At 35.7% G+C, this 144,179-nt stretch overlaps 7 protein-coding genes and 1 non-coding gene across 13 annotated transcripts; 6 read left to right on the forward strand and 2 right to left on the reverse strand.

Moving 5' to 3' along the window:
• The first annotated feature begins 403 nt into the window (after nt 1-403).
• LOC133855033 (regulator of nonsense transcripts 1 homolog) lies at nt 404-15,968 on the forward strand. Of its 3 annotated transcripts, none has more exons than XM_062291327.1 (29): nt 404-1,217; nt 2,794-3,045; nt 3,132-3,302; nt 3,428-3,478; nt 3,697-3,789; nt 3,937-4,032; nt 4,152-4,202; nt 4,291-4,409; nt 5,022-5,130; nt 5,657-5,779; nt 5,854-5,925; nt 7,133-7,204; nt 7,290-7,356; nt 9,465-9,607; nt 9,687-9,758; nt 9,837-9,965; nt 10,641-10,796; nt 11,153-11,266; nt 11,353-11,451; nt 11,534-11,611; nt 12,358-12,492; nt 12,867-12,941; nt 13,123-13,240; nt 13,455-13,828; nt 13,926-13,988; nt 14,093-14,164; nt 14,594-14,725; nt 14,844-14,963; nt 15,179-15,968. In XM_062291327.1, the coding sequence occupies exons 1-29, from the start codon at nt 660-662 to the stop codon at nt 15,314-15,316; spliced, it is 3,852 nt and encodes a 1,283-aa protein (XP_062147311.1). In that variant the 5' UTR covers nt 404-659; the 3' UTR covers nt 15,317-15,968. The 3 variants fall into 3 exon arrangements, with proteins under 3 accessions (XP_062147311.1, XP_062147313.1, XP_062147312.1); XM_062291329.1 differs by having other exon boundaries at nt 13,123-13,234; XM_062291328.1 differs by having other exon boundaries at nt 3,937-4,029.
• A 971-nt stretch (nt 15,969-16,939) lies between these two features.
• On the reverse strand, nt 16,940-17,921 carry LOC133854729 (uncharacterized). Of its 2 annotated transcripts, none has more exons than XM_062290988.1 (2): nt 17,228-17,921; nt 16,940-17,092 (listed from the first exon to the last, which is right to left on the reverse strand). In XM_062290988.1, the coding sequence occupies exons 1-2, from the start codon at nt 17,899-17,901 to the stop codon at nt 17,020-17,022; spliced, it is 747 nt and encodes a 248-aa protein (XP_062146972.1). In that variant the 5' UTR covers nt 17,902-17,921; the 3' UTR covers nt 16,940-17,019. The 2 variants fall into 2 exon arrangements, with proteins under 2 accessions (XP_062146972.1, XP_062146971.1); XM_062290987.1 differs by having other exon boundaries at nt 17,005-17,104.
• Nucleotides 17,922-23,568: 5,647 nt separating this feature from the next.
• On the forward strand, nt 23,569-50,367 carry LOC133854147 (uncharacterized). Its single transcript, XM_062290206.1, has 23 exons — nt 23,569-23,792; nt 24,533-25,612; nt 26,362-26,477; nt 29,733-29,941; nt 33,229-33,348; nt 35,950-36,078; nt 36,197-36,322; nt 36,583-36,638; nt 36,745-36,844; nt 38,585-38,702; nt 38,867-39,073; nt 39,291-39,615; nt 40,999-41,092; nt 43,492-43,600; nt 43,693-43,958; nt 44,047-44,171; nt 44,541-44,775; nt 46,434-46,622; nt 46,748-47,034; nt 47,791-47,992; nt 48,083-48,322; nt 49,319-49,404; nt 49,971-50,367. Exons 2-23 carry the CDS (start codon nt 24,762-24,764, stop codon nt 50,128-50,130), a joined length of 4,350 nt encoding a protein of 1,449 aa, XP_062146190.1. The 5' UTR covers nt 23,569-23,792; nt 24,533-24,761; the 3' UTR covers nt 50,131-50,367.
• Nucleotides 50,368-51,926: 1,559 nt separating this feature from the next.
• Nucleotides 51,927-51,998, forward strand: TRNAM-CAU (transfer RNA methionine (anticodon CAU)). The gene has a single exon. It is a non-coding gene; the product is annotated as a tRNA-Met (tRNA).
• A 2,228-nt stretch (nt 51,999-54,226) lies between these two features.
• Nucleotides 54,227-57,276, forward strand: LOC133855077 (ATP synthase subunit delta', mitochondrial). The gene is made up of 2 exons (XM_062291378.1): nt 54,227-54,591; nt 56,538-57,276. The coding sequence occupies exons 1-2, from the start codon at nt 54,337-54,339 to the stop codon at nt 56,880-56,882; spliced, it is 600 nt and encodes a 199-aa protein (XP_062147362.1). The 5' UTR covers nt 54,227-54,336; the 3' UTR covers nt 56,883-57,276.
• A 927-nt stretch (nt 57,277-58,203) lies between these two features.
• On the reverse strand, nt 58,204-73,379 carry LOC133854055 (lon protease homolog 2, peroxisomal). Of its 3 annotated transcripts, none has more exons than XM_062290086.1 (18): nt 73,148-73,379; nt 72,427-72,542; nt 72,187-72,295; nt 71,884-72,053; nt 70,546-70,637; nt 69,932-70,111; nt 69,739-69,822; nt 68,701-68,828; nt 66,158-66,359; nt 65,862-66,068; nt 64,523-64,653; nt 63,743-63,956; nt 63,240-63,542; nt 60,794-60,988; nt 60,123-60,368; nt 59,133-59,234; nt 58,648-58,748; nt 58,204-58,508 (listed from the first exon to the last, which is right to left on the reverse strand). In XM_062290086.1, the coding sequence occupies exons 1-17, from the start codon at nt 73,252-73,254 to the stop codon at nt 58,665-58,667; spliced, it is 2,670 nt and encodes an 889-aa protein (XP_062146070.1). In that variant the 5' UTR covers nt 73,255-73,379; the 3' UTR covers nt 58,204-58,508; nt 58,648-58,664. The 3 variants fall into 3 exon arrangements, with proteins under 3 accessions (XP_062146070.1, XP_062146069.1, XP_062146068.1); XM_062290085.1 differs by having other exon boundaries at nt 58,204-58,562; XM_062290084.1 differs by having other exon boundaries at nt 58,204-58,748.
• Nucleotides 73,380-84,690: 11,311 nt separating this feature from the next.
• LOC133854432 (uncharacterized) lies at nt 84,691-105,627 on the forward strand. The gene is made up of 5 exons (XM_062290639.1): nt 84,691-84,962; nt 86,114-86,175; nt 103,937-104,027; nt 104,553-104,655; nt 104,745-105,627. The coding sequence occupies exons 1-5, from the start codon at nt 84,829-84,831 to the stop codon at nt 105,444-105,446; spliced, it is 1,092 nt and encodes a 363-aa protein (XP_062146623.1). The 5' UTR covers nt 84,691-84,828; the 3' UTR covers nt 105,447-105,627.
• Nucleotides 105,628-136,357: 30,730 nt separating this feature from the next.
• Nucleotides 136,358-138,687, forward strand: LOC133854452 (BOI-related E3 ubiquitin-protein ligase 1). The gene is made up of 4 exons (XM_062290668.1): nt 136,358-137,078; nt 137,183-137,271; nt 137,394-137,773; nt 137,872-138,687. The coding sequence occupies exons 1-4, from the start codon at nt 137,032-137,034 to the stop codon at nt 138,394-138,396; spliced, it is 1,041 nt and encodes a 346-aa protein (XP_062146652.1). The 5' UTR covers nt 136,358-137,031; the 3' UTR covers nt 138,397-138,687.
• The last annotated feature ends 5,492 nt before the right edge of the window (nt 138,688-144,179 follow it).

Raw genomic sequence — 144,179 nt, forward strand, 5'->3', positions numbered from 1 at the left:
CGAATTAATCAAATTTGATCCTTGTTCGGTGGGACAAATCTAAAAATTCCTTTAAACAATATCTTTTCTAAAAATATTATATATAAGAGAAAAAAAAAGAAAAACAAAAAAGTAAAAAGAAGCATTGACATCATGGCAAGCGACTTTTGACGAATCCCACCTCCACAACCGTCTTTCAATCGCAACCTTCAGCCACGCGCTTCACACGTGACACGCTCAATGACATTTACACGCACGAACGCCCTTTCCACGTGCCACTCAATACGGGCCCTACACGGTGGTTCCCGCCCACATCCACCTACGCCCAATCAAATCAGCGCGTGAAGAGAGTGAAAATGATGTAAGCATTTCCCATAATTCTGTATATATCCTTCACGCGCCCTTCCCCTGCCTGACGTCCACACACACACCCACACGCTCAAACCCATAACTCACTCTCCCTCTCACCTCTGTCTCTGCCTCTCTTTCCTCAAACCTCTCATTTCTCTCTCGCTTTTAATTCTTTCACCAAACCCTAACCCTAACCCTAATCCCCTCTTCACTCCCAAACCCAAACGTCCCATCCTTTTCCCCCAAAACCCCAACCTTAATTCCACCTTCGAATTCGAACTCGAATTCTTCAACTCGGCGCACCGTCTGGTTGTCTTCAATTTCTCACAATGGATTCTCAGCCGAACAACCTGTTCGAAACGGTGTCGCAGCCGGACACGGCTAACGATGCCTACACCTTCCTCGAGTTCAACACCCAGGGCGAGGACTTCGACTACCCGGAGTTCCGCGATCCGATTCGCTCATGGCCCACGCCATCCGACTCATTGTCCGACCCGACCGACCGCGGCCCCGGGTCGGACCACCCTTCTGACTCCTCGCCCGTATCCGCTGCACCGGGCGGCGCCACCAAGGCCCGGGCAGGAGCCTCGGGCAGCACCAGTAATCCTAATACTAACAGCATCAACAATAACAACAACAATAGTCATAGTAATAGCAATAACCAGGTGGTTGAAGCCCTAGCGGCCGGGATGGGAGGGCTGAACTTCGAGGAGACAGGAGACGATGACGGCTACGAGTACGGGAAAGGGGATTTCACGGAGCACGCGTGCCGGTACTGCGGAGTGTCCAATCCGTCCTGCGTAGTGCGCTGCAACGTCCCGTCGTGCCGCAAGTGGTTCTGCAATTCCAGGGGGAACACGTCCGGCTCGCATATCGTCAATCACCTGGTGAGTGATGTGATTAGAGAATTTGCAAATGTTATGTATTATGTCTGTGAATAGGATTTTGTTTTTGTTAGTTTGTAATGGTGATCTTTGTTTAGCGATGCAAATGTTAGGAAGTTCGTACATTTCAATGTTAAAATTGTAAACTATATGTTGAATTAGAAATTGAGGGTTTGTAAGAAATAATTTTGGGTCTGAATTCATTAATTTAGTGAGATAGGATATTATTTTGGTCGATTATGTTCTGTACTTTAGAAGAAATGGATGTACGCTGGTCATATGTGGTTTTTTCCACAAAAGGGCTTGTTACCTTAATGTGGGCTTGAGGTTTTCTGAATGGTTAACATGCATAAGTTATGCTCGAGCTTTGTGTGGGTTGCATATTTTGCTGACCAGCATAATGTATCTTTCTTAGAAACAGGACGGTCTGGAATATTTCTTTGATATTTTCCTGCCAATTTTTGTAGATTTATTTTAACTCTTAGTGTCAGTTCAAAATTTTCTTATTTGGTCATCATTTCCAATTTTCTATATATGACACCTCGATTAAGAAAGCAGAGATTCCTTGAGGATGCTTTAGGACGAACCTTGTGTTGGAGTTTTAGCCTTCTGTGGATACGGTTAGGGTTTGTGATATAGTTTTTAGCCATCTGTCCTTTCTTTGCATCAATGGCAGACTTCAGCCATGAAGAATCAGTTTGCTTATCAGTAATTGCGTATATATATGGCTTTGAAGTTAGATTGATAACGATCTCTCTTTTTGAAGGGCTAAAATGGGAGATCGAATTGCCATAGTTTTAGTTAATATTGGAAGATTGTAATTCGTTATAGTTATTGACGTTTAGATTCCTAAGAATTCAATGTGTACTCTTTAATGATGTCACTTTCTTGCCTAGAGAATGGTGATTTCACCGAAGTTTATGTTCCTCTGGTCCCAAAGGAAAGGAGCATGTTGAGACGTAGTTCTGTTATGGAGCTATGTGTATACCACCACATCACTTTTGAAGTTAGATGAGTGTATGGTTTTTATTTTAGTAGTTTGCTTTCCCAGTTGCATTATTTTTTTTTTTTCATATATAATTATAGTACCAAGTTTATTAAACTGACACATGTCTTTGAGCATGTGATTCCCACATGTTTTTTTAAAAATGCATGTGATTCGTACATATATTTTTAATAAACTTTGTACCCTATTAAAAATGAATGTGAGACTTACATGCTTCAAGGACAAATGTTAACTTAATAGACTGGGTTTGAAGAAATTCATCCAACCCAATTTGGAGAAATTTTTTGTCCTTTATTATGTGCTATATTCGCATATAATCTTTCAGTTTTGTCTACCTACTTAGATGAATAATTTATATTCATGTTTCTTTTAATTATAGGTATTGTTAGTAATTATTCAATTATATTTAGTGCTTTAAATAATTAAATACATTCATTGAAGTTAGGTGAAAAATAGTTGAATTTGCTTGACCGGCTATTTTTGCTCCATTTGATTCCGAAGTATATACCATTTTGCAATTGGACAGGCATCTCCGATATCTTTTCTTATTACATTGTAACGTTGGTTCTGTAGGTTCGAGCAAAGCACAAGGAAGTCTGTCTTCATAAAGACAGCCCTTTGGGAGAAACTATCCTTGAATGCTACAATTGTGGATGCCGCAATGTGTTCTTGCTTGGATTTATTTCGGCAAAGACAGAGAGTGTGGTTGTTCTTCTTTGTAGAGAACCTTGCCTAAGTGTTAATGCATTGAAGGACATGAATTGGGACCTGAGTCAGTGGTGTCCCCTGATTGATGATCGGTGCTTTTTGCAATGGCTTGTTAAGGTTACTGTTTTTATGTATTGTTTTCTGTTTTTTATATGAGGTGATTTATTTTTGTCAGACTTTGCTAAACTGTTGCGCTTTTGCAGATCCCATCTGAACAGGAGCAGTTGAGGGCACGGCAGATCAGTGCTCAACAGATAAACAAGGTAGAAGAACTTTGGAAGACAAATCCTGATGCTTCTCTTGAAGATCTTGAAAAGCCTGGTGTGGACGATGAACCTCAGCCTGTAGTTTTGAAGTATGAAGATGCATATCAGGTGTCTTAAGTTTCCAAGATTGCTAATAACATGCTTGCTTTGCAACATGAGAAGGCTGTGGTGGAAGTTACTCTTTATACATGGATATTTACAAATAAGTTAATGGTTTTACCTTCCTTTTGCAGTATCAAAATGTATTTGCACCACTAATTAAGCTTGAGGCTGACTATGATAAGGTATGATTCACATCTCTCTAGATCTTCTACTAGTTCTTTTTTTGCTTATAAGTTCCCATTATTCTATTATAAAAGTGCTAAAGAAGATAAAACCTAGCTTAATTTTGCTGCTGTTCTCCTTGAATGATTTATTCTGCTTTCCTGAACAAAACATTTGCTTGATGCACGATTTTATGTAGAATATTTTGTAACATCTTATAATCTCAATTTTGTTGTAGATGATGAAAGAATCTCAAAGCAAGGACAATGTCACAATCCGGTGGGATGTTGGTCTTAACAAGAAGCGTGTTGCATATTTTGTTTTTCCGAAGGTGTGCTACTCTCTTGGTTTTGCCACTTTAATTGTGAATATTTGCCATTAAATTATTGTATTTTTCCTGATTAGCCCACCTCTTTTATGAGCATGCATGGTGCTTTTTTCATTTTTGAAAATTAAACGACATATTTTGTTCTTGTAGGAAGACAATGAGTTGCGTCTTGTACCTGGAGATGAGTTACGGTTGCGTTATTCTGGGGATGCAGCACACCCAGCATGGCAGTCTGTGGGGCATGTGGTATTGCTCTTCTTTTGAGGGGCATCTTAGTTAAATGTTATTTCTTTGTCCCTTTCAAGCATGCAATGACACATAGCCACAATATATGAATGGTATGCATACTATTTTTGTTGTTTCAGATCAAGCTGACTGCGCAAGAGGAGGTTGCACTTGAACTACGTGCTAGTCAGGTAGTTAAAGCCTCCTGTATTTAGTTTGTTTCTTATTTATTGAGTCTATCATTATTGCTATGCTTACTATTGTCAATATTCTATGCAGGGAGTTCCAGTTGATATAAACCATGGTTTCAGTGTTGATTTTGTATGGAAAAGTACAAGCTTTGATCGCATGCAGGGAGCAATGAAAACATTTGCGGTGGATGAGACTAGTGTTAGCGGGTAGGCTGGCTTGTAGTAATTTTATTTTATTTTTTGTATGTAATAGGTTCTTGGAAGAAGTCTTGAATGTTGGCTGTGGTATCTTATTTTGTTAGCTTATTTTATCCAATAATTTTCTCAAAATATCACGGAAAGGTAATATGAATGAAGATGCTAATGCAGATAATCTTTTTTTTTTTTTTTAATTATATCTTGTTTAGATATGTTTGACTTGTCATTGCTTGCTATAGTATTGACTCATTTCAGGGTTTGTGTTGGAGATTATACTATCCTGGTTTAATTTGTTTGTGATTATCTTAGATTTGATTGGGCCAAGATGTGCCAAGCTCAGATCATAGGATTACTTTCTTATTGAACTATTGTGATCTTTTAAATGGCCTGATGTAATCATGAATATTGCTTAAATATATTTATTTAAACTGGCTTACAAAGGCCTAACACAACCTGCTGTGGGCCTTAAATTTTATCCTGGGTTTTGGCTCAGTCTGCCAGTATTCTGGATGCAGTGGACAAATATTAGATCATCCTATTCTAGGCAGTCAACTAAAGAGACCATATATGTCTTGCACTTGAATTGTTTTCTCTTTAACTTGATGGCGTCTTTCCATGCAGTTATATTTACCACCACTTGTTGGGCCATGAAGTTGAAGTTCAGATGGTTCGCAATACGTTGCCTAAACGTTTTGGTGCACCTGGTCTTCCGGAGCTCAATGCATCTCAAGTATGCTAGTCCTGATCATACGCTCTTTAAGTTTATCTTGAACTTGTTTTATTGATGTATGCTATCTATGTTATTGCTTGAATGTTTTAGTCATGGAAAAATTTCATAAAGTATTTTGAGGCTGCACACTTAGAATAGAGTGAGGTTATTTTTAGCTACAAGTGTGAATGGAACCCTATGACGATGCACATCTTGATTAAATGGAAAACAAAAACCAGGCATTACCCTATAACAATAGGCCTTCTTGACAGGCCTATTGATGTAAATGTTCTTGTCTAGCTTTCCGAACTTTCTTAATAATGAAGAAATATATGATCTTTCCCCTGCCGAGATCCTGTTGGACCGTTTTTGCCTCCACATATGTGCCATCATGAAAGCGAACATCACTTAATTCTGAGCACAAGTTTTTCTACATTTGACATGTGTATCATGTGACCCTAGTTTGTTTACCTTCATTTCCTAGTTTTTTTTATTAATTTTCTTCTCAAAGTTGCATTGCTCAGTGTGATTATTACTATTTTGACAGGTGTTTGCTGTAAAGAGCGTCCTTCAAAAACCTATAAGCTTGATTCAAGGCCCACCTGGCACTGGAAAAACTGTCACTTCCGCAGCGATTGTATATCACATGGCCAAACAAGGCCAGGGGCAAGTAGGTCTAATTTCATATTTCCCGTCTGCATTTCTTTTTGTTACTACACTTATGATTATAAATTCTTTTGTCAGGTTTTGGTTTGTGCCCCTAGTAATGTGGCTGTAGACCAACTAGCTGAAAAGATAAGTGCGACTGGGCTAAAGGTGATGAAGAAGAGCTTTTGCTTGCAGCTATGCTAACTCTATAATATTTATTTATTTGGTGTTGTATCTTTTTGTTGTATTGTTTATTGTCTTTTCTGGCCATACCTTTTCTTTTGTGCCTGTGAATAAACATATTGTTGAATGGATTTTTATTTGGAAAGAGAAGTAACATGTATACGATCTTCGTCTGCTGTGAGAAAAATATTGGAAGTATGATCAATAATCATGTGTAGAAATCTATTATGAACTTTTTTGAACGGACAAAGGAAGCTGAATTTACAAGTGGCTGAAAACAAAATCATTGGCTAACTCCCTTGTCCAACTTTTGTGTGCCATAGCTCGTGTCTATCCTTCTTTCAAGCAGACCATGACCTTAGCACTCTGAGTTTCCATGGCCTGCCATGATAAATCCCCTTAAGGAACTGGAAATGACCGAGGCGAGACTATATGAATAATGAAGTACTGTAAATGTGTATATTTTTTAGATGCTTTCTTTTCCATGATGGATAATAGACGTGTAGCTTATGCTGATGCGCTTGTGTGTTAATTACTGCAGTAGTTAGGATTCTGTGAAGTGCTTGTTATTTTTATTTATTTATTTTTTCAATTTTATGGTGCATAGAATAAGGGTCATTTTCAAAGCTGTGTACAATTTGATCTTTAACACCTTTGTTAAAGTTGTTACCATTATATTTTCTCAAGATGTTTTTGATAATTTTTGTTAATTTTTCAAGAGACTAAATACTGAAAGTTGTGGATTTTTAATTATCAAAATTTGTTTGGGGAAGTATCCTATATATCTCAGTGGATAAATCTTCAACTAATCTGACATATAATTCTGAGGAGGTATCTTTTAAAACATGTTTTTGGTTAATATGTTGTGGATGGAACTTTCTACTTCTTTCTAAGTTTATTTAGTATGCTTGTCTGAAAAATTGTTGAAATTTCATAAAGTTCTGCACAATGTTAGTCATCAATATATTTGTAAGTTATGGTCAGATTTATATGTTGCTGAGGACTTGATTTTAATTCCTTAAGGGTTTTCTGATACTTGAATATATAATTTTACCCACGATTATGCATCATTATCTTTGCTAAAATCAAGTGACTTGCAATGTTATTGTTTATTTCTTTTATGTTGTTATTTTTTACTTGGCATTTAATTTGGATTTTTTTTTTTTTTTTTGGCGGGGGGATGTGATTTCAGGTTGTTAGGCTTTGTGCAAAGTCGAGAGAAGCTGTGAGTTCTCCGGTTGAGCATTTAACCCTTCACTATCAGGTTTGTTAGTTGTGACATCTTTAAATACTGTCTCATATTGCTACTCTTATGTTCTACATTCTTAGCGTGATTTACATGCTTACAGGTTCGACATCTTGACACATCTGAAAAGAGTGAACTTCACAAGTTACAACTACTGAAAGATGAACAAGGTCAGGCTTATTCTCTTATTGCTTTATTATTTTCTTTTCAATTTTTTATTGTTAATGGATTGAATATTCAACTTGGGATGTAATACGAACGATTTCTTATAATTCCTAGGGTATTCTACCGAGTAGATTTCCTCATACCTCAACCATTATTTTATTTTTTTGATAAGTAAACGTAATTCATTAAAAAGCACGGAAAGCCTAACCCAAGTACACATCAAGTATAAAAGAGAAACACCTAATTCAACTTGGGATGTAATATGAACGATTTCTTATAATTCCTAGGGTATTCTACCGAGTAGATTTCCTCATATCTCAACCATTATTTTCTTTTTTTGATAAGTAAACGTAATTCATTAAAAAGCGCGGAAAGCCTAACCCAAGTACACAGGAAGTATAAAAGAGAGACACCTAATTGAAAGAAGAAAAAAGCTCAAGAAAAATATGAAAACTAGAAATATTTGAGTCAAATGCAATTGTGCAAAGGTAAAGAGTCCTAAAGAAAAAAATCCTTTAGATCCCCCATCGTCAGTTCACAATCTTGAAAAAATTGATTATTTCTTTCACTCCAAATACACTACAAAATTTTCAAATTAAATGATAGAGATTTTGCCATATTTGCATTTATCACTTCATTATTTACCATATTTATCACTTTCTATGATAAATAATGAGATGATGAATGTTAATGAATATAGTAAATAATACTTATAAAATAAATGTTAGTAGGGCAAAATCTCCACCATCTAATTTGGAAGCAATGGTTAGATTTGAAGAAATTTGAGGTGAGGATTGTATTCGGTGGATTCCTTCAAAGAGGAAGAAATTTGAGGTAAGGTCGTTTTTTCATGTGTTAACTACCTCACGGGGTTCTTCTTTTCCTTGGAGGAGTGTTTGGAAAGTTATAGCCCCTTTGAGAGTGAGTATTTTTGTGTGGACAGCGGCTCATGGGAAGATTTTGATATTGGATAATCTGAGAAAGATAAGAGTGTTGGTGGTGGAGTGGTGTTGTATGCGTAAGAGGGGAGAAGCATCTATTGATCATCTTTTACTCCATTGCGAAGTGGCTAGAGAATCGTTGAGTGCAATCTTCACCCTATTAGGAGCCCATTGGGTGATGCCTGCCAGGGTGGTACAGGTGTTAGATTGTTGGCAAGGTCAAATGGGTAGACATTCAGCTCTAGATGTGTGTAGGATAGTTCCGTTGTGCTTAATGTGGAGTATATGGAAAGAGCGGAATGCTAGATGTTTTGAAGATTGTGAGAAGACGAGGGAAGAGCTCAAGAACAACCTGGTCAAATCGCATTTTAGTTGGACGGGCACATAATATATCTCAATTTTCTAACTTATATGAATTTATGGATTTTTGTTTTTCTTTTAGCATGTAAGAGGGACTTTCTTTGTATCATCATGTGTACTAGGGTTGCACCCCTCAGCGCTTTTCAATGAAATGAATTATTTATCAAAAAAAAAAAAAGAGATTTGAAGTAATCTACTCTATAGAATACCGTAGGAATTCTAAGGAATCCTAATCTGTAGTGTAGAATGTCCAATTCTTCAAGATTTTAAATTAGAGCAGTTAGATTTGAAGGTTGACTAGCTTGGTTTAATTATTTAATATCTTGGGAGGTGATGCACCTATGTCTGGATCTAAATCTTTACGGTTATCTTCTTTTGTGGCTTTGATTCTGCTTTAAGTTTTGTAAGCGCAGAGTTGTTAATAGATACTTCGTGGACAAAGAAAGGATGATTGAGGAGCTCAGAACTTTCTTTTTTTATTCTTTGTTCTCTTGGACTGCTACGTTCCTAGCTCCCTTAGTGATTAGCTTTCATGACTTTCTTGTTCTTTTTTCTTCTCCGTCTTAGACGCTTTTCTTGTATACTCCATGTATACTCGATTGCGCTTTGCGTTTTTTAATGATATCTCTCTTATAAAAAAAAAAAAAAAAAAGGTTGTTAGATCATTCAGGCCATAAATTCAGGAAAAAAGCCATACAAGAGAGAATGATGTGCAAGCTGTAATATGATTCGTGTGAACATATGCACTTTGAATTGGAAGTACTTATTTCTTGATGGCAATTTGTTTCATATTTCTTTTTCCATGTGTACAGGAGAACTGTCTAGCAGTGATGAGAAAAAGTATAAAGCACTGAAGCGGGCAACTGAGAGGGAGATTTCTCAGAGTGCTGATGTCATCTGTTGCACATGTGTTGGTGCTGGAGATCCTCGATTGGCAAATTTTAGGTTCCGCCAGGTTGAAATGCATCCTGCATGTGGATGTTAGTCTAGGATTCACAACTTAAAAGCTTACACTTCCTGTCCTTTTTTTTCAGGTACTTATTGATGAGTCTACTCAGGCAACAGAACCTGAATGCCTTATTCCTTTGGTTCTTGGGGCAAAGCAGGTCTGCGTTGATCAAATCTCAGCTTGCCATTTTACTCCCATTTCATGATTGGTCTTCTGACAGGAAATTATATGTTAGGTTGTTCTTGTTGGTGACCATTGCCAGCTTGGTCCAGTCATTATGTGCAAGAAAGCAGCTCGTGCTGGCTTAGCCCAGTCTCTTTTTGAACGTCTTGTTCTACTTGGTGTGAAACCGATTAGATTGCAGGTAATGTATAGTGTACAGCTTTGTGCTCTGTAGTTGTTAAAGTTTACCCTTATTCCCTTCTTATCAAAAAAAGAAAGAAATTACCTTATTCGCTTCTCATATGATGAAGTCCGATCACTTTTTTTTTTTTTATTATTCTGTATGAATGGATTCCATTAGTTTTCTTCATAAACTTGCAGGGGCAGAGGCAACGTGTTTGTGCCATATAGTTGGAATAGATAGGTGTGGGAAGTATTTTGATGTTACAAATAGAAGTATTTTGATGTTAATCAACAGTTTTACATAAATAAATTTCACAACATCATGGTCAGTATAATGATTTGCATTAGCATTTGTAGCAGCTGGCCAGAAGCCCATATTATTGATTTTCAGATTGCATATCAACCCTTATGGTTTGCGCGTGGGTGCGGAAATGGGGGGTGGGTGGGTGGGTGGTCGGAAGTATTTGATATCAGATGCTGATTGCTCTCATGATTCTTACTCTTAATGATCATATAATTGAGAATATATATGTTTGACCTGTGCTGATGCTATAACCTTTTATTTTCCTCTGGAAAGTTGTGTATGTTCGATGTGTCAAAGTATACAGCAGACCTTGTTATGGAGTTATTCAATGTCATTACCCAATATTCAATGTTGCAAGACTGATTTATTACATTCTGTTTCAAATCCTAGGTTCAATACCGTATGCACCCATCTCTTTCAGAATTCCCATCTAACAGCTTCTATGAAGGCACACTACAGAATGGGGTTACTGTCAATGAAAGGCAATCATCGGGCATCGACTTTCCTTGGCCTGTGCCCAATCGTCCCATGTTCTTTTATGTTCAGGTATTACAACTGCCAACAAGTCTTTATTGTTAGATTTTGGTTGCTGTGAGCATAAATATAACCAAGTGATGGAACAGCTAGTGCGTTAGTTGATTTGATATCTAGCTTGGGTGTCAAATAATTGTTTTGATTCTCACTTGTCAAAAAAAAAAAAAAAATTGTTTTGATTCTCGGGAACATCATAAATTGATTAATTTTGATGCTACAACAGGTTGAGCTCTGTTTTTTTTTTTTTTGGTGCATGTACTTTCAATATCATGGACTTATTTTTCCAATTACTGTTTTGATAACAAATAGCTCCATTTTAAAATATATATATATATATATATATATATATTATAATTATTTTTTTGTAGATGGGACAAGAGGAGATAAGCGCCAGTGGAACATCTTATTTAAATAGGACTGAGGCTGCTAACGTTGAAAAGATTGTAACCACTTTCTTAAGGAGTGGTGTAGTCCCTAGTCAGGTAATTCTATGGATCTTTGCTTCTGAATTTCTATAGGTCCAGTTCTGTTGTTTGTTCAGTGATTGATTATGTCCCACATCTTACAGATTGGGGTGATAACACCATATGAAGGGCAACGAGCATATATTGTGAACTATATGTCAAGAAATGGTGCTCTCAGGCAGCAACTGTACAAGGAGATTGAGGTAATCTTTATATTCTACTCACCAGATATAAGGCCCTGTAGATTGTTTCTTGCAGTTACTGAAACAATTTTGTTTATTACAGGTTGCGAGTGTAGATTCATTTCAGGGAAGGGAAAAAGACTACATCATTCTATCATGTGTGAGGAGTAATGAACATCAGGTTAGTTAATTTAACATTTACACTTTATTTTCAGTGTGCAACGCCTGCATACATGAGCTTAAATTTCTGCCCTAAAGACTCAAGATTGGTTCTGTTTACCTTCTGTTTTATGAGGCAGCAGAGATACAGTTGTTCTAATCATTGTTGTTGTTACCCTTGTCATCATCATAGTTGTCATTGTTGTTAGTGGTTCTAAATTTTTTTTTATATTCTTTAGATTTTAATGCGATTGTTCATGGCTTTAGGATTTGATTTATTTTGATTCTTGTACTGCTATACTCTATGACCATATCCATATGAAATAACAATATCCACTGACAGAATAATGAGATGAAAGTTGGAGAAATTTTTTAGCTTATGTTTATCCTCCCTTTTTTTGCATTACTAGTTGATTTCTGTCATATATTTATTATTTTGTAGTTATAATTAAACTATTTATGAAGTGACTGTGAGCTTTGGTTCAAATAGCATCTCCCCTTGTAAGAATAAGGCAGAGGGTAAGGTCCTAGATTCAAAACCCATTGGGTGCATGTATAGCTTACCCCCCAAAAAAAAACCCTTAGGAAACACGTATATGAAATCCATTTGTTTACAATATAATGTTTACCTAAACACATCTGTGTTTTTAGGTGATTGATAGATTCTGAACATCTGCAAAACAAATATTTCCAGTTCTGCTTTTATTTGCACTTCGTCAAAAATAACTTTGAGTCTTGTTGCTTGATTGTTGGACCCTTCTTTTTCAGGGAATTGGATTCCTTAATGATCCTCGTAGACTCAATGTTGCTTTAACGCGTGCTCGATATGGTATTGTCATTCTGGGGAATCCTAAAGTCCTGAGCAAACAGCCACTGTGGAATAGCTTATTGACACACTACAAGGTATGTCTCTGTTTTTCTATGTCACTTGTTTTATGCGATTGTGGGTTTTTTAAGCCTCTATTTTATAGCACTTCCTATGTGCCGGAATTGTTTTTGGCATGTTTGAAGCTTGCCAGCTAATATTATCTCACAGTTGCCATCATTGTTTGTGCTAATGTTGCATGCATAATATGTTAATATTGCGTAATTAAGTCACATGGTATTCTTCTTGGCCAACTTTCGCTAAAATTTGATCTTGTGACAAATAAAGGGATTTAGTGGTTTTTGGTTGATAAACAGTTCATGGTATTGCAAATCACTTTTGACTTGCTATTACTAATCCCTTCTTTGTTACTGAACAACTAGTTTTCTTTTTTGTCATAATGTTTCAACAGGAGCATGAATGCTTGGTTGAAGGGCCTCTGAATAACTTGAAGCAGAGTATGGTTCAATTTCAGAAGCCCAAAAAGGTATGGCAATGACCAAAAAAAAAAAAAAAAAGGAAGCAAGTTGATCTCTTTGTTTATTTTTTCTTTTCATTTTTGGTTTTGAGGGGGGGGGGGGGGGGGGGGGGTCGTCGTTGGAGTTGGTTGTCAATTATGAAGCATTTATGTGGATAAAAGCTGATGTTATGGTTATTGTTTTTGACAGATCTACAATGATAGGAGACTTTTCTTTGGCGGTGCACCTGGAGTTGTGGCCAACGATGCTTTTGGTTCTGCTGCCTCATCTGGCCCAAATGCTGATAGAAGAAGCATTCGTGGTAGGGGTATGTTACTACTATATCATATATTAAATTTAAAATTATTTATCACGTAAGTTCTGCAGTTCTCCTAGGTGCTTAGGATATGTATGTGTTTAGGAGTCCTATAAAGACACTTTAAATCCAGAAGAGGATATGGCTTCAGTGTGCTAATTTTTCACTGTTAATATTATATCTGTAAGTAGTACATGATTGAGATACTATTTTGTTCCAACCGCAGGTACTTTTGTATCTCCTGGCCCTCCTAATGGTACCCATAAGCCTGGGGTGCATCCTGCTGGGTATCCAATGCCTCGGGTTCCCCTTCCACCATTTCATGGCAGTCCCCATTCTCAGCCATATGCTATTCCAACTCGTGGAGCTGTACATGGACCAGTTGGAGCTGTTCCTCACGTCCCTCCACCAGGAAGTCGCGGATTCGGGGCTGGGCGTGGCAGTGCTGGTGCTCCTATTGGCAGTCATCTTCCACACCACCAAGGCACCCAGCAAGCTATTGGAAATATTGGCTCTACTTTCAACTTTCCTGCTCTGGAGAATCCAAACAGCCAGCCATCTGTGGGTGGTCCATTGTCTCAACCTGGGTTTGTTAATAATGTCTGTAATCATTCTTTCTTTTTCCAGTTTCATGCCCAATTTCTATATTCTATCTCGTTATGATGTTGTGCCCTGAGAGTATCTTTTTCTGTGTCAGATGCCAGTTCAAGGACCAAGCCAAACATTTCGTGATGGATTTTCAATGGCAGGAATGTCTCAGGTACTTATTGTACTTAGAATAGATAACTATATGTTCATTTATTTGTTTGTTTATGTATTTATTTCTGATTTTCGTTTCTTTGAATGTCTTTCATTTATTGTCAGGACTTCTTGGGTGATGACTTCAAAAGCCAGGGATCACATGTTCCTTATAATGTTGCTGACTTCTCCACTCAGGTACACATCAAGGAAATCCCGGTCTAATAATGCACTCGAGCATATGTCCTGTACGTTGGCAAAATGTGTGTTTGGATATATTTGATGTTGGAAATGTATTGGAAACTCTTTACTTGTATCAACTCAAATCTAGCTTCTCATATCTTTTGGAATTTTTTTCCCCTTGCATTAAATGTGTCTTCTATAAGTGGTTCAGATGAAGCTTATAGGCAATGGATGTGTATAATGTAATGCAATAAATTTCTTTGGATGTGAGTTATTAGGTGTATTGAGGAGGATATTTTAGAGGTTATTTTTCACAATATTTTCAATTTATTGTTTTCTATTTTTCTTTCAAGACAATTGAGGTTTTATTTGTTGGGTGGATTTATAATAAATGGTGCCACTTTATTATTTATCATGTTGACATGTTGCTAGCATGTTATGCAGGCTTCTCAAAGTGGATATGGGGTTGATTATGTAACCCAAGGAGCACAAGGTGGGTTTCCAGGGAACTTTCTAAACCAGAATTCTCAAGCTGGATACTCTCGCTTTGGTTCGGGGAATGATTTCATGTCTCAGGTTTGCTCTAGTTGCCATACTCAGATTATTTGTATGCCTTCTACTTTCATATTTCCCGCCCTCTTTTTTTGGGGTGGGGTGGTGGGGGGCTTTTGCTTTAACATCTGCTCTTTCACAGGACTATATGCCTCATGGATCACAAGGTCTATTTACTCAGGTTGGCTTCAATGACCCTTCACAAGATGATGCATCGCAGAGCCACTTTGGTGTGGCAAATTCCAACCCTCTTCAGTCTCAGGTTTTTTTTCTGACACCAAACTGTTTATTAGGGGAGTAGAATTATCAAAATGCCAAGGTGTAGGAAACATTTTGCCACAAAAGAGTAGTTTGCCAAACCTTGCTGCCTGTTCTCCAAAGAGTTTGATGCGCTGTGCTTTTGGCTAAAAATGTTTTCTGCATCCTTCCTTGGCTCGGTGACGGGCTGTCGTCTCATGTGAAGTGACTTATTTGCAGGGCCTGATGAATTCTCTCTACTCTCAGCCCTTTGCCCACTACAACACACAGCCTCCACTGAACTTGCAGGCTCCACAGCAGCAGCCTCCACAGGTTCAGAGCTCCTCTCAAAACCAGAAAATCCATTATAATGGTTGAGAGACGCCGGGATTTATGGCTTTGATGGGTTATAGTCCTTGGCATTCTGCAACTTGGTTTGTGCTCTCATGTGTGCCCAAGCATATCTGCTCTCTGCCCTAGAGGATGCAGAGGGGTCTGCATTTTGGGGGGGTTACGTTTGATTATCTCCACAGCCCATGGTTGATTATTTTGGGGGCTCTGAATAAGATTTGAGTTGGGCAAGATGAACAAACACACTGGCGGCACATCCAGGGCTGGGAGAGAAAAGGATAACAACCCCAATTACCTGCTTGAAGTTTTGTATTGTTTTGAGAGAAGGTACAAAAAAAAGAGAGGAGCATTACATTACATGGCATGGTTTCGTGGAAAGGGTTTGGATCTTGAAGAAGCGTGAGAAGACAGCGGGTGGCCACATTACCCACTTACAGGGAAACCCATTATTTTTATACAGGAGAAAAAGTGACCACTGAAATTCATATACAATCAGCCGGGGAAAAAGTAAAAGCCCAACCCTTTCAGCTCTTCCTGACATGTAATTATATACTCCACACTATTGTTGAGTAGACGATGACGATATTTTTAGGAGTGTTTACGGGTGCAAAATACTGCTACCAGATTAAAAAGATTTGTGGTATATAAGAAAAGGTGTGATGATGGTTTCCATGTGTAATTTGCTTTGCCTTAATAATTGCCTTGCGTGGGTTTTGGGTTTCATTCATCCATTTTGTGCTTTTAGACATTTCCCACCCAACCCCAAACTCTGAAAATAATTAGTTCTCAACAACCTATTTAATCACATTTCTAAGTCTCTGTATGTTTTAGCGGTTTTAAAACGTGTGCTTTAAATAAAATAGTTTTTTTTTTTTTTTTTTTTTTTTTAATTTGTTTGTTTCAGCGGTTTTAAAACGTGTGGTTGATAAAAATGAATTTTATTAAAATTGCAGTCGGATTGCTTGTTAAAATATGTGAGAGTACTGTTGTTGTCAATTGAGTGTTTAGATGACATTGGTATAACAGTGCTACTAGACATCCAATCATTTTTAATTAGTTTAATATTATCATTTTTTTTTTTATTTTTTTTTTTATTTTTTTTTTTATTTTTTTATAAGTGTTTAATATTATCATTAAAACACTAATTAAGCACGCAACGCAACTACCAAAAAAGATGAACTCACATTGTAACACAATGAGCCACAAACAGACAATCCAATTACCAGATCCAAGTGCATATATATAATAGTATAATTAGTATAATTTTTTTTTTTTTTTTTTAGTTTAGTTGTAGTGTACTCCATATTCGATGTAGTTTGCTTCTTTCCTAGATGTACATCAATATAATTGTAATTTTGGTAAAAATTTCAACTAATATGATCAAATGAGTTTTTAACAAGAAATTTGATGACATAAATTTTCATGCCTAAATAAAAATTAATTAATATTTGGATTATTGACAGAAATTCATTGTCAACATTATTCTAAGCAAATACAAATAATTCAAAAGATTACACTAATTAAAATGTATGCTTAAATACTTTTTTTCTTTTGTTAAAAACTTTGTAATATTATTTTTTTTAATGCGTTAATTTGTGGCACAATATATATTTTTGTTTCTTTTTCATTTTACTTTTCAGTATACTACTGGCCTATTATAGGAGTACACAAAATATTGTCATACTGAGATGTCACACGTGCCTTTGCGCAGCTAATAGAATATTGCCTGTTCATTCTTCACAAAGCCCGAGAGTGGGAGGACAATCTGATTTTCTATGTTCCTGAAGCTTCCTCAGTTTTTTCCTAGAAAAATCTCTTCAACATTATCAAAAAAAAAAAAGAAAAAAAAAGAAAAAAAAAAAAAAAAAGACAAAAAAATAAGTATAAAGGGGAAAGAAGCAGAATTGTATTACTGAAAAAGACAAAAGGGAAAACTACAGGAATAAGGTGCGACCCATGGCTTCCACGTCGGTATCCTCATTCGGTAGAATCAGATGGAAAACGGCGGACAAATCCAAACCCTCTTCTCGACCGAGTGGACTCGGCCACTCAACGACTCCAATACCCTGACACGCCAACACGCTGAGGCACTCAGCGGTCCATGGACGAACCTCGCTCGCCGCCCAAACAACGGTCTCTTTCCCACACACTCGTTTCAGCGTCTTCGCCAGCCCTGCCATCTCCTCGGCGTCGTAGAACACGTCCGACATCAAAACCAAGTCGAACTCGCCCAAGTCTCCTGGTCGACTCGGGAACTCGTCCGACCCCCAGACGAGTTCCCTCACTTCGACTCGGTCCTGGAGTCCGTTAGCTTCCACGTTCTTCACCAGCGCAGGGACGAGCGGCGCAGTGTCGGTGAGCACGACTCGGCTCGCGCCGAGCAGAGCCGCCGTCAAGCCGGGGAGACCCACGCCGGCGCCGAGCTCGAGGACGGTCTTGTCCTGGAAGTGGAACAGGTCTCGGCCCTTCGTGGCCATCCACTCGGACAAGACCAGGGCCGAGCCCCAGACCCATGACCCGGTGAGTGCTCGACCCGTGACAGAGTCGTACACGTCTTCAAGTTCGTTGATTACAAGAAATTTGCCAGCTACTTGGCATTCTCTCACTCCCATTGTCTCCGGAATCTGTAAGAAGGGTCTCTTTCCACTTATAGACGACTTTTAAATAAAAACAAAATCTAAAAAAAAAAAAATAAAAGGTTAAATACTTTTTTACCCCTAAATTTTAACAATTTTTTTTTTAATACTTAAATAACACCTTCTGTCTATCTGTCATCAAGAAACTAACAAAATTTTACGTTAAACCAATCGAAACTTGACACATCAAACCAATCGAAACTAACAAAATTCTAGGCTTTACGGGGGTGGCGCGACTCCAAAGCTCTTTGAGTGGTTTTGGCCATCCTCATTTTGTCATTTAAGGTAGTCGAACGACCTCAAGACACTTAGGGCGGTTCGGCCACCCCAGATCGGCCCTGAAATGGTTCATCTAGAGGCCAAAATGGTGGCTTTTGCCATCCTTTAGGTTCTTTTAAAATATATATATATATATATATATATATATATATATATATATATATATATATATATATATATATATTTTATTTTTTTTTGCTTTTTTTGCTTTTTTATTCTTATTTTGATATTAATTTTTTTTTTAAATTTTCTTATTTTTTTTAATAAAGTATATGACACGTGTCAAGTTTCAATTAGTTTGATGTGAAATTTTGTTAATTTTCTTGACGGTATATGGACGAATGTACTATTTGAGTATATACTCATAATCAAAGTACCTCTTGTGATCGAAAGTGAAACTTAAAAAAAAAAGGGATAAATACCTCATTGGTACCTGAGTTTTACGTGTTTTTAAATTTAGTACCTCAGTTTTGTTTAGTATCATAGGTGGTACCTGAATTAAGGGTAAAAACCCATTTGGTACCTCTGTTAGATTTTCCGTCCAAATTTTAACGCCTCGCCACGTGTCAACTGCTGAGGTTGACACGTGGCACTACATAAAAAAAAATAAAAAATTAAAAATTAAAATCTTTAGAAAATAATTAAAAATAATAAAATTTTAAAAAAGAAAATTAAAAAAAGAAAAAAGAAGAGGGGTGGCTGAGCCACCCCCCTTGGCCACCATGGGGGTGGCCGGCCACCCCCATTTTGGCCAAGGAGGTGGCCCAGCCACCCCCTTGGCCGGTCTGACCGGTCTGGGGTGGCCGAACCACCCCATAGGGGGTGGTTCGGCCACCCCACAGTTGAAAAAAAAAAAAAAAAAAAATTTTTTTGAAGGGTTTTGGCCCTAGGGGGTGGCCGAACCACCCCCTAGGGCCACGGGGGTGGTTCGGCCACCCCCTAGGGCCAAAACCCTTCAAAAAAAAATTGAGGGTTTGCCCTTGGGGGTGGCCGAACCACCCCCAAGGGCCACGGGGGTGGTTCGGCCACCCCTAGACCGGCCGGACTGGGGGTGGTTCGGCCACCCCCTAGGGCCAAAACCCTTCAAAAAAAAATTGAGGGTTGGCCCTTGGGGGTGGCCGAACCACCCCCTAGGGCCACGGGGGTGGTTCGGCCACCCCCAGACCGGCCGGACTGGGGGTGGCCGAACCACCCCCGTGGCCCTAGTGGGTGGTTCGGCCACCCCCTAGGGCCAAAACCCTTCAAAAAAAAATTGAGGGTTGGCCCTTGGGGGTGGCCGAACCACCCCCTAGGGCCAAAACCCCTCAAAATTTTATTTTATTTTATTTTTTTTTTCAACTGTGGGGTGGTTCGGCCACCCCAGACCGGTCAGACCGGCCAAGGGGGTGGCTGGGCCACCTCCTTGGCCAAAATGGGGGTGGCCAGCCACCCCCATGGTGGCCAAGGGGGGTGGCTCAGCCACCCCTCTTCTTTTTTCTTTTTTTAATTTTTTTTTTAAAATTTTATTATTTTTAATCATTTTCTAAATATTTTAATTTTTAATTTTTAATTTTTTTTTATGTAGTGCCACGTGTCAACCTCAGCGGTTGACACGTGGCGATGCGTTAAAATTTGGACGGAAAATCTAACAGAGGTACCAAATGGGTTTTTACCCTTAATTCAGGTACCACCTATGATACTAAACAAAACTGAGGTACTAAATTTAAAAACACGTAAAACTCAGGTACCAATGAGGTATTTATCCCAAAAAAAAAAAAAAAAAAAAAAAAAAAAAATTGTTAAAGCCCAAAATGCAAAAAGGTATTTAACCTAAAAATAAGATAAAAACCCTGATTAAAAAAATTTTGAACGCTAAATTGTGATAAGATTCTCTGGAGCATAATGTTTGTGATCGAAGACCGTCTAGAAATGGCATATGCAATCTCCCACTACGTAAATGTTTGTGATCAGTCACATAAAGGGAAGAGAATATTTAAAGAAAAATGGGTTAGGGTAGTCATATTTAAAGAGAATACATATATTTTTTTATTTAAGAAAATAATAACTTTTGGTTAATTATTTTAGATAAAAAAAAATATAAAGAATTTTTTGTGAATGTTCTTATTCTATATGGGTGGCTCTTGCATATATATATATATATATATATATATATATATATATATATATATATATATATATATATATATATATGTGAACATGAAACTTATCAATTGAAAGAAAAAAAAATTATATAATATGTGTTAGAAATATAATAATACATTGCAAAATGAATTATCCGATACTTTTGATATACCGAAATAATGTGTTACAAATATAATATTTGTTCTCGAAATAAATTTGATCTTTATGTAGATAGAAATGAAGGAAGAAAGAAGAAGATTTATTTTCTTTTCTTTTTTCATGATATTTTGGTTTCTCTCATTTATTTTAAAAAGAATATTACCGTGACACGTGTATTTTACGTAAATTATTAAAATATAGATATTTATTTATTTAATTTTTCATATTATTTTTTTATTTGAACTTATTTGTTTTTTTCTCAAATTTCAACCTACCTTTAGTGGATCATTTAAGATAATTTTAGAAGCATTTGTTTCATTAAAATATTATCTACTAAAGGGGTGGGAGCGGGGGCTACATGTGGAAAGGATATATGTTATTCAGATTTCAGACAACTTTTCAAAGATGTACAAGGTCATGGGCGGTGGGCCCTTGTTTACTTGTCCGCCGCTACTGTCTGTTCCATGCTTCAACATTTGTGAATAAAATATTTATGCAAATCGGTTTATTCTAATAAACTTTTTTTTTTATTATTAAAAAATAAAAAATAAAAAAAAAAGCTTGGATGATTTGATAGCATGACAATGACAGAGTATTTGGAGGGAAAATAAAAAGTAAAAACAAAGCACAGAGTTTACCAAATAAAAGGTATTGAAAATTTGAAATATAGAATTATACAAAGAAAAAATTACTAATATGTCAAAATTATCTTGAAGATTTATGTGGTAAGTTATTTCAACTTATTTGTCCAAAATATCTAGTTATTTAACAAAAACTATTAAACACATGGGAAATGATACTTACACATCACCATCACAACAACTACACTTACACAAGATACAGGGATTTGATTCTTGTACAACACCAATACAACAACTGTACAACAATCCCTCACATGAGGGTGGGCCCCAGTATATGGGACCCACCCTCATGTGAGAGATTATTGTATAGTTGTTGTATTGATGTTGTAAATCTAACATTTTCCCAAGATACATTGCGTTGGAGTTCAGTATGTGGGTTCCACCCCAATGTGTCTTGTGTGAGTGTAGTTGTTGTACATAAGAAGTGTAAATATTATTTTCCTGAACACATAATATAGATCCACGTCATGATTAATCCCCGATTAACACATAATATATCGTATAAGTCATGTTGCTTGTTCCCACGGTAAGAGATACACATAATTTTATATCAATAAATGTTAAAAAAAGAAAAAAGAAAAAGAAAGTACTCTCATCCCATAAAGCTCTGGAAATTGTCGCCGGAGCTCATCGAAAACTATCGTTAGCCATTGTCAGGGATTCATTGGAATCATTCGTCGCTTCTGATCTCCACCATCAGAGTTCACTGGAATTTGTCATTGGTGATCGCCAGAAGTTGTCGACCGTTTTTAGCTGTCATCAGAGATTGTCTGCCATTTTTCGTTGTAGCTAATTTTTCATATGAGTCAAATGCTGAAAAATATATTTAACAAAATAATTTTTCTTGAAAAGTGAACTTAAAAGCGAAAAACGAAACAAATTGAACTTTAATTTAAAAAATAATCGTTATAATTTTGGAAATTTTACATAGTAAAATACCGTATAAATGGACACAATTTAATATCACTGCATTTAAATCTTTATCTCATCAAATATATTCTTTAAAATAGATGATAATCTATTTAATCAAAGCACTAAGTTTGTAAAGATTAAAAAATTTGTGGAAATGAAGAGATGCGTGACACGCGTCCAAGCAAGTAGAGCACTCCGGGAACGTGGGGCCCAACTCTGAAAGAAAAAGGAGAATAAAAACGGTTGAGATTGAGTTTGTTGTACGAAGGTCCAATTACCGTTTCAACCTCATTCCCTTTCTTTATTATTATTATTATTTTTTCTTTTTTTAATGCATATTTCAATAGATCTCTAATTATTTGTTTTTTGATTTTTGATTTAAGATAAATTTGTAATTTTAATTAGATTGTCACGTTATAATATATAATTAGTGTTGATATATCAATATATTTTACTTATAAAAAAAAATATATATATTTTTATATCTATTATATAAAATTCAAACTAAAAACCGATTCATGCGAACGTTTTTCCTTAAATTAAGAATTTGTTTGGTCGCGTCATTTCACAACTCAAAAGAGCATTTGTAAATAATTTTTTTTAAAATATCTTACTTAGAAGTGCATTTTTAGAAGAGAATAAAAATAATTTCTGTTTTTAAATAGGCCCCTAAAATAGCAAACAAATGAGCATATTTTTTAAAAATCACACTTTTACTAAAAATATTCAACTATATTTTAAAAAATCACGTTTTTTAATAGCAAATTTTGAGGTCACACATTTTAGAAAGGAGATCGCACATGTTAAGAGTGCGTTTGATATTGCAATTTCGTAAACAATAAATACGATTTTAAACCAAATTGTAGAACATAAATCGTTTGAGAACTGCGTTTTTAAAAATTGCGATTTGAAAACGCAGAAATCTGCCTTTTCAAATCGCAGATAAGATAATGTTTTTTTGAAAACGCAGAATTTCAAAGTTTAATTTGCGATTTTAAAGGCTAAACTGCGATTTTGCTAAATACTTAACTGCGTTTTTAAAAATCATTTTTTTCAAATTGCACATTTTAAAATCGTTATTTTAAATCGCACTTTTTGAAATCGTAAACTCGAACGTACCTGAACCGCAAAACAAAAGGACGCTTAGTGTGCGTTTGGAATTGCGATTTCGTAGAGAAAAAATGCGATTTTAAACCAAATCACAGAAAATAGACCGTTTGGAAACTGCGTTTTTAAAAAATTGCGATTTGAAAACGCAGAAAAGTGCTTATTCAAATCGCAGGTAATGTGGTGATTTTTTGAAAACGCAGTATTTTAAAAGGCTAATCTACGATTTTGTCAAACGCTTAACTGCGTTTTTAAAATTTATTTTTTTTAAATCTCACATTTTAAAATTGTTATTTTAAAATCGCAATTTTTGAAACCGCAAACCCAAATGACCTTTAGAATCCCAAATCATATTAAAGGAAACGCGCGTCGATCTCTATCAGAGTTCCAGCTAGGCAAAAAAAACGTATAGCTTGGACTCGTATAGAATCTCGCACTTCGCTGGCTTTTCTCCGCTCATTCCTCTACACTGATATAAAGAACGAAAAGCAACGAAAAGCAAAGAGACAAAGCACAGACCATTTCTGACCTCCACAGATGAGTCTTAAAGTTTCTTAGAGAGAGAGAGAGAGAGAGAGAAAAGCGAAGCTTCCTGTAGATTCAGTGGAATTTTCCGGTGATTACTCTCTGTTTCTCGGTGGCCGAACGGTAAAGTATCTTACTCTCAGTCTGAAGATTTTGGAATTTGATTTTTGCTATGGGTGTTTTGATTTTTCTTAAGTGCGCGAGATTTTGGTGTTTTCGTCGTAATTCCGTGTAATATTTCTTTATTTTCCGTGGTCGAAATGTAAAATTGGTAATTGAAATGGTTCAATGGAAAATCGATACGTTATTGTAACCACTTGCTCTAATTTTTTATTTTGAGAAACTGTGATTTTAGCTTTCAGTAAGAAAATTATAATTGAGCTTATTTTTATGTATGTGCGCGTGTGTGTATGTATGTATATTGTGCCTTTAGAAAGATCAACAATGGCTTTTGAATGTCGGTTATTGCATGAGTGATTGACTAATTATTTAATACATTTATGCGTGACTCTTTCTTTTTCCTTATGGTGATTTTTTTTTTTGTTTTCTTAATCACTAGTGTGTGAACCATGAAACTGAAACTTATTAAATAACAGTGTTATACATATTGAATTGTGGTTGATTCTTGTAAATGATGATTGAAAAGCAAAGAAAATGCAGAAAACATTTGGCCAAAAGAACTTGTTGATTATATATATATGTGTGTGTGTAACATTGGTCCTTAAAGTTTCAATTCACAATCTCATGCTTTGTACTGGTTGCAAGTTATATTCTCTAGACCAGATAGAGAGATTATATTGTTTAGTTACTGCTTGATTTTTCATATTCTAATTTGCAAAGTTATTTCTTGTTGATGGTCTTAGTGCCAGGATTGAAGACGTTGTGCTGTAGGAGTGGTAGTGTCAAGAAACAATCCCTGTTTCTGAACAACTGGGGGATTTAATGAATGCTGAAGATGGTTTGAAGTAACTTGATATTTTACAGATAAATGCATGATGTACTACCTGTTGAGACTGAGTTGGAAACCAAGATTAAAGTGAAATTTTATAAGAGTTTGACAGGAATTCTGATTTGTAATTGTCTTGAGTGGTGATGCATCCTTTGCTAATGCATGGTTACCTTTGTTGGTGCATTCTGTTGGGGCATCTTTATGTGTCCGCCCTTAGTCTTGGTTCAGGGCAGTATAGAGTAAGGGGATCTGGGACAGAAGACTGGTTGCGTGATTTTGGTTCAGCTTCAGCTTTAGGTGATGATTCTGAAAGCAGCATCTCTAAACATGTCAAAAGATCAGTCTTTTCATCCCCATACAATAAGTCGGTATCTTGTGAGGACTTGGAAGGGGTTGGCTCATTTGATACGACCTGCCTGCTAAACTCAAATTTGTATTTGAATACTGATCTTTACATTTATGGTACTGGAAACCTAGAGATTCTCCCACATGTTTCAATTGAGTGTCCTATGGAAGGCTGTACTATTGTTTTTAACATGTCTGGCAATGTTAAGGTGGGTCAACATGCAACTATTTTTGCTGGTTCTGTAGTATTTTCTGCCTCCAATCTGACCCTGGAACACAATTCTTCTATAAATACAACATCCTTGGGTGGTTCACCGCCTTCTCAAACTAGTGGTACACCAGTTGGCTATGATGGTGCTGGTGGAGGGCATGGTGGCCGAGGTGCTTCCTGCTTGAAAAATAATCTGACGAAATTCTGGGGTGGTGATGTTTATGCTTGGTCATCTTTGTCTGAGCCCTGGAGTTATGGGAGTAAGGGTGGCGGCACATCTGCTGAAAGACCATTTGGCGGGAATGGTGGAGGATGTGTTAAGATTCTTGTGAAGGAAATTCTATATTTAAATGGATCTATAACAGCAGAAGGTGGGGATGGAGGAGCAGAAGGGGGAGGAGGATCTGGTGGAAGTATCTTTGTACATGCTGTAAAGCTGTGAGTACAAAATTGGTGCTAATGCCTATTGAATTGAAAACCAAAACCTACATCATGAAACTGGATTGTTGGTTCTCACACAATTACCATGCATGCACACACTCCACAGATAATATACAACCTTCAAATATAGAAATCAAATATTTGAATAGAACTCTGAAAACGTAGCTTATATTGATATTAATAGCTACCAGTTATAAGTGTGAAGCTTCAAGTATCTGGCCTTCTCTTTGCCCTTGTAGGTGATGAATGCAATATAGGAGTCTCTAATTAGGACAGACTAGGGAGATTCAATCTGAGGTCTCCTATTTGCATTGAAAAACTCTGTGCCTATAGTAGCAGCAAGCAAAATGGGAGCAGACCCTTACAGAACAAACATTCAGACGTTTAATGTTTTTATAAATGCTGTCTGCTTATAGAATAATATGTTTTGATAGGTAACAAATTCTTTTAAAAAGCTAGTGGAACAAATACATCAGGAGGCTTACAAAGTATTTGAAAGCTTGTAAACTTCTACCAATACATACTTTCTTGGTGTAAATAGAGTAAGATAGATTTTACTCCAGATCTTTTGATTTTTGGATATCTTATATTTTTTTCAAGAATGTTGCCAAAGATGAATGATATAATATTTTTTGTTGCACTCATTTCATTACAATGGACCTATATTTTAGTTGTGGATAAGGAATTTGTTCTTTTCATAGTTATAAATTTTTTGTTGACTGTTTCTCTCATGTTCGATTGTGTAGGAAGGGATATGGTAGAATAAGTGCAGCAGGTGGGAGGGGCTGGGGTGGAGGTGGCGGCGGAAGAATATCTCTAGATTGTTACAGCATACAAGAAGATGTAAAAGTTACTGTGCATGGTTTGTACTGCTCACAAATCTGTATCTGGTAGTAGAAGCAACGATTAGTCAACTGCTAAATATTTCATTTTTACGTAAGAGTCTCAACTTGCTTTATAGATCTGAATTGTTAGACGACAAAAATTGTTAACGGGGATAATTTGTTCGTTGGAAAATTATTTTTGGCTGCATAATTATATTTAATAGTTACTAAGTTGGCGGGATTGATGCTACTTCGCCTCAATGTGGAAAGGTAACTCTTATAGGGCACCATAGAGTCTGTCCAACTTCTTCTAATTATTTTAAGCTGATGTGGTATCTTCTTGATGTTAATTTTAATGAGTAAGATGCATCACTCTGAGATGAGTTTTCATTGTTGGTGTTCTAGTTTTAATGGCAATAAAGAGCTCATATGAGCCTTCTCTGCATTTTGATTTAAATGATAGGTTATAATCGTTGATAAATATTGTACTATTCACCAATACATTATTTGGGGAAGGTGCTTGATCCTGTCCACGTTTCTGGAAAAAGTCTGCAACTTTAGAATTATGATTTGGCTGAATATTTCTTGGGTTAAATTAATAGGAAGGTAAATATGTTAACCCCAAGTGTTGTTGTTTTTCTTGCAACATTCCTTTGCCCCTATCATGTCATCAGCTTGGACTAATTTGTTTCTAGTTGTATTTTCTCTAGTTACGTTATGCACAGCCATTGATTCACATACATGTATAGACGTACTGACACGTGCTCGTCACATACACATATGCATGTCTATGAATCAAAGAAACACAAACTTCATTGAATGGAGTAGAACAACAAAAGGCAGGAGAAGACATGCTATGTCACCAATTAGCAGGCTTTGATGCCAATTATCTCCACAACCATCCAACCAGTCTCCCCAAAAGTGAACAATTAAGTGGACTATCGCAACCAGTTTTCTTTACATTGCTACAGAACATCTTAGGTTTCATATTTCCATCTATCACCTGTAGCTAGGGTGGGTTTCTCTAAACTTTCAAAATCCTCTGTTCCAAGCAGTCCTTATTGCCAGAGCAGGTGTCCTGTGCCACCTGCCTATGACTTTGATGCGGTGAAGTTCTTCCTTTGTTCCTGCTTCTTCTTGTGGTTTTGCATAAAATGTCCCACATCCTTCTGTCTTCTTCTGCCATCTTTCAGTAAGAAGAAATTGTTGGGACCTTCACACTGGTTCTCCCTCGCTTCTAGCTATAGCTTTGTCTTTTCTCTGCCTCATGTTAATTTGTTAATTTCTGTTCCAAATCAAAACGCTTCTCTTGCGGCAGCTCCTCTGCTGCTCTCAGAACCTGAATTGCCATGCCCTTTGGTTGAAGTAGATTATCTTGTTCTCTTTGCCACAACTTGTAACTACTACTTAGATTGCTCTGGAGTATGGCATGATCGGCAATATGTTTTAATCTCATGTAAGCCTCTACTCCTGCATTACTTTCATTTAGTTATGCTGCCTCCCATCGATTTCTTTGGTTTACTCTTTGAGGTTTTTCTTAATTAGGATCTACTCTTGCCAAACGCTTCTTTATTGGTGTCATTCCTTATTAAGCTTGTTGGTCCGAATAGTTGCATTCTTGTGCTTCTGGTTAAAGAAACTGGTCGTACATGTTTTCAAGTAGCAGCAGTGGACACAATGAATGGCACATATAGTTATAGCTCTCTGGGTTCCTTGGACTTTCTCCCTAGAGGTAAGGCAAATCTTGATGAAATGAACAATACCATGATATCAAAGCTTAAAAAAAAAAATAAAATAAAATAAAATTAATTCATACTTGAATTAGTGTTTTGGTTCTAAATGGCACAATTATCAATGAAAAGAAGAAAGGCCAAAGAACTTCCTAAGGTGCTATTCATTCTATTTTAAAGGTTGAGATGACTTTTAATAAGAATTTTGTTTTACTTTTTTGAAAAGGATGCATGTAGTTTGAGAAGATGGTCAAAGTAAATGTTTCTACTTTTGGAAAGTAGATATGTATCTTGTGATTTTCTAAAGAGGAAAGCAAGACATTTAAATTGGGATGGAGGGAGTATATTTTAAATATGCAGTCACACACAAATTAAAATATTCTAGCCTGGTGGCAAGGCCTCTTTGGTGTGATACGGGAGAAACCCATGTTTTATGCTATGCCATTGGCATCTCAACATTACCTTGCAAGAGAAAATTTTAATATTACAATGTTACACGTTTAATTACTTATCAGGAAAAAAAAATGGTTCACGTTTAATTTGTGTTAAAATCAGCTATACTTCGTTATTTGTCTTAGAAATGAAAGTTTTTTAATCATCACTTGCTATAAATATTAACTAATAATTTATATTCTTATTTTCTATTTATCTTTAGAATCTTTGAGTTGAGGAGGACTTGAGCGATGGACTTGCTTATGAAATATGAGGTATAACTTAATAGACGTAATTAAATGCTAGCTGTTACATCATAGGAGACTTATTAACTCAAAAGTATCATAATGTTAGCATCCAAGGGTCAGAGGGAGAGAGAAATTAGGGAAGAATTATGAGACCAATGGCTTGGATATTACCTGTGGTTTGAGTAGAAGCAGATTGAACCACAGAAATGATTGGCTGTAGCTTGATCTTGCAAGATTGAAGTATTGGTTGTGGGAGAAAGAATTGAGCATAAGGTTGCACAACAAGCTGGAACAAACCCTGCAGTTTATGAAAAAACTAATGAGTGGCTGAAGTCTTCAAGATGTGAGATAAGGATAGGTATAGAAATCAATTTTGTAAGGAAGATGTTGATACAATTTTCGGTGTCTCCAGTAAGATCTTGACACTGTTACAGCATTCAAAAGACAGCCAACAGCATGATATATCTTTTGATCAAGAAACTCTTGACAGGAGTGTTTCAGTTCCGAGATCAAAATCAGTAATGTTGATGGCTATGCTGATGCCCAAATATGTTCGTTGTTCACAAGTATTTGACTACATTGATGATCACTATAGTTGTATTTGAGGCCATGCGAAGGCCTGAGGGTGATACCATATCTAAGTTCTGTCTAGTGGGTACTAAACATGTAATATTTTGCTGGCTAATATATATCCATTTTCATTTCCTTCAGTATTTGTTTACAATTCATGAACAGCTTGCTTATGTTTAAAGTCACTATTGAACTATATGTAAAATGGAAAAAGCCTGCTTTGCTTAGAGCGTACTTGTAATTTGTAAGTATTACTTTTAGAAAGATGGGACTTTCTACAGTGTATATTTTCTTTTCTCTTTCTTGGTCTCAGGTGGTTTGAGTATTGGCTGTCCAAGGAATTCTGGAGCAGCTGGGACATACTTCAATGCAGATTTACTGAGTTTAAGGGTTGGGAATGACAATGTCACCACAGAAACTGAAACCCCTTTGCTTGATTTTCCTATCACCTCCCTATGGTCAAATGTTTTTGTGGAGAATAATGCAAAAGTTTTAGTTCCTTTGCTTTGGACCAGAATTCAGGTTTCCAGATCTGTCTCCCTCATAATTTACATATTTGTGACTCTTTAAATGTTCTTTTTCTAATATTTGTGAGAATTGATGTGGCTGGATGGTCATATTCCATTCATATGTTTATATCTTTCTTTTTCTTCTTCTTCTTATTATTATTATTTATCCGTGTAGTATCTGCTGAAAATGCGTGCTTCATATATGGTTGCAAAATGCACGATGTGGAGATTAGTGCTGTTAATATGTAGTTCTTTGTGGGATATCTCTCTGTGCTTGGACAACATTATCATTGAATCTTTTCCTATATATTCTTCTTGCAACAATAACCGGAGCACTAAAGCATCCGAACTGAATTGTTGCTTGATTTTTGGTTTACAGTCCTTGTGCTTAATCTCTCTTTTGAAATTGTCCTAGATTATCTTATATGTTTCACTAAAACTAAACTTATAATGTCTGGTTTTTTTGGTGTTCTAAGCTGTATATAAATATTATTGACATGCATTCTTCTTGTCTTTCAACATATAATAAGTTGATACCTCACCAAGTTTTTGTTGATAACCTGTTTGTAACTTGACATGTGGCCCAATAAAGAATGCCCATGCGGAGTTGTTCTTGGGACTTGGTATATTAGCATAAGATAAACATATCAGTAATTAGGTTGTCATATCTGTAGGCAGAATCTCTGTGATATGATTGGTGGAGGATAACCATGATTTTATAAGGGTTCTGCAATCATTCCTTTGTGCCATTATAGAACATTGGCCCTCAAGAAGTTTCAAAGCCTGATTGAGAATTTCTGTCGTAATTGACAGTTTGTTTTTGATGGGCTACTGTCATCAACTCCTAATAGGCTGGGTTTTCTTCTGGGAGCAATCCTGGATGAAGCAGAAGTGAGAATGTTGATTTTGGTTTCTTGTCTATCTCAAGTAGAGGCTGAGCCGAGTAAAGCCTAGTCTCCAAGTTCTTGATCTTAGCTCGTTAAAAGTAATGAAGCCCAAAGATTGAAGCTTGGGAGCTCGCTGAATGCTCACAAGTTCAACTTGTTTTATTTGAACCTAGCTTGTCCACTTCAGGTTCCCATCACTGACATGGCAACTCATTCACCTGCAAACCACCAACCCACTTGATGGGCTAAATTCCAGCTACAAGCACTAATGAAAAATTCCAGTAATTGGGGAGCTTTTAATAGAGTGCAGACTCCCCACCTTTTCATATTCTATTGATGCCAACCCTGAACATCATTGAAGTCCTTATAATGATATAAAGTGATGCCGATGAACTGCTTATACCCAATTTAATGCCCATAGTCCCACATAAAATATTGACTTAAGTTAAAAAAACAGTCACCTGCAGAATATGTAGACCTTGTATGTATGACTTATGAAGCAAGCTGGCTCACGAGATTGATGAGCTGAGCTCAAGTGAGTTTGGACTTCATTGTTGTGATGAGCAATGGCTTGTTTACTAACCAAGCAGGGCAGCTTTGATCTTGGCTCAGTTGCAACCTTAATTACAAGTCACTTATGAGAAAAGTTCAGTAAGAATAGCCATCATTTTCCTCTAATATCACTGTCTTGTGTGAGGCATGCCATAGAAAATAATGGTCCAATGTATTGGAAACAACGATTTTGAATAGGATATTACTAATCAGTTGTATGCATGCCCTCGATTTTCTTGAATTATATTGCCACTGTTAGTTATGTCTTTGTGTTGGCATGAAAACGAATAATGGTACTGTGTGCTTTTAATAGCCGATTTAGATTCTATGGAGAAGATGGAAAAGTGTAAGTACTATTGGGTATACTAGCTTCAAACTTGGTTATCTGGTCAGAATAGGATTGGTAGGCATGGTTAGGGAGGCATGTAGATATTTGGAACGATTTTGGATGTGGTTCGATCAGTGCTTTCTAATTTATCTGTCTATAAGGGATTTGAAAGCTTGGCTTCTTTTGGCTCAAATTAAATATTGGGGAGCATTGAGAATTACATCCCCTGATTGGTGAAGTAGAAGGCTATTTTGTTTGGGACTCATGTCAGCCAAGTACTTTGTGAGGTTTATATAAATCACACTGGAGAGATTTTCTTGGGAACATTGTTTTAAGGTTGAGCTCCTAACACTTCTATGGAGCCTCGAGAGCTTAATTGATGGAGGTTCGTTGAGACAATGTCTATGTACACTTCTAGGGTATAAGTTAATGAAAAATCATGGTAATGTTTAATATAATTCAATGTGATTTAGTTAATGCTGAGTATTTTGAAATACTCTCAAATTTCAAAGGAGATTTCATACATTGCTTGTTGTACGAAAGGGTTGTTTGTTGTTATATCCTTCTATGGTGTCCTGGTTCGTAACAAGGGCGGTCTTTTCCCGTAGAAGAGTATTTGGGGGACTAAGGTTTCTTTAAGGGTGGCTTTCTTTGTTTGGTCGGCGGCCCTCAGGATCCTTACCATTGACAATCTTAGGAAGTGGCAGGTCATTGTGATTGATAGGTATTATATGTGCAAGAGGAATGGAGAGTTTGTTGACCATCTTCTTCTCTATTGTGAGGTTGCTTATGCCATATGGAATATTTTTTTAGGTCACTTTGAGCTGTCTTGGGTTATGCCAAGACGAGTAGTTGACTTGTTCGCTTGTTGGTGGACTGTTGGTAGCACTCGGAGTGCGGCTGTGTGGAAGATTGTGCCCCCTTGCCTCTTGTGGTGTCTTTGGAGGGAATTGAATGACATGAATTTTGAGGACCGCAAGAGGACGATGAAAGAGCTTGAGTCTTTTTTCTTCTATACTCTTTATCTTTGAACTACTGCTTTTGGTTTCTCTTTGGAGCTTAGTTATCATGATTTCCTTGTTATTTTTTCCCCTTCTAGCTAGCTAGGTGTTTTCTCATGTATATTTCATATGTACCTAGGAGCGCCTTAGTTAGTAATATTGGGGAACTTGGAAGTGAATTTATTCCTGATAGGGGTCTTTTCCTTCCACTGCTAGAGCACAGTGATACTCATTCTGCCCTAGAATCAGCCAAGGCTGGAATTCTTGTTGAATTCTTATCATGTTAGATATTTTAACTAGTATATATCATAGTCGGATAGTCTCTTTACTTATCAAAAATATATTTATATAATTGTTTCTATAGTTTAAATTCTACGTGTGTTTCTTGTTACCGGAGTAGCGCTTTTTTTTTTTAATGATATTTTGATTACTTATAAAAATAAAAAATTGTGCCGGAGTTGATCTATCTGTTAAAAATTGCTTCTCGTGAAGCTTAATTTGTAATATCTTTTTTAATTCTTTGTTTGTGAAGGTGAGAGGCCAAATTAGTCTCTATCGTGGAGGGACCATTGTCTTTGGATTGTCTGAGTTTCCAGTCTCTGAATTTGAGCTTGTTGCCGAGGAACTTTTGATGAGCGATTCCATCATAAAGGTATGTTACGTTTGAGAATTTTCTTTTGTTAATTTTAATACTTGTATTGTGCACTAAGCATCTTACTCATTTAGAACCGAATAGAAAAATAGTATCCTTGTAAGATGACCCATTTAGTTAAGACGTGAGACTTCTTTATGTTGAGTTTTTTTAGCCAACCAAGCTTTTTATTTTTTCGGGTAGAATTGTCATGTGTTTTGTCCATCTCTTTTTCTTTGATTTGCCATTATAAGAAGAGTAAAATAAAACTCCATATGGTGCTCAATGTCTAAAGCTATTTTTTTGTGTACTTGGAGTCAAATTGTTTAAATTTGTTTGTAGACGGCATGATTGTTGGAACTGGGAACCTATAAGATGTACTAGACATATATAGAAAATGCCTCTGCGAGAGTATGTTTACTTCTATTAGATTTGTCTCTGCTTGGAAACTTGAGTTTCCAAAATCTTATGGTTTGGAAAGCCATGCATGGATATTTTGGCAACCTGTGACGCTTTAATAAAGGAATGCTGCATCCAGCTGACATGGTGACGAAGGTGATATTGTCACATAATGAGTTCACAACTAGGTCTATTAGGGCAGTAGCTTGGCGTTGGAATCTCAGGTTGTGTCAGAACTTAGTCAGAAAGTTTTGGGAATTGTTTGGTAAAAGGAACTTTGACAGGTTGTCCCTTACTGGATAAAAGCTTGGTGTGATTTCTGGGAATAGGAGTGGTCAGGAGGGAGCTAAGGCATTGAAGGCAGACTGAGTTAATTCAGCGAATCAAGTTGAATCATGTGCAGTTTGTGATGGACTAAAAATTTGCCATTGGCTCTACAAATTTGTCTTTGAAATAGTTGCCTGCAATATTATCAGAAGCTTGCATAGAAAAGATGATGGTTTTATCATCACGCGTTCTAAAGCAACACTTCGCTGATTGCTTCTCAAGCAGGGGCCCGAAAAGTTGTTTTTTTTTTTTTTTTTTAAATTATTATTATTATTATTATTTTTTATGTAAGATGTTCTGGTTATCCAGTGGCTCACATGTTTGCCAGTTATGCTTTTTCAGTGAAATTCTCAAGGTGTGGTATGGACCCCTCTATGCCTTGAGGACATCTTATGAGTGTGTGACAGGTCATATCTTTGTCAAATTTGAATAAATACATGTCTGTATTTGTGTGTGTGTTTCTCTCTTGTAAAGGCTAACCTCGTAGACTTATCTTTCTTCACTTGACATTTGGCTGCTCTTCCCACTCTTCTCCTACACATCCACAATCAGTTCTCTCTTTCTGAAATCCGCCAGTTTTTTTTTTTATTATAGAACTTTAACCCAGTTTTACCTGGTTTATAGTGCTTTTATAAGGTTTCTTACCAACTAGAACCATTTGTTCATGGATTTGGGTACAAAAAGAATAAAGTTGCTGGATTTTGTGAGGGTTTTGTCAGATAGTTTTCAGTCCTAGACCTTGGCTGTAATATTTGACAAAATATGCTTGCTAAATTCTGGCATTGTTTCTGCTATCAAAACTTTTTTGTTTTCTATTATTTTGCTGTTTATTTATGGGAATTCCATGGGCAATCTGTATCTCCAAAAAAAAAATTAAAAAAAAAAAATTACTTCTTCCGTCATTAGAAGACATTGGAAAGTGAACTGGGAAAATCAATAGGATGAAAAATAATATTGAAGTTTCAACTCAGTACATTGGAAGATTAGCTTTGGAGGGCCTGACATTATGTTCAGGTTGTGGTTTTGGAAGCTTTTGAAAATGACTGAGAGGGAAGAATTAAAAAAGAGGACTTGCTTTTAAAAAATTTACTTTTAGCTGTTCAAACGCCAGCACATTTAGTGAAAAAGGAGTTTTGGAATAGGATCCTCTCCATTTTACTTGAAATGGAGAGGAGTCATTTCATGGTCTAGATTTTATTTGTTTCATCTAATGGTGTATATGATACTACGTGGTGGATATGTTGCCATGTCATTTACAAATTTTAAATTATGTGGCATCACATATACCCTTAGATGAAACAAAATAAAATCTTGGCCGTGAAATGGCAATCCTTTTGTCCCCAAAAATGTGGAGCCATTGCTAACCTCCATAAAGCATGTTGGGCTCAGAATTCTCCTTGTATTCATAATCTAACCCTTGTTGGTCGTGGTACATTGGAAGGGATGAGTATTAAAAGCTTAATTTGTTGTGCAGATTAATATAACTTGTCATGGATATTCTTACATTTTTCTATTTCCTTCAATCACTTTAAACTGCTAGGAGATTATAGGGATGTCATTAGCTTGTTATGGTGAATGTCCAAGTTAATTTTTCTCATAATTTTTCATATGGCTATAAGAATGTCATTATGTTATGACAGATTATTGCAATGAACAGTTCTGAAATTGGGGGTACAGAGAATACATGATTTTCCCTTGCAAGTAATTTTTTTTCTTTTTTCTTTTTCCTTCTTCCTGCCCCATTTAAGAAACCCTAAATACTGCCTCTGTATTTCTTCTATTTTTATTTTTTTGGGGGGGGAAAACACCCTAGATTTTATTAGTGATTTTAGCTCTTAGAAGGTACATGTCATAGTTGGAATTGAGGTCTAAAGTACTTCTGTTTTATACCTGAAGGTTTTTGGTGCATTTAGAGTTGCCATCAAAATGTTGCTCATGTGGAACTCCAAAATTCAAATTGATGGTGGCGGAAATACTGTTGTCACTGCTTCTGTCCTTGAAGTCAGGAATCTGGTTGTTCTAAGGGTAAAATAGTTTGAACTTCAAGAATATAGCTGATTACTGTCCCTTGTCTGTTAACATATATCTTCTTTGTGGATCTATTCAAAATAGAGGACCAACTCTCCTTCATTGTTTTTTGCAGCATTACTCTATTATTAGTTCAAATGCAAACTTGGGTGTATACGGTCAGGGATTGCTGAAGTTGTCTGGTCATGGTGACACAATCAAAGGCCAGCGACTTTCCTTGTCTCTTTTTTATAACATAACTGTAAGCCATCAACAAAAAATGTCTCAGTATATTTAGTATTTTTTTGATAATAGCTATCTGGGGAAATGTTGATTTTTCTTTAGTTCAATCTGGCATTAATTCCCATTTGTAAATTTGTGATCTTTTGCAATGCTGTTACTAGAATTTTTTCTTTTACTTCATTTCCATTTTTTTTTTAATTTTGTAATTTATTTGTAATTTATTTGATTACATGGATTTTCATTGGGCGAAACTGTTTCAAAATTCCTTGCACATTACAGGTTGGCCCAGGTTCTTTGCTTCAAGCTCCATTGGACGATAATGCCAGTAGAAGCTTGTGAGTTTAAAACTGTGATTCATTATTTAGGAGTTCCAGGTTGTTTCTTTGATTCAGCATCTTTGAAAATAGTCTAAATATTTATATGTGAATACTTTTCTTGTAGGGTGACGAAGTCCCTTTGTGAGAGTCAGACATGCCCAGTGGATTTAATAACTCCGCCAGATGACTGCCATGTCAATTATACACTCTCCTTTTCACTTCAAGTAAGACTCAGATTTCAATTACGTTTAACTTTATTGTCAATCAAATATTGTTGTTAGGAAATTAATGCAATGGAAAATTCTTGGCCAAATGGCTTGGTTACAGAGTTCTGATATTGCTTGCTGACAATCATCGTCAAACACCTTACCCCCTAAGTCCTTAACTAGTCTGGGTCAGCTCCGGTTCTACCATTCAGTGCATTTTGCTGCAATGTGTGCTTTGATGTTTTCACTTCTCAACAGTTAGCACACAACGTGAATGTTGTGTACTATCTACTCTTTTTTCCCCCCTGTTCTGTCATTGGTTGTCCTGAAGCTTTGCCTTGGAATTTCCCGACATAGGGTTTTAACATAGTAATTGTTTGGTTATAAAATGAATACAGTCCAAATTAAATGCTGCTTGTTTGTGAGGTACTTATCATTGTGGTTCGGTATGACTTTCATTTTCCACCTAATACATAAGGAGTATATGAGAGAAGCACTGGATTACTTATCAAAAAAAAAAGAGAAGCACTGGAAACACAAAAGTAATTAAGGTTAAATTTAATTACATAGGGAGTAGACAGGAGAAGCGCTGGAAACACCAAAGCTTATTAAAATCTGAACTTAATTAGATCTAGAAGTTCCAGTCGAAAAAGGGCCTTTTCAATATCGTCTTCAATTTAATTACATTTGGAGTATACAGGAAAAGCACTGTAAATACAAAAGTAATTAAGATTTAAATTTAATTAGATCTAGAAGTTCCAGAAAATGACGATCATGAGTTACTAGTAGCTGTCAACCAGTCAAAAAACAGCATTTCCAATGAGATTTCAATGCCTTAAATTTCCTTGCTGGATTAGGATCGTCTACAATTATCTGCCCGAAGTGTAGACGATTCGGGCAAGTGATTGTGAGAAATCACTTATAGGACCCACCTAACCGAGTAAGTGGTTGGGCAGTCCAATTTTTATTTGATTAGGTGAGTCGCACAAGCGGTTTCTCACAATTACCTACCCGAATCCTCTACAATTAGGGCAAATAATTGTAGACGATCCTGATCCCATTTTGTTCTAGCCAAATGCACCTCGTAAGGCAATAGGGATTACATTGCAAAACATTTTGTTTTGGTGTTCATCAATACCACCTTTCCAGCAAGTCAACAAATCCACTATCATTGGATTTGCTGATAGTGGCTTTCTCAGTCAAATTTGCATGTTTTTTATATAATTGGATTTGCTTGAAATCCTTTATTCATTTGCATCATGCTGTCTGGTTTGGATTCTTTGATAGATGATCATCTTAAATTTAATCATGTATGATGTTGCTTTATCTTCTGCATCTTCTCTTGGGACCCATCTATTCTACTCCTTGCATAAGCATAACTTGAAGATTGGACTCATTGTGGTCTCTTCTGCACTATTTTCATGATAGTGTGAAGCATTTTGCCTTGGCAACACATTCTACTGTGTTTACCCAACTGGTGCCATTATGTTCGTGTATAATCAAGGGACTGGTGATACTTTGAACCAAGTGTGGATATCTAGAGTCAGTTATGATCCATGCTTTTGGGCCTATGACCCATCTATTGTTTGGGTGCTGGTCTTCATTATCTTCCCAATCAGATTTTGTTTTGTTGCTTCTTGTGTCTTTGACATCTTGCCTGGAAACTGTTTTTTATGACAAGTTACCACGAGAAGATCAATTTGTAGCCTTGCATGTAGCATTATTTAAAAAGAAATGGTTTCTTTTGACCCTTGTCAGATCTGTCGTGTTGAGGACCTTCTTGTGAATGGACTTATCAGAGGAAGTATTATTCACATCCACAGGGCGAGGACTGTCATTATTGATACGGGTGGCATGATTACTGCTTCAGAATTAGGTAAAAAAGTATATTCCAAGTATCACTGTCTTTAGATTGTTGTCTCCTTCCCCTTTTGTTTCCCTTCTTGCAATGTTGTCATGCTAACAATTTGTTGATTTCTTGGAAAAAGGAATCACCATATATATATTATGCTTTTAATAGACCCAAGTCCTTTTTTTCAGGATGCAGTGACGGTATTGGAAAGGGAAACTATTCAAATGGAGCCGGCAGTGGTGCTGGACATGGGGGCAGAGGGGGCTCTGGGAATTTCAACGGGAGGGTGAGCAATGGGGGTAACAAGTACGGTAATGCTGATCTCCCCTGTGAATTGGGAAGTGGAACCGAAGGCCCTGATCAGTCATATGGACATGTTGGAGGCGGGATGATAGGTAATGTTTCTACAAGTAACACAAGTTTAGTCACCGAAAAGTTCTCCTTGGGTTTTGATTATGTAATGTAAATGGGGTGCTCTGATGTTTAAAATTAATGAGCAGCCACCTTTTTATCCTTTTCTTTTCATGCATCATGACTTTACATCAATCAACATGTATTCTCTAACATTATACCTAGATCATGTTTACAAATTCAAGTTTCATGTTTTACTAGTAATGGGATCCATCCAGTGGCCACTTGTAAGGCTTGATGTTTATGGATCTTTGAGGGCCAATGGTCAAAGCTTTGGTAGAGGAGCAACAAATCGCAATGGTTCTTTGCTTGGCGGACTTGGTGGAGGTTCTGGTGGGACAGTCCTCCTTTTCCTTCAAGAGCTCCAGCTTTCAGAGAACTCATCTTTATCTGTTGTTGGGGGCAATGGTGGCACTCTAGGTGGGGGTGGAGGTGGGGGTGGGAGAGTTCATTTTCACTGGTCTAAGATAGATGTTGGAGACGAATATACCCCAGTTGCAAGTATAAATGGTTCCATAAGCAGTAGGTATGCATATTATTATTATAATGATTTTCATTTCAGGAAATAAATTTTAAATCATCCATGTACTTGTGCTAACAAATCTGTGAATATAGATATTTTTTTTAATTTCCTTATTAACTGAAATATGTAATGCACATTGGGTGATGAACCTGTTTCAACATACTATTCCATGTTATTCTATTACTGGACTGCACAATAGTATGCATCTTATATATTATCAAATTCCACGGTCCTTCACTTAGTGTGCATACTCGTAAAACAAGTAATAGAAAGATTACTTCTTTTTTGTTGTAGAGACTTAATTAGAATGCCCTTTTTCTCTTCTAAAAATATTGTCCGCCATTTATAGTGGAGCAATATGTGATATAAATTTTAATTGATTTTTATAATAATTTCAGAATATCTGTAGTTTTTACTTTATCTGTTATCAACATGGACATTGGGTGGTCACTAGTGCATTGAACTTCATGTACCCCTGGGTATACTGAAACTGCGCCTATTTAGGCCAAGCTGGCATCTTGTCCATTGTTGCCTTGACTGCACAGTGTTTATTGAACGCAATTTTATGCAAAGATCCCAGCTTCTGTGGGCCACATAAACAGGGAAGAACAATATGCACAGTTCTCAACTTGAATTTCTCCAAATATGGTAACATTCTTTTGAGCCAAATTGTGCTATTTAAAGGGAAGTAATCATGGTAATTAACTTATGCACAGAGGAATTTAAATCTGCGACCTCATGTACCACCCCATAATTGTGGGGTTCGAAGTGCCATTAGACACATAGGTCATTGGCTTTTTCTTTTTCTTTTTCTTTTTACTGAAGGTTGTTTCCCAGAAGGAAAAAAAAAAATTATCATATTTTTTGAATGAATATTTCATGAGTATTTTTTCTTGTACAAGTAATGTTAGTGTCAACTACATGCATAATTTTTCTGAGCTAATCAATCAGGATTAAGGTGTAATAGATTTGATAGAATTGCGCATGTGCATGCATGCACAATCATATGGTTTGTCAGCCAATATTGAGTTTTGCAGTGTGATAAATTCCAAAACTAGAAACATTAGAACCATCACAACAATTAGGGATTTATATACTATCAAAGAATAACGGCTCCACTTTTGAGCAAGTGAAGCATTAGTCAACAGGTAATACTGAAAGGCCAAAATAGATTCGGTTTTCTGCATCAGCTTAGAAGAAAATAGCTGCTTTTTGAGATGCTCAAGTCTTTTATTCATTTATGCATTTTTTCTACTAAGTTCTCTCCATTCAAACCCTTTCCTCTAATCCTGAACATGTCATCTTAGAGCTCTTTAATTTGCTATCTTGAAAATATGAATTTAGGACCCACTCAGGTAATAACAGCATGTTACTTGTGTCTAACAGCGGAGGTGCTGGGGACAATGGTGGTCTTTATGGGGAGGAGGGTACAGTTACTGGAAAAAAATGCCCAGAGGGCCTCTACGGCACTTTCTGCGAGGTATGTCCTTTGTCCCCCCCCCCCCCCCCCCCCCCCCCTTACATTCTATAACGTTAAGGAAGATTTTGCAAGATCTTTCCAGATTCCTAAAGAGTCATAATGTTAAAACCTGTTATTAACCTATCATAATAAAGAGCTTTTACGGTGGAAAGCTTCAGTTTATTGATTTTTAAATTTCAAATGGTAGTTTTGTGGAAATTTGTGTATACTTCTATTTGCATGAGTTTCCTCCATTTCCAATAAAATATATTGCTAATTATCAAAGAAAAGAAAATATTGGAAAGTTTGGTGTATCTTCACTAAAACATTTTTGTTGCTGAACAGAATTTTGTGCTGTAAAATTCATATCTACACTCAGGCTTATTGTCATAGAGTACCATCAAATGGATATGGGAATAGCCTGTAACTACTCATCCGTAGGTAAGTAGGTAACTATTACAGGTTTATAAGGTTTAAAAAAATGAACAGAAAAAGAAGGAAAAGGTCCCTAAACGATGCTATGTAGAGAATATCACAAATATTCAAGTGCCAGATGATCCCTTCTATGCATCACGGGCTCAAGAAAACACCTCAGATGTTTAATTCCAACTAAAAAAAATGGAAATTTATATTTCATTGCTCTCACAATGAATTGATGAAGAGGGCAGACTGCATCTTTTCACTTGGAGTTCGTGCTATGCTTTACCTTGACACATACATTTCTGCAATATTTGGATTCTCACTCCTCCATGTCACCTGATTACATGCAATGATACTACAATAATCTTGATTTAAAACTCTAATTCTTGTGGTTACTAATTCAATGTTAGAGTGTTTAACTTCTATATAATGATTTAGTAGTCTAAATGATATGCACCATTTTGAAGCATTCTTCATGTACATGAAAATCTGTTCTGAGTTGACACCACTATGAACCCAAACATAGTTGCAGCCGTATTAATGAAACCACTACACCAAGGGTTCATTTCATTTGTGGAAGTATAAGAAATGTCTTACCGATTTACACAACATGAGGTCTACTTGTTAGTTATGTTGTAGATTCTTAAAAGATTCACTAGAATGAGGCTACTATGTAAAATGACAAATGTCGGGACAAAATTGAGATCTTGTACTCAATGTAATAATCTATTTGGTTTCAACCATGAGACACTAATTAATCAAATGAAAGGATATGACTTAATTGTGACATCCCAGAAAGTAAGTTCCACATTGGGTAGATGGATTTTTAATATTGAGTGGGTTGATTATAAAGGTGCTCACTAGTGCTAAGTCCCACATTAGTTATTTACTAGGTAAAATTGAGCTTTATAATTGATTCTAGGGAGCTCCAATTGTAACTTGACAAGTTCTTTTAGAGTGATAGTGTAGATGCGACTAGTGTTTTTCCGGGGTCGTTACAAAAGCTTAGGGAAAAACCTAGTCATATTTGCACTATTATTCCAAAAGGACTAGTCAAATTACATTTGAAGTTCCCTAGAATCACTTATAAAACTTAGCCTCATCTAGTATAGAACTTAGCACCCATGAACACCTTTATAATCCACCCACTAAATATGGGCAATCCATCTCCCCAATGTGTGACTAACTTTCTAAGCATTACAATCTCCCCCACTCAAATCCTTGACGTCCTTGTTAGGGTCCATGTCATGCAGCACCACATTGTGTTACTAAGTTACTCTGATACCATTTAAATTCTCACTTATCCCAAAAGTTTAATTTGATAGGAAATAATTGATTTTATCATTTAGTGAGGCTCAACATCTAGAATATTTAATTGAAATGGGAGTTGAATGATAGAGATAAGGTTCGAAATCAGGACTTTTGCTCCGATACCAATTGTTGAGGGCTTAACCATTAATCTAAAAGCCCTAAGATTGTTGGATATTGATTTGGTTAAACCCTTAGGATCATAATGTTCAACCATGCTTTCAAATTCGACATCCACAACGGCTTACTCTATCGGCACTGACCCGATGGTAGCCCTTTCTCTTTTGACAACTCCACTACTCATTAACACCTTTATAACCACCCACTCAATGTGAGATTTTTATGGGGTGTCACAACTTAGCTTACTAGGCTAAGTGGAGTATATTTCATCTTAACTTGCCATGAAATGGGGATAACTTTTTTCATGTGTTTGGAAATATTTATATTTATGTGTAAACATGTCAGCATGTGTAGTAACCATTTCATATTTGTAAGTGTTATTGAGTAATTATAAATGTTTTCTTTTTACTTCTCACGCCATATACAAGTTTCGATATTGCCTTTGATTGATTGTACATGTCATTCTTATTGTACTTATATAAATAAAAAATGCCATTCTTATTGTTACATGTTTGGACTTGTGAACTAGTCTTGGTATGTTAAAAAAGTTTGGATAATGCAATATCATGTAGGAATGCCCTATTGGCACTTACAAAGATGTTGGGGGCTCTGATGAACGTCTTTGCACACCATGTTCTCTTGATCTTCTTCCCAATCGCGCTAATTTCATATATGTGCGAGGTAATATTGATAACTGCAATTTGACTATAAACTCTCTCTCTCTCTAAATTTTCTTTGGGCCAACATCTCACTTGAGGTTTCACTTTCCTCAGGAGGAGTTAGTCAGCCATCTTGTCCCTATAAATGCATATCTGACAAGTATAGGATGCCAAGTTGCTACACACCTCTTGAGGAGCTGATATATACTTTTGGGGGGCTCTGGCCTTTTGCACTTCTGTTGTCATGCATTTTGGTGTTTCTAGCTTTGTTCTTAAACACTTTGAGAATCAAAGTAGTTGGATCAAGTTCTTATCATAGGGAAAATTCAATTGAACACCATAGTCATCGCCATTTTCCTTACCTTCTTTCTTTATCAGAGGTACATTGGTGATTATAATGAGCATTCCTTTGCCCAAGTGCATATTTCTATGAATATGATTTGTTTATCATATATGTTTTAAACCTAGGTGCGGGGAACCAGAGGCGATGAAACTCAAAGCCATGTTCATAGAATGTACTTCATGGGTCCCAATACTTTTAGAGAACCGTGGCATCTTCCTTACTCTCCTCCCAATGCAATTATTGACATTGTGTAAGAAAAAATTTCAACTTAGAAGGGAATATGGTGGCATAATCTGGTTTTAATGTCGTATTATAATATTTCTGAATGGCTTGTCTTAGTAATCTCAGCCAACTGCTTGATACTATTTATTTGGGACTTGAACTTTTATTTTGGTGATATTGACTATCAAAAGAAACTATAATTTCTCTTTTAGCATCATGCTATTGGCATATTTGTTATTCTGAGATACACTTCTTATTGACACATTTTGATTAAACAGCGGTAGAACCGTAGAAACTAAGAAGCCCATAACATAGGATGGGTAATATTATATCAGCATCATTCTGTTTCATCTTGTCTCGCAAATTTATCTATTATGTGCACTGTCTTGGTCTGCAGGTATGAAGATGCATTTAATAGATTTATTGATGAGATTAACTCTGTTGCTGCATATGATTGGTGGGAAGGGTCAGTTCACATCATACTTTCAGTTCTTGCATATCCTTGTGCCTGGTCCTGGAAGCAGTGGCGACGAAGAAATAAAATTCAACGCCTTCAGGAATACGTGAAGTCTGAATATGACCACTCGTGTTTGCGCTCATGCAGATCTCGAGCTCTATACAAAGGGATGAAGGTTTGACTTATTATGTGTTTATTATTGTGGAGTCAATTTATTTTTGTTGTATCTATTTCAATCAAGTATTTTCAAACTCCTATTAGAAGCATCTCTGATGTTAACTAAGAACTCCCAATTAATAATACTGGGTTTATAAATCAAGGCTGGTGGATTGGGCATTCGTAATGTTATTAAGTTCAATCATGCCTTATTGGGGAAATGGGTTTGGAGGTTTTCTCAGGAACGCGATGCGTTGTGGAGATCGGTGATTGAGGTGAAGTATGGGAGTGTGAGGGGAGGTTGGTGTTCACTACCGGTGACGGGACCCTATGGTGTCAGTGTTTGGAAGTTTATTCGAAGGGGGTGGGATAATTTTGCGAAGTATTTGCGTTTTGAGGTGGGTGATGGGTCTCATATTCGTTTCTGGCATGATGTATGGTGTGGGGATAAGCCTCTCAAGCTCTATTATCCAGCTTTGTTTACTATCGCGCGTTCTCCTGATGCTTGGGTGGTGGATAACTTGTGGGTGGTAGGAGGTGTGACTCATTAGAATGTTCTCTTTACGCGCTATGCTCAGGATTGGGAGGTGGAGATGGTGATGTCCTTCTATGAACATTTATACTCTATTCGGGTTTGGCATGGGGAGGTTGATAGGGTGGTGTGGACTCTTTCTAAGAGGAGGAATTTTGAAGTGAAGACTTTCTATAGAGCTTTAGTTTGTCACGAGGCGGCTTCTTTTCCGTGGAAGGGTATATGGCGTGTTAAAGTTCCAAAGCGGGTGGCGTTCTTTGTTTGGACTGCGGCTTTAGGAAAGATTTTAACTCATGACAATTTACGTAGGCGTGGTATTGTGGTGGTAGAGTGGTGTGTTATGTGTAAGAAGCATGGGGAATCCGTTGATCACCTTCTTCTTCATTGTGAAGTGGCTCGGGTTGTTTGGAGTTCTTTTTATAGCTTGTTTGGGGTGGAGTGGGTTATGCCTAGTAGTGTCTTGGAGTTATTGAGTGGGTGGGGTACTTTGTTGGGTCGTGGTACTGTTAACCGGATTTGGAAGCAGGTTCCTTTATGTGTTTTGTGGGGCCTGTGGCGTGAGAGAAATTTTAGGCTTTTTGAGGATGTGGAGGTTCCGGTGGGGGTTCTTTGTAGAAATGTGCTTCATATGTTATATCTTTGGGTGTCGGTGCATAGCCCGGGTAGTATGTCGTTTGCTGATTTTTTACTTTCTTGTTCGTTCATTTCCTATAATTATGGGCTCTTTTTGTATACTTCCTGTGTACTAGGGTTGCGCCCCTTTGCGCTTTTTAATGAATTTTTACTTATAAAAAAAAAAAAATAATACTGGGTTTATAGTGTTCACAACAATAAGTGCTCACAACCTCAATGTTATCTGCAAGCTCTTAGAAGTACAACGGCACCATTAGTTTATTGATTTTTAGCAATTATCCGGTGGAGTATTCTTCCTCAGGTGATTTTGGCACCCCAAATGATTTTTAGCAAGTCATCTCCTCCCTCAGTCCTGGACAGTAAGCAGACGATTGCATGTGTTCCTAATCCTCACTAGTTTATAAAAAAATAATGTTTATAAATCCCTTCAAGTATGGATTTCCTTTCAGTTGTGAATGTCATACAACTTCGTTTTCTTTATCATGTCTTTATATGAGTGGACATCGATACAGGTTGGAGCAACACCAGATTTGATGGTGGCATACATTGATTTTTTCCTTGGTGGTGATGAGAAGCGTTTGGACATGGTATCAATTATACAGAAGAGATTCCCTATGTGTATTATTTTTGGTGGAGATGGTAGCTTTATGTCACCTTATAATCTTCACAGTGATACATTGTTGACAAATCTTCTTGGCCAGGTCTCTTGGTTCTTTATGATCTTTTAAGTAGCTTCAAAACTTTTTTTCTTTTTATTTTTTTCGGTAGCTCTGAATATCATTTTTAATGTTATATCTGACAAAGAAAAATGTATTTTGTTACCCAGCATGTCCCAGCAACTGTTTGGACTCGTTTGGTGGCTGGTTTGAATGCTCAGTTAAGGACAGTGAGGCATGGATCCATCCGTTCTGCACTTATTCCTGTGATTAACTGGATAAATAGTCATGCAAACCCTCAACTTGAGTTCCATGGGGTCAAAATTGAGCTGGGATGGTTCCAAGCAACAGCTTCTGGTTACTATCAGCTGGGTATTTTGGTAGCTGTTGGTGACTATTCGTTTCACCATGTTCACCCACCCGATTTGTTGGACAGAAGTAGTGATGAATCTCCAAGGTAAATTTGAGAGTTGTGCTGACGAGATTGCTTGAACAGGAGTATTTACCGAGACTTCATATACATCTTGCAGCTCTGATTTTGTGCATGTCAAGACTAATATGGCATAAATTGTCCATCTTCTATTTAAATTTTGTAGTGCACATCCTCTGTGTCAGATGCATGCAACTAGCAACTAAGTATGTGTTACTTACCTATTTTCTTGCTCTGATGAAGAAGGATAGCTTTGCTTTCTGTATGCCATGTACCCTACGTCTGAAACAATTTTGTATGCTGTGTTGCTGAGAATTAGTAATGAGGATGTAAAATGTTGATAAATCTGATTAGTCTCCCTTATTTGGAAAAATGAGGATAAAAGAGAATAAGAAAAAGAAATGTTGTGCACCCTCCAAAACGAATTAAATATCAATTATGTTAGTAATGCCATAAAATTAGTCTAATTACTGTATGCATGCCGATACTATATTCCACACTACTTACCTGCATGGCTCAACATTTAGCAGAATGGTTGCCAACCGTTGCATGTTGGGATAAGGCACTTTCCATCAATGTATAATGACTCCTGTAGATGTAGACTTCTAACTTCATTATTGTCATCTGTTGTTACGATATGTAGCAATTTTTCTCTCCTTCTAGTCCCTAGTGACTGCAACAATAATTAGTATACGTTTAATTATTGATTCTTTAGTCCTGTATATATGTTTGTTAGTCCTCCATCATTAACTTGTTTGATCATTTTATTGATTAATATTTCAGGCAAAAGGTTGCGTGTCCGAGAAAAAGTCTTAAGCAGCAAACTTTGGTGTATACCGGCCATGCATTATCTCTTAAAAGGATAACTGGGGGAATTAATGGAGGACTTATAAATGAGGCTACGTTGAAATCTTTGGATTTTAAAAGGGAATTTATCTTTCCCCTTTCTCTCTTACTGCACAATTCAAGACCTGTTGGTCGTCAGGTACTCTGATATGATACATATTTCACTTCTACAGCTTTCTGAGTAATTTGCTACTGTTCATCATCTAATACTTGATATTTCTGTTTACAGGACGGCCTGCAGCTGCTGATAACTCTCATGCTTTTGGCAGATCTTTCTGTTACCCTCCTTATGTTGCTTCAGTTCTATTGGATATCTCTTGGGGCTTTCCTTGCTGTGTTGCTCATTCTTCCCCTATCCCTACTTTCTCCCATTCCAGCTGGCTTGAATGCCTTATTCAGCAAAGAAGCTAGAAGAGTTTCGCTTGCTCGTATCTATGTGTTGTGGAATGCTACATCTGTATCTAATATTGTAAGTTATGCCAAGTGCGCAGTAGAATTCAAGAAACTTACCAGTTGCCTTTTCTGTCTTTTCTTCTTTATTTTTCTTATGTCAGTGCTAGTGAGAAGCAACTTAAGAAATTACTTTTGGACTTATCTTATATTCAGTATGGAAAAAATATTAACCACAAGCCGCATTGGACCCCATCATGATTATGTTCATAGGATAATTATCCTCATTCTCAAGGAAACTACCTCTGTGAAACTCATGTCACGACGTCCTATAATATTATTTTATGGAAGTTACCAATATATAAGTTTGGCTAAATTTTTGACATTTTTCATCGAAATGAATTTCATGCTTTGTATAGTTTGTGGTATAAGCTACTCATGCTTCTTATTATTATAGCATAATGTTAGATGACAAGTAATGTAATTTTGTATAGTTGAGAAGTTCACACACCAATACTCTCAGATTAAACAGTGTATTGCATAGGGAGGGAGTTCTGGATGCTTGGATCAAGCCATGAGAGCCTTAAAATTTGTTACTGTTATTTTCTATTGTTTGAGACATTTTTTTCACGTGTACTAGCCTTTGGACACTACCCCTTTGTCAGAAATGTGAGTCAGTCCAAAAAATACAGTTGTATGATTACAAACTTTCAATTTGAGAGGTTATAGTTCCGTGAAAATTTATTGTACTAAATCTACAAGCTGATTTGTACAACAAAACTATGCTGTTTAGACAACTCGATTTTTTTTGCAATATCTACTTGGTACTCTTGATTCTTTGATAGTTTCCTATTTTTGTCACTCCAAAAGGACTGCAATTCTGCAAAAGGAGAAATTGTGCCCAAAGCATCTCTGATGGATGTAAAATAATTTGGCACTTTCACTGCTATGATAGATTATTTGTTTAGTTCTAAACATGGTTTGAAAAAGGCTTAAATCTTTAAATAATATTGAAATTCATCTGGTCATATCAAATATCTTTGCCAGCGTCATGAGATTAATTCGTTTTCTGCAGGCTGTGGCTTTCATTTGTGGCGTTTTCCATTATGGATTTTCTTCTTTCCAGCCTCCTGAAGAGCGAAGTTCGTGGAACACTAGAAGGTGAGCCTTTCAACATCACATTGACAAATAATCTTTAGCAAACAACTGAAATTGCTTGTTAAATCACAATCAAGATCTAGGAAAGCATCCCAGGGCAGAAATAGCTTTCCTTGTTCTAGTATCTTTCAAAAAATTACCTGTTTTAGCAACACGTACAGTCTGCAACCTGATTCCTTTCTGTTAGTATGATGAATAAGAACTTGTATAAGTACTTTACATAAGGCTGCACTGTTACCCTAAAATATGGGCTTTTTTTTCTAACGACCCTTGATAATCACGTGAATCACACACAAGGATGAAACGCCACGGAACCAGGATTTCTCATCGGGGGTGGGGCCAAAGCATGATTTTTAAGGCCCGTATATATAAATATTTTAAGAGAAAATTTCAAAACTGGGGATCCTAGCTCCCCTGTTTCCATTCCTGCATGGGCGAATTAGTAGCCGGAAGGATCAAAGTGTACTTTTTTCTTAAAAGATGATCCAGCTATGTTTAGGTGTTTTGGCTTTCTTCTTTCTTGGATTTGAATTCTTTTAGAACTTCATTTATCTTTGGTCAAATGACAGGGAAGATGATAAATGGTGGCTTCTGCCAACCATCCTTCTGCTATTCAAGTCAATACAAGCTCGTGCTGTTAATTGGCACATTGCAAATCTAGAAGTGGAAGATTTTTCCCTGTTCTGTTCAGATCCAGATACTTTTTGGGCTCACGAGCCAAGTTCATGAGGTAAGAAGAAAGAGGTATTGCAATGTGACTATAAATCTCAGCTTCTTTTTTATGCCGCGGGTCAGGAAATAGGCTTCATCTTCTGCTTCGGCAAAGTTATAGCTTTTCTGCATTGTAAATATTTTCCAAGTTATGTAAAGGAGATAGAGGATAGGTTCCATAGTTCATTTCTCACAGAAATTGCTCCAATTTGATAATATTCTATTAATATAAAAATTTTGGCCTCTCTCTTTCTCAACTTCATGAAATTGTTCTTCATGGTTTACAGGACATTATGTTATGATTTGGAGTGTTGCTAATGGTACTGCAATTTTTACTATAAGTCTCTAACAGTGACACTTATTATGTCAATTACTAAAATATCGACTTCCACAAGTTTGTAATAGAATTGTAGTAAAAATTGTAGTACTCCAAGCATTTTCCTATGTTTTGATGGTAACTTTATCCAAATTCACCTTTGAAAATAGCCGCCATGACTGTTGGTTTAATTTATAGATGAAATGAAGTGTTCATTTAATTACACCTTTTGTGCTCATGAATGTTATGGAATAGGATACTCTCATTGCAAATGGCGTGCCAACACTAAATTCGTATATACTATTAAATGTAACGAGTTTAAATCTTGACCATGAAAGAGATACCATTTCATTTATAATTGAGATCATATTTCCTCTTATCTACTATGCTGACGTGGTATTGTTAATCTATCTTTAAATCAATCTAAAAAAAAAATCAATGATTAATTGATAATATCACGTTAGCACGGTGAGATGGGAATAAAATATTTAGATTTTCTCTTTTAACATTTGCATACAAAAACTCTCCTAGAAGTTTAACGAAAGAAACTACAAAGCTGTTGGATGCCTTGATAATTAGACCAGTTAATTGCAAAATTGAGATTATTTTGAAATTGAAACAAGAGCCATTAATTTTGAGGAAAAAAAAAATCAACAAAGATTTGATAAATAAACAAAGCCCTCAACATGACGAAAAAAATGGGACAAGATGTGGATTAAATTGAGAAAGTGGCTCCCCTCCAATTAGGGCAGCTAGAGCTTCCCTTTTCCTCTCACTTTTAAAGGTGCGTAGCATAAAACTACATATGCATGGGGGGTTTTGCTCAAATGTTTGCCACACAGCCAGTTGCATGGCAGGCTCCACCTCTAGGAACTGCGAAAGTGAACTGGGATGCCGCTATGGATGTAAAGCGCGGATGGGTAGGTGTGAAGATTATTGCTCGGGATTGTGTTGGACATGTACTGGCTACCCGTAGCACAACCCATCTTTTTCAAGTTGATTGTACCATGGCTGAAGCGTGGGCAGCACCCCATGTGGTGATTTTCAGTCAGGAAGTGGGTTAGTTTGATATTCTCTAAAAGGTGATACTTTGCAAATTGTTAAGGGAAGTAAAATAAATCCGCAACGTTCGAGTAGGTATGGACATTTTGTGGAGGGTATTAGAACAGAGTTGAGCTCGTTTCGGTCTGCTAATATTGTCCATGTCAAGCGAGAGGCTAATGCGGCTGCTCATGGGTTACCACGAAAGGTAGTCACTCATGTCATAGATTCTATCTGGTTAAAAGAAATTCCAAACAACATTTATGATATCATAACTAGGAAAATTGATGCCCCTATTTCCCAATTTCAGCAACCAAAATGTTTTTGCCATTTGGATTTCTTTTTCTTTTTCTTTTTTTATTTTGATTCAAACCATTTGGATTTTTATAAGAACGGAAACTGTTGTAAGTTTGTGTATTTAGCTTTATATATTTATACGTTCATCAAGTATCAACTCATCAGAGTGGCGCAGCGGAAGCGTGGTGGGCCCATAACCCACAGGTCCCAGGATCGAAACCTGGCTCTGATATATTAGAGAAAAGCTTCCAAGTTCCAACACTTTTTTTTCTATTTTTCCTCTCTTTCGCTGTTTTTACTTCTGTGGATGATATGAATGGGAACTTTACTCAGATCTAATAAAAAAAACCATCGTAATCACACGGTTATATGTCTCATCAAAAGCGTTCAAATCATTCAAAATCACTTTCTTCTCATTCAAATATATACCAGATTTATGTACAAACCAACATTCATATTGCAGACTATATTCCTTTGGTTCCTTCTTTTTATTTATTTATTTATTTTTTTAAACTGATTCCCAAACTTTTCATGAAATGCCTAGAGGCATGGATAACTGTGAAATTTCAACCATGACTCAGGGCCAAAAGAGGTTGATCTAACCCTAATGACTTATTCGCTTAAGAGGGCTGTCAATGTTACGATGTAAGTATTCTATATGGTTTAAGTTTAATATTAATTATATATATAAGTTTTTGAACGCCTTTTCCTTTTAAGCCGGCTTTACAATAATAAATTTCAACTGAAATTTGTATCATGAAACCAAACTGTTAGACCCACGAATTGGATAAACATTCTAATACAACTACATGACAAAACCAAGAAGAAAAATGTGTCTTTGGCTCTTATAAAAAGAAGCGGAGTTTTATTTCAAGTGTAAGAGAGAGACATGGAACAAAGAGAAAACTGAGATTCTTATAGTAGTATGAATCCCAAAAGAAGAATGACTCTTATCTCTATAAGAGAAGCAACACGGCAACAAACAAGGGGGCTGGAAATTGCAGAAAAAAAGAAGAAGACGTTCAGCTCAAGATCAAAGAAGACAGCGATGACAGTTCAAGATTTATTTTTATTTTCTTCTCAGTTATTTTATTTTGCTAGCACGATGTTTATGATTTTAACGATGAAATTTATTTACATAATCATGTCTAGCTAAATTTCTAGCTGAGGCTAAGGGTGAAACTTTTAATAAGATTGTAGTATTTATTTTTTGATTCTTTTATGATTTTTAATGTAAGATCTTTTTAATTGCACCAGTAGTGTAAGAGTTAATTGCGAATGAAAAAAAAAAAATCACAGAGAGCAAATAAAGTGGGTCCCCAACTTACTTTATGACCTATGTAAGTTATCATTCCCCAATAATAATGCTCTAAAAAAATCTAATTTGTTGACCTTTTATTCTTAATAAGAAATAATATTTTATTATCTGATATTTATTTTGAACATAATGATGAATGTAGTATATGGTTGTTTTAAATGTGATAAGTGCATACAAATGAAATAGGTGGACAAAAGACTTAAATCACAGGCTATTTATAAACTATAAAATAATTTTTCATAGTCAGTGATAAAATTATGCATTTTATTTGATAAGACTACAATATGTTGATCCTAACGATTTTTCTTAATTATAAAAGTTGAGACTTTTGATCTATATATTAGTGTATCTTTTAATATACCGAACATAACTTGAGAAAATATTTAAAATTAATGTCATTAAATATTTTCTTACTCCATTAATACCAGTGTTGTTAATCCCGAGAGATTAGTGAACTCAAAGGGAAATGATACATGCACTACAAGTGCACAACTTCAAGGCACATTAGAGTAGAGCTCACACATGTGAGTCACCCCAATGTGCTTTGGAATTGTGCACTTGTTGTAATTCTAGCATTTCTCAAACTCAAAAGTGATGTATAAGTTATTTTGATTTGCTAATGAGTAAAATAAATTTTTTAATTGAATCTCTAACATGTTGGGTAATCACATTGAACCCTTTTTTTGGAACACTTATTCTCAAGACGTAATTCATAATTTTGTTCTATTGAGTCAAATTTAAGAGAAATGATCTCTACACTCATTTCTCACAACAGCCTCACAACAAGCTGACGTGACTGGTAATATTTTATTATTTTTTTTGTTTTCTTTTCTTTTCTTTTTGTAAAAAAATAATAAAATATTACCAACCACGTCAGCTTATTGTGGGGCTGTTGTGAGAAATGAGTGTAGGGATCATTTCTCCAAATTTAATGGACCTGATTATTCAAATTTCAGGCATGGTATTTTAGTAAGCTGTTATTTAACCGTTTTCATGAGAAGCATAGAACTGATTTTATTTTATTTTGTAAGGAAAAAATAAATAAATTTTTTTTTAAAAAAAAAAAAAAAAAAGAAAAAAAAAAAAAAAAGAAAAAAGAAAAAAGAGGAAAAAGACCAGAAACGGCCTAGAGGAGTGGGAGAGACTAGAGAGACCGGTAATCAGAATTCAGTAGTAAACACCACCACAACACATTTCCAACCTTAAAGAAACCAAACCCGAAAAGCTCAGAAGCCACCACCAACCATCGACCATGTTCCGGCAAGCTTCACGCGACTTGGCTCGAACCCTGAGGGCTAGAGCGAGACCCTACTCTACGGACCTCCCGGCCGGGCCCACCACAGAAACGGCCTTCGTGGAGTCGTGGAAGAAGGTCATACCCAACATTGAACCTCCCAAGACTCCCTCCCACTTCATGCAGCCCCGCCCGCCCACCCTCTCCTCTATCCCTTCCAAGATCACCGTCAACTTCGTCCTCCCCTACGCCTCCGAGCTCTCCACCAAGGAGGTACCTCGCTCATCTTCTCTGATCGGTCTGGTTCTCTTTTGATTCTTTGGCTTTTTTTGGGTTTTCTCATCTGGGTTTTGCTTGGATTTGTTGGTTTTGGTGTTGATTTAGGTTGTTATGGGCATCCGATTGGCCATTTTAGCTTGGATTTATTGTTTATTGTGGCTATTTTTTTTTTTTTTTAAAGTAATGTCAATTCATTAATAAAGGGTGTTGCGTACATTTGCATACAATGTGATGAAGTCAGGAGTTTTGGATATCTCGTTGACCTTTTTTAGCTCAGATTCTTTGGTTTCTGTTTTTTTTTTTTTCCGTTTTTGCATCGTCGTCTTGTTTTATTGATGGGTTATGGTGAGTGATTTGGGATAGATTGCAAATGTAGTTGCTTATTATGTTAGCTTGGATTGTTGGTTGTTGAGGGTTTCCTTTTCATTTTTCATCTGGGTTTTGTTTAATTCTGTAAATAATGGTGATTGATTTGGCAATGTCGGTGTATCTGATTGGCCATTTTTAGCTTTTGGATCTTTTTGTCTGTATGCTTTTCTTCATGTGTTTTGTTTGGATATGTAGGGGCGATAGATTGCAGGCAGTTTGTTTCTGTTTGGATTATTAGATATAAGTATGTGATGGGATTTTGTTTTCTGGACACCAAATTTATCTGATGAAATGAGAAGATCAATTACCTAATTATATAATATTGTTTTTCTGCTCGATTCCTATCAACACTGTGCTCGCCATCTCAGAGTGAAGTATAGGATCAGCTGAAAATGCACTACCCTTTCATGTCTCTGTGACATTAAGGTGTAGCTAAAGTGTGCACCTGAATGTTGGTTATTTTGGAAATAATACTGCGTTACTGTCTGTCTTTGTAAATGGTAAATATCTTTGGGAGATTAATTTCCCAGTTCACTGAAACAGGAGCAGAGAGAGAACAAATCATCCACTACTAGCCAAACCCTTTTAATTTACTCAGTTTGTATTGAGGCATATAAGAGGATATATCGGTGCTCATTACACTAGAAGAGATGTCTTGAGGAGAGGAAAGAGTTTTCCCATCCTAAGCTTTCTGTGTTGCTTTTGAACAGTCCCACGTTGCAGTGAATGTTGTAACTACTGTTAAGCGTTTATCTGCAAATCAGTTTGATTTGCTTTGTGAAAAGGTAAGACTTAAGTTAAAACTCACCATGCTACCAAGCTTTATTAGATATTGTGAGTGGTTAACAATTGTTAGAATGTTGTGATAAAAACGAAATTCATTGCAAGAAGTGGTTTCATCATAAACTTCTTTTTGTGCAATGAGATATAGGGAAAGATAATGTTCCATTAACTGTGATGCGAAGGGAGCATCATGTAGGCGTGGGAAAGGCAAGGCTCACACTTGATAGCGTTTGAGGGTTTTGGGCTTTGTTGTCTCGTAGGTTTTGAGGTTATGGGATTGTGGGTTTGTGGGCTTGATGGGTTGTTTGCGTTGTGAGTGTTTTTACTGTTGCTTGGGTTTTGGGCTTGTGGGAGCTCCCTGTGTATACGATCCGTATATTTAGGGTCGCCTTACGCTTTAATGATAAAATTTTACATTACTTATAAAAAAAATAAAAAATAAAAAATAATAATAATAATAATAATAGGGAAAGATGGGTCTCAATGCTCTATACTAAAGTATTCATCAAAAAAAAAAATTGTTCTATACTACAGTTAATTCGGAAGTTTTTTGCGTTTGAATTCTCTCCCGTATATGTTTTATGTCTTTCCACACTAGTATGTATTTAGAATTTACTCCAACTTTTTTCATTGAAATGATGTCATCCTTAACTATTTTTGGGCGACAGTGCAGGAAATGCTGACACTGGTCCTGTGTGGCCCTTACATTTGCTGTTACATTGTCATCTTAAAAATCCTATTGGAGCTTTTTTCAATCTTATTTATCATGCACTCATGTTTGCTTTCAGGTTGACATGGTTATAGTTCCAGCAACAACCGGCCAAATGGGCATTTTGCCTGGACATGTGCCTACAATCGCGGAGCTGAAGCCTGGAATCCTGTCGGTGCATGAAGGAAATGACACGACTAAGTATTTCCTTAGCAGTGGGTTTGCTTTTATCCATGCTAACTCTGTTGCTGACATAATTGCTATAGAGGCCGTTCCAATTGACCATATTGACCCGAGCTTTGTCCAGAAGGGCCTTGCAGAGTTCACCCAGAAGGTCAGTTCGGCCACAACTGAGTTGGAGAAAGCTGAAGCCCAGATTGGTGTCGAAGTTCACAGTGCTCTCAACTTTGCCCTCTCAGGCTAATGGGTTATTGACATTTCATACCTCCCAAAGCTTTTGTAGTTCTGCATCAGTTGCTGTTTGATCTTCCCTTTATTCATTGTTTAGATCTGTCAAGATATCATCACCATGATTACCAGGAGTGAAATAAATATTTTCTAGAGAGAACCCCATAACTTGTGCTGATATGATGGTCAAGATGCCTCTTCAGTCTCCACTAGGGATATTACTCTTTACTTTCCCTTCGGAATGTTCATTTCATTATAAGCTCTTTGGTTTTGATACCATACAGAAAGGGAAGTACTCTATCTTGTTTTCCAGATTTCAGATTCTTGAAATGACGACATTTGAAAATTCACTTGTTGAAGTATCATTGTACTATGTTTACAGTTAAGGTCGTTAAAATTTTCAGGTGCCATTTTTGCTGCTGTTTACAATTTTAAGAGCTGTGTTAACCGATTTAAAAGACGGTGATGTACTTGGCCCGGGAGGTGCCATATTTTCTTTTCCCTTTCCACTAGCAAGCCATATATTCCAATGGCAAGGATGACAATGACTTAAATAGTGCAAAGTAAATATGCAATGGTTTCCTGTGTTACGTAGTTATATAATTCTTGTTCACGTGTCAAGTTCGAATGTATCGAGGTATAGATATAAGACTATATACGTTAATTATAGTCCAACTCATTTAATTAAACAAGTTAGACTTTCCAATCCTAAACCGCTAATTTTATGTTAGATTCGTGTCGGTTTGTGTCAGGTTCGAACTGTATCAAAGTGTGGATAAGACTATATAGATTAATTTTAATCCGACCAATTTAATTAAATAGGTCGTGCCCTAATTATAATCTGTTAATTTTATGTTGAGTTCGTGTCAAAAAATTGTCCGCCCCTCATGCAGTATAGATTTGTTTGCTTCTTTTATTCTTTTATTCTTTTCTTTTCTTTTCTTCTCAAAAATTGTGCCGTGCTAGATTTAGATCGTGTTAAAATATGAATATAAAACTATATAAATCAATCTTAATCCAACTCGTTTAATTAAATCAACCCTTGCCCATTAATTTTGTGTTGAGCTCGTGAATCATATAAAAAATTGATAGCCCTAAATGTCAATTCTAATTTGACCCATTTAATTAAACATATCAAATCTTTCAACCCTAACCCGCTAATTCGCGTTGTTTTCGCAAATCATGCAAAGTTCGTGCTGCCTCCATCAACAGCTTTAACTTCGACATCCCTCACGGTGTGGCTTTAAATTTCAGCGCATGACAAATAGAAAAAATGATGTTCCTTGGTTTTAAATCATCATAGCAACCACTGCCTACAGTAAGACATGCTTCGAGAATGAAGAGAAACAAATACCAGATCTTTTAACAGGAACAAATGCATCGGATGGCACGCATTCTCTCGCTCAAATAATGGTATTTATACATCATAAGAAATCAATTAATTTATGATTACAGATAGAAAGCGATTGGGAAAACAGGCGGAAAACAACAGGAAAGCAGCTGCTCACCTCAATACTTACAGATTAATTATACAGAGAGAGGAGAGAGAGAGAGATGATACACTATTAGAATTTCCATCCAATGCCCCAACACGAACTCGGATCGGTGAGTCCCTCCGAATCAAAGTTAGAACTCCCTTTCGCTGGAGCATGCGGTCGCTCAAGTTAGTTTTTCAGTCTCTGATTACCGTGGGCGGCTGCCAAACGCAAGAGAATCTCGTACACCAAATTAATTTGGCAACAAGCAGAGTAATTTAATTAGCAGAGATTTTGTTTTCTTACATGCCTCGACGGTCCTGTCATAACTTTGAGTGTTGTCTCCAAGGGCATCCACCTTCAAAAGCGTGCTCCAATACGTCCTCCATTCGCTTAGCAAGTAAAATCTGTCAAAATGTGTAAGTGGAAAAGGATGAACATTGTTAATACAAATTCAAACAGCGAAAACAAACACCCAACAAAACATTACAGGTAATGAACAATCCATGCATGCATGTTTTGAAGCAGTGTAAGGAAAAACTGGTCCAACGTTTGATCATCAAACCGAAGGAGCTGAGAGGATGGCAAATCATAATCAGTCCAACACTAGGATCAGTCCATTGGCAGACAATCCCTCATATAAATGGGCATATTCTTCCTATTTGCATTCAAGTCCAACTTTGTATTACATATTTTGTATCTCAAGTCACAGGCCAAGGAATTAACACTGGAAAGAACATTCCCACAATGAAATAATTGACAAAACCTTGGTGAAAATGAAAACAAAATACCTCCAGATTGGCAAGGACAGCTGCTGGTACTTCAACTAAGTCTTTCAAATTTCTCTCCGGCAGGATAACTCTGGTGATACCACAACGGTGTGCTGCCAAAATCTGCAGTATACATTGAAATAAATAAATAAAGAAAATACAATTCTATTGTAGAATGATATGCATGAACTCATTGACTACATATCTCATGCATATGTATGTATGTATGCTTGCTTGCATGCATGCATGTATAATATTTGCAGCAATTTTCATGGTCAAGACAAGGTGGTCCCTTCCAAAAGTAAAAGCTTAAATACCGTTTATGAGAAATGACGGAAAGATCTCATTGATACATGTAATAAATTTCTAAAATCCTTTTTAAATCATGGTGTACAACAGTAATGATTATATGATCACCTGTGTGGTTCCACAAACCACACTCGCACAATGACAGCAGATCAGACATGCACATGGAGCACAATGATCATATATACATGAAGACAACACAAACTATTTAGATTGATTAAACTTTGTATTTCTCATTTCAAGGCATTCTGAAAGTAGAAACAATATGCATTTCACACAAAACCTCCATTTTTAATTTTGAAAATAAAATCAAATTACTAGATAAGTTATAACTATGGTATAACCTAATCAATTTGCATTCCTCCAACAGCTTGGATGGATGATAGTTGGAAAACTTGAAGAAGCAATTTGACCGAAAGACAATATTATGTATCATTGCTTATGAGTAAATCCTGTGGTTTATATAAAAGATAGGTAGGACAACAAATGACAAAGATCATGATATAACTTTGACCCTGATAACATATCAAAAAGGCATTCAAGTCAAGGTGTTTGACAGGACAATTAGAAAGGGAAAAGGTTAATAATGAAACTTCATCCCATAATCTTTATGATGATGCAAAGAGACTAATGTAGTAAATCTGAGTATGTTTCTGCCTTTTGCAAATGAGAATAGGAAGACATGGAGTACCGCATACGGCATACCTTATCCTTGACACCACCAACAGGTAGCACAAGACCCCTCAAAGTCATCTCTCCAGTCATTGCTGTATCTGCTCGCGCTCTTTTCTGGCTGAACAGTGAAACCAGTGCTGTCACCAGAGTCACACCAGCGGAGGGTCCATCCTTAGGTACAGCCCCAGCAGGAAAATGTATATGAATATCCCGGCCCTCCAGGAGATTGATTTTGTCAGAAGCTGCTAACTTAAGATCTGCTGCCCTGGCTCTTACCTAAAAGAAACAAGGAAAAGTTTGAATGTCAATAATTTCAAACCAACAATTGCAAAAGTGTTTTGTGAGTACAATCTGCAATCACATAAGGGTATGCTGCACATTGGCACGTACTACAGTACAAGCATGTCTGGTCCAACTAGAGAAAGGGATTGAGCTGGTTTTTTTTTTTGGAAAACTTCGTGGAATTGTTCAGAAAAGTTCGAAAGTTAAACTAGATGCAATTAAAATTATTCAACAAATTATTAAGAAAAAACACCTCTTATATGGATACATTCGAACTATCAGTTTGAAAATTGCATCATGCATTAATATTTAATCAAAACAATTCAAGAGCACACTCAATGAGGCAACAGCAAGACTTGCTAATTCATGATTAATTGGAAACTAAATAATTTACAATATAACTCAGAATAATAGATTACCCATGTTAGTGCTATTTGTGCTGATTCTTTGATAACATCACCAAGTTGCCCTGTGAGATGTAATTCACCAGTTCCTACCATGGATGTAGCCTCTACAAACTGGACCTCTCCACCAAATGTGGTCCAAACAAGCCCAACAGATACCCCAGGAGTTGCAACCCGTTCTGCAGCTTCTTTATCATCAAACCTTGGAGGCTGAATTACAGTAAAAAAAAAAAAAAAAAACCCAAAAGCTACTTAAATAACTGAGAAAAACCAAGTATTTTCCGTTATATAAAAAGCTTGCTCTAGTTTCTGGGCCACATCATACATGATGAGCTAATGCTTATGTCAATGCAAGTTGTAGGGCAAGATATAACCCAAAACTGCAGGGAATAATAACACTAAAACGCACACTTTTAGCCATAAGGATCCTTAAATCCAAGCCAGCTTGATGGCTTGGCCATTAAGGCGGTTGGCTAAGGTCCCCTAAGAAATAAAGACCCCTTAAAAAATAGCATAATTTAACAAGTGATATATTGGTACATGGCAAAAGATAATTAATTACCAAACACAGGAGAGAGAGGAGGCTCCATTTTGAGCATAGGCATTTACTTTCTTTAGAAGGATAATTCATTTTTTAATTATTGTTCCTCCTCTTTTCTCACTTTTCTCATTTTTCTAATTTTTCTGAATTTGTGGATTTTTGTTCCTTTTCTAGCATTTAAGGGGGACTCTCCCTATATACCTCATGTGTACTAGGATTACAGCCCTATGCGCTTATCAATCAAATTATTTATCAAAAAAATTCCTCATTTTTTCTCTGACAACTCTAATCTTTTACTCTATGAATCTCTCATCTCACTCTTAGACCCTCTCCCACTTCATCTCCAAGCACAAAAAAACTTCTCTCATAAATTATCCTGATATACCTACAATTATTTACTTTCTTTTATCTTTTTTATTTTTTTTATTTTTGGTGAGTTTCTTTATCAATTAGTTGGTTAAATTAATATTTTTTGGAAGTTCCACAAACACCGTTAATTTTAGTTGAAAATCTATCAAAAGGTCTTATTTCTTATTTTAAAAATTATAGAGATAGTAGATTTACATTTGTTTTGATTTCTGAACAAATTGCAATTGAAATGGAAATAGAATCTATATTTCGTAGAAAATATATAATTCATAGAAATAAACAATTGGATAAAAAATATTAATGATAAAACAACAAAATCAACTAAAGAGTCTTTTATGATAGATAATTTCATGAACATAGTAGATCAAACTCTTTCTTAATTCAAAGTAAATTTGAACAATTTACCATATATGAAAATGTCTTTGTTTTTTTATTTAATTTTAAAAAATTAATATCTTCAAATGATAGTTTGGACGAATAATCTTAATCTTGAAACTTTTCTAAAACATGACAGATACATAGGAAATATACAAGAGAAACTCCAGGTACGCAGATATTCTAATATTAATGGTCTAAATTTGTTGTCAGAATTAAATGTATTAAAAGAAATTTCGCAAACATACGTATAAAAAGATTTAGATTCTTCTCCAAATATAGGCATTGCTTATAGAAGGTTATTAACAACATAAAAAAAAAAAATATATATATATATATATATATATATATATATATATATATATTATTGACAATACCCATAACAATTGCTTCTGTAGAAAGAAACTTTTTCAAAACTAAAATTATTAAAATCTCATTTACAATTGACTATATGTCTAAATCACAAGAAAGATTAAATGAATTAGCTATATTATCTATTGAAAATTATATATTAACAAAACTTGAATAAAAACATTTTGATTACTTATTTTGCAGATCAAAAAGGGAGAAAAACTATATTTAAATAAAATTTTTAGAATGCATTACTATATAAAATATTAGTACATTTTAAATTAAAAATATCTCATATAGACTTTGCCCCTTAGGTTTTAATTTACATTGAGCCACGCCTACTTCCACTCCCATGTTAAAATTAATTTAATAACGCACCAATTTTGTAATAGTTTCTTTTACACCAAAAACATTATAAGAGGTAATTTAGATGAATCACCTTAAAAGAAATACACTTCCAATCCCCTTCAATAAATGTTTTTTTTTCTTCAAGAAAAACCTTTTAAAACTTTTTAAAGTACAAATACAGAATAAAGTTCTCTCACAAATCCATTTAAGTATATATATATATATATATATTCAAATAGAGCCCTGCTGCTGAGATGCTTCAACAGAAGCACTACTTCATAGAGAAGTTGCAGCAATATGGACACAACAGACCCATTTATGCAGCTGACCAGTCCAACAGCAAATGATCCAGTTTGCATCAAATGCAAATTGACCAACCGGTTCTAATTTCTAAAAATCTGAATTAAACCCAAAATGAAGTATCCTGATAATATAAAAATGCACCTAAAAGAAAAACAATGATAAGAAGATCATTACCCCCAATACTTTCTCCAGCATAGCCTCATCCATAACCAAGGGTGAAGCAATCCTAAATGTATTTGATAGCTCATGATTATTTACAGCCATCGGAATGACCTCCATTTCCACTTCACCTCCGTCAGCAAGTCTGTTTTCCAGCAGTGGTGAAGCAAGCTGGTGCACATCTTTGCTTAGCGGGACAGCTTGTTCCTGCTCCGCAACTCTTACTGCTGCTGCACGAGCCAAGGCAGCCAAGTTCCTCTCCAAACTCCGAACACCGGCCTCTCTAGTGTACCTCTGAATGACAAGTTTCACCATAGCCTATTACAGTAGAAAGGAATTAATGACAGACATCCTGTATGATGGTAAATTGTGATAGAACCAAACAGAGACATTAACAGATGATAATGGTATATAATATTTTGATACAAGACCTGAAACCATGGTGCCATTTTCAGATTGAAATTAATTTTTAACCACATTGGTACTTGATAAAAACACTATATAAATGAGTTCAATACCTCTGGAATTTGAAGGAACTCAGAGCTCAACCCGTGCTGATCCAGAACTCTGGGAATTAAATGTCGCATGGCTATTTTAAGCTTTTCTTCAGGTGTATATCCAGGCAACTCAATGACTTCCATCCTGTCTAACAGGGCTGGAGGAATAGGCTGCACCCTATTTGCAGTTGCCACAAAAACCACCTTTGAAAGGTCAAATGGAACATTCAAATAGCTAAAGGCCTTCGTTAAGGAATCATTGTGAATACTACACATTGACAAGAATTTTATTTATCACTTTTATAGTGTGACGATGCTTCCAGTACATGTATATACTCTATGCAATGCATCACAGTACAATTTAAATGTTTAATATAGTCAGACATTATATCTAACCTCATATGAATCATCTCAAGAGTTCAATACTTGCTTGCAGTTCTATTCCATTATCTATCACGCATTGAGATTAGTAACCGGGCAATACTGAGCAAAACAAAAATGTCACACCATAATGGCAGTTGAAAACCATTGATGTAAATAAGAAAAAGACCAATATAAATATGCCACAATCAGGTGACAATTTCAGACAAAAGTGCCTTTTTTAGATTTATGTCAAAGAGATCTGTAAATTATTAGATGCCAGAGATGCAACTGGAGACCAAAGAACATGATCCTTGTAATTCATACTCAAGGTCTAGAAAGTAAGATAACATTTTTCAATACTTGCTAATAGATTGGATTGAGATAAAATATAGCCAGCTACCCAACTGTCACTAAACACGTCCTGAAGAAATAGGATACTGATCATTGAATGTTTTGTTTTGTTCTGGGTCAAGAACCTCTAATAGAGCTGAAGCTGGATCCCCTCGCACATCAGAACCTGTTTTGTCAATCTCATCCAGCAGCATGACCGGATTACAAACAGCTACTCTCTAAAATATAAAATGAATAAGTATTTCAGTCTACCTCACCTTCATCAGGTTCATATTACAAATACAAGATGAAAAAAAAAAAGAGCAACTAATAAATAATCATCCTGCACAGTACAAAACCATCACATATAGAAGCCTGTAAGCTGGCTGGCTAGACCTATAGATGGTCCAAAGATGTGTCTCCTTATATTAGAAGTATCAGGATCCAGATGATTTGTCTCACATAGAAGGGCATCAAAGCCAAACTCATTCAAGATTATTTTCATCAGCACATGGCTCTAATTCTCTAAGCTGTATAATTTCAACTATTGACGACCTAAACAAGCAATCTGCAGATGGTACAATATTGGACAGTCAATTGAACATGGTCAAAAATCACTTTTTAGCAGTTTCTGCAGAAAATAATCATTGCAATGAGGTGTAAGCCATTCCATGGGGGCCAGTTCATGGCAAGTAAATGAGGATGCAACAACTTGGCTTGATGATAGTGTGTCAAGAAATAGACTGGTAAAGATGCTTACATGACTACACACCTAACATTGCCAGTATGACCAGACAGATGATGGTGCCAGTATACATTAACAACCTCTAAAATGAAAGAGGACGAAACTTCAGGTTTTAAAAGTCAATATAACTCACAACTAACAACGCTTGCAATGATCTAAACATGCTGAGCATGAGAATAAATAATTGTGGACATTGGTGCTTTACCTGTTTAACAGTTCTAGAATTAACCCAAGGGAAATATACTACACAGTACTTGCATAATCCTTCATTGACTACAAAGCATGAGGATTTCTCAAATAAGAAAATTGGGCTCTCTTTGATCTAGACCATCTGCATTATATATTTGTGAAGGTGGGGAGGATGAACCTAATTCACAAATATTGATTCAACACTCTCTTCTTCTTCTTTTCTTCGTCTTCTTTTTTTTTTTTTTTTTTTCTTTTTGGTAGGTAGGTTTTCTTTAAAAAAAAAAAAATGCAATGTTGCTAGTCCCCAATTAAAACTAATAAAGCAGAGAGAAGTTTAGCATATTCTACAATTTCTCAATTGGGTTATATGACGTTAGCTCTCGGTATTGGGTCCTATCTAGCTGCCATTCAATTTCCTCAAACCATCAAAGGCAGCAACACCTCATTGCAAGCATATATCAAAATAACTACCAAGAATTCTAGGATAATGTTCTAGTAAAAAAGAAAATCTACCTTTAACCCGTCAATAAGACGCCCTGGCATGCTCCCAATGTATGTTCTCCGATGCCCTCTAATATCAGCCTCATCCTTAACACCACCGAGGGATATGCGCATAAATTTTCGGCCCAAAGCAGCAGCAATAGATGATGCCAAAGATGTTTTCCCAACACCTGGTGGGCCCACAAAGCACAACACTGGACCTCTTGCATCTGGTTTAAGCTGCAATGCAGAAATAATTCACTCCAAATAAACATCAAATTCAAGCTCAATTTAAAACATTAAAACACTAATGGGCAAAATTAATTAACCTTGCGAACAGCTAGATATTCGATAATCCGTTGCTTGACCTTGTGTAAACCATAGTGGTCACTATCAAGATGTTCTTTTGCAGCTTTCAAATCCAACTCATGTTCTTCGGTGGCATTCTGCCAGGGCAGATCAGCAAGAAGCTCCAAGTAAACCCGTGAACTATTATATCCAGGTTGCTGAGGTTGCATCTTTTTAAGCCTCCTGAGATTTTTAAAAATGTACCCAAAAAAAAATTAAAAAATTAAAAGCAAGTTCCCACTTAGTTTCGATAATTTGATATACGAGAACTCTGCCACTTGATCAAAGGACAGCTGGGAAATAAAACTAGTGACAAAAAGAATTCAGCAAAAGTTCCTCATACTAGGTCCTTTTGATACTGTATCTGTTAAAATATTGATTAAATGAATAAATTTACCTCTTCCTATTAGCTTAAGCTTTTAGGATAAGTGGTAATTTAACATGGTATCAAAGCAGAGGTCTTGAATTCGAACCAAGACTCCTTCATTTTAACTTCCATTTAAATTAAATATTCCACGTGTTGGGCCTCACCTATTAAAAGAAAATTTGAACCCACACATGAGGGGGGTGTTAAAGTATTGATTAAATAATTAAATTTACCACTTTCTATTACCTTAAGCTTTCAGGCTAAGTGATAATTTAACAATATCCTCTGACATTTCACAGTTCAAAAACAAAGATTCATGTTTTTGAAAACTCAATTACAAAAATCACCCTTCCCAAAACATCTAAAGAATAGTAGGCAATTCTTTCTTAATTGAAAAAATGTTGAACAATGGAGAATGTATGAATGACCATCAACTACCATTTTTCTAAGAACATCTCCAGGTAGTTAACAATTACTATCGGTTCTCAACCAACATATACACGTAAAAAGTGTTCAGTATGATGCTTCCACAGTACATGGTACTTCACAATGAAGTGCTGCTGGAAATTTCTCTCTTCCACTTTTCTTCTTCATATGATCTGAAACTTCATAACAAGAAAGCAAACAAAATGAGGAAGAGACATCCTCAATAATAAGGAAAAGATAAGGAAAGTTGAAAGAAAGCAGGGAGAGGAAAGCTATTAATGATAGCTTGGCTCTGGAATACCACTACGATACTACCACAAGGGTTATGATTTTTTTACACACCCCCCCCCCCCCCCCCCCCATACACCTAACCCTTTGATTCTTTTTCTTTTTTTCTTTTTCCTTTTCAGAAAAAAAAAAAAAAAAAAAAAAAAAAAAAAAAAGGGAAAATGAAAAAGAATAATAAGAACAAAAGAAACCTTGCCTCTACGGGGTCGCTATCAAGGTAGGGACATCACTAGTGTACCAATCTTGGGAGTCAAGCATGATGCATTCTTCCTCAACATCAAGTTCACCAATTACAATGATAATGGTTCCTTTCATGGGAAACTTGATATTGATATGATATAACGATGCCACAACCAAGTTGCTTTAAGTGCACGAGGGTAGCGAGTTACAAATGGTAGCAAATGCAACAATATTCACCAGTTGAAAGATTCTCTTCAATCATAGGCAGCGTGAGTGAACTGCTTTTTACCATGTACATTCCGCCTAGATGCACTAATTACCAAATTGCCGCTAACACCAGCATCACAATTCACTTTTGCTCAAAGACAGTTATGTCACTATAACGACTCAAGGAAAGCGCCGGTCACATCTACGCTATTACTCTAAAATGACTATTCAAGTTGCAATTAGAGCTCCCTAGAATCACGTTTAAAGCCAATCTCAACTAGCAAAAAATCAATGTGGGACTTAGCACTCACGAACACCTTTATAATCCATCCATCAATGTGGGCAATCCACCCACCAATGCGGGACTAACTCTATTCGGTATAATAATCTCCCCCACTCAAATCGTCCTCATCAGGGTCCAAGTATGTGGCGTTACCAGGTTGCTCTGATACCATTTGTAACGACCCAAGGAAAGGGTTAGCTACATTTGTGCTATCACTCCAAAAAGACTTCAAGTTGCAATTAGAGCTTCCTATAATCATTTATAAAGTTCAGTCTCACTTAGTAAGTAACCAATTTGGGACTTATTACTCATGAGCACCTTTATATTTCACCCACTCAATGTGGGCAGACCTCCCACCCAATGTGAGACTAACTCTCTTAGGTGTCATAGTCACCCACTTGTAACCTGTTTCAGGCAATGAAAACATTTTTGTATAAGACTCGTATTGAACCTTTTCTCTATTAAACAACAGCCGCCCCCCCCCCCCCCCCCCCCCAACCCAACCCAAATAGGTTGTATAAAACTCAGGAAAGATTTATACAACCAAGTCTTTGTGAATTTGTATGGTATCTCATGGCTTTTCTTTTTTTTCGTTTCTTTTTTTAACTGATTCAGAATTACATAGCGAATAACATTTCAAAATTTAGATGAATATTAAGTCAAAGCTCTACTAATATCCATAGTGTGAAAAGAATCAACTACTTTTACTGCCACACTATTAACATTATTTGTCCACCTGTCACCCTTTATCTACATTTCTGAACAGATCATACCTTAACTCCCTCTGTGCGTGCTTCCAGATATTTGAAGGCATTCCTGCACTTTGCATCTTTCTCTCCAAGGCAGCCACATCATCTTCATCATCATCATTGTCACCAAGCTCCTCTTTTATAGCTCTCATCTGGAATATGTTTGAGATAGAGTAGCCGAGGAAGAGAAATAATTAGGGCAGCTAAAGGTAAGACAAGAACAATATAAATCCTATGTCACTGCACAACACAATACAAACAAATACAAAGATAAAAGCAATAATTATAGTTACGATAAAACAATGTTTTATTAAATTAAACTAAACTAAAAACAGCAAAGTAACAACATATTGAAAGGGAGAGGTTTTAAGTCAGTAATTTCTGGTGGATATGTAGCATTCAGATGAAAAGAATGACAATGATCAGAAAAGAGAAGCCGTGACTTCTTTTTTTTTTTTTTGATAAATAAGCCGTGACTTTATAATTAAATAACTACCTACTCTTCAAGCAATTAGGCTTAATCCCTCGGTCACTTACATAGGAAGCCATAGTGCGGGATACATACGCTAAAAGAATTAGTTTGCATGCACCTTACCTCTTAAAAAGGGAACAAAAAATGACTTGAAAGGTTCATTTTGCTAAATCCGTTTCTTCTTTCTTAATTTATAAGGCAAATGCTTCACAGTAAGTGTTGACCACGTGCATTTAATAATTGGAGTTTTGCACCTCAAGAGATGTGGAAACTCTAAGACCACCTTTTTTTTTTGCTAAAATGTTCATGACAGAACAAGCCTTTGTATGTTATAAGACATTAGTAGCAACAATTAAACAATCAATGTGAAATGAAAAATTTATCCCTCCACCTTTATGGGAATGGGCATTGAGGGCAAAAACCCATAAATTTTTATTTTATTTTTTTGAGTAACCCCCATTAAGAAATGTGGGCCCTAAATAAGTAATTGGGAGGGGTATGGGGAACAATCATGGAAATTTTAATAAATAATTTATTTCACTCCTATATGTTTATTTTAAAAACTATAATTTTTTTGTAAGAAACCTAACCTGCTGACGCAAAAGGAATTCTTTCTGTGATTTCGATAATTGTCCCTCAACCTTCTGGGTAATCTTCTCTGCTACACGTATTGACTGTCACAAGTAACCATTAACATGATTAAAATAAAAACCGAAGAGGCAGCATCAAAACGACCAGGACGCAAATGCACTAGATGCCAACCTCAAATGAAGTAAGAGTTACCTGTAAATGCCTGTCAACTAATTCAGTAGCTTTTGAAAGCCTTACTTTCAGATCAACTGAATCTAACATAGATAGTTGCTCTTCAAAACTTATCTCAAAGCTAGCAACAAAGATATCTGCCAATTTGTGAACAGGAACTGTCTCTAAAAGAACTTTTGTCCTTCCTCCTGTTTTTTGTTTCTATGGGCAGACATGAAAATGTGAGTTTTTGACAAATACAATAACAACATAAATATGCATCCAAGAAACAAGAAGAAAAGTCTCTTCAAATAAGTGAAATTCATATAAGAGGGAGCCTCACAAACATTTGATATCAAATAAAAGATTGGAATCAACATATTTATACAAGAGAGGTTTGTCATCAGAACTAAGAACTTACTAATGATAGCATATCTATCTTAAATCTCTTCAAATAAGTAGCAGAAATGTTATTGTGAAAAAGTGTCAGATATGTAGAAAACTGCTTCTAGAAATCTAAGACAGATGCCCCTGGACATGCTTTTCCTATTATTTGCTTACATAACATAATGAAAAAGAGAAAGTCCAAGCATTTCCAAAGCTCAATCCAAAAGGGTTTCCAGAAAAGTGAAACAGATTCTAGCCAAAAGTTTTACCTGCTCAAGAATAGAAATCAACTCTGTGGCAGTTGATTTGAATTGACGAGACAATGTTATGAAATCTGGATCTTGCTCCACTTGCTCCATCTCTAGTTAAGATTTCAGAATTCAGAAGTGATTCAGCATTTCAGGAGACAAGGCAGTGGCAATATCATGACAAGCAAGTTTGTGACTGGGGAACAACAGCATACACCACATGATAGAATCTATAACAAGACAGGTGAAGCAGCAAGGATTTAGTGTGCAAATCACCATCCTAAGCAATAATTTCTATCTAGCGCCTAAGCCACATGCTTCATGTAAAAGCATGAGAATATAATCATATCTTTCTATGTTTATCAGTCCTGTTATTACGGACTTGAAATTTTATGTATATTAAGCATTTGAAAACCCCTTTCTAAAATATTTCATGTTAGGACCTCTGACAATAGAGTTAGAAACCGGTTCAGGTTTGAGGAGGCATTATTAGGTCAAAGTCACGAAGGAATATTGTATTGAGAAAGAGAAAGGGAGCTTGGACTGAGAACAAATAATACAGTGATTTACAATCAATTCTGATGTACGGCTATATATTCAAAGAACTGCCGATTGAACAAGAAATTAACACCTCCAGTTTTAATCTGTCAATGATGTATCTGTTAGTATGTCACTATGTGGTTGATATATATTGTTAGCCAACTTTCTAGTAGTTCAAATTTTTAGGACTGATGGTTTCCAACATGGTATAAGAACCCGGTTTATCTAATAGGTCTTGTATTCAAATAGCAGGAAGCCTCCATGTCAGTTTCTGTTTTAGGTATTAGTTCCTGTTCCTGTTCCTGTTCAGGGCCCACATACAATTTTGGGCCTGCAAGTGAAGGAGGGGCATTAACAAACATAGTTGGCCTACATACTGATACTTTAAACTTACTGATACCTAAGTCGCCTTTAAGTCGTGACCTTTATGTTTGAACTTAAAACAAATTCTTCCTATAAACCAAAATTAAAGAATCATAGAGTTTGCAACAGGTCAGCTTTGGGGCAGTCATTATTGAGCGATATTCATGTGTGTGTGTGTGTGTTTGAGAGAGAGAGATTATTAGTTAGACTAGGACTAATATACATAACTGCACACTACTTATGTCTTAAAGGTGGATTTGACCATCGATTCAACATCTGAACATTATACTCACTACTAAATAAGGAAAAAAAAAAAAAAACAACAACAACAACAACCAACAGCTAGATGTTAAAACCGTTCATCTCTTGTGGGTCAACCAATAAACCATAAAATACCCCCATGTATATATTTTCATCAACATACTTGCACAAGGGAGAACATAACCAACAACTTACCAGGCTTTGTCATTTCAAGAGGAGATATTCGTGCAGTATAATATGTTCCTCTGGTGCTAAGTTCCTGGACACTGAATCTGCACAAACCTTCAAGGACCACTATGTATGTGACCCTCCCACTTGGTTTTTCCACTCCTCTTGACAAATGTAAAGCACGAGCTGCAACTCCCCTGAGAAATAAGATAACAAATCATCATGATTTCACAGTTCACATTCTATCTTATGAAAGCACCCAACATTAACAATGTTAGCCAAACAATATCCAGTACAGAACACGATAGATGCTGCAGTAATGAAACATACCTTGCATGCCAATGAATAATTTCCTGTTGATTTTTGGCATCAAGCCTTTGAGAATCAGATGTACCCACTTGAATTCTCGAGCTCCTCTCTCCGGAATCACTTCCCACACCTAAAAATTCCATAAAAAAAAATAAATAAATAATCAATCTCCTATGCCATCAAACACAGGCAAGGGACACACACATAGATAAAGAAAACAAACTCATGGATACCCAAAGAGTCAATAGGTCAAAAGATCACCTTGAGATAACACAGGGCCTACAGCTGTTGACGTCTCGGCAGCATCACGAACAGGAAGAATGCCAATTAATCCCTTCTCCTCCCGCTGCCACAGCTCTTGCTCCACCAATTTCACACTACATTAACGCCAAAGCACACCATATGTTACATTAAGCAATAAAAACCCATATGCCCACTTGATTGCAGATCAAATGCGAGAAAAACAACAAAACTTGTCAAATTATATATTCACTCATTGAAATTAAAAATTTCTTGTAAAAAATTCACGTTTCTTTTCTTTACCTACCACTTCCAAGCAACTCAACGCAGAATTACTCAACGACAAAGTTTCGGATAAAAAAGGAAAACTACAAACGTCCGTTTGGTTTCCGAGAAAACCGAAGAAAAAGAAAACGAACTAAAAAACTTAAAAATCTCATCATAAGAAGTTGACTTCCAAGCCGATTAGTTGTATTAAGCTCAGCTTAGTGCAGCTGGAGTCTCTATTTCCTCAAGTTCCCAACCAACAAAGAGAAAAGCTCGAAATGTTAATAATCCAATCTTTTCCGAATTTTCTCAGCAACCAGACGAAAACCACAATCCTAGCCTTCAAACTTTCCAAGCAAAACAAGAAATTCAACAGAAAAATCTGAATTCTCAAAGAAATCAAGTACATATTTGAATTTTGAATAACAAGAGAGAGAGAGAGAGAGAGAGAGAGAGAGAGAGAGAGAGAGAGAACCTGCTGGGCGAAGTGCATCGAATTCGAATGATGGCGCCAGGTAAGAGGACCTTGTTACGGAAGGGAAGGATGCCGAGGCGACCCGGGAGCTCCACCGATTCGGCCATGTTTGCAACTCAGGACAGACTCTGACAAAAAAATTCTGTTTTTCTCCGAGGAGATCCAGCAGAAGAAAGGAGAAGGTAAGGTGGGTACGTGTGAGTTGGTTTGGTTCAGTCAGCAGTAGAGCCAAAAACAACGCGTTTATATTTTTCCCTGTATTTAAATCAAACTTATTTTTTGATTAAGCCCCTTGTGTTTAAAGGTATTTCGAATTTCCCCTCTACTAATTCGCCTCATGCAAAACCCCCCATGATAATTCTCAATTTCTAATTTTCTCCTAAAAATTTCTCAAATGCCCATAGTTTTTACTATCATAAACAAATGATGTCAATTCGTATTCGTGTCTCGAGTTTGAATTATATTGGAGCATATAATGTAAGATTATAAGTAAATCATATTCTAATCTATTTAATTAAACGGGTCAGACTTTTCAATCTTAACCCATTAATTTTGTGTTGAGTTTATATGAAATTTATAAATTAATTAAAAAAACAATGTCAAGGACCAAAGCATAATTTCTTTTTTTTGACATGTTCACACAAAATGGGAGGAGGGATTCGAACTAGTGACCTCCGCTTCATGAGTCGGTCCTACTTTGTAAGTCTAAAGTCACTAAAACTCTTTATATATTTCAAGCTTAGGCTCCTTAATATAACCGTAACAATACAAATAAAAAAGAATATTGACTTTTCCAATAAAACAAATAAAATATGAAGAAAGTTATCAAAACGAGACGGTGGCTTTTGTTTATTAGAGTTTTTTCTTTTTTTACTTATTTTTTAAAATAAAAATACTAAAAAATACCTTAAAATACAAAATTACTAACAAATTATTCGAAACTATTTTTACTTTTATATCATATTAAAATAGTTTTTTCAAACAAAAAACAGAAGTTATCGTCTAAAAAATTGACATTGCCACTAAAATTGTTTTCTCAAAAATAGATAATATCCAAAGACATTCCAATTTGACTAAGAATTCATTTGACTCGGCAATTTTACAGGTAAAAAATATATTTTTAAACAAAATTATAAAAAGTCTCTCATCTAATGATATATTTTAAAAAAGTGACTATTTAAAAATATATATTACATCAATTTTATTAAATAAATGTTAAATAAAATTATAATATTTAGCATTTTCTTTTATGGTTTGTCGCGTGGCGAGCTGACAAAACGGGTACTCGACACGACCCGTTAAGACTCGTGACCCGTTTACGCTATACCCAAACACGACCCGTTTATGTTAACGGGTCGGTGCTCCAGACACGACACGAACACGATAATTTCACGGGTCACCCAACACGACCCGTGAAACCCGTTTAACATAATGGGTCGAATCAGGTCGACACGACCCATTTAACCCAAACAAACAAACAAACAAAAAACACTAAAAAAATTTATGAACAATACACCAAGATATGGCAAGGTGGAGGTCGGTGATCAATACAAGCATGCCGCATACGAAACAATGACTCTTCAATCAACTCTGATTATTGTTGAACATTGTACTTCTCAATGATTAAGTACAACCAATCAAACCAAACCAATTAAGAAGAAAAATAAATTATTTTCCCAGAAAATCGGGATTCATGCATACATAATCTCTAATACGAAAACTTTATTACGATTAGATTTTAATACCCACAAATTCCACAATAATGATGCTATAAAAAATAAAAAATGGAAATCAATTATTAACATACCCGGCGGTACCGGATGCGACATTAGCGGAGCCGCGGAAGAGAGAGAGAGAGAGAGAGAGAGAGAGAGAGAGAGAGAGGGGCAAAGAGACGGGGAGAGCAAAGATGTCGGCAGTGAGCGTCGAGAGGAGAGTAGAGACTAGAGAGAGAAAGAGAGAGTCGAGCGGGTCCAATTCTGATTGGGCCTCTCGGGAGGAAGAAGAAGGGGTGGCGACGTGGAGCTCAAGAGCTGAAGAAGAAGAAAAGGGGGCGGCGCGGCGAGGTTGAAGGGAAAACCAAAAAAGAAATAAGTTTAGGGTTTTCACTTTTTCAGTTTTGTCACTTTTGTGTTTTGATTTCTGCCAAAACAGATCATTCCCGAAGGCCAAATCCCAATTTCCCATTCCCCTTTTTTTATTTATTTTTTTTTTAAAAGAAAAAGAAGTTAATCGTGTCTATCGGGTCATCCACGGGTGACCCGTGACCCGACCCGCCAGAACAAGATAAACAAAGTCATAAACAAATCGACCCGTTTAATGTAGACCCAATCCCGCTAATTTCGTGTCATGTTCGTGTCGGATTGTTGGGTCGTGTCAAAATTGCTAGCCCTACATGGCATGACGGGGGTGAAGGGTTTGTTTGGCAAGTCATTGTCAATTACCCATAATTGTCTTTTTGCCCATCAAATCAAAAACATTTTAATTTTTTTACACATTTTATATCATATCAATCATTTTTTATTATTATTTAAATAAAAAAATTTACTACAAATTTTTTTTTCTATTTTATAAAATATTTTCAAATTTTATATTATATCAACAGCTCCTTACTACTATTCAAATAAATATTTCACGACATAACTAATTACCAAACACACTGAAAATATGGCGCGGTCAGAACATTACTAGCAGCTTCCCTACAAGGGATCTGTTCCCTAAATTTTAGGAAAAATTTTAAGAAAGTCAAAAAAACCATCCCACAGCAACTTCCCTACAATTATCTGTTCCCTAGGAAGTGATTGAGAAGCACTGTTCACCTCTCATTCAATTGTTATTCTAAAAATATAATCTCTCTCTTACTTTATCTCTTTCTTTTTTTACTTTTAATTAAAGTAAAAGTAACAAAATAATATTTTAATGATATAGAGAAAAATGAAGGGAAGCTGCTGTGGGGTGTTTTTTGATAGGGAAGTAAAAAATAGTTTTATTCCCTACATTTAAGAAAAATGAAAAGAAATGAAAGGGAAACTGCTAGGAATGCTCTCATTTAGCTCTATGCAGAAATTAGAAGATAATACAAAGAATAATGATTGTTGTACACCAAGTGTACAACAATCATACAACACCTCTTCACAAGGGGTGGGCTCCACAATGTATGGGGCCCACCCCTTATGAAGGGGTGTTGTATGATTGTTGTACACTTGTACACTTGGTGTACAACAATCACTCCCTTAATACAAAATAAAACAAACGAAAAAAGGAAAAGCAGTACATCTCTGATTAGACTGCCCACGTCGTTTTCTTGCCAGTTCTGCGCCGTTGGATCCTACGGATAAGTTGTGTAATACGCGTCATTGCGTAGCGCATTAGGATGGTTGCGTCGACAACGCAAACGTCAGGTTTTGGATCGGCACGTCGGCCAGCTAGAGTTCATTGCACGTGGCAGATGAGGATAGGGAATGAGAGGACACGACGGATTCGATTGGTGTACTTTTGTAATAAATTTCCGGGACCAAACTGAGTGGCGTCCATACAAAACCTGAAAACCGGATGATATTTTATTTTATTTTACCCACGTTTCTTGTCTGATCTTTTTTTTTTTCACGCAAGTTGGTACGGTCTAATGAAAAGACCGCTTTCCTTTTTCCGACCCTCACTACAGTCCAAAACGAAAACACGTGAAACTCGATATATTTTCCTGGTTTGAATCAAGGGCTTGTTTGCCGAGGGTAAAAAGAAATTGCCTTTTCTCCTTTACTTATCTAAAAAATAATTAATTTTAAAATATTATAATTTTATATCACATCAATAATTTTTTTAAAAATCAAGAAAAGATACTTGACTCTTGAGTCCTTCAACCATTCTCATATTTTCATTTACGTATCTATTTTTTTTTTTTTTTTTTAATGATATTGGAGCCTTGTAAGCCCTCTTATAGTCTTCCTCCTATCATATGTCAAATTAAATACTTATGCATTTTTCTCTTTAAAATATTATTTGTTGAGAATAACCATACTCCAAATCGAATTAGGATAGTAGTCTACTAGTCTCAATCCGGGTCTAATAAGGACTCTTTGAAGAATCTGATTAACAATCCAACTTTCAGATGAATAGAAATAAGACTCTCATGACAAATCAAACTTCAGACACTCATAGTTTAAGTAGGAATAGTAAACCTAATTCAGGTTTAACTCAATCTTTTTGCCTATAAATAGGCTTATATCCTAAATATAAATGATAGAATGATTATTATTCAGATTTGACTTCACCTATTTGCCTATAAATATATGCATTGAGCATACTTTTCTCTCGTAAACTAACTCTGGCATCTGAGTGAGTCAGTGATATAGTTGTACGGGGATCTCACATTTATTCCTTGTTTGGTTTGCGGAATGACTATTCCATTAAGAAAATAAATAACTATTCCTGAAAATAGAATGTGATATAATGGAATGGTTATTCATAATCCTTAGCTTGGTAACAACTCATATACTTTAATTATAATTCAATCACAATTAATATATATATATATATATATATATATATATATATTATTTTTATTATTATTATTATTTTATATATTTTTTGAAAACTAGTGGCTGACCACAAATTGGGGTGGTCGGCCACCCACGAAATAGCCGGAGGTGACCGCAACCACTCTCGAAGTGGTCTCCGAGGGTGGCCAAGCCACCCCCGAGGGACTCTAGGGGTGGTCGCACCACCCCAGAGCCATAAGTGGCTTGCTGACCACCCATTTTGGTGGTTGGCAAACCACTGTTAGGGGGGGGGGGGGGATTGGGGTTTCCTTTTTCTTTTTTTGTTTGAACAAAAAAATGAAAGAAAATAAAAAACAAATGTGATTTTTTTTGGAAAAATCTAGTCTATTCCCACTGTAATAGCTATTCCTCTTCGTAATGGCCTAAGGAACAAACCTCTATCAAATATATGAATGACTATTTCATTCCGTTTCAATGGCCTATTCCACGAACCAAACGAGGCCTTAAAATGTCAATATCCTAGATTGTAACTCATCCCAATATATCACGTCCATTTTATGTATTTTACTCTCTTTTTTGGGACTTTTCATCAGTCTCGTTAGGTTTTCATGCAATTTCAATTTACTCGTTAGATTTATAAAATCGCATTTTAACTCAATAGTTTTTTCGTGTCTTTCACTTCATTATTTCCATTAAAAACTTATTATGTAGCTAAACTTTATTAACCAATATAATAGCTTATGTGCGGCTCTCAACGAGCAGGTGCTACTATGATTACGTTTAGGTAAAATGAATACAGCTTGTCTCCCTCAAGCTGCCTTTTTGAATAAAAGAAAAATAAAACTTTCTTAACCAAGTAAGCAGTTTTGCAACGACACATGACACGTGTTAAAAAATTAATTTGTTATTAAAAAAGAAAAAGAAAAAACATAAACAAGAAAAAAAGATGAAGGTAGACAAATGACCGAGCGAGGCAACCTCCTCGATAAGGGTGGAGCCACCCCTCGGTGGGGCGCAATTACGCAAGGTTGCAAGCCACTCCTTTGTTGGAGGGTAGTTACATGGGGATACCTCTAGCTATGAGTGGAGCCACCTTTGCTTTCGGGGGAGGGAGCGCATGAGCCACCCCTCGATTGGGGGTGGCAGCGTGAGGTACCATTTTCATGCGAACTACTCCCTTGGTTTGGGTGATAGCACCACTCGTAAGCCACAATTTTTGTTTTAGGGTGGTCATGTGAGGCACCTCTTCTATTTGAGGTGAGCACACGAGCCACTATTTTATTAGGAGTGATCATGCAAACTCCCTAGGTTTGGAGTTGCCGTGCGAGCCATCCCCACTATTGCAAGTGGAGAGGGGGCTCCACCGTCATTTTCCATATTTTTTCCTTGTTAATTTTTTAAATTATTTTTTAGTTATTTCTTAATAAAATGAAAACATATTTTTGTTAATATGTGGCATGTGACGTGGCAAAATTCCTTATATGGCGTTAACTTAACGCCATATAATAAGCTTTTGATGGAATGGGTGAAGGGAAATACATATAAAAATTCAAAGAACAAATTGAAATAGGACAAAAGCTCAAGAAATTGTGATGGAATTTCTCTTTATTTTATTATCACCCTTTGTTTCATATAAGATTAGTTAGATTAACATCAGTCTGATTCCAATTCATAAACACATCAAGAATATAAAATTTATTAGTAGTGTCTTTAGGCTTCATCTATAATTTATATTGCAAATAAGAAAAGATTATTTCAGAAGATTTCAATTAACACTTTGTATAATAATAACAATAATAAGTAAACATTCTTCTCTACTTTTGCACAATTCTCATGTACACTCATTGCTATAACTTGTCCATGACTCGTCAAGTTATTGTTAATCTATGCCTGTCAATTTTCCTAATTTGCAAACTTAAGGGATAAAAAAAAAAAAAATCAACGATGCATCTAAAAATTTGTTAAATTACTTAATGATTTATTTATTTATTTTTTTGAATCCTTTGGTAATCCTGTCCCCTCATATTTGAGGGGAATTTTTTTATTTTATTGGATTTATAGTAAATAGTGATTAATATTATATGAAATAGAAATCATTTATATGGAAAAGTGAAAAAAATTTGTATTGTAGTGGGTTTTTTTTTTTTTTTTTTTTAAAAATAGTAATAAAAAATTATTGATGTGATATAATAAGAGAAAAAAGTTAAGAATGTTTTGAAGTTGATGTTTTTTTTTATAGAAGTAAAAATAAGGGAAGAAATATATAAGGGGTTGTCAAAAGTCCCTTCCTCACTCTCCCTGTAAAGCAAGTACACTAACTTGAGCATCGAAGCCCATGCTTCATGTTGTAGGACAGTAGGCGGAAGAGCCGTCCAATAGAAACTGCCCAATCAATAAGTAACAAATATATATACATACATATATGTGTATGTGTATGTATGTATATATATGAGTAATGTTACATTGTGATGTCCCACATCACATGGGAATAGAAATGTGCTTCAATGTATATTCGCATCATTCTTGATGGTCATGAACCTATCAAAACTCTGCAGTTAAGCGTGTTTCTGCGAGAGTAGTACCAAGATAGATGACCTATTGGGAAGTCTAGTTCGGCGGGAGCCAAAAGCGGACAATATTGTGTTATTGAGGGTGGGTCGTTACAAATTGTATTAAAGCTATTGTCCAGCCTGAGATGATGGAGCGTACACAAGCTCATGAGGGTCGCTAGCGAGCACTCGTTGGAACACTAATAATGGAGAAAATCCATAAAGGTCGCCAGCGGAAATGCTGGGTCCCAAGATGGGGTGATTGTGACGTCCCATATCGCATGGGAATAGGGATGTGCTTATATGTATATTCTCACTCTTCTTGACACAACGCGTTTCAAAGCCATAATGACAATTAACCTACCAAAACTCCGCAGTTATAAATGCTTTTGTGAAAGTAGTATCAGAATGGGTGACCTCCTGAAAAGTCTGGTTTGGGTGAGTAAAAAAATGACAATATTGTGTCATTAGAGGTGGGCCGTTACATACACACACTCTCACTTCTCCACATTTATTTATTTGCACCCTTAGGTGGCTTTTAAAGTCACCATCTCTACATCCATTTATCTATGGTACTCTTACGTGGCTTTTAAAACCACCATTGACTTTGATATGGATCTTTATTGAATTTTACTCCGATTGTGGTTTTAAAAGCCGCCTAAAAATATGAATAAATAGGTGTGGAGAAGTGGATACATATATACAAAGATTCTACGGGATTCTCTCTTTTATATTGCCTAGATTAATATTATTATTATTATTATTTTTGATTTCTACAATGTATCATCATCTTCCTTCATAATAACATATTGCATGAATATATGATTATCGCCATGAACCCATCATTTAAAATATGAACATCTGGATCGCGCAGTGGATTTTTTATCCAAAAAAAAAAAAAAAAAAAAAAAGAAGAAGAAGAAGAAGAAGAAGAAGAAGAAGAAGAAGAAAGAAGATTATTACAATAGGCTCGTGGGCCCTTATTATTTTTTATTTTCTATGACAAAGTCAGCAAAACGACAATAGGTTGGATAGACATTAATGTAATGATTGCCTTGTCTTTTATATTAAAAAAATTAAGTTGACTTCTTCTTAGTCTTTCTATGCATATGTGTCGGAAAAATAATTAGATCCGAAGTAACGTGGCCTTCTATTCAACTCGAGTTTCAAAACGTGAGTCCGAGCCGGACCAACCCAATCCGACCTGACGGGTTTGGCTCGATCCAAACCATACCAGGTCACCTTGGTCATATCACCTTGGTCATAACACCTGATTGGGTACCTCGGATGTTTGTCAATTCTTATTATAGATAAATCAGTTAGGTGCTTGAAACGCTTCGGATTATGGCATGGCCTAATGAACTGGATACCTTGGACCTCAAGACCACGTAGAGTGCGGAATACGCTGAGATCTCCTAGTTTGTATGGAGTCAACATGTCTCGAATGTTCCTGCCTCGGAGTTGTGGTCAATGCGAGCGTCGTAAGATTATCTCCTCACCTTTAGCGAGTAAACATTTGTTAATTGTTAAGATTTTGTTTCCAAGATTTGTGGAAGTTTTGTTAAGTTTTCAATCCCAGGATTTAAGGAACAAATCCATATGCCAAGATTAAAGGGATACAGATTCCTACCAATGTGGGATTCATTTGAAGAATGAAGAGTTCTATTCAACCTATACTCGATTCAAATTATATGAAGATAAGATCTTCATGATATGTTACTAAGACTCAAATTCCAAGTATACTTCAAGGATTCCAGCAAGTCTATAAATAACGATGTCATACCAGGTATAAGGACAAGTCTTTCTATAAGCTCTGAGATTTTGGAATTCTCCCTGAAAGTCATTAAGTTTATACTGACTTAGTCATCGAAGTGGGCATAGTTAGTGCTCCCGACTAGTCGTTTGTTATTTTTGTAGATCTCAAGGAAGGCAAAGAAGACGAAGAGCTCACTAAGCAAATTACAATGCGACACGTCACCATATCAGAAATTGTACCAACAATCTGGATCCTCATCTCCAGCCGAAGAGGAGCCAATTAATTTAAATGGAAAGGTAAAAGTGTTTAAAAAAAATGTGAAAGAATAATTTTTTCCTTATTTTTATACTAACAAGCTCCTATTTGACTTGGAGAGGATCATTGTCCAAAATTAACATCATATTCTTTGTCGTTTAACTTTTTAAGTTATATTTGGGAGTGTTTGACAAAAATTTAAAAATAATTCTCAATTTTTAAACACTAAAAAATACTTTGTACATGATAATTATCGAAATGAATTAATTATTTTTTTCTTCAAAGTGATCACCAACTCACACCAAACTTGATTTCCAATTTTTCTTTTTTGTTCAAGAAAGTTGAGCTACACAACATCCACATCAAACATGCATGATTTAACATCAGAACTCTAGCGAGATGCCTAAAAATCCTTCTAGGTAGCAATAAGCGAGCACCTTCACTTCCCAATCTTGAACCTTCCAACACCCCGCCATTTTCTTTAGCAGAAGCCTATCTTTATGGTTATGGACGAAACTGTTAAGAATAGCTCATTTTTATACTAATCAAGCCACGGGAACACCCGTCATTCAAGTTAGTCTTATTAAAACTTACAATTTTTTACACGATCGTGAATTCGACATGAAATTAATGGGTAAAGTTATATATAGTCAGATTTGAATCAATTCGGGTTCACCTGAATTAACTTATTCGATAAACAAGTCAACCCGTTTAACTCATGAATCGAATGTTAATGGTTTGGCTGCTGCATCCTTTGAATTGAGTTCACCTGACTTGGAAATCTCATTTTGCATTTTTATTTAAATTTTAAACTTTTAATTAAGGGTAAATTTGAAATGTTATAAAAATGTTAGGGGTAAAAAAGTCATTTTTATCACGTTTTGCCGTTTGATTTAACACCAAACTCAAACAAGAGGGGTAATATTGCAAAAATTTAGAAGTTCGATAGTCTAAATTGCGAGGTTTTGAACTTTTGAGAGGGTAATTTCAAAACTTGGGGAGGTTTTGTGAATTTTTTGTTTTTTAAAAAAATTGGAGTGACCTATACAACACTATATTTACTAACTATGCTTAAATATATATATATATATATATTATCAAAGTGACCTTTAGATTATAGTTACTTAACTATGCTTATATAGTTAGTTAATGAGATTTGATTCTTACACTACACAAGTACAACAAGTGCACAATACCCCTTCACATGGAGGTGGGCCTCATACACTGGGCCTCACCTCCATGTGAAGGGGTGTTGTGCACTTGTTGTGGTGGTGTTGTAAATCTATCATTTTTCTTAGTTAATTGCTTAAGTTAGTATATATTAACCAATTAGTTAATAACTTAATATGTTAGTTAATACTAAGTTAGTATGTGTTTATACACACATATAAACACATGTGTGTATATGAGCTAAGCTCGCAAGCCTTAATTGAGTCGGGTAGAGCTTTATACAAGTTAAGCTCGCAAGTCGAGTATGTGTCACTTAATAATTAAGTGAGTTTATACACTTACAAATCGAGTTCGAATCAAATTTAAATGAGCGGGTATCCAACAAACTAGTTTATTTACAGTCTTATGGACTTGTATGCAACTAGTTTGTGACATGAAACATCTTTTGTTTTCTTTGATCGAAACTTTTTTTCTTTTTTTTATTTATTTATTTTTAAAATTTTGAAAATCTTATAGTTAAATGAATGAAAGTATTTTTTTAAGGAAAAAATGAAAAAGTAGTTAATATAGTTGGCCTAAATTACAAATTGCTCTTTATCGTTTCAAAGTAAATTTAGAGGTCCATGGGGTATGCCAAAAAAACAAGTTGGTTATTGGAGTCAAATTTCGTTAAAACATTTGACGAATTCATTTGGATACCATGCCAGCACCGATAAAATAAAAACACATGTCATTTTAAATAAAAAATATAAAAAAATTAAAAATATAGATATATAAAACTAATATATATTAAAAGAAAAAAAGAAAAAAAAGAAAAGAAATGGGTAACTATCCAACCGGCAACCACCCCTTTGGGGATGGCTTGTGAGCCACTCTCAGAGGTGGCGGGGGATAACTCGCTGGCCACCCCCATGGGTTGGGCTGGGGGTGGCTACCCAACTAGCAACCACTCCTTTATTTATTTTTTTAAATAATTTATTAGATATATATATTTATTAAGAATGACACTTATCGTCATTTTATTGGTATTGATGCGATACTTAATAGAATTCGTCAAATATTTTAACAGAATTTGATTCTCAGGACTAATTTTTTATTTTTTGACATATTTAGAGACTTTTAAATTCACTTTGAAATGATAGTGATAAATTTGTAATTTAGGCTAATTATAAAGGCTGATTTTACAATTTTTTTTTTTTTAATTTTCTTAAAATCCAGCCCACCCCACTGTTGACCAAACATACACGGACCCGGCCCATAAAGAGCCCTAGCCCGCATATAAGAAGCTCACCGCAACGTTGCTTTGTTGTGCTGCCGATCCCTTATTTTCCCATCGGTGCCTGAACTTATGCGCTCCTCAAGCGCCAAAAGCAACAAATTGAGTCATATTTTAAATTTCTCTCTAGCTGGCTTCGAAGGAGGAGCACGCAAAAAGCTCTAACACACACATAGATGGCGGCCTCATCGCCGGCCCTAACCAACAACGCTAGCACCAGCTCGGCGCTCCGCACGGACACGCCGCCGAAGACCCTTCGCGGGCTTAACAAGCCCAAGTGTCAGATATGCGGCAATGTTGCTCGCTCCAGGTATTTTCGTGTTTATCCTTCGAACTTCTAGTCTCAAAACCCTAGAATTTTGTCATAAACTTCTGTGTGCGTGTATTCTTACTTGTTGGGTGTGGGTAGGTTTAGTTAATTTCTGGAACGTTTATTTTTCCTTGCTTCTAGCTATTCCTTTTTCTTTTGGAAAGTAAGAGAATTAATTCAAAAATCGCGAAGACAAGTAGCGCTTTTCGATATTGGCTACTGGTGTACATTGAGTGTATATTATAATTTTTTGGGTATTGGGTGGATTTAATTAATTTCTGAAAACACTTGTTTCCTTGCTTCAAGCTACTTTTTTCTTAATTTATTTATTTGGAAAGTAAGAGATTAATTCAAGAAGCGCGAAGACAAGTTGCGCTTTTTCGACACTGACTAGTGATGTAAAGTGTGTGTGTATATATATTATAATTTCTGGGAAAATAAATTTTTTCAATGCTTCAAGCTACTCTCTCTCTCTCTCTCTCTTGAGAGCAAGAAAATTAAGTCAAAAAGCGCCAAGACGCATTACGGTTTTTGGATATCGACTATAATGGAAGATGTAGATTGAGAGGAAGGTCTTTCTTTGGGCCCTGAATTTGAGCTTAAGCTCTACAACATTTTAATCAGACAGAAAAGTGTGTTGCTTTGACTTGGACCTGAGCTCTTAAGAAACAAAGGGCATGGAGTTGGATTATGAGAGTATCAACCGGAAAACAAGCCCTTTAAATCCCCTTTCTCTGATGAACATTTGGAAGATTTTACAGCTTATTTGAGCCATCAAATGGCAGCTCCTAAGTGAGCATGTTCCTTGTGCATCTAAGAGAACCCCTTTAGAATGAAATTTGCAAATTGGGTTTTCTAGCCGGCTCCGTTTGTTAATGTGTTTTGGAGGGTGTTCTTCATTGTTGGTTTGAAAAAGTTTATGATGTGACATAAATGTGAAAACAGTTTTGAGTGTTTTTGGGTTGTTTGTTAAGGTTTTTGTTTTGAAAATAGAAAACAAAAGTGAGAATGAGAATGGTTTAACAAACAAAGCTGATATTTTATGGGTTTCTTTGGTAGAATAAGTTCTTCAAAAGGGTCTTTAAAGAATTTCTCCTTTATATTTTATTCATTGAAATGATATATTTTCCTAAAGAAAACTAACTATGCAGGTGTCCATTCAAGTCATGCAAGAGTTGCTGTTCAAGAGATCAAAATCCTTGTCCTATTCACGGTAAGCTAACTTGAAGTATATATTTAGTGTTGAAAAATGGTACATTTTGTCCGACAGTCATTGTCTAACAACTGAGTTTCATTTCCAACATGCTCAATATATATATATATATATATATATATATTTATAAATACATGTTCTGAATCTGAGAATGCTCCTTTGCTGTCTATCACTTAAATGTAAAAACAGAAGCGTAATCCTATGCCGCTTTCTTTTTGGCTAGTGAGGGACACATAAGTTTTCCTCCAAGAAAAAACTTTGACCATGTGCTTTTTAATATTTGATACTAGTGGAATAAGCTTTGTGCTCAAAATACTGTAATACATAAATTGGTCAGGTTGGTGATTCCTACATTTTTGTTTGACTTAGAATTTGAGGTTTTGTATCTCTTAAGTTGTCGACTTATCCGATTATTGAAGGCTTTAATGTAGAGGTGACTTGAATACTAGTGGAATAACAAATAAGGTGAAGAAGGTAATTTGAAGGTTGATTGTAATGGTGATAACCAGTGCATGTTTGTAGCAGCTCATTTTGGTGTCAAAGGTTCCACCAATCTCAGGTTGTAAACCCAGGCAAAGGTAGAGCTCAAACTTGGGTTCCAATCCAGCCTCCATACTAATGGCACTAGGCATTGCCTTGTCCTAATGGAATTTTGCAATGCTTAGGGTTACATTAATCAATCATCTTGTTGATGCACCAAGTCGGTATAGAAAGGAAACTTTGTAATCTTAGTGTATGCATATAGTCTTTATTTGTTTGTTGGGAATTATCTGCCTAGATCATTTACGATGCTTGTTATTGGATCCTCAATTTAGAGGATCTCTCGTATACTTCTTGTGTATTAGGATTGCACCCTTATGTCCTTCTTCAATAAATGTCATTATTTATGTAAAAAAAAAAAATATGTAGCTCGTGTGGTATGATAGACTCACACATGAAAGGGGGATTTTTTTTTGATGACGAGGAACCCCTCCAAGGGAGGGTCACTTTGTGTACCCACCCATGTTAGGTAAACTTCGGACCCATGTAAAGCACCCCCTCCACACGGATCGGGTAATACTTCGGCTTTGCCAGCGGGCTGGCCCCAAAGAATTGTTTGCACCCAAAAGGATTCGAACCTTAGATCTCATGGGACTACCACAAAGACCAATGCCCTTACCACTTGAACCAACCCCCTTGGGGTTACATGAAGGGAAAAATTTATTAGAATATTCACGTGTGAGTTCCACATTTGGGTAGTAGTGATAAGATTGAGTTGTTAGAAATTTGTTGGGTCTAAATTTATTGGCTTATGTTTTTGGGCCAAGGTGTCTCCCAACATGTTGTATCAGGTTTTCGTTAGAAAGGCTCCTCAATTTAGGCTGGAGGGATGGTGAGGTCTGTGAGTTGATGGTCTGTTGAGTCTAAGGATTTTGACTTGTCGGTGGTGGGAGGTTTTACTGGGATTCGGATTCGAGAGAAGTGTAAAGGAGTGATGAGTTCTATCCTTTTACTTAGAGATGAGGCAGTCTGGCTGATCAAGTCGTTTGATGAATTAGTTTCGATACAAGATTCTAGAGTTTTTTGGAATCAATCCGTTGCTGGCTTCCCCCGTATTCTTGGACAACAATGTTCTAATAGGCATGGCTTTTTCCTGCTTGTAGAAGAATATGAGGGCAGGAAGAAAAGTGGCTCCATTTTAGTGCCGAAAGGGAGATACGGTGAGGGTTGGGAGCGGTTTGAGTTGGAGCTCCGCTTAGCCATCAGTCATCTTCAAGCGGATCAGTCCAGGGTCACGAAGCAGACTAGTGCACCGAATGTCCCACTAGTTGGGACCAAATCGGAGAAAAGGAGGAGTTTTGCAGAGGTATTAACTTCGTCTCTGCCAGTGAGTGAAGAGCCTTTTGGTCCTTCCAGTCAGCCCTTAGCAAGAACTCCAAGGTGGTTGGAAGCTTCTAAAGAAACAGGGAAGAAGAAGCTCCAGTTCCAGGTGCAGGCTCCGTTTAAGGATTTTCGTGCTCATGCAAAGGCTCCTGCGATTCCGGCTCATGCTTCGTCGGTACTTCCTTCGAAGGCAACGCACGATAGCCTGACCAGAGAAATATTTCCGGTGAAGGCCTTGAAGAAGAACTTAGCTTCGGTGTCTCGCGCATTGGAAGGTCGCATGTCTCATTCCCAAGGAGAGAAGCAGCTGGGTCTGCCAACACGTTTGCCTCTGTATCACGCAATGTCTTTTCTGGTGATAGGCTAGGTGTCCGTAGGTTAAGGGTAGGGGTGTGCAGCGGTTCGAAAGTCGGTTAAATCGGCTAAGTCGGTTCGGTTAACCGACTTGGTCGGTTAAGTTGGTTAATTCACCGACATTTAACCGACAAGAAAAATTTTCGAAGGTTTCGGTTTAGGCGGTTAGGGCGGTCGGTAATCGGTCGGTTAAGGCATCGGTTAATGGTCGGGTAAGGCGGTCGGTTAATCGGTTTTGGGCCTCATTTTTTAATGAGTAAAAAAGATTCAAAAAGTCAAAATAATTTTAAGGCCTTTTTGCCACTAGTCCACCACAAGGTCTACAACTCCACAACTACAAGCCAATGCCAATGGCTACTGGCCCATTCAAAATTTCAAATGAAAATCAAAATTATTTTCTTATACCTTGAGTCCTTTTTACATGCATACAATTTTTTTTTTTAAAAAAAAACAATAATACATAAAAACAAAAAAAAATGGAAAAGTGGTCTAGTGGCAGTGGAAATTGGAAAACATAACATAATTACATAAAAATGAAAAATCCAATTCAGTGAATTCTCAAATCTCAATTCACGGATTGGTTAATCGGTCGGTTAATCGATCAGTCAACCAGTCGGTTAATTTTCGGTTCGGTAATTCGGTTAACCGCTTAACCGACCGCCTACCGAACCGACCAATTTTCGGTTAAAAGATTCTCTTCCGACTACCAAACCGAATTTTGTCGGTTAAGTCGGTAGGCGGTTAATTTTGGTTCGGTTGTGGTTCGGTAGGCGGTAATCGGTTAATCTGCACACCCCTAGTTAAGGGAGTTGTTGGCAGCTCTGCATGAGGAGATAGGTCATTGTCTAACGGATTTACTCTTGCTGGAGGAAGGACCCCTGGATATCAGACAGAAGCATTTTGCTTCTCACGCTTTTCCTAAGATCCAGCAGGCCTCTATGGGTTCCAAGGTTACCCGGCCCATCTCCAAAAAATCAGTGAGTACCTCTTCGGTCTTAAAGTCTTCTGAGGCGGCCCATGTTTCTAAAAGTAAAGCCCCACTGGGTTTTCCCATCAAAAAGCCCAAGATTACTGTTAAAGCTAAAGCTGGATCATGTCTAAGGCCCATTCCGACTCCCTTGTTTTCTCTGCATGCTGGAGCTTCTACGTCCGCAGCACATCAGGTGCGTAAAGACATGGATTCCGGCGTTTCTGCTTTTGGGCTTGGTTTTGATCATTCCAGCCGTGTTTATCAACGTCGGAAGTCTCGAATTTCTAAGGCTGTTTGGACAAGAAAACAGGGGCAGTTCCCTGTTGTGGGTCAGAGCTTGAGGTCTGAGAAATCAGAAAATTCTCTTCGACTGAATCTTCCTGAGGTGGTGACGTGTGGCGGAGAAGGAGAAGGTGCGGCAGCAGCTCTTCAGGTGGACGGTGGCTCTTTTATTGTTAACAAAACTACCGAAGTGGGGGAGCAGGTTTTGGGAGTCTTGCCTGATCTTCTGGTTACCTGCTGCCCATGTAATGAGATGGATGTTCCTGCTGTGGGTACAAGCTCAGTGACTAAGGTGCTGGAAAATAATAATATGTAGATGGTGATATGTGAACCTGTTTTAGTGGGATATCAAGTAGAGAGCTGCCTTCGAGAAGATTCAGGTGTAACTGATGAGGGAGAAGCTCTCTTTGACAGTGGTGCACAGGATTTTAGAAGCGGCCTCCTGTTAGAACTAGAAGTAAAAAATTCTAACGAGGAGGGGGAGAGTGGTGCACCGCTGGAAATCACACCTTTGGCAGCAAAAGGGGGAGAAAAGCACAGGGTATCACCTAGATGGGTGGTGGAAAAAGTAATGAGTTGTTATCAATCTATCGGGTTATCTTGCGAAGGGTTTGAGGACAGAATGTTAGCTATGTTTGAGGAGATAGAAGCTGCTGGAGAAAGATCCTTGGCCAGTCCTAAGACTTTGTATCCGTCGATTCAAGGGGCAAAAGGGCAGAGGGAACTAAATAGGTTGGCTTGGTCCATTAATTATGAGAAGAAAGGGGTTCTATCGGCTAGAGGTCGCACTAAAGGTAGGGGTTTATCTTGTAGTTATGATGCCTAAATTACTTTTTTGGAATGTTAGAGGGCTTAATGAGATGGAAAAAAGACTAGAAATTAGAGGGCTTCTAAGAGATTGGAGGGCGAATATTGTTTGTTTGGTGGAGACTAAGATGGCAATAATCTCAAGGGAGGTGGTGATGAGCTTATGGGGTTGTAATCAGGTTGATTGGTGTTATTTGGGAGCCAATGGAGCGTCGGGTGAGATTTTACTTATGTGGGATAGAAGGGTGGTGGAGAAATTGGAGGAATGTATAGGTAGATATACGGTTGCTTGTTCTTTCCGCGACATTGGTGATAATGATTCTTGGGCATTTGGGGGGGTTTATGGCCCTAATGATGACAAGGATAGGAGGGATTTATGGGATGAATTAGCTGGTTTGATGAGTTGTTGGGATTTGGCGTGGTGTATTGGGGGAGATTTTAATGTAGTTCGCTTTCCTAGCGAGAGGTTGGGCAATGCCAGTTTCTCAGTTGCCATGGAAGAATTTTCAGACTTCATCTTCATGCATAACTTGGTGGATCTACCTCTTCAAGATGGCCAGTTTACATGGTCTAATAATCATACATGGTCTAGAATTGATAGATTCTTAGTTTCTGTGGAGTGGGAGGAACACTTTCCTGAAGTAACATAAAGGAGGCTTCCAAGACTTCTTTCCGATCACTTTCCTTTGTTTTTGGATTGTGGGGCACCAAGAGGAGGAAAAATGTATTTTAAATTTGAGAACATGTGGCTGAACTATGAGGGTTTTTTTGAGCAGATCAAAAAGTGGTGGTCGTCTTATGAGTGTTCGGGTTTACCAAGTCACATTTTGGCGTTTAAACTGAAGGCCTTGAAGACAGATTTGAAGAAATGGAATGCTGAAGTGTTTGGTGATGTAGGGAAGAAGAAGAAAGAATTATTGGAGGGCATTCGTGAGCTGGATTCAGTTGATGAAGGCCGAGGCCTAGAGGAGGAAGAGAAGGTTCGCAAGATAGATATGTCAAGAGAGCTAGAGAAAACTCTTCTTTCTGAGGAAATAATATGGAGACAGAAATCTAGAGCTTTGTGGTTGAAGGAGGGGGACAAGAACACAAAATTTTTCCACAGGTTGGCCAACTCGCGTCGCAAGTTTAATCAAGTGGTCTCTCTAAGCATAAATGGTGAAATCTCCAGAAATCCAAGGGAGATTCAGGAGCATATAGTTCATTTTTATAAAAAATTGTATGTTGAGAATTGTTCTTGGCGGCCAAGGGTCGAGGGCCTTTCTTTTCTTTCAATTGATGAAGATGAGAGTAGTTGGCTAGAAAGAGAATTTGAGGAGAAGGAGGTATGGGATGTCATCAGAGATTTTAACGGAGATAAGGCACCGGGCCCCGATGGCTTCACTATGGCTTTTTTTCAGAAGTGTTGGGATGTTCTAAAACATGACATTATGGCTGTTTTTGCAGATTTTCACTCTCGAGGCAAGTTTGAAAAGAGCTTCAATGCTACTTTTGTCTCTCTGATTCCAAAGAAGAATGATGTCTTGGATGTGAGAGACTTTCGGCCTATCAGTCTTATTGGGGGAATTTACAAGATTATTTTCAAAGTCCTTGCGAACAGGTTTAAATCAGTTTTGGGTAAGATTATTTCAAACACCCAAAACGCGTTCATAGGTGGTCGACAAATCTTGGATTCAGTGCTTATTGCTAATGAATGTGTGGATAGTCAAATTCGTTCGGGGGATTCTGGGTTGCTGTGTAAGTTGGATTTGGAAACGGCTTATGATCATGTGAATTGAGACTTCTTGCTTTACTTACTACATCGTTGTGGCTTTGGGGAGAAATGGAGGGCTTGGATTCGTTTTTGTATCTCTACGGTGAGATTCTCCATCCTTGTCAATGGAACTCCGTCGGGTTTCTTTACCAGCTCTCGCGGGTTGCGACAAGGTGATCCTCTGTCACCTTTATTATTTGTGGTGGTTATGGAGGCTTTGAGCCGGATGCTGGTTGCTGCGTTGGAGTAGGGTTCGATGATAGGTTTTGCAGTGGGACATAGAGAGTCAGAGGCAATAGTAGTGAATCATTTATTGTTTGCGGATGATATGTTGATCTTTTGTGGGGCGCAAGAAGAACAAATTCGACATCTGATGTGCATCTTTCTTTGCTTTGAGGCAGCATCGGGATTAAGGATCAATCTAGGAAAATCAGAAATTGTTCCTATTGGTGAGGTGGAGGATGTTGAAGGGTTGGCTCAGCTTTTGGATTGTCGGGTTGGTTCTTTGCCTATGACTTACTTGGGTATGCCTTTGGGTGCCTCTTACAAGTCCGTTTCTACTTGGAAAGGGGTGGTTGAGAATATGGAAAGGAAGTTGGCTGGATGGAAGCGTATGTATTTGTCAAAGGGCGGGCGGTTGACTCTTATTAAGAGCACGCTGTCCAATCTCCCCACGTATCTCTTGTTGTTGTTCCCTATTCCTTTGAGGGTGGCTAATCCTCTTGAAAAAATCTAGAGGGATTTCTTATGGGGTGGTATAGGGGATGAGGCCAAATTTCATTTAGTGAAATGGAACAGGATTTGTACTCCGTTGCATTCAGGTGGGTTGGGAGTTCACAACCTCACCCAGTTTAATCAAGCTCTTCTGGGTAAATGGTTGTGGAGATATGGTAGGGAGAGAGAGGCTTTATGGCGTTTGGTGATTGATGCCAAATTTGGGAGCCTAAAGGGGGGGTGCTGTTCTATTGAGGTGTCGGGTTCCTATGGAGTGGGGGTTTGAAAATATATCAGGAAAGGATGGGAGAAGTTTTGCAATTATGTTCGGTTTGTGGTAGGGGATGGGTCACATATCAGTTTCTGGCATGATTGGTGGTGTGGGGAGAGATCTTTGAAGCATTGTTATCCAGTTCTGTATAGTATTGTGAGGAACAAAGCTGCAATGGTGGTGGATAATTTGGCTGTTCATAATGGAAATATTGATTGGAATGTTCTCTTTACGCGGCAATTTCAGGACTGGGAGATGGAGATGGTGCTTTCTTGCTTCGAGCGGTTGTACTCCACTTCGATTCGACAAGGAGAGGGTGACAAGTTAGTTTGGAACCTTTCTACAAGGGGTTTTTTTGAAGTAAGGTCATATTATGAAGTGCTTGGTAGGAAAGAAGGCCCATCATTCTCGTGGAAGAATATATGGTGTGCTAAGGCTCCGACAAGGGTGGCGTTCTTTGTATGGTCTGCAGCTTTAGGAAAAATATTGACCCATGACAATCTGCGAAAGAGGAATATTGTGGTTATTGAGTGGTGTTGTATGTGTAAAAAGAAGGGGGAGTCTATTGATCATCTGTTACTTCATTGCAACGCCGCCCGTGAGCTTTGGAGTTTTATGTTTTCTTTTTTTGGAGTTGAGTGGGTCATGCCACAAACAGTGCTGGATTTGTTGACTACATGGGGTGCGTTTTTTGGGCATGGCCTAGCTAAAAAAGTTTGGCGGTTAGTTCCTCATTGTGTTTTGTGGAGCATTTGGCGGGAGCGGAATGCGAGGCTTTTTGAAGATGTCGAGACTGTAATGCTAGTGTTAAGGAAGCGTGTGCTTAACACGCTATATCTTTGGTTAGCGTCCTGTCTTTGCCACCTAGGTGTTTCTACTTTTGTAGACTTTCTAAATTTATTAGCTGTTCCTCCCGTTTAGGGGCATTCTTGTATACTTCCCGTATATTAGGGTTGCACCCCTCTGCGTTTTTTTTTTTATTGAATTTGAAATTACTTATCAAAAAAAAAAAAAAAAAGGCTCCTCAATTTGATAACTTTCAACTCTCACCAACCTAAGGTACCAGCATAGACTCGTAGGTTTTTTTGTGCCAAAGCATTTTTTTGGGACAAGGAGATTACATAAGGTGGTATTTTAGAATTTGGGCATTGCCATCCTTTCAAAGATTGATTAAATAACTCAATTTACCTATTCCTATTAGCTTAAGTTTTTGGGATAAGTGGTGATTTAATATGGTATCAAAGCAGAGGTCTTGAGTTTGAACCCTCTTTTTGTCATTTACTTCCCATTTCAATTAAATATTCTACGTGTTGAGCTCTACCTATTAAAAGGGAGTCTGAGCCCACTCGTTAGGGGAAATGTTAAAAGTATTGAGCTTTTGAGATGAATGGTAATTTAACATGGTATAAGAGCAGAGATTCTGAGTTCGAATTTTGTCTCTGTCATTTACCTCAAATTTCAATTAAATATACATGTTAGGCCTCACCTATTAAAAGGGAGTCTGAGTTCATACGTGAGAGGAAATGTAGTAATGAGAGTATTTGATTAAGTGATTAAATTTATCTCTTTCTATCAGCTTAAGCTTTTGGGATGAGTGTTAATTTAACACTTGTGAGGGGGGAATGTTAAAGTGAGGGGGGAATGTTAAAGTATTGAGAGTATTTGATTAAGTGATTAAATTTACCGCTTTTTATCAGCTTAAGCTTTTGGGATGAGTGTTGATTTAACGACCCAAAACAATAAATAATAATAGTTGTTTATTATTAACACATCCCACTCGTTGGGAGTGGTCCAACATTTTTTTTTTTGATAAGTAATTTAAAATTCAATAAAAAGCGCAGAGAGGCGCAACCCTAATACACGAAAAGTATACAAGAGAGCCCATAAACGGGAAGAACAACTAATAAATTAAGAAAGTCTACGTAAGTAGAAACACCTAGATGGCAAAGATGGGGCGCTATCCATAGATATAGCGTGTTAAGAAGACGCTTCCTTAATACTACCATTACAGTTTCGACATCTTCAAAAAGCCTCGCATTCCGCTCCCGCCAAATGCTCCACAAAACACAGTGAGGAACTAAACGCCAAACATTTTTAGCTAGGCCATGCCCTCGAAAAGCACCCCAAGTAGTCAACAAATCCAGCACCGATTGTGGCATGACCCATTCAATTCCAAATAAAGAAAACATAAAACTCCAAAGCTCACGGGCGGTGTCGCAATGAAGTAACAGATGATCAATAGACTCCCCCTTCTTTTTACACATACAACACCACTCAATAACCACTATATTCCTCTTTCGCAGATTGTCATGAGTCAAAATTTTACCTAAAGCTGCAGACCAAACAAAGAACGCCACCCTTGTCGGAGCCTTAGCACACCATATATTCTTCCACGGGAATGATGGACCATCTTTCCTACTAAGTGCTTCATAATATGACCTTACTTCAAAATAGCTCCTTGTAGAGAGGTTCCAAACTAACTTGTCACCCTCTCCTTGTCGAATCGGAGTGGAGTACAACCGCTCGAAGAAAGAGAGCACCATCTCCATCTCCCAGTCCTGAAGTTGCCGCGTAAAGAGAACATTCCAATGAATATTTCCATTATGAACAGCCAAATTATCTACCACCATTGCCGCTTTGTTCCTCACAAGACTATACAGAACTGGAAAACAATGCTTCAAAGATCTCTCCCCACACCACCGATCATGCCAGAAACTGATATGTGACCCATCCCCTACCACAAACCGAACATAATTGCAAAACTTCTCCCACCCTTTCCTGATATATTTCCAAACCCCTACTCCATAGGAACCCGACACCTCAATAGAGCACCACCCACCCTTTAGGCTCCCAAATTTGGCGTCAATCACCAAACGCCATAAAGCCTCTCTCTCCCTACCATATCTCCACAACCATTTACCCAAAAGAGCTTGGTTAAACTGGGTGAGGTTGTGAACTCCCAACCCACCTGAATGCAACGGAGTACAAATCCTGTTCCATTTCACTAAATGAAATTTGGCCTCATCCCCTATGCCACCTCATAGGAAATCCCTCTGGATTTTTTCAAGACGATTAGCCACCCTCAAAGGAATAGGGAACAACGACAAGAGATACGTGGGGAGATTGGACAGCGTGCTCTTAATAAGAGTCAACCGTCCTCCCTTTGACAAATACATACGCTTCCAACCAGCCAGCTTCCTTTCCATTTTCTCAACCACCCCTTTCCAAGTAGGAACGAACTTGTAAGAGGCACCCAAAGGCATACCCAAATACGTCATAGGCAAAGATCCAACCCTACAACCCAAAAGCTGGGCCAACCCTTCAACATCCTCCACCTCACCAATAGGAACAATTTCTGATTTTCCTAAATTGATCCTTAGTCCCGAAACTGCCTCAAAACAAAGAAAAATGCACCTCAGATGTCGAATTTGTTCTTCTTGCGCCCCACAAAAAATCAACGTATCATCAGCAAACAATAAATGATTCACTACTATTGCCTCTGACTCTCTATGTCCCACAGTAAAACCTGTCATCGAACCCTGCTCCACCGCAGTAGCCAGCATCCGGCTCAAAGCCTCCATAACCACCACAAATAATAAAGGCGACAGAGGATCACCTTGTCGCAACCCGCGAGAGCTAGTAAAGAAACCCGACGGAGTTCCATTGACAAGGACGGAGAATCTCACCGTAGAGATACAAAAACGAATCCAAGCTCTCCATTTCTCCCCAAAGCCACAACGTTGTAATAAGTAAAGCAAGAAGTCCCAATTCACATGATCATAGGCCTTTTCCAAATCCAACTTACACAACAACCCATAATCCCCTGAACAGATTTGACTATCCACACATTCATTAGCAATAAGCACTGAATCCAAGATTTGTCGACCACCAATGAACGCATTTTGGGTGTTTGAAATAATCTTACCCAAAACTGATTTAAACCTGTTCGCAAGGACTTTGGAAATAATCTTGTAAATTCCCCCAATAAGACTGATAGGCCGAAAATCACTTACATCCACAGCATCATTCTTCTTTGGAATCAGAGAGACAAAAGTAGCATTGAAACTCTTTTCAAACTTGCCTCGAGAGTGAAAATTTGCAAAAACAGCCATAATGTCATGCTTTAATATATCCCAACACTTCTGAAAAAAAGCCATATTGAAGCCGTCGGGGCCCGGTGCCTTATCTCCATTGAAATCTCTGATGACATCCCACACCTCCTTCTCCTCAAACCCTCTCTCTAGCCAGCTACTCTCATCTTCATCAATTGAAAGAAAAGAAAGGCCCTCGACCCTTGGCCGCCAAGAACAATTCTCAACATACAAGTTTTTGTAAAATTGAACTATATGCTCCTGAATCTCCCTTGGATTTTTGGAGATTTCACCATCTATGCTTATAGAGTCCACTTGATTAAATTTGCGACACGAGTTGGCCATCCTGTGAAAAAATTTTGTGTTCTTGTCCCCTTCCTTCAACCACAAAGCTCTAGATTTCTGTCTCCATATTATTTCCTCAAACAGAAGAGTTTTCTCCAGCTTTCTAGACATATCTATCTTGCGAACCTTCTCTTCCTCCTCTAGACCTCGGCCTTCATCAACTGAATCCAGCTCACAAATGCCCTCCAATAATTCTTTCTTCTTTTTCCCTACATCACCAAACACTTCAGCATTCCATTTCTTCAAATCTGTCTTCAATGCCTTCAGTTTAAACGCCAAAATGTGACTTGGAGAACCCGAACACTCATAAGACGACCACCACTTTTTGATTTGCTCAACGAAACCCTCATATTTCAGCCACGTGTTCTCAAATTTAAAATACCTTTTTCCTCCTCTTGGTGCCCCACAATCCAAAAACAAAGGGAAGTGATCTGACAGAAGTCTTGGAAGCCTCCTTTGAGCTACTTCAGGATAGTGTTCCTCCCACTCCACAGAAATTAAGAATCTATCAATTCTAGACCATGTGTGGTTATTTGACCATGTAAATTGGCCATCTTGAAGAGGTAGATCCACCAAGTTCTGCATGAATATGAAATCTGAAAATTCTTCCATAGCAACTGAGAAACTAGCATTGCCCGACCTCTCACTCGGAAAGCGAACAACATTGAAATCTCCCCCAATACACCACGGCAACTCCCAACAATTCATCAATCCAGCTAACTCAACCCATAAATCCCTCTTATCCCTGTCATCATTTGGGCCATAAACCCCCCCAAAAGCCCAAGAAACATTATCACCAATGTTGCGGAAAGAACAAGCAACCGTATATCTACCTATACATTCCTCCAATTTCTCCACCACTCTCCTATCCCACATAAGTAAGATCCCACCCGACGCTCCATTGGCTCCCAAATAACACCAATCAACCTGATTACACCCCCATAAACTCCGCACCACCTCCCTTGAGATTATTGCCATCTTAGTCTCCACCAAACAAACAATATCCGCCCTCCATTCTCTTAGAAGCCCTCTAATTTCTACTCTTTTTTTCATCTCATTAAGCCCTCTAACATTCCACGAAAGTAATTTAGGCATCATAACTGCAGAAAGAACCCCCACCTTTAGTGCGACCTCTAGCCGATAGAACCCCTTTCTTCTCATAATTCAAGGACCAAGCCAACCTGTTTAGTTCTCTCTTCCCTTTTGCCCCTTTGTTCAACGGACACAAGGTCTTAGGACTGGCCAAGGATCTTCCTCCAGCAGCTTCTATCTCCTCAAACATAGCTAACATTCTGTCCTCAAATCCTTCGCAAGATAATCCGATAGCTTGATAACATCTCATAACTTTTTCCACCACCCATCTAGGTGATATCCTGTGCTTTTCTCCCCCTTTTGCTGCCAGCGGTGTGATTTCCAGCGGTGCACCACTCTCCCCCTCCTCGTTAGAATTTTTTTCTTCTAGTTCTAACAGGAGATCGCTTCTAACATCCTGTGCACCACTGTCCAGTAGAGCTTCTCCCTCATCAGTTACACCTGAATCTTCCCAAAGGCAGTTCTCCCCTTGATTTCCCACTAAAACAGGTTCACATGTCACCATCTGCAACTTGTTAATGTCCATCATCTTTGTCACTGAGCTTGTACCCTATTGGATTAGATAACGTAGAAGACTTATCGACTAGTGATAACACCAAAGTATCCGAGTTAGAGTAGGGCTCTTTCTCTATTGATAAAGGTCACTAGAGTTATACTAGACTAGTTGAGTTGTGATAAACTAGGTCTCTAGAGTTATAAGATAACTAAGAGAGTTTGTGTTTTAGTCAACTACATGTAAATCACATCTAGAGTTTATCTAGATGATTCGGTTCTCTATATAAACAAACACACTGCAGTACATTCAAGTATGCAGATTATTCCAAATATCATGTAATTCTATATGGTATCAGAGCCATTGAAAGACAAACGTCTATGGCTATCCCAACCTCTGAAACCGAATCCACCCAAACCTCAAACCCACCTCCTATCTCCTTCACTGTTACCCCTCCTGCATCATTACCACATATCCACAATGTTCATCATCATATCTCAGAAAAACTCACCCAAGAAAACTATATCCTATGGAAATTTCTTATGGTTCCTTTTCTAGAGGGCCAAAAATATAGAATTACATGATATTTGGAATAATCTGCATACTTGAATGTACTGCAGTGTGTTTGTTTATATAGAGAACCGAATCATCTAGATAAACTCTAGATGTGATTTACATGTAGTTGACTAAAACACAAACTCTCTTAGTTATCTTATAACTCTAGAGACCTAGTTTATCACAACTCAACTAGTCTAGTATAACTCTAGAGACCTTTATCAATAGAGAAAGAGCCCTACTCTAACTCGGATACTTTGGTGTTATCACTAGCCGATAAGTCTTCTACGTTATCTAATCCAATACGCCCCCTCAAACTCGACGTGGGAAGTTGCACGTTGAGGTTGGATCGAAGCATGCTGAATCTGGCAGCAGCAAGTGACTTCGTAAGGATGTCGGCTAGCTGATCTTTCCCAGAGATGAAGCAAACTTGTAGAGTCTTCTTGGCAACCATATCCCGGACGAAATGATAGTCAATTTCTATATGCTTTGTGCGAGCATGATAGATAGGATTTGAGACGAGGTAGGTGGCACCAATGTTATCACAATACAATACTGGTTGCGTAGGAGATGTAACACCAAGTTCATGAAGTAGAGTTTGAATCCATGTTAATTCAGCAGCTGCATTGGCAATAGCTTTGTACTCAGATTCAGTACTGGATCGTGAAACTGTTGGTTGCTTCTTGAAGCTCCATGAAAGAATATTTTTACCAAGAAGAACACAATAGCCGAAGGTAGAACGCCTGTCATCTGGACAGCTGGCCCAATCTGAATCTGAGTAGGCAGTGAGTTGCTTGGAGGAGGTCTTGTGGATGCAGAATGTATGAGAAATTGTGGACTTCAAGTAGCGCAAGATGCGCTTTACTGCAGACCAGTGAGAGTCCCTAGGATCCTGCATGAATTGTGAGACTTTGTTGACGGCGAAGGCAATGTCCGGTCGAGTGAGAGATAGATATTGAAGAGACCCTACTGTGCTCCGATATGTGGTTGGGTCTGTGACGGTTGAGCCTTCAAACCGGCTGAGAGTGGTAGAGGCCGATAAGGGAGTAGATATCGGTTTGGCAAGGAGCATATTTGTCTTTTCGCGCCTAAGTGCTCGGTTGATTGATCTGAAATTTAAAAGCTCCAAGTCAGATTCATCGTTGTTTATCTACAAAGCTAAAGGGATCACCATCTTTGTGCTCATATACGTTGACGACATCATCATTACCGGCTCACATCCAGAAACCATATCTCAGCTCATCAACGATCTTCACGACTCCTTTGCACTCAAGGATCTCGGTCGTCTCAATTTCTTTCTTGGTATTGAAGCTACATGGCACCCGGATGGTCTTCATCTTTCACAACAAAGATACATCCATGATCTTCTCACAAAGACAAATATGCTCCTTGCCAAACCGATACAAATATGCTTTAGCTTTAACAATAAACTTGGGCTTTTTGATGGGAAAACCCAGTGAGGCTTTACCTTTAGAAGCATGGGCCACTTTAGAGGAATATAATACCGTAGAGGTACTCACTGATTTTTTGGAGATGGGCCGGGTATCCTTAGAACCCATAAAGGCCTGCTTGGTCTTAGGAGCATCGTGAGAAGCAAACTGCTTCTGACTGACATCCAGGTGTCCTTCCTCCAGCAAGAGAAGATCCGTTAGACAGAGACCTATCTCCTCGTGCAGAGCTGCCAACGACTCCCTTAGCCTACGGACACCTAGACTATCACCAGAGAAGACATTGCGTGATGCAGTGGCAGACGTGTTGGCAGACCAAACAGCTTCTCTCCTTGGGAATGAGACCTGCGACTTTCCCGATGCGCGAGCCACCGGAGCTGGTTTCTTCTTCAAGTCCTTCGCAGGAAATAATTCTCTGGTCAGGCTATCGTGAGCCGCCTTCGAAGGAAACATCGACGAAGAAGGGGCCGGAAACACCGGAGCCTTTGCATGAGCACGAAAATCCTTAATCGGAGCCTGCACCTGATAAAGTTCCTTCTTCCCTGTTTCTTTAGAAACTTCCAACCACCTTGGAATTCTTGCTACAGGCTGACTGGAAGGACCAAACGGCTCTTCATTCACTGGCAGAGCCGAAGTTAACACCTCTGCAAAACTCCTCCTTGTCTCCGCTTTAGTCCCAGCTAGTGGAACTTTCGGTGCACTAATCTGCTTCGTGACCCTGGACTGATCCGCTTGAAGATGACTGATGGCTAAGCGGAGCTCCACCTCAAACCGCTCCCAACCCTCACCGTATCTCCCTTTCGGCACTAAAATGGAACCATTTTTCTTCCTGCCCTCATATTCTTCAACAAGCAGGAAAAAACCATGCCTATTAGAGCATTGTTGTCCAAGAATACGGGGGAAGCCAGCAACGGATTGATTCCAAAAAACTCTAGAATCTTGAACCGAAACTAACTCATCAAACGACTTGATCAGCCAGACTGCCTCATCTCTACGTAGAAGGATAGACCTCATCACTCTGCACTTCTCTCATATCCGAATCCCAGTAGAACCTCCCACCACCGACAAGTCGAAGTCCTTAGACTCAACAGACCATCGACTCACAGACCTCATCTTATTGTTCCAACAACTATCTTCTTCTTCAGGTGCGGTTGCATTAGGTGAAAGGCTGCGTTTCTCTCTCCTTATGGTGTCGAAGTTAGGAACGCCTATTTATCTGTCGGAATCCAAGTCGGTGCTTAGATACTCCCGGAAGCTTAAGGTTGGCAGGATGGATGAGCTCTTGCTTGCTGAGGCCTTGGTAGAAATCAATGCTCCCTTGCCTCCTTCTATGTCGTCGTTTGGGGATGTAGCCAACCCCTTTGCAGCACCCGTGAGGGATGGGGTCGTGTCTCCGCTTGCGCCTTTTCGAGACGAAGTCTGTTAACCTCTTTTTTGGCGTGGCTTCCTTCTCCCAAGTGGCGCATCTCTTTCTCCGTCAGAAGTGGGTGGGTCTCCTCTCTCTCTTCGGTCCATTATGTGTTTGGGTACCCTCCTCTGTTGTCTTCTTTAGAGGTTGGTGAAGCTTCGAAGGGAGGTGGTTTTGAAGGGTTTGATGGTTCTCTCGGGGCAGCCTTTGACCATTTCACACTCTAGGGGTCTCCCACGAGGGAATGTGGAAGGCTTTTTAGACTTAATGGCTCAAGTTGATGCGGAGCAGCGCCTAGAGGCTTCAGTCTTCACTTCTAAGTCTAAAGAGAGTCGTGAGGTGAAGAACTTAGAGTGCATGATCAATTATGATGTCAGGGGTTCTGGTTCCAGTCGGGGCAAGGGAAGAGGGCACTTGCTGTGATGTAATAGTCTCTGGGTTCTGTGGGTTGGTTTTGTTGGGTTGTTTGGGTTTCTTCCTGTTTTTGGGTTTTGCGAGTGTTTTTCCTCTCTTCCCTCTATTTTCCTGTCTTGGTGCCATTTTGTATACTTCCTATATGCTTAAGAACGCATTTACGCTTTTTATAAACTTTTTGCTTACCTATCAAATTTGTTTTCTTTTTGTTTTTGATACAAGGAGATTACAGCAGGTAGTATTTCAGAATTTGGGCCTTGTCATCCAAAGCAATAAATAATAATAGTTGAAAATTTTCTTAAGTGACTTTAGATGGTCAGTTTGTGATTTTGGTATATGCATGAAGTTTTCTCTATTTCGTTTTTGGAACTTGTCTTTTCCAACCTTGATGTTGTAGTCGTAATGACAGTGCTTCTTGAAACAAGAAATGAACTTTTTTCTGTAGTCATGGACCATTGATCAATGTATAATGAATAAAAACAATTTTTCTTTAGGGGAAGAATGCCTTATAATTTAAATTTATTATATGCCTCTTAACAGGTATGAAAAATTAGCAATTATAAATTTGCTGCTGTGACAATATTAGTCTTTTCTAATTATTGCTATTAGCTTAAGAGGTTATTGAGTAGTATCATAGACACTATGAAGTTACTACACTAGATATGGTTGGCTTTCCTGATCTAAAAATTACTTGGTATATATATCAGAAGTTGCATGGAGGGTTTAAGTCTCAATTTTGTTTAGTCGAGTGAAGTATATGTACTGTAAAGGAATGCGCCTAATAAAGCTAACCTCTACTACTTCTGTGAGGTTGATTAGAGATTTATGTCTTTTTGCTTGTTTCAGCACGTTTTATTATGAGCTTGACCTCATTTCCTCTTATATTATTTATTGAATGCAGTTTTGAAAGCCAATGCAACTGTTCCAGACAAGACGCCCAGTTCAAGCACTCCTATGTTTGACCAGCAGGCAACTGAGGCATCTCCCTCAGGGTAAGTGACGAGCATCAACCACTCAGATCTGCATCTAATTCCATCTCACATAAATTTTATTTACATTTCTAGTGTTTAGGACAACAGCAGCGTAGGAAATAATTTCTCTTAAAGAATTTCATTGAACTCTTCCATGTTTGACTCTATGTTAGTTTCCAAATGCACGTGTTTGCATTTTTGCCAAGTTTGTAGTGTCTACTCCTGAACCAGAATTGATTAGAGGTTTTCAAAACTCACTCTATTTGATGATTAAAGCCTTCCTATGCCATGTGCTTACATTAAGAATTTAGTTGGTTCACTTCTCTGTTTTATGTGGTCGGTTAAATTCACATTTCCATTTGTGAAGTGTTTGTTTTTTCTGTTATCTTAATGCTTTCTTTCCCGAGATTCCCATATATGTTTCTAATACCCCTTTTTCAGCAACTTCTTTGACATGCTTCTCGTTACAAATCTCTCCAGTTTGTATCACTAGTCTTTCAAGTTTTTGCTGTAAGCTTTTTGTTTTGTTTTTGGGATTTATTTCAGATCTACACTAAGAGTTGCATCACTTCGGCAACTTTCCAACAATTTTGCCCAGTTCAATAATGTGCAAATTCCACTCCGTTCGAGAAAGCCGTTGACTAGAAAGGTGCATGGAATGAATCAATATATTTTTGTTCATGTTTATGATGTTGTGGGTGTAAGAATTACTTGTCCTGATATAGGAAGTTATCTCAGGATGCTGCTGCAATAAATGATTGGAGATTTTCCAAGTTCAAGGAATACAAGGACAGAAACATTGAAGTGGAGAATGAGGCTTTTGACCGATACATGCAGAATATCGGTTTACTAGAAGAAGTATTTTCTGTGAAATCTATTCTTGAAGATTCCATTGAGAATGAGTCCTCTGTATCAAACCCTAACCCTACTTCTATGGAGAACAACCCGGAGATGATGGTCTCAGGACTGAAGTTGCAGCTACGATCAAACTCGATAAGAACAGATAACTTCAGACGGAGGATACAACAAATTGTTGATCAGGGATTAAAGAAGCTTCAGGAGCCTGAGTTGGATGATGGAGTTAATGATCTAAGTGACCAAGATGAACCTAAAGAAGGACCAAAAAAGGCTAAAAGTTGGAAGACTCAGAGGGCTTTGGCTATAAGTGATCTCATTGATAAGCTGAACAAAGCCCGGAATGAGGAGGACCTGAGATCTTGCTTGGACATGAAATTCCAGCTCTTTAATCGGGACACATCTAATCAAACAGAAATTGAAGATGCTGATCCAAAGGATCAGATTCCTCAAATTCATTCTGAACCCAGCAAAGAATTGCAATATTCTTCGAAAAAATTGATTAGCAATACAGAAATTGATCAAGAGACTCTCAACAGGATTGATGACCATTTCTCTTCTCTTGAACAGATAGAAGATTTATGATCTGTGGGGGTGAATTTTCAACTGGGGACAGACTTAGGTTAGCTTATCTAGAGGATTAAATGTCTCAAGGTGATTATGAAATAATGTAGTATGATGTGTAATATAGTGACTTGTAATTTTCTAATTTTCTTCCTCCATTCCCTCTAATGCAAATCTCTTTATGGGTTTTCTTTGGTGCAAATTGCATTTTCGGTAGGTTTATCTTTCTTTTTGAGTCCGTTTAAGTCTCATGATTTTGCAAGCCAAAAACTCAGTTTTTAAACAAAATCGTAAGTCTCGACTGAGAGTGCGATTAAAAAAAATGGTGGTTTAAAAACGTGAAAAAATTCACTTATTTCTCAATCAAAGTGTGTTTTAAAAACGTACAATTTGAAGGGCGAATTGCATCGTCGCCCGGCATTCTTTTACATCTTTTATAAATTTTATCAGATGCTTGTGTTTTTTAAAATTTTATTCTCTTTAACTGCATTTTGAAACCACTTTTTTTAAAACTGCTAAACTAAACGGAAACTGTTAATGAAAATTGACCTCAAATAGGAAAAAATAAAATAAAATTTGAATTGGTCCTTTTTCTACAGTTTGATTGGTTAATTATGTGGAACCTAAAAGACATCATTTGCTAATAGGTCATATTATGTGACATACACGTTTAGCCTAAAATTATGTCACTTCGAAGAATTAACGATTGTATATTGCAAGCTGTCAATGGATCAAAATGAGAGATCCGAATCTGGTCAAGTTTGATTTGAATGAGATCTTGATACAAATAAAATAAATTAATTATAAGGAAATTTATATATTTATGCATAATTTTATATAAAAAAGTTGAAATCATTTGAGATTTTGTATTAAAAAAATGATATTTTGGTCCCAGCTTCTGATATTTTTCTTTGATTTCTCTTTTACGATGGGATTTCAGAAAACTTGATCATGGAGTTTTCTTTGTTTCTAGACCTAAAACAAGTTCTCAAATATAAGCCCATAACACCTACCATATGAGAGAAGTGGGAATATTAAAAAGAAAATATTTGGGTACTAAGAGCTTTTACTACAAACTTATTATAAACTAACGGGGTAGTCCACATGACACTGTCTCGTCAACAATAATCAAATTTAATTGTTTAGTGGTTGATGTGACAATTGTCACATGGACTTACAAACTGACGTGAAAGTCTACGTGACACTGTCACGACAACCACAATTAAAAATTTAATTGTTTTATTGACTGATGTGGTAAGTATCACGTGAACTGCTACGTCAGTTTGTAGGAGATTTATAATAAAAGTTGTAGTAGCTCTAAGTACACCCAAATTAAAAAGTGATAAACCACCATTTTCATATTCGAATTCTATAATAAATATAAAATGCAATTGATTTTCAACTTTATAACATTGCCTTTCTATTATTGATTTAAAGAAAAGAAAAGGAAAAAAAAAAAAAAAAAGATAAAAAGAAAGGAGAGTCATTTTGGTAATTTCCGCGAGTGGAGCCCAAAAGAGGATTCCTTTGATAACAAGCTCAAACACTTCTGGCCCAACAAATCTTCCTGGGCTAAATAAGCCCAGTCGTCAAGTAATGGGCCAACTTTGCTCAGCCCAGACGAATTTCTTTTCCTTCTAATTGTACTCATAATCACTTTCTTTTCCCTGCAGAAATTGTGAACATCTTGTGCCACTTCAAAGTATTTGATACAGTGATCCCGCACGTGGAACATCAAAGAGTGATAAGCCGGAAGTGACGGCGAAGCCGCCTCCGGTGCTTAACTTAATGAGAGTATACATACGAGCAAAATGAAAGTAAAAAAATGTAAACAAGCTTGTGTACGTATACTGCTCGGTGAGCCTAAGCCTAGCTGCCCAAAGGCAGACGAGCGCTGCCTTACATGACTTTTTACATTCGGGGTACTCCACAATTAATATATATAGATCGAGTAGATCTATTAACATATAAGGAAGATTCAATAGTTTAATATATAGTGATAATGCATTTGATCGCACGGCCAACCTAACCCTAGTCGAGCGTATACAATTTACTATATATATATATATATATGAATAATTAGCATTTCTAATAAATAGATCTTCACATACATTTATATATCTACATCTATATAGTCAGATTTGAAATGAATGTATATAGCTTTTGTAAATTCTTTGGATTTGGATTTGGATTTGGATTTGGAATGGAATCCTACCTGTTTCACACAAGTCTAAACCGTGGATTATCCTCCTAACAATACCCAACAAATTGTGCAATTTTATAAACAATAATGCAGCCAGCAGCATATATGATGGAAAATAAAACCTAAAAAGGACCACCTAGTTTTGACTTTTCTAAATTTGACTTTCAAGGTAATATTCCACCAACATCTTTGAGAAGAAAAAGAAAAAAGAAAAAAAATCAGGAAAAAAGAAAAATCTGCTGGTGGCAGCCTATTTGGGCTAAGAAAGTGTGGGTCAGTAGCAGATAGAGACTTTGAAAGCAGGCCACATATGTAGTCTATTATTTTTATTGATTTTTCTCATATTTCTCAACCCTTGCAAGAAATCTCTCAATTTGGAATATGTGGTTTTCAAGTGATATCATGTTCTCAAACCTTCTTTCCATTAAATATTGCTTTTTCCCGGCCTGGTCATAATTTACGGTTTGTTTGGATGCTAAAGAATTATAAATCCACACTTAATTAAAAAAGAAAAAAAGAAAAAAAAAGATAAGAAAAATGTTCTTGTGGGTGCTTGTTAATTTCAATTGGAAAAGAAAAAACAATCTTTGAATCAAAGTCATGTCTATTAATTAGTTCAGATGGGTTATTGGTATATAGTTCATAGAGGTTAAAAAAAAAAAAAAAAAAAAAAAAAAAAAAAAAAAAAAAAGAGGATCGGAAGAAAAAGAATCCTAGATGGGTTCTAACCTAAAAGCACATACGGCAATTATGACAAAGAAATTCCATCTTTCTGAGTTTCTTCGCCAGGCTTTTTTGAACCATAGATTAAGTTTTGTGGGTTACTTAATGGGATGTGCTTTTCTTGCTTTATTCTCCTACGTTCCTCTCAACCCACAACCAACTTTCTTGGTGGATATCAATCTTTCTAGCTCGGCCATTTTCCCCTTGAAACAAGGCTATCAATACTTTCAACTTCAGTGGCTCTACTCATCTCAACATCAACTTTTCGACACCCTTTTTCAAATTAATCAATCCCATTATCATGGCAAGTGCTCTCAACCTGTTGATCTTAATCATGATACTTCTTTCTAATTAATCTTATTTCATTTAATTATAGACTAAATTATTAGCCTACCAAAAGACACAGAACACATTTAAATATATTATCCAAAAGAGTACTGAAGATACTACCAAGGAGGATCCCAATAATGCAAGACATATACAAATTAATCATTTCGACCTTTAAAAGGATCCGTGGAAGAAAATATAGTTATTAATAAGCAGTGGCTATAGCTAACACAAATCACCTAATTTAAGACCGGATTTAATTGGCTTGCCTCCAATAATATTGAAAAAATATCACCGGAGATCGATCTCGATCCCTTGCAAAAAGAAAAAAAATTAACGGTGAAGATCGTAAGCCAAAACAATTTCATCCTCACAATTAAGGCGCGCGCATGTATATATATATATTGGGAATTAATTAACCTTCCTTGATTTATTTGTTTAATTTAGGTAAGGCAACATTGAACTATAATAATTAATGTTGGTGATATATAACTAAGCATTAAAAAATAAAAGAAGCTAAGAATATCACATTAAGTTAAAGCAAAGATACAATATGCCCCCAATGGCAATCAAGAAAGCTCAGATTGACAAGGGGAGCATCATTTTTGGTTTACATATATTCTTCTTTTTAAAAAAGTCTCCCCCATGTGTGTATGTGCGGCCAAGAATCATGGCTTCTCTATAATTGTGTATTGCGACTGTTAGAGCTGTAATTTCTGCCATTCCAATGCCACTACTTGTTTATGGCTTAAACTGTGCTGGAAAAAGAGATTTCATGTTTCCCTGTCAACTCCCAGAGGGCCATGTGGTTTCTGCACACTATTCTAGATTTTGTTCACAAATCTCTTGCTGTTGACATGCATGCTTAACTAGGCTGAAAAAGTTTGTCAGTACATAATGGTTTTCTTCTTCTTCTCTATTTTTTTTTTTTTTAATAAATTTTATTTAATGTTATGTATAGTCAGCCTAGCTAGCTACTTCCAGGTCAGGTGCCAATTATGTGGGTTAGAAGTTGAGAATTCAAAACATTGAATAAGGAAATTGCTGGCAAGCATTTCAAAATGGTCTCCTCTATTATGGGATGGGATATATAGCTAGGGGTGGTGCCTAGGATTAGGAGTAGGTTAATCAGGGCATTTACTATTAATTTGGCAGGACAAAATTGGGAAAATTATGCATGAATTAATGTTTGAATGGCGAGCAGCTAACTTAGGTGGTGTTGTAGTAAATAATTCCTTATTTTAAAAGTTTAAGTTGGTAGAAAATAGTTAATCATTTAATTAATACTTTAATATTCGATCTCCTCACGTGTGGAACCAAACAACACATAAAATATTTTAATTGATAAAATATATGAGGGATAAACTCTAGAGTCAAAGTTTCGAACTAAGTACCAGACATCGACTCTGATACCATGTTAAATCATCACTTATTTTAAAAGATAAGGCTAACAATTTAAGACACGACTTGCGAACCCAATACGAAATTAGTGGGTTAAGGTTGAAAGGTCTGACTCGTTTAGGGTTGACATATATATTTAATCTTATATCCATATCTCGACAAGATTCGAACCCGATCGACATGCAAATACGAATTGCCATCCCTAGTTACTAAAAAGTACTTAAACTAATAAGAAAAGATAAATTTAATAATTTAATTAATACTTTAACATGTTATATATATATATATATATATATATGACAATCTAGCTAATGCGACACTTCTTTTGGAATATATGCCACCAAGAGAACCTCCTAATGATCTAGCTAGTTGATCATCATCATCATCTTCTTATGTAGGTGACAAACAATGACTCATTAGGGGTCATGAGTCAGTCAGGCAGACCCAACGAAACAAGAAAAATCAATATTGGTATGCCTTAATGCATGCATGGTCCCTACATGTACAATTAGTGGCTTTAATCACTCGATCAACATCTCCAAATTTGTCCCTAGCCTCCCTAAACCCATTAACCCAAAAGATCGATGTTCCAATTAGATCGGGTTAATTCAAGAGATGTTTGTTTGAATATTATTAATGCTTCAATGACACGGCACAAATATTTGATGAATCGGGTCAAACGCAAGCAGCTGGTGGAAACAAACTCCATTCCACGTAATTATGCTTTACGTCGTCGTCTTCCATAAACGATTCCAAGAGATCGACGACGGATCGATCCAACTAAGAAATGCCAATCCCAGCCTAGCTAATTAATCTATGTAGGTTGCATATAATTAAATAAGTTAAAATATTAATTAAACACTTATATGGGTTCGAATCTTAACTCGATCGGTGAGTACTCCACGATTTACAACCTTTCATTTCAGTTAAAATATTGAAATGTGTTTATTTCATATAATTGATGATTTAACATAGTACAATAATAATAATAATGGCGATAATAATTACAATAATGATAACGGGGTTGATTAGTTCCGAGATGTGTTTGCTTAATTATCCTCCTATATATATACTAACTTTAATTTTTTTTTTTTTTTCCTTTTAAAGTGTTGTTTTCTTTGATGTTATGAGTGATTCTTTATTGAGTGCAACAGTTAGCAATAGGGATAGATTTGAGATCAACTTTAGCTAAATTTCTTTGAACCTCCCGAAGCAAGTAGGCCCGTCCAGATTTATGTAAGACAAAAATAGATGTATAAGATAATTACGATTTGGCAAGCCTTTCCTTTTCTTAAATGGTGATGCAGTACCCCACCAGCTAGACCTAATAGGAATATAGCCGTGGCCTAATTAATTAGCCACTAGACCACTTTTATTTTGTCTTGGTTGCTTGATTTTCTCGGCTCTTGCCCTTAGATAAAGACAATTAACCCAATCTTAATTGATTCCCAAATTCATCCTTATTCTGAAATTTGATTTTAATTATTTGTTATATATAATAAAATGAAACTAAACTTGAGATCAAAGGTGGTCTTTCATACAAAACTTTCGCTATTGGTGGTCCTAAAACCAAAAAGCCCATCTCGACCGCCGGCGTATGAACCCATCAACTCGAGATCACTGAATTATTGGCGCACAGAATCCACTCTCTCACCACTTTTGTTCTACCTAGACAATTGCAATGGCCACCGGCCTCCTGATTCCCAAATATAAAGCACGATGAAAAATGAGAAAAAGTGGGACAAGATACTCCAAAAATGGTCATTTGTGGAACGACCGGCAAAAAACAATTGAGACATCATCATTATAAATAGAGGAGATAGGTCAGGATAAAAAGAGACTTTAATTCGTTTCTTTCAAATGTACTTACTCTTGTTTCTTTTTATCTTTGTTCTTCTTTAAATATTATCTAACTTAAATATCAAAATTATCTTCTACTGGCCCACTCCGACAAGCTCTTTTACTTATTTTCTTTTGTAGGTGCGTGGATCAATCGGTATTTAACACGAAAAAAACAGCTCTAACAATTATAATGGTAAGAGTTAATAGTCTCAAAAGCAAGATGTGGGAAGTGGTTGGTGTTTATATATATACTACAGTGGATCATATGTATTTACAATCCAGTCGGGGAGGAAAAAAATAGTGTGTTTGGCCATAGTACTAAGACTGTCGGCTGTTGGGACAGGTTTGAACTTGCACATAGGAATGAAAGACTATCCTGTTTGGAGAACATGCATGCAATAAGTGAACGATGTCGGCATGTACATAAAACGCCAAAAATTAGGTTAAAGACTTGTGTATTCTTGTAACCCTATGTGTGTATAGGCCTCATTTACCATGCATGCATCCTCATTACCATGCATTTATGTGCATGCATGCACGTCATTTCATAACATATCCTGTCAAGTTCGGTTTTTTTTTTTTTTTTTTTTTTTTTTTTTTTTTTTTAAAAAAAAAAATCTATCAAGTTCGTTTTTAAGAGGTAAGCGAGGGAATTCATCTCATTTCATATATATATATATATATATATATATATATATATATATATAAATGACATATTTTAAGGATTGATATCAATATAATTAGAGTTGATAATTTTTTACATGACTCATAAACCTGACATGAAATTAAATGGTGAAGGTTGAGGAGTCTGACCTGTTTAATTAAACGGGTTAAGTTAGGGTTCGATCACTTCAAACGTAAGGTTAGAGTTCACTTCAATATAGTCTTATACCCATTATTCGACACGTCCGCGAACCCGACACTTACGCGACATAATAACAAACAATTTTTGGTATGATCTGCGAACTCAACACAAATCTAATACAAAATTAATTAGTGGATAAGGGTTGAAGAGTTTGACCCGTTTAATTAAATAGAACGAGTTAGAATTGACCTATATAGTCTTATACATATGTCTCGACACGAGACGCGAACCCATTATTCGCGTTAGGTTAGAGTTCACTTCAATATAGTCTTATACCCATTATTCGACACGTCCGCGAACCCGACACTTACGCGACATAATAACAAACAATTTTTGGTATGATCTGTGAACTCAACACAAATCTAATACAAAATTAATTAGTGGATAAGGGTTGAAGAGTTTGACCCGTTTAATTAAATAGAACAAGTTAGAATTGACCTATATAGTCTTATACATATGTCTCGACACGAGACGCGAACACGAATTGACACCCTTAAATTTAATAGACATTAGAGAAATTTCTTCCAATCTAATTTAAAGAATTTTAAAAAAAAAACTTTGTCAGTTTATATGTATCTTATTTTAACTTTTTGTTTTTTCAGTTTTTCATTTGGATTGCAAGCTAGATTCATATATAAAGATTCCAAAGAAAGGATATCAAGGTAAAAAAAAAAATATCCTTTTACTTGAACCATATATTTAGTTTTGCCTAACTAATTACTTCTGTTCCTTTCAAAAAAAAAAAAAAAAACTAATTACTTCTGTTTAATTTGTTCTCCACTTGTTTTGGATACTCTTTACTTTTCCTTAAGAAAATAAGTATTCTGATGGGAACTAAAGATTTTTTTTTAGTGCAAATCCGACAATTTCGCTATCGATTTGAAAAGGAAGGTCTTCAAATGTATTATTTGTTTAATTACTTGTAAGCGCCAAAAGAGCAGCCATATATAACTGTAGGAGCGCAGAAACATCAAGAGTTTTAAATCGTGATCGACAAAGATTTCATTATTACGGAGTAGACTACGTACGTGCTGTGGTTGGCGTGGCCTACGGGGAGTTTAATTTTCTTCAGATTGGGTAATGAACATGTTACATGTTGGATACAGAGATTAATTGAGCAGCTGCTCCCTTGAAACATGAAGCTGTTTGCTAAAAGCAACGTACGGTACTGCAGCTAGCCTAGTGCAGCCAGCTCAATGAGAATGGACAACGAACGATCATCTCAAATATTCTGGAAGATAATTGCGTACCCATTTCCTGATCACAGTGGAAAAGTTACTTCCAAAGATTCAACGGTGATGTTAAGGATAACAGCTGATTTGAAATGAATGCTCAATCAAGTACAAGATTTTAGGCCACATATAAGAGAAGTTTTGAATTTTTGATCAAGTAAAAAAAAAATCCAATAGCTTGACAAAGATTATATATATATATATATATATATATATATATATATATATATATATATAACCCAGCATTGGAAGATGACGACAATAGATTTTATAAATGGCTATCTTCTCATTAAACTTAATATTATTTCTCTTTGGTGGTAGTGTATTATTATTAATTCCTCCACCCTAGTCACCCTCGATCTTCACATGAATTAATCAAATACAAGCATCTTCTTATGAAGGGGGAGAGATACCAATATTCTTCATAGGCGATTGAGTGATAATTTTGATGATTGGACATTTGTTAATTATTGGAATAAATTAATCTTCTCTTTGACATCAAAATATATAAATAACAAAAAAAGAAAAAGAAAAAGAAGAGTATTATACTTCTCACTATCTTTAGAATTAAATTAATTATTTTTATTAGTTTAAGTGTTTGAGATAAGTGATGATTTAACAATGATATTAAAATAGAGGTCATGAATCCGAATTCTGGCTCCACACTAACTCCTATTTCAGTTAAACATTAATTTCATGTGTTCGCCCTCATTAGTCGAAGAGAGTGCACACTAAAATATTAATTTAAATAATTAAGTTCAGCCGCACACGCGTTTCTATCAACCACACACAATCTAGTTTATAAGAAATAATTGATTAGCTCTAAGCTTTTTTTACAACAAAAAGAAACCGACTTTCTAATTTGGGTTGTTGAAATGATCAAAGGTGGAAACAAGGCCTAACCCACCATGGTGAAGCCAAAAACAAAGATCATAATCAATCTTAAAGAGAAATTAAGATCTGGGATTTAAAATATTGGAACATGCATAATGGCCATTAATCCCAAACAAGTGGAAATAGATTGGATCCATGTATATATACATATATGTGCAAGTGCATGCTTCATAATATTTCATGTGTCCTAAGACACATGTAGAGGCACATGAGATGCTTGATTTTAATTAATTCTCACCTAAATATAAATATTGGTGGCAAAGATTATGTGTGTATATATATATATATAATAGACATGCATAAAGAATGGGGAAAGAATTAATGGGGCCCTTATGGTAAGAAGACAAAGTATACCCCATTAATTAACGAGAGCCTGCCAATGAAAGGAAAGGGGGGGGTGTCAATGGATCGGGTACAAGAGTACCTGCCTTGCTCCTGTTTGTGTAGCCCCAGTATAATTTACGTGGGCCTCTACCTGTTTTGTCAAATGTCTAACTCCCTTTTCGTTTCTCCCATATGTCCTTGTTGACAGTGAAAATTAATGATTAAAAATAAAAAATAAAAATAATATCACAACAAGAAAGGTGGATATATAGATAAAGTTTTCTTTCTTTTTAAAATGGGTGAGGGAGATTGTAGTAATTTTGTTGTTTTTGATTGTTAATAATTTAGATACTAAATATGATAGAGCTCTCATTAGGCTCGACTATTTACTTGTTTGAATTAGTTTTAAAATATAAACTAAATGATTAAATTTATTATTTTTTATTAGTTTAGACTTTTGAAATTCGATAAGAGGTGATTTAGTATAATATTAGAGTAAATGTTCTGAATTCGAACTTTATATCTGTAAATTTACCAAATTTTAGTTAAATATTTTACTTGTTGAGCCTTAAATACTGTTATGGATCTCATCGAAGCTAGTTAGTTTCTCACATTTGCTATCCGGATTACTAGTAATTCAGGTTTTACATTACTGGAAATTCGGTTATGATTGAACATGTACATTTTGAACACATATCAATTTAATGTACAGCAGAATTGATTGAAGAAAATTCTTCTAACTTAATTTGAAAGAAAACTTTATTTAGGAAATTAACTTTATTATGTAGCAAAGCTAGTAAGCTAGCTTGCTAATTAAATCTTAGCTAGGTACTTGTCCCCACGAGCTTGAAATATATCAAAATTTGCTACCGCCAAAGATGGGCTAATTAGATATATATTAGAGGCAGGGCAGGATGCTCTCCTTATAGTCTGCTAACTTTTCATTAATATCAGAAAGAGAGTTGCGAATCTACCCACGTTTTGTGGCTGAGAGAGATTCAAAGGAGATGCATCATCGTGCATGTGAAGGGGAGGTAGGTTGGGTAAAACTGGTTTGAAAAACCCCAAGAAACATGCATGAGATATATATGAGATGAGATGAGAGAGAGGCTGCCTATTTAATTATTAATTAATAGTCCCAACAAGAAGAGATCAAGATTGGGAAAAAAAAAAGATTCTAATAAAGCAAGAAAGCAAGGTCATCATCTCCATCTCTCACTACCCTTTTCTTTGTTTCTTTTTTCTTATCCTTTTAACTAGGGTAGGTGAACAAGTTGAAGAGTATGCCCGCGGGGAGGCGATTTGAAATGGGGATATGTGCCAAAAATAAGTGTGTCAGCTAGAGAGAGAGAGAGAGAGGCAACAAGGCAACGTGGAGGGAAAGGAAAGAAAAAAATGGCAGCATATATGGTGGGGTGGGAGGATGTACAATGGGAGACTTTCCTTGCTACCACCTTTCGTAATAATGTTGGTTGAGGTTGTGGAGGGGTGAGGGGGGGGATACGCAACAGTTGAGAATTGACCAAACAAACCATGCCTTCTCACATCATCTATGATACCTATGATCTAGCTATCGATCTCCCCCAATAAACTAATTATATGAAAAAAGTAAAACATCTCTCTCTAAAAGTTAATATGCCCACTACCCCATTTCACAGATTTATTCAAAATCGATCTCAATGAATCTATCTATCTTTCACTTGAAGTTTCTCTCTGCTCTTTGAATAAAATAAAAAAGTGACTAGTTTCAATCTCTTTACCCATTACAGCAAAGTTCCTCTACTTATATTTTTGTCTCTTATTCGAAGTTTCTTTACTCTTTTGAGTGCAAGATAGATAGGGGCCAGGAGAGGTTGGGGGGTTTCCTTTATCTTATCACACTTAAAAGTTTCACGATCTTGACAGCGGTTATTTTACATGAAGAATATATATATATATATACACGTAGATCCACTGCCAAACTTCCTTTCAAGTGTTTATAATCGTTGCATGTGTGGAATTTATTCTTAACCTGCCTGGTTAATTAAGGTGCTCATAATAATTCTAAAAACCTGGTTTCTACGACATATTTTAAGCAAATCAAAGACCAAGTTTTTTTTTTTTTTTTTTTTAAATTGAATAGGATGATTGAATCCATAAACTGAGATGTGTTCAAAAAATGCAACTAATTATGTTTTAAAATAAATATTTTTGAGTCATTGGACAGACAATGTTGTGTTTGATATATATATATATATGCTTGGTTTTAATTTATTAGCTAGGTGACGCATAAAGAGTACGTATTTGTAGTATATATGTTTCCAATTTGGCCAAATGGCTCACAATAAACCATCCAAAGGTCAGACCTTTTTCTATTGCTACTCCAAGAAACTCCACAGATATTTTGGAGAAAATGGGCGTTTACGCATTCTTAGCTGTTCATTTGATTAGTCAAATATGGATGATCATCACCATTGAAAAGGACACGTACGGCAGGTGAGAACAATTTTTATAGATATATATATATATATAATGCTTTTTATTTGAACTTCTTTGCTCAAACGTTATAGAAGTAAAGCTCTATATATAATTCCTTTTTCTTTAATTTGGATGACGATCTTGAATAAAATTTTAAGAAAAATATGACAAGTACTGCCCCACATGGCATATATAGCTTCTATTTGTTTAGTAATTCAAGGTGAGTGTACATGTATAAATAATAAATCTCATCACTTCCGTGATATATATATATATATATATAAAATTTAAGTTTTTTTTTTTTGTCAGAAAATGACTTGAACCAAACATGTCATCTTCACCCATATGAAAATGACCTTAGCAATTTGAATATAGCCTCTTGTAATCAACCAAAACTCACGGGACCGAAAAAAAACCTACTCTAATAGTAATAGAGCACCTCAACAAAAATCAAACGAAAACAAACAAGAAAAAATGAAACCTCTGGCTTTGCACGAGAGAGAGAGAGAGAGAGAGAGAGAGATTGTTTTCAATATGTAATATTATTTTTTTTACCCTTTTCACATGCATGCAAGTTCCTAAAGATTAAAAAAAAAAAAAAAAAAAAAAGATGCCAAGATTTTGATGTAGGTACCAGTTTCAAGTGATTATTGTTTGTTTGCAAGCTTTGTTGGATTCTAACCATAAAGGCTGTGAGAATCATTCAAGAGAGAGAGAGAGAGAGAGAGGGGCTATCTTTCTTGGTTCTATGTTATTGCATGTGTGTCTGACGCGTGAACGTTATTAATATGTCTCGTTTTCCTAGAGACAGAAAGTATGAGAAAGAAATGCACAGACGGAGAGAGAGAGAGAGAGAGAGAGAGAGAGATTTTTGCTACAATTCACAGTTTCACACGTCTCTTCTGATCCTAGCTAGCAAAGCATCGATATATGTTAGTATTATTATTATCATCATCAAGATTGCTGATGTTCCATGGCATACTTCTGCCCGGCCACCAGAAGTGGCAACTTGGAATCCTATCCTGCACCACTTTTCTATATATTGTGCGCATGCCAACAACAAAGTCGTCTTCATAGAATTTTTACCTAATATTTCTCTTAATTAATCCCATTTATTTCTACTAAACATTAAACAAAACACACCCATAATTAATCTTCTTCTTCTTCTTCTTCTTTTTTTTTTTTTTTTTAATCCTTTATGCTCCCACTTCCCACCTCAAGTTGATCATCCTTTAACCCAAGAATAGACTGTTCTCAATGAGTCTATATATGTCATGGTCATTTAGATTAATAATAGATTGCCAAGTTTTTTTTAAAGGTTTTAATTAATTAACAAATGGTTTTATATATTTCACGCTAAAGTATTGATTAAATTATTAAAAATAAATTAATAATTGTTACTTATATATCCACAAGCACTTGCAAAAGGCAGTGTACAATCATTGTTAAGAATCTTACAATATTATTGCCGAAATGGCGGAGTTCTGATAATCTAATTCCAATTTATTCTCCAGAAAATTCCAATTTATTCTTCAGAAAACGCAAAGTCGGTCATGCTCGCTCGGTCCACCCAATTTTAAAAAGATTTAGGTCTGCTTGATTTGTAGGCATGAAGATGCGGACCATGCGGTGGAACTAATGAGAAGACGATCGGTCTAAAGAAAAAGACAACAAAGGGATGACGCCACATATACGTTGTTGCATTCCTTAATTAATTAATGAATTAATAGCACTGGTGAAAAAGGTGTGCTATTTGCCTCTTGACAATCTTTCATTTAATAATATATTGCATTATGAGTACAAAAATCCTACTTATTAATTACAATTTTACAACTCATCCCACCTCCATTAATTTTACCATTTTATTGGGTTGAAACGGTAGGACGTTGTGTGCCCATTAGTTTATTTTTTTAACAAGAATTTATAGGCACTGCTACATTAATTAGCCCGGTGGGTGGAAGTATATGATGTAGAATTACAATTACCGATTCAAGGGTTATTTTAGACTCAACATTGTGAGATAATTGTGGATTAAAAATATAGTTTTTAGTATTTACTCTTGCATTGTTGTCACTATCCGCATACCCTTTATATATAATATATATTATATTTAATAAATTCACAAAAACGACATTCTTTTAGATTAGGTATAAGTTATGTTCATATGGTTTGGTTGGTTATATTGTTTTCTCGTGTAACACTTGGGTTAAAAGACAAAAGTAATGTGAAATCAATATATTTTCAAAAGATTAAGACTTAAAAAAAAAATTAAACAAGCCTAAAACACTAATAATTGGATTAAATTATTTATAAAATCATTTAAAATATGCCATAATAAAGATCCGAAGAAGGCTCAAGAGATTAAAATAGGTCCAAAAGACCAATTACCTAATATGTGGATATATAATGGATAATAGCAGCAATAACAACGTACGTGGATTCGGTTAGTGAAAACATGATGCGAATGCGGTTGCAGATATTGCAGATAACCGCATCCGCATGTATACCCCTACAAACTACAAATACCTTTGAGCGCTAATGATGATCTATAGCCTTTTTCAAAATATGCGGACCGACCAGTGGCCAATGACAATGAATAAAAAGAAAAACCGTTAAATCATCACTTATCCCACAACTTAAGCTGATATGAAAGAGTAAATTTAATCATTTAATTAATATTCTAACAAAAATCTTTGGAACACACAATATATCATGCATAACCGTGCATTCAATTCCTTGATTTGGTTTAGAAGAAGTTTTGTTTCATTTTATAAACTTGATCAATTTTTCTAGCTATTTGGATTCCAAATTCGGCCCAAGTAATGTTACATACGGACCAGTGAAATGAATGAGGGAATGGGGATGTAGTATGTAACGCTACTCATTCGGTCCCCCTTTAGGTTTGAAAAAATATGATGTGAAAAAGACAATGCCTCTCTCGATCCCCCTTTAGGTTTGAAAAAATATGATGTGAAAAAGACGATGCCTCTCTCGATCCCTTAGGCCTTACCGTAAGGAAAAGAAGTGGCAATTAAAGAGATAAAAAGTGGGAAGCTAAGTGAAATAATTATATTCCAATGGCACCTTTGAAAAAGGAGAGAAAGCTTGGAGATGGATGTTATTTGCATCCAAAGTCAATATAATGCCAATTAACACCAGTAGTCATTCCAAAGAATGCCAACCCATGGATTCAATGCTTGATTCCTCCCCCATCCAATCCTTTGCCTGTTCCCATCTGGTCCCCATGACCGAGAAACGTTCAAAGAAAGAGATCTAGAGAGAGAGAGAGAGAGAGAAAGAATCCATATACATGTGTTGAGATTAGTGGGGGCATATTTTGCTTCCAAGTGTGGACAAGGCTAATTCAAAAAATGGGTCATGGGTCGTGCCCTCATGCTCGCTAGTGGTTAGAATTGAAAAGGTTGCGATAACCATGAGCTTGGTTGGCTCAGCATCATAGTCTTCGTGGGTAGATCGATCATCATTTATCCAAATTAATTTATTATCCACAAATCGCTTTCTTTATGCGTGTTCCCCAAGAGTAGTGTTTTCCAATATCTCTAGCTAGCTTGTTCTGATCCTGTTCTCAATATGACATATCTAATTAATTGTTTGTTTGCCAAGAAAGATCGAGGGAAAATTAACCATTTCAATTAATTTGCTAACTTCTATGATCATTTCTAACCATCTTTAATAATTAATTAATGATCAGCTGAATTAGATACAATGAATTTAAAGGATTATTATGAATCCATTTAATAGAATATAATCATCCATTTGAACGTACTTCTTCAACTATATATAAATTAGGTTAAGACTGCATTTGTTTCTTTTAATTAGAAACTATACGATATTTCTAACGATTTGACATGAATTTGAGGATTGTACTTCCATACGTACACTTACTTTCAACCATTTTTATTTTTTTTAATTTTTTTTAAACATGTATATATATATATATATATATATATATATATATATATATATATCCCTATTTTCATCGTTTATGTTAATAAGATTTTTCCTTTTCCAATAATTTATGATTTCATTATTTCCAAACTAAAAACTAGTCATATCACCCCAATTAATGCGTTTCGTATCTTCTAAGACTACGTGCCAAAACAAATTAAGATTAGGTTTTTCAAATTCTTCCTTTTAGTTTGCAAACTTATCTCATCCCCCCACCCCTTTTTTATTTTTATTTTTTTTAAAGCTTTGTTGATAATGGATTAATTCCATGGTGCAACTACTCGCGTGTCAACCGAACCTTTTCCTTGAGGCCAACTAAATGAGTCACATCTTGATGAGGTCATTTTGGCTAATTAAATAAATAATTAGAAAATTATTGTTTTACATAATTAATTACGCCATGAATTACGTATATAACTGAAAATGAAGAGATCATGTTATCAGCATATATAGCAACACCCATGCAAGCATGAGGGTATCATTGCAAAAATAATACTTTCTCCCCAAATTCTAAGTTCTTAATCAGATTTCTACCTCTTCGATCTAATCTCGCCACAAAAATAATATTAATTGCTTCTTTTTTTTCTTTTTCTTTTTCTTTTTCTTCTCTGTGTTCTACACACATGCTTTCAAGGAGATTTTGGGGACCAAAACATTTCATCAACATGTAAGGTGTCCCAAAGCAGACACAATTAGTCACTTTCTAGCATCATGGCATGCTGTTAGCACCCAATTAATAATTGGAATTTATCTATATTCTTTTTCTTTTAGTCAGAGAGCAAATATATATATATATAATAAAAGAAGAAAAAGAAAAAGGTGGGGATACAACCCTAGGCTTGAAGGACTTAATTAACTTCAAATTCTCTAGAGAAACCTGCGTCCATGTCGAATTAAGACTTTCCAACATGGGTTTGACAATTATCATCCATGGAAATAATTAATTTTGAATACTTTTTTATAATTATAAGTTGAAATATTAATTAAATTATTAAATTAATATATATATATATATACACTTCGTTTATTGAAAAAGAGTTTAAGCTCACGGAGACGTGAAAGATAGTGTTAAAATATTAATTAAATAATTAAATTTTGATTACCATTACTATTAACTTAGGCCACCTCTGAAATAGTACTTTTTAGAATTTCTTAAACTCGTGACAGATGCGCTCACATGTGATTCATGCATGCTTCTTTCATACATTTCTTCAACCGTGATATATACAATAGCATATAAGAAAAACTGTACGAAAAAGAAGCATAACAATTACCAATATTTGTTTATGTATTTAGGAGAGTTTGACCTGTATATTTTTATATATCCAATGCACCATGTCTTATTTATTGTGAGATATGTCATGCTGTTTATATTTCATGCCGTTTAAGTGCTGGAAGAGAGAAATAATAATAATAATAATAATAATAATAATAATAATAATAATAATAATCAAATCATGCATTAATGGTTATATATAGGCTTGGCAATTCAGGTTGTCGTGTCAACCCATTTGGCTGGCGTGTCAACCCATCGAGTTAGCATGTAAACCCATTTAATTAATTTGATAAAAAATATGTAATTATCGCGTCATAAATATGTTATAAACGAGTTGATAGGTCAAAAATGTGTCATAAACAGGTTGGTGGGTCATTAACGAGTCATAAACGGGTTGACGGGTCATAAAATAGTTATAGTCTAAATCCAAACCCTATATATTCGTGTCGTGTTCGTGTTGAATTCTCGGGTCGTGTCAAAATTATCAAGCCTAGTTATATATGTTTCATAGTTTCCCGACGAAAGATTGCGAATTCGTGATGCAAAATTTGAAGAACTATATTTTGAAATAAGCATGTACGTACGTAGCAGGCCTCTTACATTAATTCATTCTTTTAAAGTTAAAAATCTGTGATTTTCTTATTTTAGTTATATATAACTGATAATCTCAAGCTCTGATTTTGTCTTAATTCTCTATCTAATGATCGTTATGCATGTTAACTACTTAAAAATGAGTTAAAACTTACAAATAAATATATGCATGTAACTCTTACATGCATTTTTAATATATATAGCAAATAATTTTTACATGTATATATTTACAGGCAAGAATTTCAACGTTTTATTGTTGAAAATCAGTAAAAAATATGATCTCGGGTTGGTAAAGTATTTGAATAAAATCAAACTCCATCGAACAAATAACAATTATATATATAACACAAAAAGATCATATAAACTTGCTTTTAGGCATGTCCCAATTGGTACTTCTAATAATTAAGTCAAACTAAAATATACTAAAATAATTCAATATACTTTATTTATTTATTTTTACTTTTGAAAAGGCCTGTTAAAAAAATTTCGGTGGTAAATTAGGTAAATAATAAATAAATGTCAGAAAGTCACCCGAAGGTAGATTAAAACTCATGAGTCATGAGTTATTGTTGAGATTAATAATGAGCTATCCGTATATCATATGTATATCAAATCAAACCCCTAAAAAATTAATGAGTGCAACAAAATAAGTTGCAAAACTTTTATTTTTTTTTTCCTTGATTTTCTGCATCGCATGGGCCAACCCCTAGTTGTACAATAAAATCATGAGAAATGCTTGATTGTACACTCTCATCCCACCCTTGTCTACGTGGACCAATAATGTGAGAGATAATAGAGAAAGTGTAGTGGGACCCTATTTTTTTAACAACATTATTGGTCCACGTAGACAAGGGTGGGATCGATAGGAGTGGGATGAGAGTGCACAACTAAGCATTTCTCTAAAATCAAATTTCTTCTTCTTCTTTTTATTTGGTATGCAAAGTATTTATTGTGTCATATAATATGGTCTTGGTTTTGGTTGGCCATGTTAACTACTTCTAGGGTTTCTTCCGTGACTAATTAAAGACGGCTTTTTAAAAATCACTAATATACAATGTGGCCCCGCAATTTTACATGTCAAATCTAGCTATATTGCACGTCTGGGTGTACGATATTTTTAAAAAATATTTAAAATTGTGAATGTCGAGAGAATTTGTTTTTAAAAATTATGTTTGGATGATTTAGAAAACTTGAGACAAAATAAAAAAGAGTTGGATAAAATTCGAGTATAATTTAAATTCTAAAAAACAGTATTTAAAAAACAAAAATTACCCAAGTTTTACGTTTGGCATATTCGCATTTTTAAACCGCAAGAAAAATGGCGCTTTTTTTTTTTTTTTCAAAGAAAGATTTTAAAATGTCGAATCACAACTTTACCAAACTCTTAACCATATTTTTAAAAATTGTATTTTCATTAGTTACATTTTGAAATCGCTATTTTTTCTTTTCTTGAAACCGCTAAACAAAACAGATAGTAAGATTAATTATACATATTGAAATCATGATATCATGAGGGTCCGTAACATCTAAAATATTTTACGTGTGTTTTTAAATTTTTTTTTGAAAAACGTCTCTTTTGGGAGTGCATTTTTTTTTAAAAAAAAATCACATTTTTAAACTACAGGCAAGAGAGTGCATTTTAAAAATGTCGAACCACAATTTTTACCAAACGATTAAATTGCATTTTTATTAACTATGTTTTGGAAATCGTTATTTTATCAAATCGTACGTTTTAAAACCGCTAAACCAAACATACACATAGATTAATTATGCAAATTAAAATCATGATACCATAGGGGGTAACTTGAAATATTGTTGAAGAAAAATGATGCCTTGAGTATATACTGTATTAATTCCTGTTTACCCAGTTGTCCATCTTAAAGAAAAAGACAGAGAGTCATGTACGTGAGGTATGCTAGTAATTGTGCACCTCAAAATGTGCCAATCAAGACCACTTTCTGGTACAATTTACAAAAGTCAGTGTATTCCTAAAAGTTGGTCCCAAAGGTGCACCCTTAATTAAGAGTGTGGGTGTCAGATTGGGCAGCAAAAACATAGAGTGCCTCCCATTGGTAGTTCACATTTATATGGGAATTTGTGACTTCTGTACAAAAAAAAAAAAAAAAAAAAATTAAAATTAAAATTTCATAATAATAGAGCCATGCATGATGTGATGGGTGCAGTTGTATTTTATTGTTATGCTACCTCTTGCTCAGATCCGTTGGATTATAGGGGACCACTAATTTTGTGTATTTCTAACTTTTGTTCTTAACCAAAAGTGCTCCACATTCATGATGCTGTGGAACTTGCACTGTTTTCTTCCTCTTTACAATGGAGCAGAATGTGATCATTTTTGTAGGTTTTTTTATTAAATGCCAACGGAGGAGATCCGCTGTCAGGGTCAACTTTCTTTTGTGGGCCACTCTTTGTTTAACAGAAAATTTCCCAAAATCATTTAATTTTTGGGCCCTATTCTAATTAAATTCCCTACATTGCTTAGGTGAAAAAAAAATATATTAAATAATAATATCAATGGCTTTTGTTTTTGTTTTTTTTTTTTTTTTTTCTCAAAGTATTTACTTTAATTTAATTTACTAAATTGATTTTGTTCTTAGAGTGCGAATGTGATTCTTATATATATTTTTATAACTGCATGCATGTGAGAATTACGTGTTTTAAGGATAAATATCAATTTGATAGACTAAATTAAAAAAGAATTTTTTTCGACCCAATTTGAGAGAAAATTTGTCGGTAGAGGATTCTCAAATCTCCCCTTTGTTCAATTTTCCAAAAGCTATAAACAAGAATTCCAAGTATCAAAGTTAATAATAACATTTAGATAAATGATATTTTAGACTCACTTTTCATCTTTACCATGTTTCACTGCATAATGATCTCAAAGAATAAACAAACAAAAAAAAAAAGGTGAGGAAACAACATTACCTAACATTTTGAATTCAAATATGGCCTACTTTATGCAAGAGGGCTTCAAATTCCACGAGTAAATCATTTATCATAATCACAAAATGTGAATGTCATACTTAAATGATCTGGATCTTCGACAGTTTGCGACTTGAATTATCAGTAATTAATTTGCATAGTAAACATAAGAGAGTTTTTATAGGACCTTTCTGTCTGAACAAGAGGACGGACTGCTTAAGACTTACTTGAGCAAGTGAGTCCCATAAGACCGTTCTCCTACATTTGTTTTCCAAATTGCTAAGAAATCAAACGTGAGATAATAAATTGTTGGGATCTCTATATATCCTTACCTAAAACAAAGTTTCCAATAGACAATAAATTAAACAACTATCAAAAGCACATACAACCCTATGTATGGCCCAAAGGTCTGACAGAGATGTCCAATAATTTTGATGTCTGAATCGCTAATAATTTGGATAACAAATCTGAAAAAATTTCTTATACAGCCTACCTGTCCGAGCAAGTCTCCCTCGCTCAAGCAAGTGGATCTCATAAAACTCTAGCTCTCACATTTGCTGTCAAAATTAATGCTCCGGATCCTTAAGAGTTAAAGGGCAGAACTATACTATACATAAGAAATAGACCTTTTTAATTGAAATTAATTTTTTATAAATATTTTTATCCCTTTCTTATTTATCTAAAATTCTAATATTTTCGATTGTCCCAGCTGGACTGGAGATGATTCCAAAGTTGTGCCCACAATGAATGAAGAGAGCAGGAGGGGTCGGGTTCTGCAGGGTAAGAGCTTTGATTCTTTGGCAGCAAATACCCCACGAGACAATCACCCCCACACTCTGATGTTGCTTCCCCATTACCCTGATGATCGATCGAGATAGAGGATCTTTTTTATTTTCTTGTTTGGCACTTCTTCTCACATCTGCTTCGTCTTGCTGTGACTGCCATTATCAGCATCATCATCATCATCATCAGAAACTGAGGCTAAAGTACTAACACATAGCCTCATAAATTGTACACCACCCACCTCCTTTCCCACTGACAATTTTCATAAATAAAAACTCTACCTCCACGTACCATTCATGCATCATTATTCTTTTTTCTTTTTTCTTTTTCAATTAATAAATAAACTTTGTTTTTTTGTTTCCAATATACATCGATCTTGTACACACTTTCGAGGTGGGATCAGTGATGAGTCCTTATTGGTTTTATGTCATTCAGTGGGTTGAATCATTTAAAACTTTTTACAATTTATTTATTTATGTATAATTTTATTCATTTTTGGCTATAAATTCAAGGGTTGCAGTAGCTCCACGTGCATGCAACTACATGTCATAGAGATACAATGGCATGCAGAAAGTGGATGGAGCACAAATATTGCACCTAGCTAGCTCATTCTTTGTCTTAATTTGTAGAATTTCTATGCTAAAAATTAAAAAAATAAATAAATACCGGTTTTATTTTCCTTGGATAAATAACTATGAAATTGATGTAGGGTACTATATATATACTAGGCTTCCACCCCCACTAGTGAGTAAAGCTGTTAATTAATCACATAAACTAAAATATTTTCGCTAAAATATGTCATATATATACTAGAGTCATATTCGACCCATTAGGTGCATGGATAAATATTTATGAAATTATGTTAGAATAAGTAGAAATAGGCCTTCTAATTAATCACCCTCCCAGAACCCATGTGATTAATAATTATAAAAACAAAACAAAAAGAGGAACTTCAAAAAAAGTTTCTTAATATTCTTAAATGTAACGACCACATCCTCTCTCTCAGTCACATTTTATCAATAATTAGATAGTCTTCCTACTCCACCTTAATTATTTTGTTTATCATCAGGCTAGAGTTTTGTTTCTGTTTGTCTTTTGGTGGGCATCGATCCGATATATATTATGTTTCTTAACAACAAAAATATATACAATATACAATATTGATATTAATTTAAGGACGTATATATATATATATATCTTCAATCACTTTAATTCCCTTCTTTCCGATCCCTTCCAAATGCTTTAATTAAGAACATAATAAAAAAAATAAAAAAATAAAATAAAAAAAAAAAACAAAAAAAAAAACTTAAAAGGCATTATGGGTGACGCGCGTGGTCAGCCACAATATGAAAATGTCAAAAGTTTTTAGGTAATATTTAAGTGATAATTATTAATTAATTGGTTTTGTTGAGGTAATAGCTTACTAGGTTGACATAGGCAATTGAATTTGTGAAGGAGTCGCATTATATAATGTAGTATATTAATTGAAATTGCCGTAGACAATCTCCATTACCTTGTTTGTTAGCTCAGATGATCTCCATGAAAGATAAGACTATTAATATATAGTACAACATATATATATAATAATTAGGAGGTTGTAATAATTGTGATAAGCTATGGGTTAGTAGCTAGCAGTCCTCTAAAAATAATTTAACTAACGTGGAAAATAGGTATCCTTCTAAACCATCATGGCCGGAGTGCTATGGCCGGACATTTATTTTTATAGCACGTGATTTTTCAAATGCATTTTTGACTTTGTGTGCGCGTGAGAATCGATCACGTACACGCTATAAACATATTGAATTGAATAAATTTCTTCTAATTTAATTAAAAGGAAAAGTTTTTATCTATAAATTAGTATAAACTTGCCAAATGTGCATAAAAGTGCTTAATTTTTTTTTTCTTGAAAAAAGAAAAGAAAAAGAAAAAATTAATATTAAATGTTGCTACACTAGTCGGTTGTGATTAGGGATGGTTAGGAGTGCTTTTGGTGTGGAAAAAAGAAAGGGTACATTGGTAGTGGGTAAACTGTAGAGAGGTGGTGGAGGGATGGAATTAATGAGGATAGTGCAAGATTAACAAAAATAAAAGCCCAACAAACTTAACTGTAAAGAAACAGCGAGAGAAAATAAAAAATAAAAAATAAAAAAGAAGTTTTGGGAGTGTGTGGGTCAAGGAAATAGATGGGGAATGGTTGGATTAGGATTAAAGAAATGTCTTAAGAAAAGTGGGTGTGTCTTCAACCCAAGAAAATGCGCCTCATTTCATGATATACTTCTTGGAAATGATGGCTCACATTTGATTTCGACTTTAATCCTATATATATAAAAGCATTTATAGGACACTTATTGACTAATAAACTTGCATCTAGGACCATTCAATAAATTGTTTGAAATGGTAAAGAAAATTATTATCTTAGAGTGTTGCTAGCGATATTATAGTTTTTATTAATTACGAGTTTTTTACAAACTAAGACAACGATATTTCACATCATTTCTATAAAAAGTGAACTTTCGGATGAATTTATAAGAAAATTGTAGTAAAAACTGTACATAATACCCTAATTAAGCATTTTCCATTATATAAAACACGGGGTTACATTTAATTACTAATTGTTAGATCAATAAATTGGAGTCATTTAAGAATACCTTTAATAATTAGTTAATCATTCAAGCTTAACAAATAGTGCATCGAACGATCGACCATATATATATATATATATATATATATATATATATATATATATATATATATATATATATATATATATATATATATATATATATATATATATATATATATAAATTAATTAGTCTTTGGATTGTTAGATTAAACAAATTAATCATGGGAAATGTAAAAGCTTCCCGCCAGAGTGACAAGAAAGCATAATCGATCGATGGAGTTTTTGAGTTACTTTTATCAAAACTAAATCTCTTAGTAATTCACAAATACATGAACGACTGCAGGTTCCTTGTCCCAAGCCCCAAGCACAAGTTCATTAGTTTCCAGGAGATAAAACCAAAGGAGGATATTTCAAAAAGGGCTTTGTAGAAAATTGTTCATTATTATATTCCAAAGTTTGTACGGTTAACACATGCCTATGAGTCATGACCGTGTGTTGACTTGACTAATTAATTTGCTTACATCAATCTTTGAAGTATTCCAGATTGGCATTAATCTTTAAACGAATAATTAATGAATATGATGTTTAGGGTTTTAACCCCATATTCTTTACTCCATGTTGGTTGTAATTAGTTACTGTAGAAATTTGTTATGAAATATAAATAAAAATGGGAGAAAAGTACGTAGCTAGGAAATTAATTAAGCAAGAGTTAAAAAAAAAAAAGATAAAAATTGAGGTGGTTCGACCTTAGAAGCTTAATTACCTTCGCTTTTTAACTGTTTTATGAACTACATTAATTGATAATGTAAAATATTTCAAGTTAATTGCTCGAATATTACCACAAAAGAAAAAAGAAAAAAAAGTTTTCCAACTATAAATATTTTAATTTTCCTGAATATGGGTACGTGTAATAAAACTATGAATATTGGATCCTCTTTATTTCAAGTTTAGCTAATGAAATACGCATATATATGTTATCACGTTATTTAGAATTTTAAATAATGTCGCATCATGTACACCATGCTATTACATGCAACGTATACAATAAGATTTTAACTTGGTTAAATATTGAATTCAACATGGTGAATATTTTCCTCGATCTTGGTATTTTATAACTGCAAAAATAGAGAAGAGTATAGAATAACTAGGGTTAATTTGTCTGCATCAGCAGACCTGGTAAAAGAGTAATGGATAAGTTCATTCTCTCTGACCATCTTCTTTATTTTATTTTCCAATCCTCTTTATGACTATCTAAGCAGAAAGATTAGGTAGTAATTAATCAAACAATAAGCAAACAAAACAATGAAACAAAAAAGAAAAGGAGAGAGAAAAGGAAAGGCTGTCTTTAGAGGGAGAAGAAAACAATGAGTTTAAGAGAAAGCTGAGAGAGTAGTCGTATTTGCATGCCGTGCAGGGCTGTATTTCTATGAGTGAGAGAGAGAGAAAGAAAGATGATTAATAGGTGGAGGAAGCCGACCGCAAGTGGGTCCTTAGCAAAGACAAATTGCGTGATGCCATTCCAAGCACTCTCTTTCACATTTCTGCTCTTCACTTTCTCTTTTTTTGGTGGCTTCCCCTCTTTCTTTGTCACCTCCATTACTTAAAAGTTAAAAATCCTTCTTGGTTTTGGGGAAGATCACCAATACCCAACACTACATCCAACTTTTCTTTCATTTTTTTCTTTTTAATTTCTCATTTCAAGATACCATTTTTCTTACATTTATTAATATATATCGAAGGAATTAATTATTGCGGGTTTCATAATGGTATCATAGTATTTGATTGGTTTAACGGTTTCAAAACGTAAAATTTGAAGGGAAAAAAAAAAAAAAAAGCAATTCTAAATGCAATTAATTAATAAAAACTCGATATTTAAAAATGCAGCTAAGCGTGCGGTAAGATCATGATTTGGTTTTTAAAATTGTAAGTCGTTAAAAACGCACTGTCTTGACTGTTGTGCAAAAACATGAATTTTTTCATGTATTTTCAAACCGCCATTTTTTGTTGTTTTTTCAAACACCTCCAAACAAAACAATAGTAGGTATGTACGGTGAAAGAAATTCTTGAACTTCGCTTTCATTAGCTTTCTTCTTGGGATAATAATTAAGTTTATCCATTCCTAGAGAGATGAAATTAAGAAAAGGAAAAACTTAGAGGAAAGAGAGGTTTGTAATTATCTATGGATTATTGAGAAGGCGGGCTAGGAATTAATCAAATGAATATCATATATATATCATATTGTATATCACTCTTAAAAAATAAATTCAAGCTTTCTAATTATTCTAAACAAATTAACAAATTGCAATACCTAGTTAGGCACACCGAGCTCCAAATGTAATAAAGGTTAATTACATATTAAGATTCTCAATTGAAAAGAAAAGGGAGTGAGATTAATCAATCTACAAACGGGGCACCCAAGTATTCACCCAATTATTAAAGAAACTTGTTATCAATAGCAGTAAATGAACCCTAAACCCTATCCCACCTTATTTAATTATCACTATATTCATAAGAGCCTCTCTCTCTATATATATATATAAAAGAAAGAAAAAAAGAAAGAAAGAAGATTGAATCTGTCTTTTCGAGCACCTAAATAATTCAGCCATGTGAAGTCTCCCATTCATGATTCTTTTTGTAGTTTTCTAATATCTTATTTCAGATTTTTAGAGATTTTTTTTTTTTTTTTTTTTTTTTTTTTTTTTTTTTTTTTTTATGAATATATACGATATATTGAGAAAAATCTCCATTCTCCACCATTCATTGAAGTGCAACTAAACCTATAACAACAACAAAGTGTTGATATAAATATCAAGCAATTAATTTTCTCACTTCTACAATTTTTTGATTCTTTATTTTGGAAACCATTTTCAGTAACTTTTTAGTAAAATCAGGTCACCAACATCATTTCAAAATCACAATTTTTAATTTAATAGATTTAAAATTTGAGTTTAAATTCTTTCTAAATTCAAGACCTTCAGCATTTTTGTCAAATGATTATGAAAATACAAATTATGCTCATTACGTAAATTTATTTTTATTTTAAAAAAAGAAAAAGAAAAGAAAAAGAGAAAAGCTAGCAAAAAGTGACTGAGTTAGGTTAACTCGTCCATCCATGCACCCACGATGGCCCATAGTTGTGGCCGCTCGGATCAGAGGCCAAGGGATGGTACGTATCTAGGGGTGGCTCGCAACTACCTTTAATGGCTCTTAAAAGATGTCCGCTATTAATGGGTCTAAAGAGTAGATTTTCTCTAACTTTTTATGCCCCTTGCGGTCCAATAATACATGCATCTAAGTTGTTCATTTTTTAAATACTAGTGTACGAAGAGATCATGGGTTACAAAATTTATTATTTTTCAAAAGAAACTTGGTTGAGATCTCAAGTCTATTGCTTTTCCTTTTGATATATACACACGATGTCATAATTATGGAACCGAGCAATAAAGTGGTTCCTGTTATAAATCCTGGAAACATTTCTTGGCACGTAGTACAAGTGCTGCAACAAGCCTTGCTGTGAGTCATCATCATCATCATCTAGTCTTCAGTTGTTCCTACAATTAGTTCATTGAGTTCTTCAGAAATGCACCTTTCTTAAATGTAATTTTAAATTAATCACCATTTTTTTTTTTTATTCTTATTCCTTTTTTTGTTCAATACTTTCTTTGAAACACTTTAATGAATAAAAAAGGTGTTGAATATATAGTTTGATCTACCGATTCATCAGCTCTAATATCATTATTAGAATTCGCAGCATAGAGAAAAAGAATATGAACAACAAAAAAAAAGCAAGAATCAAAATACAATAATTTAACGTGGTTCGATCGACAAAATTGCATACGTCCACTAGCAACAAGCTAGGAAAAATACAATGAACTTCTCTTCAATCCTTCCTTTTTTTTTTCTTTTTTATGAAATCTCAATCTACCTCCCAAAAAAGTATTAAGATTTTTAATTCTAAAACTTCTAAGGCTTTATTTGCTAAAGTTTTTGCCTTCTTTCCTTTTGTTTTCTCTTTTCAAACATTAACAAAAACAATCTAAAACATATATAAAACACTCAAAACTGTTTTCACATTTATGTCACATCAGAACACTATTTTCAAACAAAAACCCGATAGAGATTCCAACAATTTGCTAACCAGATTGACTGCTAGCAATTTAGACAGTAATAAATGTAAAAGAGTTAGTATGGGCTGAGCCTACCTACTCAAACAAATTTTGAACTGCCCGCTCACCTGTTTAGGCAGTTAGGCTCGATAAAAACTTTCCCACATTTACTGTCCGAATTTATTAGCAGTCGTGTCAGGAAATGACTGGATATCCGAATCCAAAAAAATTAAACCACCCTCCAAAAAGCATTGAGCAAATTCCAACATATGTAAGGTAAATGTTATTCAACCAAGTAAATATATATACTCGTGAACTTGAGTATATAAACATAAATAGTGTACCGATAATCAAGCAAAGCTAATTAATATATAACCGGCACAGCAACAAAAGCTGTACGTAGCAATAACTGTATTAACTATATATCAAAATAAGTATTACACAACGTACCCCTCTGGATCTAGAAAGCCTATGTGTAATATTGTGTGGCTCAAAGGGTTCTATGGTCATTACCTGGCACGAATGCTGTTTATTGTTGAATTATCTTTGATAATGATGTTCCTGCATGTTTAATTTATCAATTAAATTAAATTAATTAGAGCAAAAACGTTAAGACTTGTAATTAATCCCACATTTTGTGTCACTTATAAATTTTTCGTGGATAAAAATTACATATTCTAAAAGCAGATGGTCTCACGGCCGGTCAGTTTGATAGTCTGAACAGTTTGAAAGAAAACTTGGTCGATCAATATTTTATGGCCGTTGTGGATGATCATAAGGTTTAGGAAGATAATTTTTGTTGATACAAAAACAATATAGCTGTAATTAACCAAGTTAATTTAAAAGGGTTTCTTTCTTCTATCTTTCACTGGTCTTCCTAAAATTAGGGTTAAAAGGCTCTATATATTCATTTGACATAGTCGTTGTTGAATATATTCTTGATCAAACCACTCAAAACCTCGTAAAAAGGAAAAGAGAGAACTCAATTACCACCAACCACGGCAATTAGGTTGGAGGTAGGGTGATCTGTTCTTTATTTTCTAAGATAAGGAATATATATATATATATAAACAGCAGGAAGCATGGCTAGCTGTTGATTTTGAATCTTCAAAACCAAGTAAAATTCAATATCTTTTTCTCTAATAAAATATTGACCCAATAATGAAAATGGGAACTTCAAATCTAGATTACAAGAAACCTCATTGGGCAGATCAACTGGTGATATATTTTTTTATTTAAATATTATTATTATTATTATTTCCATTTTCTATATATAATACCCCTTCTGGAAAAGTAGATATATAAAATAGCATTTTCCCCAAGAAATGTCTAAATACATATATAAGTCTTAGTTTTTTTTTTTTTAATATGTGTCTAGATTCTTGGAACGACGTCCTTTCCAACATGATTTCAGTGGCAAGAGAGGAGATTATTGTAGACAACTAAGAGAAGGGGATGTGTAGTCATGGGGGTAAATCTCTAGAACCTTTCTATATATGCCAAACTTAGATTTATTTTTTTTATATATATATTTTTTAATAGAAAAAAAACCTAAACCACAATAAAATTTAATTCCACGTTGATAAATCTGTCTTTGAAGAGGCTAGTGCTCTATTCTTCGTACCACGCATATATAAATAATGTGACAGTAAAAATTAGCATTAGACTTCTTTACAAATGTCACGTCATTCAGATGTATGTTTATACAAGAGTCTACTGAATATGAGTAATGTTACATATTTAACTCTCATTCCATTTAATTGATGCGGCAGATCAGCCCATCGGCCCTTATTAAAAAATGAAAAAATCATGAACATTGTCACATCAATCTAATAAAATAAGAGTGTGATTAAAGTTGATCGAGTATTTAAAATTAGTCTAATATCTATTATGAATGCCCAATTATCCATATATATATATATATATTAAAAGTTAAACATATTGGAAATAAAAAAAAAAGAAAAAAAGAAAAAAAGAAAAAAAGAAAAAAGAATTAAACAAAGAATATGAGAGAGAGAGAGAGAGAGAGAGAGAGTGAGAGGGATAGATGGGGCAAAGCTGGCGAGAGACGCATGGCCGGGCCAGTGAGGCCACAAACGAACAATACCAGCGGCAGCGATAGCGGCAGAGACCAACACGCCCAACAACATCGACACGACTCCAACAGCAATACCTCAACCCAAAGCCACTACCACCCCTCTCTTCTCTCTCTCTCTCTCTTGTTATTTATTTGAACAACTTTTATTAATCAACAAATTATTTATTTTTAAAAATAAAAAAAATAAATGGTTATTAAAGCTAGTTAAATATTGGTGTTGGTGATAACGAGCACGAGACTCCTCCTCAAGAAAAGCCAACCCCACACGAAGAAGAAGAAGAAGCAAAGGTAAAGAAAGAAAGCCAAGAGAAAGAAAAGAGCAGAATAAGGTGTCTCTCTCTTGGACTGATTCGCTTCAATCGCATCTATCTCTTCCTCTCACTATTCTCTCTCTCTCCCCTCTTTACTTTCTCTCTCTCTCTCTCTATCATAGATATATATAGAGAGAGAAAGATATAAATATATTACTCCCACAAAGCATATATAGAGAAACAAGGCAAACATACATAAAGAAAAGTAGGTGAAAACAAAGTGCCAGAGAGAGATAAAATGGCAACAAGGGTAAGAGGATGGTGGTGTTGATGTTGGTGGTGGTGGTGGCCTCCCAACAGACATAATTTCAGCTCATGTCATTTTGATTCCCTTCTCTCTCTCTCTCTCTCTCTTTGTATCTTTCTCAAGTTTTTTTCTTTTCTTTTTTCAAATTTTCTCATTGAAGAGTCCGCCTTGCCTTTGAGGAAGCATCTTCCTTCTCTTTCATGCTTGTTATGTGCTAGCGTTTATTGTTGGCCCTTCACATTGCTCCATACCACCCCTCCTCATATATCCTTTGCCCTCCCTCCTCAGCTACCCACCCCATCATATTCATACATATCCCATCCCTTCCTATCCCCATTTGCCTCCTCACCTTCTCTATATCATTCAATATCATTCTATTCTACACTCTATTATAATGGCCGTCCAGGCTCAATACCCTTCAAATGTTCTCCTCCTAAACAGGTTTGCATTCTCTCTCTCTATCTTCTTTCTTTGGCTATAAAAATCTCTGTTTTCTATTCAAATCTTTATTTTTATCTAATCCTTCTTTCCTTGCCTATTTGTAGAAACGCACAAGAAGGCCTTGATTATTCATTACAACCACAACCAGGAGGATTTCTTGATCAATCCCATATGTTATTGATCAACAATGGAGGTATACACACTCTCTTTCTTTCTTTCTTTTTTTACCAAAATTTTTGGTTACCCAATTGAGTTCCTATGCTATTGGAGTCAATTCAGTTCCTGAAAAGGGCTATCTTTGTGCTTCAATCACAGGGGGGAGTACTAATAATCCGCGGAAGAGAGGAAGAGAAGTTGCAACAGCTACTGGGGTGTCATCATCTGCTCCAATCAATCCAATTTACTCTTTGCAATCCCAAGCTTCTCAGCTTATAGACCTCTCTCAGCTCCACAACCACCACCACCACCCGCCCAATGTGGTCTCCACAGGCCTCCGCTTGTCCTTCGGAGACCAACAACAACGACAACAATTACAACAACAACAACATCAACAACATCAACAACAGCAACAGCAACAGCAACAGCAACAACATGTTTGTCAATCATCGTCTGCTTTCCTATCTCTAATAGCAGAAGACTTTGCAAGCCAAATCAAACATCAGCGTGACGAAATCGAGCAATTCCTTCAAGCCCAGGTATTCATTTCGCCTTTGCTCAAATTGGTTTCTCATAGTTTTTTTTTTTTTTTTGTATTTAAAGATTAATTTTTTTTCTCTGTGGAACTGGTTTATAGGGAGACCAACTGCAGCGCACATTAGCAGAGAAAAGGCAGAGGCACTATCGTGCGCTGCTGGGCGCAGCGGAGGGGGCGGTGGCCCGGAGATTGCGAGAGAAGGAGGCCGAGGTGGAGAAGGTCGCGCGCAGGAACGCCGAGCTGGAGGCACGCGCGACGCAACTTAGCGTGGAGGCGCAGGTATGGCAGGCGAAGGCCCGGGCCCAGGAGGCCCAGGCAGCGACCCTGCAGGCCCACCTCCAGAAGGCCATGATGAGCGGAGTTTCCCCCGCGCAGGATAGCAGGAGAGCGGAGGATCCGCTAGGTGGCGTAGAGGGCCAGGCGGAGGACGCCGGGTCAGCGTATATTGACCCGGACCGAGTCGTATCGGGGCCGAGATGTAAAGCATGTCGGAAACGTGTGGCGTCGGTGGTTCTGATACCTTGTCGGCATCTGTGCCTCTGTACAGAGTGTGACCAAGTGGCTCAGGCATGCCCACTTTGCCTCGCATTGAGAAGCTCTAGCGTTGAAGTTTACCTTTCTTAGGGCCCAATGCCCAAAATGTCAATAGCCCAGGCCCAGTCAGAGGCCCCACCAGATGAGTGCCAGTTTTCTTTTTTCTTTTTTCAAAAAAAAAAATGAAAATCAAAATAATTTCGAGTATAATAAGAATTACTCTTTTTTTTTTTTTTGGGTTCCCCCTCTTGAATTGGAAATACCCAGAGGTGATGATGTACATGGGCCACATAGGTAGTGGCATTGTTTTTTTTTTTTTGTTAAAATTTAATTCATATATAAATTCTTTAATTTGATAATTACTTTGCCCTTGTGTTTTTATCCAAGTCCTTCGTTTTTTTTTTTTTTTTTTTTTTTTAACTATGTTAATTGTAGCGGTTGCCCATGTAATAATTGCATTAACTAGGAAACTCATTTTTCTCCGGAAAATGGAGAGGAGCCGGTTAGTGTTAAAATATGAACAAAATTGAGACAATTTTGCCCTTCATATTTACCTAATCGGCTCCTCTCTATTTCAAATAAAATGGAAATGATCCTTTTCGTTTTTCTCCGATGCATGTTATGGGTACCATTTTTCCTACATTAATGCTTACTTCCACTCCTTTCATTTAAAATTAAAATTCAAAATGTAGTATGCTTTTATAAGAAATTAATTTTCCTAAACTTTACAAAAAATTTATATTTCTAACTTCTTTGACCATCTATGCCCATAATGGTGCATTATGACATGCACTAGTTTTCTTGTAAGGGTAACTTTCTAAATTCCCATAAGCAGTATTGAGAACAAAATCAAATTAGCTTTTGCCATAGATTATTAATAGGGTTCAAAGAAACAAGCAGCCATCTATAGTGGTGCTATCTTTTCTTTTTCTTTTCTTTTCTTTTCTTTTTTTTTTTTCTTTTTTTTTTTTAAGAACTTTCATTGGAATTTGCATTCTAGTTTCATCCCTGATAAACCTATTATTTGTTGTTGTTTTTTTTAAAATATATATATATATATATATATAGTTGGCCTTAATCTTATAAGGCATTTATTTTTTGTATACTTTAGAGCTTTTGTCAAATTGTCATGAGTCGGCTTCTTTGCCAGATGAAATGCCAATGTTTTGTTTGAACAATTTGCTTAGATTCTTGGTAATTATACAATGACACGCATTTAATGTCATTTAAAAAAAAAAAATTGCAATAGCAATGTTTTCATTATTCAATCCACGACATGGTTTAGGCTGTACACCGTACTAGGCGGGCGGTTATTGGCTCAAAATCACCTCCGTGACTTTGAGAACTGTTTAGAGTCACCGTCCGCCCGTCCAAGATGGTTACATACCTTCCATCACTGTCCACGAGCAAGCGCATTTTTGGGGCTATTCATCCGGCCATGTAAATTTTTGGGTTTTCATTTATATATATAATAATACTGCATAGTTTTATCACACTATATTTTCAATATGCCTGATTTCCATCAATTTTTTCTACTTGTTTGGGTTTTTTTTTTTTTTTAATAATAATAATAATAATAATAGTTTTCTTTTAAAAAAATTTCAAAGAACGTTGTAATAGGAGTCTTTTAATATGTTGTTAATTATTTATAGGACTTCTAAAATTAATATTTATTTAGTTATTTGATTGAAAATGATTAAGAAATAGAACATGAGATATTTCATGTAAGATTGTCATTCCCATATAATTAGGGTCGTAAATAATTAGGGCCATTCACGAAAAAGCTTGGGCTCGATTTATTTATTTATTAAACTAACAGAGCTTAAATAAATAATCAGACTTATATAAATTTAGGCTCTGCTCACATATGGTTGGCTTGACTCGTATAGGCTCATATAAGCTCAGATAAATTTATTTTTATTATTTTTAACTTTGTAATAAGAACATGTTATATATATATATATATATATATATATATATATATATATATATATACATATTTTTTTTTTTAAAAAAAATAACGTTATTCCTAATGTAATAGATATAGGTTGAATTATTATAATTGTGAGTCTAGATACAAGTATATGTGCCTTTGTATGTATATGAGTGAGTTTGTGTGTGTGTGTGTATGTATCTATGTGTGTACGGGAGCCCTATAAGATAAACATATAAATTGAGATTAGATTATTTAATATTTGAATTAATTTTTCTAATTATTCAAACAATAAATCTTATATATAAAAAATTAAAAGACCATAGCGTTTTTATAGACTTAAATAGATGATTTGTAAACGGGTGCTACCCAATGTAAAGGAAAACTAAAGAGCTTCCCTATTTATTATTTTCACACAAAATATTTATATTTCCTCTCTAATCTCTCATCTCTTTGTCTTTCATTGGGGACCGGATTAAGATTTTGTAAAAAAATGTGAAGATAAGGAATGGGAAAAGTACACATAACCCCCTCAAACTATCATGTCATTGTCAATGTACCCCCCAAACTACCAATTGTGTCAATCTCCCCCCTTAAACTACCAAAAAATGTCAATGTCCTCCTAATGACAAAAATGCCCTTCATAAAATTATTAAAATAAAATAAAAACTAAAAAAAATTATTAAAAAAATATAAAATAACAAAAAATTATTCCAAAAAAAAATTTAAAATTAAAACTGTTTTTTATTATTTTTTTAAAATAATAATTTTCAGTGTTTTTTTCCTTTTTTTTTTTTAAAAAAAAAAATTGTTCTTTTTCGGTTTTTTAATTAAATAAAAACTGGTTTTCTTTTCATTTGTTTTATTTTTTTAAAAAAAATAAATAAATTTCAGTTATTTTTTGTTTTTTTTTTTCTTTAAAAAAAATGTTCTTTTTCGTTTTTTAATTTAATAAAAACCGGTTTTTTTTTTCATTTGTTTTTTTAAAAAAATAAATAAATAAATTTCAGTTTTTTTTTGTTTCTTCGTTTTTTTTCTTTAAAAAAATTTGTTATTTTTCGTTTTTTAATTTAATAAAAACAGGTTTTTCTTTTTTATTTTTTTCATTTGTTTTTTTTTTTAAATTCAGTTATTTTTTGTTTACTTTTTTTAAAAAAAAAATTAAAAAAATTGTTCTTTTTTTAAAATTTTTTTTTTTCGTTTTTTATTTAATTTTTTTAGTTTTAGTTTTAATTTTTTTGAATTTATGAGGACATTATTGCCTTATTCAAAAAAAATTAGCGTCATTTTTGTCTTTTTGTTGGTCTTAGGAGGGACATTGACATTTTCTGGTAGTTTAAGGGGGGAGATTGACACAATTGATAGTTTATGGGGTACATTGACAATTGAATGGTAGTTTGAGGGGGTTATGTGTACTTTTTCCATAAGGAATTTATAGTTTGTAAAGAAGCTTGAAATAAGGCTAGATAGTTTTATATGATTAATATATATATATATATATATATATATATATGGCCCATATATATGGTCTCTAAAGATGGTTTAGGGGGTTCTTTAGAGTGGCCCCAATTAAACTTAAAATGTTATTAATACACACCACCCATAAGCAAGTGGTGGTTAACCCTATATACATGCCGTTTGATTGAATTATGAATGTGAATGGAAAATTGGTACCAGTACTTCTTCTAAAAGGAAAGCAATTCTTCAAGCCCTTGGCCCTTAAAATAGACCGTTGAATCTTGAATTTTAAGCAGTTGAGTTTCTTAGAGCATTGAAAAGGCATCCACATTGACGTCTATTTCAGTCAACAGAGATATCCAGATTCCAGCTGATGCCAATTTTTGAGCAAAAGAAAAGTTGATTTATTCTTTTTCTACAAAGAGAACAAATGAAAACAAAGAAAGATCTTGTTCTACCATTTTCTAATTTTTTATTTTTATTTTTTTAAAAAAAGAAAAAGATATTTCAATGTCTTAGGGAACAAAGATATTTCAAGGGATCCCATCAGTTGATTTTTACTTTAAAATAAAAAATAAAAAATAAAAAAATCAAAGGCTGATTTTTACTATCACGTTATCCCATCAATTGTTTGGCAGTATATAGTATAGCAGTCTATTAAATAATATTTCTCGATCAAATAATGTGAGGAAAAAGAGTCTTAATTAGGCCTTCTTCAATGCGATAAATGATGAGACGGGATTATAATAAGCATATCTTAATCACATTTTTATTGTACAGCTCCTAACTTTTATTGACTTTTTTTGAGATAAGTTGGAATCTGATTATTGTGATCACATGGCCATTACAGCACTTTGTCCATTGCTGCAACATGCATGCATTAAGGCCTAAGGGGTTGCTTGGAAGGTGTCAAAATCACACTCAGTCCCTGCATACATGCTGACCCATGAAAAAAGCTTTCACACAAGATTTACATTATGTACATTGGAAAAGCCACGACATTGAGTAATTCTTAAGGAAATTTCCAACTTTACATAATTTTCAACCAAATTGTAGAAGCTGTTAGATTTATGGTTGTCATGGTTGGAGAACAAAGTCTGAGTTGTCATATGTATTCAGGACAATTACTAAGATTCCTTTCATATCCGTAAACGTACCCCATGATTCACTTGTCTTCTTACAGTAAACAAGGGAGCGTGTTTTAAAAAACATACAATTTTAAAGGCTGCACCGTATTTTTCAAAAATCTTGTTTTTATTAATTAATTGTGTTTTGAAATTGTTACCGCTAAATCAAAACGACTTATTGAGAAAGTAGCGGGTTAAAAAAAAAAAAAATACTTTCAAGCCAAACACGCATTTTTAAATAAAGAAAATATGAAGAAAAAAATCACGTTTCCGCGTAAAAGGTAAGGAAGTGCGCATTAAAAAATGCACAACTTTAAGGTTGAACTGCATTTTTAAAAACTTTGTTTTCATTAATTGTGTTTTTGTAATTGTTACCGCTAAATCAAGCCGACTTACCAAGAAAGTAGTAAGAAAAATTAAAATTAAAATTAAAAAAAAAATTAAAAAAAAAAAAAAAAAAAAAAAACCTTCTTTCAATTTGACCAACTTTGTGAATTAAAGCAAACATAAATCTATCTGTTATTTCTAGGGTCACATATAGCTCTTGACCATATTGTAGAATTTTATTTTTATTTTTATTTTTTTTTATTGTATGATTAAAAAGAAGTTTGACATCTTTGAATAATTCGTACCAAAATGTCTTAAATATGATCAAACAGGATACGTTGATGACTTTGAATTGCTGAAACTAAAAGCTTCACCAACTTTATCGAGAATTCCTCCCCTGAGTTGAAGAAAGTTCATATCGACTCTTAAGTCTTAAGGAAGCTAAAAATTGTGTTTGACTAATTATTAAGACAAAAATTTTCTTTAAATTGAGTTTAGAAATAAATAAATAAATAAAAATAATCCTTTAAGAGTCTGTTTACCGGGCCAAACAGAATAAAAGGAATAGGGTGCGTTTGTGCTGTAGCTAAAAAGTATCAAAGATTCAAAAGAAGCTTCTCATTTGGCTAGTCATTTTGGGAAAATGATTTTTGGGGACGAAAAACCGTCCCCCAACAGGCTCTTTTTAATAAAAAAAAAAACAAATATAATCAAAAAGTGTCATTTGATATGATAAACTTTTTGATTATATTTGTTTTTTTTTTTTATAGAAAAGGGCCTACAAGGGGACGGTTTCCCGTCCCCTGCATATCACCTCTCGTCATTTTGGCTAAAAGTTGCTACAGTGCTCAGTAAATTTGCTGAGCATTAATTATTGCTCAATGCTGCATAATTTTAAAAAAAAAAAATCAATATGATTCTCTTTCCTTTTTGCATGCGAATAATAAAAATAGATAAAGAAATACATTTGTTTTGAAAAAATTAGTAGCTAAAATAGAAAAAAAAAAATAAAAAAAAAATGTGTTCTT

The sequence above is a fragment of the Alnus glutinosa genome, chromosome 13 (assembly GCF_958979055.1).
Source record: "Alnus glutinosa chromosome 13, dhAlnGlut1.1, whole genome shotgun sequence".
In the NCBI taxonomy this organism is placed as follows: domain Eukaryota; kingdom Viridiplantae; phylum Streptophyta; class Magnoliopsida; order Fagales; family Betulaceae; genus Alnus; species Alnus glutinosa.

What these genes read in the sequence shown, in the direction of transcription:
- LOC133854729 (XM_062290987.1), bottom strand. Translation starts at nt 17,901, where the DNA reads ATGGGAGTGAGAGAATGCCAAGTAGCTGGCAAATTTCTTGTAATCAAC. An exon ending in ATGGGTCGCACCTTATTCCT is followed by an intron (nt 17,105 to 17,227) that starts GTAGTTTTCCCT and finishes ATAATGTTGAAG; the next exon opens with AGATTTTTCTAGGAAAAAAC.
- LOC133854432 (XM_062290639.1), top strand. Translation starts at nt 84,829, where the DNA reads ATGGCGGCCTCATCGCCGGCCCTAACCAACAACGCTAGCACCAGCTCG. An exon ending in ACTGAGGCATCTCCCTCAGG is followed by an intron (nt 104,028 to 104,552) that starts GTAAGTGACGAG and finishes GATTTATTTCAG; the next exon opens with ATCTACACTAAGAGTTGCAT. An exon ending in GAAAGCCGTTGACTAGAAAG is followed by an intron (nt 104,656 to 104,744) that starts GTGCATGGAATG and finishes AAGTTATCTCAG; the next exon opens with GATGCTGCTGCAATAAATGA.
- LOC133854147 (XM_062290206.1), top strand. Translation starts at nt 24,762, where the DNA reads ATGCATCCTTTGCTAATGCATGGTTACCTTTGTTGGTGCATTCTGTTG. An exon ending in AATGCAATTATTGACATTGT is followed by an intron (nt 44,172 to 44,540) that starts GTAAGAAAAAAT and finishes CTTGGTCTGCAG; the next exon opens with GTATGAAGATGCATTTAATA. An exon ending in TGACAAATCTTCTTGGCCAG is followed by an intron (nt 46,623 to 46,747) that starts GTCTCTTGGTTC and finishes TTTGTTACCCAG; the next exon opens with CATGTCCCAGCAACTGTTTG.
- LOC133855033 (XM_062291327.1), top strand. Translation starts at nt 660, where the DNA reads ATGGATTCTCAGCCGAACAACCTGTTCGAAACGGTGTCGCAGCCGGAC. An exon ending in TAAGTGCGACTGGGCTAAAG is followed by an intron (nt 5,926 to 7,132) that starts GTGATGAAGAAG and finishes ATGTGATTTCAG; the next exon opens with GTTGTTAGGCTTTGTGCAAA. An exon ending in AACTGTACAAGGAGATTGAG is followed by an intron (nt 11,452 to 11,533) that starts GTAATCTTTATA and finishes TGTTTATTACAG; the next exon opens with GTTGCGAGTGTAGATTCATT.
- LOC133854055 (XM_062290086.1), bottom strand. Translation starts at nt 73,254, where the DNA reads ATGGCCGAATCGGTGGAGCTCCCGGGTCGCCTCGGCATCCTTCCCTTC. An exon ending in AGGCCCTGTGTTATCTCAAG is followed by an intron (nt 72,296 to 72,426) that starts GTGATCTTTTGA and finishes TGGAATTTTTAG; the next exon opens with GTGTGGGAAGTGATTCCGGA. An exon ending in TCTTGAAATGACAAAGCCTG is followed by an intron (nt 70,638 to 71,883) that starts GTAAGTTGTTGG and finishes AATCTTAACTAG; the next exon opens with AGATGGAGCAAGTGGAGCAA.
- LOC133855077 (XM_062291378.1), top strand. Translation starts at nt 54,337, where the DNA reads ATGTTCCGGCAAGCTTCACGCGACTTGGCTCGAACCCTGAGGGCTAGA. An exon ending in CCGAGCTCTCCACCAAGGAG is followed by an intron (nt 54,592 to 56,537) that starts GTACCTCGCTCA and finishes GTTTGCTTTCAG; the next exon opens with GTTGACATGGTTATAGTTCC.
- LOC133854452 (XM_062290668.1), top strand. Translation starts at nt 137,032, where the DNA reads ATGGCCGTCCAGGCTCAATACCCTTCAAATGTTCTCCTCCTAAACAG. An exon ending in AATGTTCTCCTCCTAAACAG is followed by an intron (nt 137,079 to 137,182) that starts GTTTGCATTCTC and finishes GCCTATTTGTAG; the next exon opens with AAACGCACAAGAAGGCCTTG. An exon ending in GTTATTGATCAACAATGGAG is followed by an intron (nt 137,272 to 137,393) that starts GTATACACACTC and finishes CTTCAATCACAG; the next exon opens with GGGGGAGTACTAATAATCCG.